This window comes from Callorhinchus milii, unplaced genomic scaffold (genome assembly GCF_018977255.1).
Source record: "Callorhinchus milii isolate IMCB2004 unplaced genomic scaffold, IMCB_Cmil_1.0 Scaffold10, whole genome shotgun sequence".
Lineage (NCBI taxonomy): Eukaryota > Metazoa > Chordata > Chondrichthyes > Chimaeriformes > Callorhinchidae > Callorhinchus > Callorhinchus milii.
The window spans coordinates 14,312,303-14,420,942 of record NW_024704751.1 but is presented as its reverse complement, the minus strand read 5'-3'; the positions used below and the strand labels follow the sequence as shown (position 1 = coordinate 14,420,942).

Genomic DNA, 108,640 nt, shown 5'->3' with positions numbered 1-108,640 from the left:
ATGCAATTTGTTGTTGTTGTTTGTGCCTTTCCTCCCCAGCACATCCCTTAATAATGCCTCAGTGACTCCCGAGATCCCACCATTTCTTCTCTGTGCCTCTGAGGACCTGTACTTCGGATTCTTATTACCCGGTGCGAAATTTTCACGGATTTTCAATCCCTGAAGATTTCTTCCCCCCTGACCCCTTCTTTGCCCCAATTTTCGAGTGATTGTAAGGATCTTCCAACCAGATGACCTACCGGGGGAAACGTGGTGGGGGAATGAAGTCACCTCCATTTCCTTGGGGAGGTGACCGTCTCAAAAGCGCTTCGCGGGGTTCTACCGAAAAATGTGGTGACTGTGAAGTGTAGCGACTGGATTTTGTGGGTGACGTTGCAACCATTTTACGCACAGCAAAATGCCACAAACAGCCATGAAGCGAGAGAGTGACTTTACTTGGAGGTGAGGGGATTGTCGGCCAGGACGCTGGGAGAGAGAGACTCTCTTTTCCAACAGCGCTGTTGGATTATTTAACGTCCGCCTGAACAGGGAGCAGACGGGGAGTGAGGTTTAACGTCTCAGTGAATGGTAGCGCCTCTTGACAGTGTAGTGCTTCCCTCCATCACTGCCCTGGTGTGGAACCCACAAGCCCTGAGTCACGGCAAAGAGTGTGAGCGAGCGAGCGAGCGGGCGAGTCAAGCTGACTTACAAGAAGTTATAATAAAGACGCAAACAAGCTCACAGCTTGACCTTGTCATAGAGCGAAAGGGCGAATCTGAGGGGAACAGGCAAACGACAGAACTGGTGGAAAGAGGAACCGAAAAAGAGTAAAAATTACCGCTGCATGTTTCTCGACGTGTTCCTGGCTTTCAAAATAAATTGTGGGTTTTGGACCGTGAGTCCAGCGAAAGAGCATCTCAACTAAGCGCGGAGGGGAGGACCTTAAAGCACGGTAAGTATTAAGGTTGGATTTAAAGATGGATAAAGGGGTGGGTGGGGGGGGGGGACGGAGGAAGGAGGATGGAATTCGATTAAAATGGAAGGAAAAATGAGATTGCTCACTCCCTTGACAGGAAGCTCCGTCATCCCGACAGATACCCTTTCACTTGCCCTTCCGTTACCTCCGCAGGGACTCGCATCAACTCGCAGGCTGTCCTGCAAGACCTTCCAATTCCAGCCAAGGCTGTGGATGAGTTGGAAAACGAGTTATTTTCCGCTTCTTTCTCCTACCAATTCTCTTGTTTATCTGTTCCCATCTGCTCGATTGAAACGTTCAAGGCTGAGGTGGACGGATGTCCGTTAGGTCAGGGTAACGAGGGTTACGGAGCAAAGGCGGGTAATTGGATACGAGGTACAGATCAGCCATGATCTTATAGAAAGGCGGAGCAGGCTCGAGGGGGTGAATGGGTTTACTCCATCACCTCGCACCCTTTCGATCTATAACAACAACAATAATAATAGTCCTTGCATTTGATACAGCGCCTTACCATACGGTTGAGAGCACAGGCAGGAAGTGAGGTTTAATGTCTCAATGAACGGCAGCACAACTTGACAGTACAGTTCCCCTTACACCACAAACCCTGAATCAGGGCAAAGAGTTTGAGTGAGCGAGCGAACGAGCGAGTCAGGCTGACTTTCGGGAAGTTATAATAAAGGCGCAGCCAAGCTCACGGCTTGACCTTGTTATAGCGCAAAAGGACAAAGCCGGGAGGGAACAGACAACCTACAGAACTGATGGAAAGGGGAACCGAAAAAGAGTTTTAAAAATGGATCGAGGCAAGTTTCTGGACAAGTTTCTGGATATTAAAAGGGCTTATGGGTAACCCATCTCCCCCACAAAATATACAGTCATTTCACTTTACAGTATATCCTCTGAAGCGCTTTGAGACGTCTCGACCACGAGAGTAAGGCGCTGTATCAAAGGTAAGGATTTTTATTATTATTAACTCTTCCCTCCACAAGCTGCAGATTATTCAGAACCGCAGCTCTCACATTAGGGGAGAGGACCTGAGGCCATTCAGCACCTCGGGACTTCCTCCCGACATGAAATGCGCTGTATAAGTGCAACTTGTTGGAATCATAGAGTCTTACAGCACAGAAGGAGGCTATCCCATTAGCCCCACTCCCCTGCTCTTACCCCATTAGCCCTGCAATTGCTTTCCTTTTCAAGTTCATATCCAATTCCCTTTTGAAACCTGCTACCGAATCTACTTTACACCCACAAAATATCCAGTCAATTCACACGACAGTGCATCCCGTGAAGCGCTTTGAGGCGTCTCGAAGACGTGATAAGGCGCTGTATCAAATGCACGGATTAGTATTATTATTATTTCCCCCGCAGTGCATTTGAGGAAGGAGGGGAGAGACGGGGGTAAAAGCCAGAGGGACTAGGATGGGTGGCATTTCATGTGGGGAATAAACCCAGGCGCGGACTGGCCGGAGGGGGCGGGTGGATGGAGAAGGGCCTGTCTGTGCTTCTCTCGAGCTCTCTCGGTGGCCCTGCACCAGCTCCACAGCCTGCAAACAGCTGACTTGCAAAAGCAACGAGCTCGTCGGAAGGACGTACAGTGAGGATAAACAAGAAAAATGGGAAATAATTGGTTCGAGTTGGTAGCAACCTGTTCCCATTACGCAGTGATAAAAGCAGAAGTGAAAACAACTTGGGTCTAATTCATCAGCACTTTTCATTAGGGGGAGAGTTACTGGATCTCAGATGAACAGCAACAACAACTAGCACGTAACCAGCAGCTCTCAATACGTCTCAAAACGCTTCATCATAATAATAACCCTTTGCATTTGATACAGCGCCTTATCACGTCTTCAAGACCTCTCAAAGCGCTCGGCGGAATATGCTGTAACGTGAATTGACTGTTTTTTCTGTGGGAAACCAGTGGGATTGGGGGGAGGGAAATCAGTGGGATAGGTAGGAGGTGGTCAAAGGTGCAAGCAAAACCGAGAGGGAGGGGTGCCGAGTTGTTACGGTCTGGCGCACCGCCTGAAAAGTTGGCGGAAGCAGATTCAATAACAGCTTTCAAAAGGGAAATGGATATGTTATTTAAGAAGGAAAAAATTGCACGGCTATGGGGTAAGAGTGGGGGAGGGGGAAGTGAATGGGTGGCTCTTTCAAAGACATGATGGGCAGAGGGATTTAAGGGTTGAGCTCCAAGACAACAGGGCAACAAAGCATTTGTAAGCTCACCTGCGGGTGATTTTTTTCCTGCCCAGTGTAGTGACCGTGTATTTGTGGGGCCGTGATAAGGCCCTCTATCAAATTGCAAAGAATATCGTCATTATTTCTGGGATCTCCATGTGTAGGTGAGATGCTCAGTTAGGTTTGGATACGCTTAAGCTTGGTGATAGCTTTCCGCGGGGATTCGACACCCGGCTGACCAAAAATAATTATATCCTGGTTACCTGGCCCAAAACACACCAGTTAATCATTGACTCTATGATTTTTTTGTATAAAATACTCTAGTGTATGAGGTATTTGCTAGAAAATAAACAATCAATCACTGATTAATAATTAATGTTTGGAGATGTATTGATGTCCACAGGAATTAGTTTCCAACGAGAACGGCAACAAATTGCATTTATGCAGCGCCTTTCACGTCGGGAGGTCAAGGTTCTGGACAGTGAGAGGTTTGCACTCGAGCTGGGGGTTGGGATCAGAGAGGGGTGGAGGGCAAGAGGGGGAGAGGGGGGAAGATGACTGAAGGCGCGTTCGAAAATGAAGGTCTTGAGACAGGCCTTGAAGGAGGCAAGGGAGGGGGCGAGGCGGAGGGGCTCCAGGATGTCCAGAGGATGGGGGCAGAAAGGCTGAAGGTCCTACTGCCGATAGTGGAGCGGGCAGGGCGGGGGACATGGAGCAGTCGAGTGTCTGCAGAGCGGAGGGAGTGGACAGGTTGGTGAAGTTTTATTAGGTCGCAGAGGTAGGGAGGAGCCATAACCCCATTCCCCCAGTTTCCAAACCACCCCACCATCCTTCCCCTACACCCCCTAACTTTCCCCCCACTTCCCCCCCCCCCCCGCCTAACTTCCCCCATTTGCTCGCATGTGGCTTAGAGGGTATAAAAGAAAATTAGTAGACATCTTTTGAGCCGAGTTGTGGACAGGATAAGGCAACGGACAGATGCGTGGTTTGTGGGTTACCAGTCATTTTTGGCAAAGTTTTAAAAAATATAGACTTCCTCACAAGGGGTGTCACTTCCTTGTCAAATGAATCACATTTTTACTCTCGCTCTCTCTCTCTCTTTCTCTCTCTGTCTCCGTGTCATTCTCTCTCTGTCGTTCTCGCTCTCGTTTCATTCCCCCCGCCCTCGTCTCTGGTGCTGTGTCATCCTGGTTGATGATTGAGCGCTCACATGCAGCTGTACATATATTTGCATAGCTTAAAAAAACAGAAGACCTTGTCACCAGAGACGCTGCTCGGAGGGTGGTGGTTAGAGAGGTGACACTTCAGGGTTATGAGCGCCTCGGGCTGCTAAGCTGCCGAGCCACCAACGAGGACGTGAATCGCGAGCCGTGCGACTCGATGGCAGACTCGCAAATCATCTCCCTGCAGGACTACGTCTGCGACTTGGATCTCTCCACGCTCCCGCGGATCCTGGAGATCCACTCTGGAGTTTACTTCCAAGGTACGTCCCGGTGGGAGCTGTGTTGGGGCGGCGGGTTGGAGTTGGGTGGGGGGTGGGTTGGGTGGCAGTGGTTGGGTGGGGTGGGGGGAAGCAAATTTCGTCCACAAAACGACTGTCAACTCGCTTTACAGTGTAACCTGTGAAGCGCTTTGAGTCGTCTCAACAACGCGATAAGGGGCTGTATCAAATGCAAGGATCATTATTATTATTATTACTACTATTATGTACATTGAGCTGTTGTGTAACTGCAAGTTGTTGTCGCTATTGTCGTCATTAAGAAACAAACGAGAGAGAGAAAGCCAGGAGGAACCGCGCTGCAAACATCTTGATGCCTTTTGTCGGTCGGCAAATGTTTGCACAATTTTCTCTTAATTACCTTTAACTTCACGACCCGACTTTCAAAATAATCGCCTCTGGGGGTGGGGGCGGGGGGGGGTTCCCTGCTCTGCAAAACCCTCTCCGAAAAGTCTCTCTTTGCCCCAGAGCTTTAGTCAGTGCCCTTAAACTCCCTCCTCATCTCTGTCTCTTCAAGTAGCTTGTGTCCATGAAAGGCTCTGTGGACAACGTGTGACTGTTTGGTTCACCTTGGTGCGAGCTGAGCACTGTGTTTGCTGATGCTTTTCGGGGCGACATTGGCGGGAACAGCGCTGGCGGTCAGGCTATCTCGAGACTGGGCTCCCCCTCTGCTCCCTCGGAATTGAGTCAGTCCTCTGTGGTGGTCTCTAGTCCGGTTACTGAGCCAGACGGGCACGTAGTGCTCCAGGAACATTGCTAATTGACCACACAGCCAGCCTGGCTCATCGGCAGGTCTTGGAAGAGCAGACCAGATACTGGGGGCAAGGAATCTTCCCACTCAGCTCTTGTTAACCCTACATGCCAAAGCCCTAACGGGTAAGGTGGTTGGAGCTCGGCAACCAGCGGGAAAGCTTGCCAGACAGCGATATCAATGGCAAGCTGTGTGACTTTAGCTGGTTAGACTTCAGTAGTTACCCCAATGCACGCGCTCTGGAGTCCCCAAGCCACCCTCGCTCTTGCCAACCTGCGCCAAATTCATTACAAAGATAGGTAGAAAGAGAGAGAGAAATGCAGAGAGTCTGAGAGAGAGAGAAGAGGGGTAGAAGGGAGAGAGAAAGAGAGCGCCTTGATTTCCATGTGTAGGTCACTCAATCCACGGCTGTTTGTGGGGACGCTGCTGTGTGCAATTGGCTGCCGGGTTTCACCCACATAATATACAGTTAATTCACTTTACAACATATTCTGTGAAGCGCTTGCAGACATCTCGACGACCTGATAAGGCGCTGTATCAAATGCAAGGGTTATTATTATGACAATTATTATCATTATTTATGATGATAGGTGGAATGCATGGAATTCTCAGTCCCGGCCGACCAAAAAATAACGGATAGGGGAGAGTTGTCACCCGGGAAAGATTGTGTTCGGTCTAATTTGTAATAAGGGGAAGGGCAGAGTCTCCGACCCTTCGGTTTCCGCACAGGTTTCAGTGCAAATAAACTGAAATGAGTCACAAAAGCAGCGTTGCCTGGAACAAGATGTTCAAAGAAATTCGCCCACTTTCGCTTCCTGTGATTTCAGGAATTGCGATCATTGGCAATGAGATCATGTCCAATCACTCACAACTTGTCAACCACGACAACAGCAAACCTATGTGCGTAACAGCGCCTTTCACATCGGGAGGATAATAATAATAATATAATAATCCTTGCATTTGATAGAGCGCTTTTCACGTCGGGAGGACGTCCCAAAACGCTTCACAGAACACACTGTAAAGTGAATTGACTGTATATTTGGGGCGAACGCGGCAGCCAATTGCGCACAGCAATGTCCCACAAACAGTCGTGGATTGAAAATGACCAATTTATTATTGTTTTTGGTTTTGGAGGGATTATTATTAGGCTCTGTGTGGAGTAAGGAAACTTGCCCAAGGTTTCGCCCTCTGCCTGGAATTGAACTCAGGTCTCTCACTTGGAAAGCGAGTGCTCTAACCACTGAGCTACAGGACTCCACAAGGATGTCCCAAGGCGCTGGACAATCAGTGTCTCAGAACCAGATTGACTCTCTCTTCTCTCTAACCCCTTCTCTCTCCCCCACCACCCAACCCCCCCCCCGCCCCCCCTCACCTCCCTCTTCCTCTCTCTCCTTCTCCTCTCCTCTCTCTCAGGCTCTCTGGATTCCTCTCTATCTTTCCCTCTCCTCAACCTGCTTTCAGCAGAAATGTTCCCGCGAGTGAGAAGCTCGTGGGTTCACACCCCTCCCTCATCCCCCCACCCCCACAATCCCCCCACTCCCGTCAAGTCACGAAGGCCAGGCTTAGGGCAGAACTGGGAGAGGGGTGGGGTGGGGGGGGGGCGTAGGGTGCAGGGAGCGCTGCATTGTCAAAGGTGCCGTCCTTCGATGAGACATTAAACATGTCTTGCTCGCTTGTTGACACTGTTCAAAAAGAGAACGAGTTTCTACCCCCCCACTCCCCCACCCCCACCACCGATAAAATCACTCATTATCTTTGCGACTGTTTGCGGGGACGTGACTGTGTACAAATTAGCTGCCGCTTTTGCCTGTAACCTACACGGTCACCGCACTTTAGAGCTTCGAGATGTGTCCCCATATGAACGTCACACAGGAATTCAGTTTAACACTCCAGATTAATAGCTCCGACATCGCAGTCACCCCTCTCTTGCCCTCCTCAGTGTTGGACCTGATAGTGAAACTGGAACTCCTGTCAACAAGTTATCTCTTATGGTTCCCCTGTTTGCAGTAACAGTAACGCACATCATGTTGTTAAGCGTGTGGGGCTCCCAGAGCAATATTTGTGGAATTGTGACTACTTACTTGCTGCGATACAGCAATAAAGACACCGCACTAAAAGCACCGTGCAGCTAAAGGCAGCTATTATTTATTCCAAGTTTCCTTAATCCGCGCACCTCCTGGTTACCCAGAGCAGTAAGTGGGAGCCCGGTTGTTAGTCGATTGACAGATCGCTTTCCCGGGGGTAACAATCCCCTTTGTAAAAAAAAATAATAATATTTTGGTCACTCAATCCACAACTGTTTGTGGGACATCGCTGTACGCAATTGGCTGCCGTGTTTCGCCCATAGTCGATCCACTCGATAATATATTCCGCGAAGCACTTTGAGAGGTTATAAGTTGCTATATTAAATGCAGGCATTATCATTAATAGTAGTATTATTAATATTACTATTATTATTGTCACCGCTTTGAAACGTGACACATCTGTACACACAACGTCAGCGCAGGTTAAGATGAGAGGACAGGTGGAGTTAATCTTGATCTTTACCTAACCAGAGGCGTGTGGAGTAAGGAAACTTGCCTAAGGTTTCGCCCTCGGCCGGGAATCGAACCCGGGTCCTCTCGCTTACGAGGCGAGAGACAGCTGACCACTAGGCTGACCACTGGGGGGGGGGGAGGTGGGGGGGAAACTGATCCGCCTGAAGCCGGAGCTGACAGCGAATTCTCAACCGTTCTCTTCTCTTCTCCCACAGGATCCGTCTACGAAATTTCGGGAAACGAGTGCTGTTTGTCGACTGGCGACCTGGTCAAAATAATCCACGTAGAGTTGCAGAAGGTGACGTGCGAAAACGCGGAGATCGGCATGACCTATGACCTCCCGCCAGATCTACCCGGTACGATCCGTGACTTTATAATCGCTCCCATTTTAACCCGTCGTGAAAGTCATTCTTAGGAGGCTCTTCAGCAGCAGCAACAGCAACTCGCTTTATATAGCGCTCTTCACCCAGGGCTGTATATGTTTGTCTTGTGTGTGTGTGTGTGTGTGTGTGTGTGTGTGTATACCTGTTTTGTGTGTGTGTGTGTGTGTTGTGTGTGTGCGCGTGTGTCCGTGTGTACCCATGTGTGTCGAGCGTGTGTCCGTAGCGTGCATAAGTGTCGCGTGTCTGCTTCCGCTGGAATCCGCTCGGACAATTCTTCCAACGCTTCGTGCATTATGTGAATATCTCACTGAATTCCCCCCCCACCACCACCACCACCACCACCGCCGCCGCACCCCCCACCTTCCCCCCCAACGCCCCTCCCTCCGCCCTCCCCCCAGCACCCCATTCCCCCGGCAGCCAATTTGCACACACCAACCGCCTCGTTCAAGTGTTTGTTCGAAAAATAATGATGTTCAAGGAGAAGGGTACTTCTGTCTCTCTCTCTCTCTCTCTCTCTCTCTATCCACCTGGTTAACAATCCTTTAGATATAATACAACGCCAGGGTTATTGTTGCTATATGTTTGGCGGGACATTGCTGGGCACATCACCACATAACAATCGGCAATACAGGAAACCTCTCCCACAAAAGGGAGTCCTTTTCCACGTGGTTCCACACATCGTTTCTGACGTCTCAGTATTCTGGTGAAGGCAGAGCAGCCGCGGGCGTAGAGAACAAGCCACAAGTTGTGGTCGCAGCCACCTGCATGAGGTTGGAACAACTTGTCTTGATTTGAAGTCAAACGCTCTCTCACCGCATCAGACCGAGTCTTTCACTGCTTTTACCGACTGACCGCGGCTTCCCACGGACTGGATCGTTTCAGCGTCGGATCAATAATCAGACGCCAGCCCTTTCCTGGGTCCTCCCTGCGCTAACGAATCCTCGGGACCATTGTAGGCGGTGCGGGTGGGGCGCGGGTGGTGTGTGGTGGGGGAGATTGGGGGGGAAGGGTGTGTTCGGGGTGTCTGTCCCTCAAATGAGACGTTACTTAACTCTCCATCTGCTTGTTCTTTAGAGGGGAGTCTCTGTCTCTCTCTTTCTCTCTCTCTCATTGCCCTGGTCGACAACCCATCAGAGTAATGGACCATTCATTAATGAATTCACCCACAAAATGCACGCAGTCACTACTGCGCTTTACAGCATAACCTGCGAAGCGCTTTGAGACGTCTCGACGCGGTTTTCAAGCCGCTGTAACGCGGCGAATAATATTATGAGTATTGTTATCCTTGTTATCTCCATCATTCATCTTCCCTGCGTGCATTAAAAACTGTTTGCCTCCAAAAAAGTCACTACACTTCACTTTAAAGAGACGCTTTTCGACACAGAGAAGACAATAAACACGCAGCTTCTTTCATTACAATTTCTCCTTTCTTCTCATTTCTATTCCCGGTAATAACTCTGAGAACACAAGAGTGGTCCCATTTCCCAGTTGCTCTTTATTTCCTATTTCTTTTCCATCTGTATCTCATCTCCTGGGTTTATATTCCACATTAACAAGAAATGCGCTGAAGTAATGGTGTTAATTTTCAACCTTTCTACTTTGTGAAACACATCTTCGGAGCCAGCAGCACATTAGGTATGAATGCATATTCTTTAGCGACTGCACCATCTGTGGAAATCTACGCTTAAAGCGGAGAGCAAACAAACAGGAGGTGCAACAGGGACAAACAATGCGAGTGCTGGAGGCCACAAAATACATAACCAGCTCCCAAGACGGCACTATGTACAATAAAAGATTACATCTGTATAGCGTCTTTCACGTCGGGAGGACATCCCAAGACCCCCAACCTCCGCTATTGGGGAGCGCTGTATTGTCAGAGGCCCTGTACTTCGGATGAGACGTTAAACCGAGCTCCCGTCTGTGCTCGTTAAAGATTAAATCGCTCCAATCGAAAAGAGAAGGGAGTCTGTCTCTCTGTCTCTCTGTCTCTCGCTCTCTCCCTCCCCCGGTGTTCTGGCCACCGATTCCACCAGATAAAATCGGTCACTCGCTTCACAGCTGTTCGTGAGACGTTGCTGCGCGCAAATTGGCTGCCAACCGCATTGGGCCCGGTCACTGGACTTCACAGTAAAGTCCTGCGAAACGCTTTGAGACGTCCTCGCGACGTGAAAGGCTGTCTCTCTGTCTCCGTCTGTGGTCTCTCTCTCCCTCTGCATGTCCACAACTGTTTGCGGGGACGCTGCTGTGCGTACAATCGGCTGCCGCGTTTCGCCCGCGAAATACGCAGCCAATTCGCTTCGCGGTGTATTCCGCGAAGCGCTTTGAGACGTCTCGAAGACGCGATAAGGCGCTGTGTCAAATGCAAGGCTTTCTGTTATCGTTACTTTTATTATTATTTATTCTATACCAGGGACTTTCAAGCTGGCCCCTTGCAGGTCGATTGGAGACATGATGCAAAGGCACGGGGAGCAAGGCTTCGAGGTGGTGTCATTTCAGAGCGCCAAGGATATCCACACACAGGGCAGTGTCATCTGCAAGGGTGACCCCATCACGGCCACAGGTGTCAAGAGCGTCAAGGGACAGATGTTCGCCACCTGCATTGTGGACGGTCTCGAGGAGCAGCTGTACATCAACCTCCCCTTCTCACTGCCCGGGGAGTTTTCCGAGAACCTGGACCAGTCGTTCAGCATCGATGAGATCCTGAGTTCCAAGCCTCTGAGGAGCAAGAGGCTGATCTACGTCGAGATGGAGCACAGGGTCACTGAGAAGTATCTGCGCGGGGATCTGCTGCTGGAACCTGTGTATGAAATACAAGCCATCATGCACTGTGAGTGAGCAACACTTATACTGATGATGACCACAACGATGATAATAATCCTTGCATTTGATACAGCGCCTCATCACCTCGTCGAGACGTCTCAAAGCGCTTCACGGGACGCGCTGTCAAGTCGACTGACTGTGCGGTTTGTGGGCGAAAATTTAATATTAATAATAATGATTATAATAATAAACCTTGCAAACAAAAAGAGAAGCGGCTGGGAACACTCAGCAGGTCAGGCAGCGTCTAAGGAGAGAGGAAAGTGAGTCAACTTCGTCAGAATTAGGGCATGTTGGGAGGGAGAGGCTTTTCAGAGAGGGGGGAGGCAGCGCAAGGGAGGCAAAGGAGAAAATGGGGTAGAGGGAAAGGGATGATGAGTTTCAGCGCCTTGGGACGTCCTCCCGACGTGAAAGGCGCTCTATAAATGTCATTTTGTGGCTGTTGTTGTTGTTGTTAAAGAGGTGTTAATGAGGTAAAAACAAAGCGGGGTGGGGGTGCGGGGTGCAACAAAGCAGGGGAATAGAGGTGTTAATACCGCAGAACAAAAAGTGTGTGCGGTGGGGTGTTGGGGTTTGGAAATAACTTGCAACAAAACAGGCAGGATATCAAACACAAGAGGGGAAACCGATAGCAAAGCAGAAAAACAGGGTAAAGGGGAAGAACTTCGAGGCGGGTTATTCCGAGAAGAAAAGCAGCGTTGCACTAAATACAAACAAAAAAAAAAACCCAAAGCACTGCAGATGCTGGAAAGCAACCCGAAAACAAAAAGAGAAGTCGCCCGGTTCTGTTTTGTTTGATAATAAACCTCGCATTTTCGATGCGCTTCGCGGGATTTTCACCCTCAAGCGTCGGCGTCTCGAAAGGCGAAGCGATTCTGAGACGTCCTCCCGACGTGATGAGGCGCAGTATCGAACGCACAGAGAGTTTGTTCGTTCTTAACGCTATTCAACGTCTTTGTTTAAAATTTTAAATCCCCCAAATTTAATCGATTTCAAAAAATCCGAGTCCGATGGATCTTAAAATCCGATTATACCCCCCCCTCCCCCACGCCGCCAAAAAAAAATCTGAATTTTCTTCCCTCCTTCTCCTGCCTCTCTTTCTCTCCGCGCAGTGCGGAAGAATATCGTGAAGATCCCGTCGAACCTGGAGGTGGACGTCAGCGACGTGTCCGAGGAGCAGAAGGAAGTCACGTTCATCAAGCCTCTCTCGCTGCTCGACCTGATGAATGAGCCGCAGGACACATTTCCCGCCGCGGTCGAGATCCTGGACTCCCCGGGGCTCCTGGCCCCCTACAAGGACGAGTGGACCCACTGCCTGAGAAAGGGGGCGCTCCTCACCGTGCACAGCAAGCAGGTGACCAAGAAAATCCTGGCCACCTCCATGAGCAACAAGGTGAGCCAGCATTTCCTGATCTCTTCCATGTACAAGGGCATGTTCAGGAGGAGACCCAGGGAGTTCCACACCACCTTCGATCTCTGCAACGCCGTCAGCTCCGAGGCTCCGCTTCACGTTGTGGTGACCAGAGACTGCATGAGCAACGAGGACGATCAGGTGTCCCTCTGCGTGGGAGAGCGCCTGATCGCGTTGGCCAAGACCACCGCTAGAGTGGTGTCCTGCGGGGTCCCTCAAGACATCGACGTCCTGGTTTGCAACAAAGTCGAGGACGACGAGGACGAGGAGGGGATGGTCGAGGAGGTCCTGCTTCCCTGGTACCTGGAGGGACGGTTCGTGGAGGAGATCCGGGACAATAGGAAGTATACCATCTCGGAGATCTGCGACGGATTCAACTTCCCGTTCGAAGTCAAAGTCACGGTGAAGGACCCGGCTTTCAAGATCGACCCCTTGAAGCCGTTCCCGGCCATCAAGCTTGAGGAGAGTATCCTGGTGCCCACCCTGCTCGTCAGCCTGGCCGAGAAGCCTTCAGACTCTTTCTTCATCCCGGTCGAGTGGATGTCTCTGTCTGTCCAGCTCCTGGCGGAAAGGCCATCAGAGGACATCGCTCCCACCCATGTGGCCTCGGTGGTGGAGCTGACCGAATCAATGTATTACGACCTGCGCAAGTGCTCCAACTTAAGCTCCTGCCCTCCGCCTCGCCCTCCAAAGAGAGCATCCAACAAGATCCTCCCTGCGACCTCCACTGCCACCAGCCCTCCCTTCCCCAAAGCCCCAGGACGACAAACCTCCTTTGGTCCCCAGAGTAAGAACGTTTTGAATTATCTTTGAAAGAAACAAATTGTATTTCGACGCTTTCCGCGCTGATAGTGCAGTGATAACGGTCCTCGCGGTTGTTATTATAGCGCCTTATCGCGTGGTCGGGACATCTCAGAGCGCCTCACAGGATTTGCTATCGAGTGTAGTGACTGCGTATTTCTGTAATAGGTGAGGTATAACTTTCTAGACTAGAGCATTACTTCTGGACAGTCACTACTTTAAACGGAGTAAAAACCTTCTATACAGAGGTTATTCTGAGGACACGGAAAGGAGAGCGTGCGGGCGTGAATCCGCGCAAGTGCACAGTCACTACACTCGCCAGTACATACACATACATGCACACAAGACGTTGCGACAATACCTGTGAATCGCTTCAACATTGCGGGTGGTATATTCAAGGTTTGTTATTGAAGACTGATCGATGGATAATTTGATTGATAAATTGATTGATGTAAAAGATAAATTGTTGGACAAGAGGGTTTTCACACATCCACTCTACAATGATTAGTTTTATCCTCTGTTCAATAAGATAGATGTCTTTTCTCCACTGACAGTTAAAGACAGTGAATTGTGTTGGAGTTTGGTTTCACAGGAGAGGAACGGTTTTAGTGAGGACTCCACCCACACACACACACTCGTGCATATGCACACACACACATATGTTCACACGCACGCACACACACACGCAAACACTCACACCCACCAAAATACGCGCGCACACATACATGCACGCATACACACCCGTGTACACACACCACAAGCGCGCGTGCACACACGTACGCGCACATACACACACACACACAAATATAGTCAATTCATTCTACGGTATATTCCGTGAAGCGTTTTGAGACATCTCGACGGCACGTTAAGGTGCTGTATCAAATTATTATACACACGCTCACCCACACCAAGATACACACACATACATGCACGCACATACACGTACGCGCACGTGTACCCACAAACACACGCACATAGACATACAGAGTCCGATCGCCTGCTGCTATTATTGCCAAACAAAACCCGAAGCACCGTAAAAAGCAGCAGCAACATTGCTAATGGTGCAAGTGTACGTGTGAATCACTGGCAGCCGAGCTGTTACACACATCAATATGAATGCCACACGGCGCTGGTCCCTACATCATGCGACTGCGGCTGTTGGAACAGACAGTCCGTTCAAAGAGCTCATTACCCATCTTTGGTTTTTGTTTTGGTGGGAAAATATTGCTCGGGGCTAACATTACCATAGTTACTGAGCAACACACCAGGTAACCTGCCCAGTCAAAGTCATCAATCATCACTCCCAAACCTTTCGCTGCTGATAAACCTTTAAACCCGAGAATGACAAGCTGGCTGTGTGCAGCACTTGTAGCGAAGGTTTCATTATACATTGGCTCGGAGCCAGGTGTTACGAGCGCTGCGGTTGATTAAACGATGCTGTGTGATAACTCTGGGCGGAGGGGTTGAGGGAGGAGGCAACGCTACCTGTGGATATGTTGAGTAAAATGCCCCCTTCGTTTGGGGAGTGACAGGGCGTGTGGAGCCGGCCTGGTAATGCCCACGACACAGTTGCCTGAGCGTCAGCCTGGCTCAGTCGTCAGCGTTCTTGTCTCCGAGTCGGCCGGTTGAGGGTTCAAGCCCCATATTGGATTGAATTATATGGATTGAACGACCAATTTTTGAATTTATTTTTGGAGGGATTATTACACCCCAGGAAAGCGATCCGCCAATTGCCTAACAACCCGGTTCCTAGTTACTGGTTAGATAAACAGAGACGTGCAGAGCGAGGGAACTTGCCTAAGGTTTCGCCCTGGAGCCAGGAATCGAACTCGGGTCCCCTCGCTTGCGAGGTGAGCGCTCCAACCACTCCACCGGAATCTCAAGGTTCACAAGTTCTCCTGAAAGTGACAAGGCGGCTCGAATCCAGCCTCGCTGCTTTTTGCCTGAACTAACTTTATACTCGATACAAAAGGCTAAAGCCTCACTGCCTCCCCATGGGGAAGCCAGCACCCCCCCTCTTTGATTAATTACCAAATTGCTCAGTAACTGTGAAGAAGCTTGTGATCAGCACATCTCCAAAATAGCCAATCAACAGCTTAATCTCCACCAGCGACTGATATCTCTTACGGTTCTCTGTAGGCATTTGTCTTTCTCTACGTGGGATTTTTCTGTTCAGGAGCCGGGTTGAGCACGAGAAGAGTGATTATATTCTTTGCCACGCACAAAAAAAATTGTTTCCGCTTGGTGGAAGCTACCTTGCTGAAAGGCTCACACGGAAACGAGCCGTCCAACGTGGGAAAGGTCTTCAAATTAGAGTTCGGCCGTTTAGGAGTCAGACCAGGAAACTTTTTTTTCACCCACAGGGTAGTGGAAATCTGGAACTCTCTCCCCCAAAATGGTTCCTGGATCCATTCAAATTTGTAAGATTGAGACTGAGGTGGATAGATTTTGTGGTAGGTCAGGGTATCAAAGGGGTACTGGGGCAAAGACGGGTGATTGGAGTTGAGGTACAGATCAGCCATGATCTTATACGATGGCGTAACAGGCTCAATGGCCTGAGTTCAATTCCAGGCAGAGGGCCAAACCTCGGGCAAGTTTCCTTACTCCACACAGAGCCTAATAATAATCCCTCCAAAACCCAAAACAATAATTAAATTGGTCATTTTCAATCTATGACTGTTTGTGGGACATTGCTGTGCGCAATCGGCTGCCGCGTTCGCCCACAAATATACAGTCAGTTCACTTTACAGTGTGTTCTGTGAAGCGCTTTGGGACGTCCTCCCGACGTGAAAAGCGCTATATCAAATGCAAGGATTATTATATTATTATTATTACTCCTGTTCCTATGTTTACCTACTGAACTATCAGAGGAGGTGCCGGGTGAGGAAGTTGCAATCAATTAACCATCTTTCCGGCCGTCAACAAGGGGGGAAAAAGCTATAAAATCACAGCCTGATTCGGTTAGCCTCAAGCGTGACAGGGAGAAGCCATGTTGGTATGATTACATTTGCCCCACGTCGCATAGTGCTGCTGTTGCCACAGCAATGACTATTTTCAGCGATAAAGTGAATTCAGCAATATGTCCGCCCCGTATTTGTCCTACCCCAGGCAAAAGCCTTTATTTACGAGCTTGTGGAAAGCCTGTGATCTCTTGAGTTGTTGGCTGGCAGCTGGCTTAGACAGAACGCAAATGCGCTGTCTGCAGATTGATGTTGTTGTGGGTGAACACAGCGCTGGCGAAAGCCAAGTACTAAGTAACAAATTCATTGCGTTGAACCGATTTGGAGCCATGGCCTGGGTTGGAAATAACGCAGCCAAAAAAATTGATGGGGTCGGAACAATGCAACATACCCACAGCTGTCCAGGCGGATGTTAAAGATCCCGCGGGGCTTCCCGAAAAGAGAAGGGAGATTCTCTCTCCCCGTGTCCTTGCCGACCGTCCCCCAAATAAAATTGGTGGCTCACTTCATGGCTGTACATCGCAGGGTGGGTGCAAATTGGCTCCCGTGTTCGCCTGTAAAACACCTAGTCAAACCACTTTACAGTATTATTATTATTATTATATTCTTTGAGCGTTTTGAGAACTCTCTCTCTGGTTACAAGGTGTTTATCATATGCAAGGATTATTGTTATTATTATTATTATTATCATAGAATCATAGAATTATGCAGCACAGAAGGAGGCCATTCGGCCTATTGTGTCTCTGCCCTGCCAGCGCTTTGAAAAGAGCTACTCGAATCAATCCCCATAGCCCTGCAAATTTGTCCTCCACAATAGCAATAATAATTATAATAATAACCATAATAATAATAGACCAACGCTTCTATACGGTCTCACAAACGACATGACAATCCTTGCATTTGATACGGTAAAGGTCGAGGCACCGGTGAGCGAAACTGTCTCGATCGTTATCTCGCGAACAGCAACAGTTAGTGTGGAATGTGTCTCCGAGCTGATTCAATCATCCCACAAGCATTGAACCAACTGCCGTGCCAGTCAGATCGGTTTGGCTCCGACACCACCTGGTGGCTGCCACTATCTTTGCTCAAGCAAAGTTTCGGCAACTAAAAGTTGGGTTGGGTGGTCCGAGGGGGAAAGCTGGCCAGACAGTGCTATCAATGGCAAATGATGTGGTTTTAGCTGGTTGGACACCCGCAGTTACTACCCAATGCCCACTCTGGAATCCCCTCCCCAAGCCTTGGCTCCAGCCAACCTGTGCCTAGTACTTTCCTGGATGAGGTGAGCAGGATTTATCCCTCCAGGGAGAGGAGAGGGGGAGAGAGAGAGAGAGAGAGAGAGAGAGAGAACATGGGACTGAATGTATTGCTCTCTTTCAAAGAGCCAGCACAGGCATGATGGCCAGAGTGACGGTAAATTCTGTGCCGGAAATTTCTCTGCTTCCTGAATCCAAAGATTTCTTCGCGATCTCTGCACACCGCAAACTCGGCGAGGCGTCCAAACCGTTTGCGCGGCTAATTAAAAAAAAGGCTTCCCACGCCCGCAGTAACACGTCCGCTGCGCAGACAGCTCTCGGTTTGACAAGCGAGAGCAACGGTCATGGAGCTAATCCACTTCTTTGTCCTTTTTCTCAGGGATTGTCAGTAAAAGAAAAGCCTAAGGTTGTCGGCGGTGACAAACCATCTTCCTTGCGCGCCACTCCCAATGAATACACAAAGAACCAAAAGGGAAAGAAGACGAAGACCCCATCAAAGTATTTGAAATCTCCTCCTCAGCGTAAGTGTGAACAATATCAACAACAACAGCAAATTACATCTACACACAGTAAAGGATTTTGCACCTGTGCTGATGGTTGGGATCAGGAAAGGTGGAGGGCAGGGAGGGTAGAGGTAAGGAAGGCGATCGAAGGTACGGTCGAAGAGGAGGGTCTTGAGACGGGCCTCGAAGGAGGCAAAGGAGCGGGGGAGGGCGAGGCCAAAGGACTGTGCATGGAGATCCAAAGGGTGAGGGCGGAGAGGCTGATGGTGGGGCGTGCAGGGCTTGGGACGTGGAACAGGCCAGAGAGCGGATGGCACATGTGACAAATGGTTCGAAAAGGCTTCCGAAAATGCCTTGTGCTGTTTCTTCCAGGCCAACGGAGAAAGGTTTCTCCGAACGCAAAATATTGGCTGTCCGCAAATGGGCTGCCGCGTTCGCCTACAAAGTACACTCGGCAGTGAATCCCTGTGAAGTCCTTCGACTCATCTCGGCAACCCGATAAGGTGTTCCAAGATTATTTGCAAACACGAAACGCAAATATTATTATTGTTGAGAATTTCTGGCCTTACCTGGGCACCCAAAGCCTAGAACCTCGCTCCTGTGTAAGTTGACATGCTATGGCTTGTGGATCCATCACATTTCATGAGCTTGTTTCAACAGATGACAAAAGGCACGACTAACATCACCTTTTATGTAACCATAATGACCATGGTCCATTACACCGCATCCTTTATTAAATAGCTTTAAATCTTATCGTCAATCAATTATAGAGTTAGTGCTCTACAGAGGTCCATTAGCCATCTGCCACACCAATGCTCCTGTGGGTTTATAAAGGCTACGTTATTATCCCTCTACCTCCCACCCACCCCCACACACACACACACGCACACACAGCCCCCCCCTCCCACCCCTTGCTTTGGCAAAAGTCCTTTGCAAAGCGACTCTATTCCAACACTATTGTTCGGTCGGAGTGTTAGGGATATGGAGCAAGTTACGGGTAACTGGACTTGAGGTACAAATCAGCCACGATCTTATAAAACGGCCGAACAGGCTCGAGGGGCTGAATAGCCTACTTGTGTTTCTATGTTTCTAACACACTACTGCGTAATAATCTTGTGACTGCACAGTGATTGTCAGACTATTTTGCTATTAGCAGCTTTGTGGCACTGTACAGGTGATCAGCGAGTAAGTAAGAGAGAGAGCGAGAGAGAGGCAGCATCCAGTCAGCGGTTGAACGCTTACATATGTCTGTAACACTTTAAGATTAATGTTCATAATACTACTCTTCGTGATTTGGTTCAGCTGCATGAAGCATCCTAATAATAACCCTCGCATTTCATACAGCAGCTTATCATGTCATTGAGTCATCTCAAAGCACTTCATAGGCTACACTGAAAAGTGTATTTTGTATTTTGTGGAAGAGACGCAGCAGCCAATTGCGCACAGTGGCGTCCCAGCCGTGGGGCGAGTGACCAATTTTTTTTTATTTTGAGGAATTATTGGCCAGGACATTCGAAGAGAGAATCTCCCTTCTCTTTTCGAATAATGTCATGGGATCTTTAACATCCGTCTGAACGGGCAGATGGGACCTCGGTTTAACGTTTCATCCAAAGGACGGCACCTCCGACAATGCAACACCCCCCCAGTGCTGCATTGGGAGCATCAGCTTAGACTATGTGATTCCAAGTCCCGATGTGAGATGAGAGTGCTACAACTGAACCTGACGCACATCCTGATCCCCGTTGGATGATTAAAGATTGCTTAGTACTGTCATTCTGATGGGAAAGACAATTTAGCAAATGGTTAAATTGCAATTGGCTGTAGGGTTGAGAAAGTGTCTTTTCACTTGAATGAAAACAAGGGATATGACCTTTAAAAAAAAAGCCTCATTCACAAATAAAGATTGGAATATTTTTTGTTTAGTAATTTAACTTAATTAATTATAAAATGCGAACTTGATGGACGATACTGGGCCCAGCTTTGCAGAGGCTTTGCATCCTTTAGGATATATCTTATCCGGACAGCTGTGCCCACGGGGCACGTTTATCGAGATGGTTAGCATTCAACTGTGTTTTTCTTTTAATATTCTCTTAAACTCTTCTCTCCAAAGCACTGCCAGTCAAGGAGATTGATGACGATGATGACAGCGATCATGACTATGAACAGATAGAAGACCAATTTCACCTGATGTCTTTGCAAAAGATTAAACCTTGTGCACGACAGAAATAGGTCCAAACAGTGAACAAGCAGGTGAGAGCCAGATCGATCACAGCGCGACAGTCCACACGAGGGCGAACGGCTTAGGAGTGGGGGGGAGAGAAATTCCAACCAGGTCTAGATTTACTCTACTTTCTTAGCAATTTCAAAGCATACAGCGTTTGGCAAGTCCTTGAATCACAGTCAGCATTTTGACACCGTTTTTCTTACAGGTTTCATTTAAGAACCACCGCCTGATCAGAGAGGAAGGTGAGAGATGTTTGCAAGCTTAGTTAGCGCAGGTAGTTATATAAAGGATGTCTTTTGCATTCTGCTAAATTGCATTGAGGTAAGATGGATATTAACATGTAGAACGCTAGATAGGGTAAATTACTAAAGTACTTTATGGTTTCAAACTGACCAAGTGTGATGAAAAAGCATTTGGTATTGCCTGATTAAAAAGCTTACTTTTACCCTTTCCGTTCAACAACAACAAAAAAGTTAATATTCACCCGAAACACTATTAAATACATGTTGATTATGTAGCATTTAACTTAAATGTGAAAAGTGCTTACGTCTCATTACACCAAGAATATAATGGGAGATTCATTAATTCTATTCGCCAAAAGGTCATAGATGGTTAAACATCTACATTAAGATTTTAAGATGTTTTACTGCGTGAGGTGTTTCCGGCTATAAATTAACCCAGAGAAAGAGATTCACAACAAAATAATGCATTTCTTATTGAACCACAGAATCCAACACAAACACCATGTTCACAGATAAGGAGCGTAACAAACACATAAATTATAATACTGCAACATAAAGGAGCCTTGGTAACTAAAGTAAAGTAACTTGGTAAAGTAACTGAAATATTACTTAGAAATGAGTCAGTGGCAACTGTTTATTCATTTGCCATTGTAGAAAAATGTGATGTAGTTCCAAATTATATATAATTCCACTGGATTCACATTATAATATAAATAATAATCCTTGCATTTGATATAGCGTCTTTTGTGGGCGAAACCCAGCAGCCAATTGCGTACAGCAGAGTCCCACAAACAGTCATGGATTAAGTGTCTGAAATTGTTTTTTGGAGGGATTATTACCCCCGGAAAGCGATCCGCTAATTGACTAATAACCGGGTTCCTACTTACTGCTAGGTAAACAGAGGCATGTGGAGTAAGGAAACTTGCCTAAGGTTTCACCCTTCCCAGGAATCAAACCTCAGTCCTCTCGCTTGCATTCTGCAACAAGTGCGTGGGCACCATCCACCTCTCCAAATATATTTTTTAAGATGTTTCCCTAATTTGCAATGAGCTTTATACAAATCTAAGCAACCTTTTTCCTTTCCCAAGAGGCCAATTCCACCAGTTCTGCTCTCATTCCCGACTAGCTCAGCACTGATGGGAATCAATATTCCCTCTCCCGCAGGAGAAAGGACAAATTAATAATAATAATAATAATCCTTGCATTTGATATAGCGCTTTTCACGTCGGGAGGACGTCCCAAAGCGCTTCACAGAACACACTGCAAAGTGAAGTGACTGTATATTTTTGGGCGAACGCGGCAGCCAATTGCGCACAGCAATGTCCCACAAACAGTCGTAGATTGAAAATGACCAATTTATTATTGTTTTGGGTTTTGGAGGGATTATTGTTAGGCTCTGTGTGAAGTAAGGAAACTTGCCCAAGGTTTCGCCCTCTGCCTGGAATTGAACTCAGGTCTCTCGTTTGCAAAGCGAGTGCTCTAACCACTGAGCTACAGGACTCCACATTGGGTGAAGTCCCATTACAGGCGATGTTTTTGCAGAGCCTCTTTTAATCAATGCATTCTTATATCTTAGTCCATTTTTATCAGTTTAACTTAGTGACACATAGTTGATTTTCAGGCCTGGGTAAGCTAATTTTTGACTCAAATGTCTCTAATTATCTTATTGATCCTCAGTTTCTCTGGAGATGGTCCCTGATAAATGAGCCTACCTACTATGTCAGTACTGTAGCCAGACTGTGATGTTCCTCGCTACCCCATAACTCGTTCGTAATACCTCAACCGGGTTGGGAACAGAGTGAATTGGGGAGCAATGTAATCCCGTTCTTGGTCTTTATAAAGTGAAACCTTAGGACGAAAGGCAGTTTGTTAATCCACAGTTTCACTGATGTTTGTTGCCAGTCAACAGAAGTCGCAAGGTGTCGTGTGATGAATATCTTTGCACAATTTGCTTTTATAAAGAAACTTTCAGATAGAACGTTCTCAATGCATCTTTACACACTGGATCGTTGCTCCGGTTCTTTTGTCCCCTTTAGGACAATTAATATTTAATCAGTTTATTTTACATACAAAAATATATCTTTTTTTTGTTGCTTTACAGCTCCATTACAAACCGAGGATGATGGATCAGTTCAAACAATCGCTTGCAGCTGACTTAAGTTTAGCTGCGTTGATATATGGAAGCATTATGCCCAATGTGCTGCAGGAGAAACGGGGAACTTTCAAAAAGAAATGAAACATGTAAATCAGATGAAGAGGTGGCGGGGGGAGAGGGTGTTGGGGGTAAGGAGGGGTAAATAAAATAGGCCACTTTCATCTCCAGAAACTCGGATGCAGAAAAACAGTGACAAACTATTAAAATACATTTTCGGAGAAAAATAGACTCAGCTGGCGAAACCAATGCAATGATTCTTATCCGAGCTTAGCATTATTTACAACCAGTTGCTTGTGTCTTTAATGTGTGTCTAGGGCATGTTATCTCCCAAGTATATTACGAGTGTATTAATGCTTTACAGTGGGGTTTATGAATCATTTCTAAGTCACTGACTTGCCTGCTGTCATCAGTCATTCTAGTGGAAAATACGACATCTAGCCAATTTCATTCAGTTTTTATATTCATAGTAACCATTTGGTTTGGCGTAGCTTTGCAAATAATATTTTCAGTGCAAGGAAAAACCTGCAGTGTTCTGTGCAACTGCGTTCAAGAGACGGCTCTTAAAAATGCTCGAGAGGCTGCAAAAATACAGCATCGTGGGCTGCTGCCTTGGTGGTTCGGGTAATAAAGCTTCTGCCTCCAGTGTGAAATTGGACCACACACACCAGCGATATTTCTTTTCTATTTTTTTTTATTACATTTATGTCCAAGTAAAATGAAAATGTTTAAAGCTCAGATCACAACCTTGGTGCGTATTGAAATCCCACACCTCACCTTTGGATGTAATGTTTTCAGCAATGGCCTGCCTGGCTGTTCAGTGAAACACTTTAAATCAATCACGTTGGGATAAAGATTATGCGTTGGCTTTCTGTTTATATGTTCGTGCCTCCAAAGTCACCTCACAGAAAAATGCGACACGGCGCGATATTTTTTTTTAAATCACATTTTCCAATTATTTTTGTGGAGTTTTGTAGCATTTTTTTCCCCCATAAACTATAAACACGATTTGCTTTTTGGTCTGATTTTGCCATCGACTTTGAAAGAAATCAAAGATGATGAAAGTCACTCCTGTATACACTGTCAATATAATGTACCAATCTTTTCTTTAATGGTCAGAAATGTTCAGATTATAGAAGAGGGGAGAAAAATCTAATCACATGCTAATGTAATTTGTGAATGGTAATATGAAAAAGAAACTGTGGAGTTACATGCAAGTGGGATATTTTCTATCAGGAAAATTTAAGATTATAATAAGCATTGCATTTTATATAATATTTTTCAAGGCAGGACATCTCAAAGAATTTTGCATCATTTACTGTAAAGTGTAGTGACTATTTAGTAGGCAAATGTATAGATAACAAATGGTATGCGTGTTTGCGCTCATGAATCCGTACAGATCACGTACCTGTGGCACATGGAACTGAATCAGACAGTGGCGAGAATGCTGTACTTACTGAGAATTACTGCAATTTGATGCTGTTCTGTGCTGGGATCATATTGTTTTATTCCTAAACAATTTATTTTGTAAATAAACTGGAAACAAAGAAATAGAATTTTCCCATAACAGCTGTTATCTAAAATTGTTTAGCAAAGTGCTCTTGAAATTACAGTACTACCATTTATTTATTTATAAATTGAAACAAATAACCAATTGTAATCATTGCAATAAAAACAAATTTCCTTTTTCTTACTTTATTAGCAATAGAAATCTAAGTTACATACAGAAGCAAAAATCACACATATTCCAATCATTCACAATGATCACAGAAGTTTCTTAGATCCTTATATCATATTCCAAGCATTTTTATTGAGCTACAAACATAAATGAAGTTTGATCCAGTATAAAATAAAGTCACAAGCATTTACAACATTTAGGAATTCCTGAATTCCCACGCATCTGCTGCCACCCAAAAAAAACAAGTAAAATGACAAGACCCGTTCCAGGGAATTCCACCAAATTACATTCCTTGTATAAGTCTGTAAAGAGTTTCAAATCATTTTGAAACAATTTCAGTGTTACTGTATGTGCAGTAATTAGATGTTTACAAAACTTGGTAGCATTTCTTTTTAGCAGTTTATGTAACGGTTACTCCGAACCCAGCCTGGAAATGGACCCTCCCAGCGACTTGAATGCACTGTCCAACTTTTGATGGAATTCCACTGCTCCAATTAGCCAAGTAGACAATCGCTAATTAAACTCAAAATAGATTGAACATTGTAATAAGTCAACCAATTTACAGACACTATATTTTGTAATATTGACAATCAAATCTGGCTGGAACCTCCACTTTAATTCCCTGATGACACCAGCAGCGCAGTTGGACCCACCGATAAATTTTTGGAGCCAGATTCTATTCTGTTGGGAGTTGTACAACTAGCGTTCAAATATTTTCTAATCTAGTTTCTGCATTGATTTAAGTGCAGAATTACCACCAAACAAAGGGAATCCAATGACTTACAATGCAAACAAAATGTATCAACTCCAAACATCAAGCGAACAAATATTGTTTGGCATTTGATCTGATTTATACTTCACTGCAGTGGCTTCCAGAAAAGAAGTCTGCTTCCTCCTTCTGTCCTATGATGGGACTCTGAAGGTTTTGAACAGTTAATATTTTAAGCTTCATATCATTAAGCGACGTTCCACATTTATTCAGCATCTGTTGATCTATAATGATCCTCATCCACTGTAGAATAGATATGCCCCTCGTTGCTCAGGAATTCCACAGCTTGTCTGGAGAAAAAACAAACAGCAATCACTAGATGCTTGTTACACTCATTTAAAACTTTTCTTGTGTAGACGCGACAAAAGGCAGCACTAACTTGATTGCAACGATGTTCATGTTCTTCACTGTTCTCCTCATAAAGTCAATGCTCATGCCCTCCTGTTCTTGACAGTTTCGAATTAAATTTAACACCTGGGGGGAAAAAAAACAATACTTTAGTTGCAACAAATATCAACTTACTTCAACTTCAAAAAAAAATGCTTCTCCATTTCTAAGAAAATTTATGAGCTCAACATCCATGTTAAGAGAATAAAACCATGATCCACTTTCTCCACTCAGTGACAGCATAAAGGACTAAGGTCAGATACAGCACAGGGGAGATAAAGTAAATGTGAGTTACATTTTCCACACCACTCAGTCAGTTTGCCACTTAGTGGTGAACTGAGAGATGTTTTGCCCAATAGAATCATGTCCACTAGGAATTAAATTGGGATGACTTCAAAACACATTTCACAAGAATCCTTAAAGCCTCCAGAAATCCAAGCCCAACATCCCATCTCATCCCAACAATGTGATCTGAATTCTAATCTTGGTTCAAGAGGTAAAAGGCCAGTGTGCTAACCCACCTCTTCAGAGCAAGCATGTAACCGCTTTCACAACACAATTCCGGACTGTAGATGGGTAATATAAAGGGTTATTAAACGTCACTACAGGCCATTACTTATCCCTTTTCAATTTATGTTTACCTGGCTTTGTTGACTCGTTAGTCCATTCATTACCATATCATTACTGCCTGAGTACATTCCCATTGTGCCACCCCCATCACGTTGAGCTGGAGTATTGAAAGCAGCGGCAGATCCTCCAGGTGCAGACTGTGAAGAACAAAATACAGCCGTGAGATTCCAGGGCAATGCTTCACCAAATCAGCAGCATTATCTGCAGAAAATTCTAATTTTGCTTGCTTTCAAACTCAATGATTTACAATGTTATTGCTGGATAACTGACTCTGTTAGTCCACCAAATCTATGACAAACAACTTTTATATTGCCAGTCATCTGCCTTTTATAAATTGTCATTTTATGTATTTATATAATAAATAATTCATTATGATTCCTATTAAAACATTTGTCTTACGAGTTGCATAAGGACAGATCAAACCAAACCATCTGTTAATATGGAAATTCAAGCTCATAACACTTGAGGCATTGGGATTCTATAAGCTCCCAACTGATCAGGCTTATCAAGCTGCCTATCAGCATTTATTTTTATCTGAGAAGTGGGATAGGAAATTCCTTTTAATAATAAATTTGATACCAGTTTTCTCTTTCCCTGCACCTTTTCAGGGAATACAATCTACTAATCCAACTTTATCAAGATATAAATTTCATCAAAGTGTAACACAACAAACACATGGTTCAAAGGTAAAAAAGTGTGTGTGTGCGTGTGCACGTGTGTGTGCACGTGTGTGCGCGTGTGTGTGTGTGTGTGTTTTTTTAAAAAAAAAGTTTACCCAGCAAATAAGAGTCCTGTAGCTCAGTGGTTAGAGCACCCGCTTTGCAAGCGAGAGACCTGAGTTCAATTTCAGGCAGAGGGCCAAACCTTGGGCAAGTTTCCTTACTCCACACAGAGCCTAATAATAATCCCTCCAAAACCAAAAACAATAATAAATTGGTCATTTTCAATCCATGACTGTTTGTGGGACATTGCTGTGCGCAATTGGCTGCCGCGTTCGCCCACAAATATACAGTCAATTCACTTTACAGTGTGTTCTGTGAAGCGCTTTGGGACGTCCTCCCGACGTGAAAAGCGCTATATCAAATGCAAGGATTATTATTATTATTATCTAGTAGTTCACTCATCACTTCTGACCATGCACTTAGCTAAATATTGGCTGATAGCTGACCTAGTTAGTGATAATCAGAATTGCTTTTGGAACTGTACCTGTGCTTTGTTTAGCAAAAGATGAGCCTGCACGACTTCCAGCATGTGTGAAGTGAACTCATTCATGTCTTCCAAAGGCATTATCTTGAAAGCTACCAAGCTCTTCTTGTTCTATCAAGACAAACACTCGAAATCATTCAATGCACTTAAGTCAGTAAATCTGATATTTATATAAGGATCTATATAATTTAAAATTACAGCATTTAAAGAACCATCCCCTTTTAAATAAACTTACCAAGTTATAAGGAATTTATGTTTTCACTGTTAAAGATAAGGGGAAAGTGGCCAATGGGATTTGAGACTTAATAACGGCCCCAAGTACATTCCATTCCTCTACCCAAAACTATTACCACTCCTTCCAAGTATTGAATGCATAGTGGACAAAATATATGATTCCTTAGTCATAAATCCAATATATCAAATTAATCAGATGCTATAAATGCAACTGTACAGAAAAGTCAAACAAATATAATATTCTCAAACAACTAATTCAAAAAGCTATAAGTGTCTGTACCTGGAATGATCGGAGATGGCCAGCCACTTTGACATACGTTCCTGGAGGAACCACAATATTTTCACTCCCAACTTCCTGCATTGGTTAAAAACAATGAAACGACATTTACGAATAAGTAATGTGGTGCAAAATAAACCATGAATAGATGGAAGAAGAAGGAGTTTGAAAAATTAAACAGCCCTGTATATTGTTTTCTTATTTTTGAATAGAAACCACATTATGCTTAGATGCTGGAGAAAGAAACTGTAAAAATATATTTGCTTACATCGGTGTCTACCCACTGTCTCACATCCATCGGAGCTGCTGTCATATCATCCAGTTTATACAAAATATTTGTAGGTGCTTTCTCTGCATCCCTGATCACACCAACTACAGTCACCTAACAAAAATCAAAGCCACATGAAAAGCCTACTCATAATACATTTAACTAGAATAATTAGAAAAAAAAGTTTTGTTGACCAAACGATAAATAAACCAACAGAGAATCTGTCAACATGCTTCGCTCACCTGGGATAGCTCCACTTCTCCAATCCTGAAAACTTCTTCTGCCTGAGAAGTTGACAATAGCTGCGATACTGTGCAAGGAACAATTTGCTGGGCTCGTGACCTCTGCACACAGGAAATAAGTTAGATTTTAGACTAGATTTTAGATTAAAAGTTAGACTCATCTTAGTGCCACCTTATAGAATTGCATAAAACGGTCAGAAATTACAACAACAAATTAGATTACATAGCATTAATTACAGCATTATTACATGACAGCACCATATCCAGAAATGTCACTGAAAACAAAACACTGACTTCCATAAAGCAGAGCAAATAACTGCTGCATTCTGATATCCAAGTGTGCTTTGTAGGTTTACAGGAAGAGTTTGGGGTCATATGATGCTACAAATCTTGCTCAACCAAAAGATGCCAATTCAATTCCTCCTCTTCACCAAGTCCTTCCACTTTGTTTGATTGTCCAGTCATTCACCAAAATTGCACAAAATATTTGTAGGTGCAAGCACTTCCCTTGCAGAAAGGGTCCCCATGGAGAAGAGGGGAGGTCCTTGTGTCAGCACCTCCTTGAAAAAGGTTTGGCTTGGTACTGTACTTACTGTTTTTCGCTCAGCCTGGCTGCCTCCCGCAGGTGACCCAAATCCTCCAGGTGACTGCAGGTATCCACCACCTCCTCCGTCACCAAACCCTCCATCAAAGCTTCCTGGCAGGCAAATATTAGACAAGATCAGTTATACAATAACAGTACACAAATCTGCAAAGTGCTCTGACACACATCGGCAGGGTCATCGATGCTACCCTGCGGGGAGAGCATTGCAGAAGTGTAAGTTGTTGTCGTTGTATCAACGATAAGGGTTTATTATTATTAGAAGAACGGCAAGCCACTGAAGGAACAAAGAAGCCACTGGGGGGGGGGGGGGGTGGTGGAGAGGGGGAGAGCGTTAATAATAATCCTTGGATTTGATATAGCGCCTTATCACGTCGTTGAGATGTCTCAAAGCGCTTCCCAGAATATTCTGTAAAGTGAACTGACTGTACAGTTTGTGGGCGAAAGTGAGGGGCAAAAACAGTGAGAGTGAAAGACCAGGAGGAAGCGGTTTTTAATCATTCCGATGAGAAGACTTTTCCGCCTCGGTGGCCGGATTCGCAAAGCAGCGAATAAAAAGACAGCGGGACAACAATCCCGTCAAGACGTCTCAACGCCGCGATGGGGGGGGGGGGGGAGCTCGTATCAAACGCCGGGATATACCTCACTGCCGTTGCCGTTGCTCTTCTTGCGCCTTCGCCCTACACCGTCAGGCAATAATAGCGAGACGCGCTCTAATAATAATAATAATAATAATCCTTGCATTTGATATAGCGCTTTTCACGTCGGGAGGACGTCCCAAAGCGCTTCAGAATATACTGTAAAGTGAACTGACTGTATATTTGTGGGCGAACGCGGCGGCCGATTGCGCACAGCGATGTCCCACAAACAGTCGTGGATTGAAAATGACCAATTTATTATTGTTTTTGGTTTTGGAGGGATTATTATTAGGCTCTGTGTGGAGTAAGGAAACTTGCCCGAGGTTTCGCCCTCTGCCTGGAATTGAACTCAGGTCTCTCGCTCGCAAAGCGAGTGCTCTAACCACTGAGCTACAGGACTCCACTCTCAAACCGATAAACCCTGACACGGTCCTTCCGCATCGGGAGGTCACCTCTGCAACGCTCAACGGCGTTGCACAAGATTTCGCCTTCGCGGCCGACGTCGCCCCTCTCCCCACATTAACCCGACAGCCCTCTCTGTAGCTTCGTTGCCCGTCTCCTTCCCCTCTCCCCACCACCCCCGCGACCCCCCCCCCAACACCCGCCAACCTCCGCCAACCTCACAACGACTCGACCTTTCTTCCTCGAGACTTTGCGAGTGTGTGTGTATTACGTGAGCGGAGACTCTTTATGACGACGATGATTATTTATCATCGTCATCACCACCATTAAGCCTCGCAACTGATGTTGCCCCTCCCACACTAACTCTGTAGCTTCTCCCTCCCTCTCCCTCTCCCCCCTCTCCCCTTTCTTCCTCGCAACTTTTTAATCTGTGCGCGTGTCTTGTGTTCCCGCGTATTTTTTTTAAAAAAAATTAGGCCTCGACTTGAGCCTGGGAGTCGAGTTCTGTCTGAGGCCGCCTCACCCACCCACCCACACACGCAGGCAGGTAGGTAGGGGCCTGGGCCAGAAGCCGGAGTCTCCCCCCCCCACACCCCTCCCCTCGGCCGCCCCAGGACAGCGCAGGGCCGGGTCGGTGGGAGACACTCACCCGCGTTGCTCCACATCTCGAGCCTCCGAGCGACCCGTTTAACGGACAAAGCGTCTCGTGGGCACCGCTCGCGCCTTTGAACCGCTCCAACCGCCACCTACGAGCGCGCGCGCGCGAGCGGACCACGAACGGACCAATCAGCGCCTTCAAAACTCCCGCGCGCTCTCTCTCTCTCTCTTCCTCTTCCTCCTCCAACATCTCCCCCCCCCCCCCCCGGCAAGTTTTCCCGGAAGTGCCTCTGACGTCAAACGCCAGCTTGAGCCCCGAGGCTCGGCCGCCATCTTGGTTACTGGCAGAGCCATTGCCCTCCCCCCCCCCTTCCCTTGTGACCGCGCACGTGCCTTCTTACCACTCGGTGCTCGCTGCTGAACCTCAGCGGTGGTGGGGAGGGCTTTCAGCCACTAGGCCCCAAACTCTGGAACACTCCCTCTCAATCCCTCCGCCTTGACCCCCTCTCTCTCTCTCTACCCCTCAATCCCTCCGCCTTGACTCCCTCTCTCTCTCTCTACCCCTCAATCCCTCCGCCTTGACCCCCTCCCTCTTTCTCTCTCTACCCCTCAATCCCTCCGCCTTGACCCCCTCTCTCTCTCTCTACCCCTCAATCCCTCCGCCTTGAACCCTCTCACTCCATCTCTCCCTCAATCCCTCCGCCTTGAACCCTCTCCCTCTCTCTCCCTCAATCCCTCCGCCTTAACCCCCTCCCTCTCTCTCTCCCTCAATCCCTCCGCCTTGACCCCCCCTCCTCTCTACCCCTCAATTCCCTCCGCCTTGACCCCCCTCCCTCTCTCTACCCCTCAATCCCTGCGCCTTGACCCCCTCCCTCTCTCTCTACCCCTCAATCCCTCCGCCTTGACCCCCTCCCTCTCTCTCTACCCCTCAATCCCTCCGCCTTGACCCCCTCCCTCTCTCTCTACCCCTCAATCCCTCCGCCTTGACCCCCTCCCTCTCTCTCTACCCCTCAATCACTCCGCCTTGACCCCCCCTCCCTCTCTCTCTACCCCTCAATTCCCTCCGCCTTGACCCCCCCTCCCTCTCTCTCTACCCCTCAATCACTCCGCCTTGCCCCCCTCCCTCTCTACCCCTCAATCCCTCCGCCTTGCCATCCCCCCCTCTCTCTCAACCCCTCAATCCCTCCGCCTTGCCCCCCTCCCTCTCTACCCCTCAATCCCTCCGCCTTGCCATCCCCCCCCCCTCTCTCTGAACCCCTCAATCCCTCCGCCTTGACCCCCTCCCCCTCTCTCTACCCCTCAATCCCTCCGCCTTGACCCCCTCCCTCTCTCTCTACCCCTCAATCCCTCCGTCTTTCCCCACCCCCTCCCCTCTTTTCAGGTCCCGCCTGAAAACGTTCCTCTTCGACAGTGCTTACGCCACTATTAAGACATTATCTGAGATGCTACCCCGCCTGGAGGACGCAATACAAGTCCAAGTTGTTGTTGTTGTCCTCAAGTCGCGCCATCGGGACGACTGGAAGAGCGGAGATCGCAATTCGCCCGTCGAGGCGCCTCGAAGAGCTTAATCGGAGACAGCGATGTGACAACCCTCTCTCTTGCCTCTGAGTCAGAAGGTTGTGGGTTCAAGCCCCCACGTCGGGACTTGGAATCACATAGTCTTGAGCCGACGCTCCAATGCAGTGCTGGGGTGGGGGGGGGCTGTTGCATTGTCGGAGGTGCTGTGCTTCGGATTAGACATTTAAACCGAGATCCTGACTGCCTGTTCAGGCGGACGATAAGGTCCTATGGCACTATTGGGAAAGACGAGAAGGGTTCTCCCTCCCAGGGTCCTGGCCAACAATCCCCCCAGATAGAATTGGTCACTCGCTCTCCATAGCTGTTTGTGGGACATCCCCGTCTGAAAATTGTGCTGCCGCGTTTCACCCACACCGACCAGGAAAGAGAAACTCTGCTACTTTGACAGGCACGGAGAGGGAGCTCTATTTGGAAGAAGAAGATGAAATACAAAGGCGTTTATTCAAGTTAACGTTGTTCTTGCGCTAGCCAAAGGAGTAACTGGTAAGAATAGAATACTACTCTTGATCTTAGCCAAAGGACGAGAAACAATCTTTATTAATTAAATATTCCTTTGGGATTGAAGGAGGGGAAGTCGCTTTTCATTTGACCCCTGAGATAGTGAGGAAATAGCTTGACTAAAGTTCTGACTCATTTCTGCTTTATCTGCTCAGTAAAATGGAACAGTCATCCTAAAGTTCATTAAGAGTAAAGTCGATCGATCATTTTCTTAACCTTAAGCTAAGATGCAATAAGCGATATCGGTGGAACTAATCCCAGTGAAGCAGCTGTGAGCTGGCACTCGCCAACTGTTGCACTAAGATGGAGGTTTTGAAGTATTTTCTGCTCATTGCTAACTGTGGGTTCCTCTCCGGTGACGAAGGTAAGGCAGATTCCCTTTGGTTCATTACGGAGGCAATCTTTGTGGAGTCCTGTAGAGTACTCGTCAGCGTTCTCGACTCACAAGTGAGAAAAAATGGGTTAGATTCCCAAGCGGGGCAAAACCTTAGGCAAGTTTCCTTACTCCACACACCTGTTTCCTTAGCAGTAAGTAGGAACCCAGTTGTTAGTCAATTGGCGGGTTGCTCTCCGTGGGTAAGAATCCCTCGAAAATGTCCGCTCCCACACTTGTCTTCTGTTTTCTGCCAATTTTTCTGCTGTCTGTGGGGATATTGTTGTGTGCAAACTGGCTGCCGTGTCCACTTACACACACAGAGTCATTGCACTTCACAGTAAAACCTTGCGTAACACTTTGAGATGTCCTCCCTATGTGAAAGGCCCTGTAAGAAATGCAAGGATGTATTATTTTAAGGGAGCATCTTGTTATTGATGTATTGCGTGAGGGTGTAGAAGAGTAACAAGAATAATAATAATCCTTGCATTTGATGTAGCATCTTATCACCTCGTTGAGACGTCTCAAAATGCTCCATAGAATAGATTGTAAAGTGAATTGACTGTGTATTTTGTGGTTGAGACGTGGCAGCCAATTGCGCACGGCAGTGTCCCACAAACAGTCATGGATTGAGTGACCCAATTTTTTTTTTTTGACGGATTATTACCCCTCTGAGAGCGATCCACACCAATCAACTAACAAAAGAGTTCCTACTTACTGCTAGGTAAGCAGAGGCTTGTGGAATAAGGAAACTTGTCTGAGGTTTTGCCCCAGCAGGGAGTCAAACCTGGGTCCTCGCACTTGAGAGGCGAGCATGCTAACCACTACCCTACGGGATTCCACAAGTCCTAAGAATTCGTTCTGCTTTTCCCTCGTGCAGGTCAGTTTTGGCACATCAGTGACATTCACTGGGACCCTGACTACAAAGTGACGGACGACCCAAATGCCGTGTGCCCATCGTCGTCTAAACCCGTGCAGGATGCGGGAAAGTGGGGAAATTACTTGTGTGACGCCAACTGGGACCTTATCAACACCACCATTTACACCATGGGAGAACTCCTCCCGAATCCGGACTTCATCCTTTGGACCGGGTAACGCACGCAGAACCTTGTTGGGACGCCTTTCCGACATGAAATTTTATTGTTGATGTTGTCATCTACTGACTTAAGATAGTCACGAGTGTTTACAAAGTGCACAAATGGAATGCAACAATCTGATTATTCTTGTTTTTCAGTGTATTTTGCATCTCATGACATTGCGTATACACTTTCACAGACACCAGAGTCATCGCAAATCTCCTGTTACAAGTTGTGTTGTGAAACTAACACGAAGGTTGGGTCGGGAACTACCATAGGTCAATATATCCAAAGGGTCAATGTCCTATGTTGAAATTCGTGGCAGTTTCTTGTTTGTTTACAAAGAATTATGCTCCTTTGCTTATTCTGAGTGATGTCGCTCACTTGTCATCGCAAATAATGTGGCCTAGATGTGATTTCAGTTCTCGCTTTGGCAATTTTTTGTACCATTCGTTCAAGAAACAAACACTTCTTTTTTTTGAAGGCAGAGGGGAAAAGTTTTGTGCCCCTTTCATTGTATTTACAAAGCTCTTTTACAGGGTCAGTGTACGTATGAGTGTCGGTGTGCGTGTGTGCGTTTATCTAGATTTGCTTAATTTATGTCTTGTGGATCTTGTGTTTGTCTTTTCGCTTGTGTGTGTATACCCATGCGTGTGTGAACGTGTACGTGTTTATGCGTGCGTATCTGTGTACGTGTTTACATGTGTATGTCTGGGTGTGTCTGTGTTTATGTGTGGATGTTCTTTGGAGACACACATATTACATATTATGAAGTGGTACATTATCCCGGGAGCTGTCTTGTGAGGAATCCGCCAGTGAATGAGGCACCAGCTGGTACTTCAGAGAACTTCACAGAACAAGAACTTTACAAAAAAAAAAATCTCTTATTTCCAATGTAAAACCCTGGCTTCTCCGCTCACAATATCAACTGCAACAACAACATACGTATAGCATCTTACACATCGGGAGGACGTTCCAAGGCGCTGGGACGCTAGCAATCCAAGACAGGCATAGCTGCTGGTTGGATCAATGTGCTAATCACATTAAAAACAATGTCTTCCCTCTTCATTTAGTGATGACACCCCTCACGTCGCTGATCAGCAGCTGGGAGAGGAAGCCGTGCTGAGGATAATAGGCAACTTAACCCAGCTGATACAACAGGTATTTCCAGGTACGATACGTAATAACAGCTCACAGCTTTCTCTACTGTTCTTCCCTCCTCTCTCATTTGTGTCCGTTTTCCTTCTTTACTGGGAGCGAGGGTGCTCCAGGGGCAAGGAATGAATGAGTGTGCCTTGAACCGACATCTTCTAGAGGCCCAAAATTTCCAGTACCTTGTTGGGACGCCTTTCCGACATGAAATTTTATTGTTGATGTTGTTATCTACTGACTTAAGATAGTCACGAGTGTTTACAAAGTGCACAAATGGAATGCAACAATCTGATTATTCTTGGTCTTCAGTGTATTTTGCATCTCATGACATTGCGTATAAACTTTCACAGACACCAAAGTCTACTCCGCACTGGGAAATCATGACTTTCACCCCAAGAATCAGTTCCCTGGTTTCCATCACAGCATCTACAACAAGACTGCAGAACTATGGGCATCTTGGTTAAACAAGTCATCCGTTGCTACGTTTACTCGAGGTACTGTACAGCAAAGGGAAGTAGGTTTCCAATAGCATCAGTGGAGTAAGAGCAGCATTGGGTTGGGTTGAGTTGGGTTGGAGAAGCCTAGGATAGCGTTGGTTTCTGTTGGGAAGATGGACGCTGTTGTAGAGGGAGAGACCGTGGAGGTAATGAGGAGTAAATGCAAACTGATTACAAAATTATCCTCTCAAAACAGTGCTTTGGGTTTGTTTCCAGGGGCTTTCTACAGCGAGAAGCTGGTGGGCAGCGACAAGCAGCGCATTATTGTTTTAAACACAAACCTGTACTACACCAGCAATAAACTGAACGCTGATGTGAGCGACCCCGCTGGTCAGTTTGAGTGGCTTGAAGAGACACTTTCAAACGCGGTGACGGGAAAAGAAAAAGTAAGTAGCGAAGCTGTGTATTCATTCTGAATGGGATTACAGTAGATCAACTAGATGGAGATTAGATGGCTCCTGTGAAAGAACAAGCACAGACATTGTGGGGAAAGAGCAGGACTGAATCACTCTGGTATACTGTAACCTATATATTATATCATTCTTATAAATATAAAATAATAAATGTACCTTTTGTGGGATATTGTTGTACACAATAGGCTGCAGCGTAGTCGATTCCCTTCAGGGTATATTCTGTGAAGAGCTTTGAGACGTCTGAACGACATGATAAGGTGCTATATCAAATGCAAGGATTATTATTATTATTGTTATTATTATTGTAACGGGGAGCGAGCACCAGCACAGACCCAATGTGCTGCTGAATGAGCTCTCATGTAGAATCTATGCGTATCACTGAGTGTGGGAAAAAAGGAGATATTCAGCACCTAATGTTTGGGGGCTCACTCTTTTCACAGGTTTATATCATTGGCCATTTGCCCCCAGGTTTATTCGAGAAGAAAAGAAGCCAATTTTGGTTTCGAAAACATTTCAATAAGAAATACATTCAGATTATACAGAAGTATCACATTGTGATAGCTGGCCAGTTCTTTGGCCATCACCATACCGACAGCTTCAGGATGTTCTACAATGACTCAGGTATTGACTCATTCTTGAGTTGAGAGGCAGAACACATTACACAAATGCTTAATCTTGTATTCATTTTGTATTAATGTTGTATACAAATGTAATTTTGTTGTTGTTGTTGTATTCAGGGTCTCCGATAGGAGTTATGTTCCTCGCGCCAGGCATTACTCCGTGGAAAACAACTCTACCCGGGGTAGAGAATGGAGCCAATAACCCTGGGATCCGAGTGTTTAAGTACGACAAGGAGACAATGATCATTAAGGTGAGAGAGATGACTTGACGCTCATTGCAAGATCCAAAATCCTTGGCCTTCAAAATCCTCGCAAAACCTCTTCCCTTTATTATAATAATAATAATTCTCTTTGATCTTTAACCTCAGCCATGATCTTATAGAACGGCGGAATGGGGTTGATGGGCTGAATGGCCTACTCCGGTTCCTTTTTAATACCTTTAAAGTCTCCTTTATCTCCCCCCTGCTCTGCGCTCCCTATTTTCTCGATGACGTTCCTCAAGACCCTCATCCTCCGTGAAAGGCACTATAAAAAGGGTAAGTTGGTATTGTTATTTCTTTTAGGATATGATGACGTACTATTTCGATCTGGCCCTGGCTAACGCGGGGGCCCCAAACTGGAAGCTGTTGTACACTTTAAAGGGGGCGTTTGGTGTTGCTGACGGCAGCCCCGGGTCTATGCAAAAGGCGGTTGATTGGTTATACCAGGACAGCAACCACCTGCAGGAATATTACAACTACAATTCCGTCAACTACGACCTGGCCAAGTGCGATTTCAACTGCAGAATCGATCACATTTGCGCCATCAAAGAAGTTGATTTTGATAAATACGAGCAGTGTGTGGTGTTTGAGAGGTCCTCTTCCTCTGTCTACACGTCACCCGCTGTGTCCCTCCTGCTCTCCCTCCTGTTCCTCCTTTCATTTCAGGTCCTGTGAAATAACCGCACATTTTGGCAAAATCCGAGAGTTGCTGAACGTAATACCACAACAATAATTTGCATTTACGTCACAGAGCGCTTGAAATGTTTGAGAGACGCTTTAGCAATGTTTGAGAGAAGTAACTCAAAGTGTTTTAGACCAGCGAGGTATACTTTTCTCTGTGCTCGCTTTGTCCTGCAAATAATGAGTTGCAGATCTATCTGAAAGCATGTTTGTTCTGGCCTATTTCAATCTTGTTTTGTTCACGCTTCATTCTATAATAATAATAATACTGCTTGCACTTATCACGTCGCCGAGACGTCTCAAAGCGCTTCACAGAGTATACTGTAAATGGATTGTCTGTGTATTTTGTGGGCAAACATATCGAATTGTATCATTAAATTTAATCAATGAGAAAAATCAGGAAATGTTATTATCTTGGCTTTTCCTAAATTGTTGGCTCAACTCCCTTTCCCTTTCACGTCAATCTTTCCTGAAACCCCTTGTATCTTAGTTGCTTATTATCCTGGTTTATGGCGTTAGCCTGGCTCAGTCGGTATCAATCTCACCTCTAAGTCAGAGTATAGTGGGTTTAAGCCCCAGGTCAGGGCATTGAACATTGGAAGGATGAAAGAAATGGGCCAAACGGCTCTTCTTCACTTGAACTCTCAACAACAACAATTACTCAGTGCCTTTCACGTCGGAAGAAAGTCCCAAAGCGTAGGACAGTTGAGGGTTTGCACCCGGATTGGGGGTTGGAATCAGAAGGTGGGGGGTTGTGTGTGTGGGAAGGTGATGGGTGGGGCGGGGCGGGGGGTGTGTGGGAGGGCATCTTGAGACAGGCCTTGAAGGAGGCCAGGGAGGGGACGAGGCGATGGGGATCCAGAGGGTGGCGGCAGAAAGGCTGAAGGCACGACGGCCGATGGTGGGACAGGTGAGGAGGGCGGGGGACATGCCCGCCAAGCGGAAGAAGGGGACAGGTCGGTGTGGGGTTAGCAGGTCACCAAGGTAGGGAGGAGCGGGGCTGTGGAGGGCTTTAAGAGTGAGGACCAGGGTGTGGGTCTTGTGCCTGGGAGAAACAACAACAACAACAACAATAATAATAATAACCGCTGCATTCGATGCAGCGCCGGGTTATCAAGTCTTCGAGCCGTCTCGCAGCCCTTCGCAGGATACGCCACAAAGCGCGTGTGTGCTTGCGGGCGAGCGAGCGTGGGGGGACAGGATTCATTTCAGCACACACGTCAGATAAATAAACCCAAGAAAACACTAGAGGGTGCCACACACAGATCCGACTCAGAAGGAGGGGGTGGGGTGTAGGGGGGGGGGGGGTGGGGGAGGTTTGTAGGAGTGAGAGCTCGTCTGTTTCCCTTTCCTCCCCATTAACCAAGGAGACGTCGGTGGGATCCTGCAGTAACTCGACCCGCTTTCCCTTTTGCGGAGGGAGAGAAAGAGGAGCAATAACGTTGGGAAGTGATAGAGCAAAGAGCTGTGGGGGGTGGGGGGGGGTGTGGGGGGGGTTGGGGAGGAGTGAGTTGGACACTATTGTCTCACAGTGCAGTAACTCGACCCGCTTTCCCTTTTGCGGAGGGAGAGAAAGAAGAGCAATAACGTTGGGAAGTGATAGAGCAAAGAGTTGTGGGGGGGGGGGGGGGGTGGGGTTGGGGAGGAGTGAGTTGGACACTGTGTCTCACTCCTACGAGAACGGAGCCACCGCAGGGAATGCAAAGGGAATACAAAGAGCAACAGACTTGCACAAGTCCTCCGCTTGGTAAACGGAAACGTTTTGAAGAAACTTTTTCTTTTTCGCGCGGGGGCGTCTGGCAACTCTTTTTTTTTTTGCTCAGCGAGGGGAATGGATGACTCAGAAGACAGTCCCAGCTTCAGTGCCCTGGACCTGGTCTTCATCCTCGCGGGGCTGGGGACTTTCCTGCTCGACGTTGGAGTTGACGCCTGGGTGGTGGTGGGTTTCTTTCGAGACGGGGATTATGTCTGGGCGGCCACGGTTCTCGCCCTGATCCTCCTGTGCTCAGGAATCATGCAGGTCTTCAGCTGGTGTTGGTTCAGACAGGATCAGGAATTGCTGAAGGAAACGCAGAACCTCCCAAAGCTCAAGACGCCAGGATCTCTGTCCAAGGACCGAAGTCTTCTCCTGAAGTGGCTGCACTGTCTCCAACTGGGATTTCTAGTCAGGTCAGTACGGCAACACAAAACACACAGTCACTGCACCTGACAGGGTATCCCGCGAAGCGCTTTGAGACGTCTCGAAGACGTGATAAGGCGGTGTAATGAAATGCACGGACTATTATTATTAGCAACAGACAGAGAGAGAGGTGGCAAGAGATGGAGAAGGAAATGGGGGTGAGAGAAAGATAATAATAATAATAATAATCCTTGCATTTGATATAGCGCTTTTCACGTCGGGAGGACGTCCCAAAGCGCTTCACAGAACACACTGTAAAGTGAATTGACTGTATATTTGTGGGCGAACGCGGCAGCCAATTGCGCACAGCAATGTCCCACAAACAGTCGTAGATTGAAAATGACCAATTTATTATTGTTTTGGGTTTGGAGAATTATTATTAGGCTCTGTGTGGAGTAAGGAAACTTGCCCAAGGTTTCGCCCTCTGCCTGGAATTGAACTCAGGTCTCTCGCTCGCAAAGCGAGTGCTCTAACCACTGAGCTACAGGACTCCACATTGGGTGAAGTCCCATTACAGGCGATGTTTTTGCAGAGCATTGCAGAGAGGAGAAAGAGGAATGAACCAAGACAGGAAATGGAATAAGGAGGAAGGGTGACAAGAGAGGAGAGAGAAGTGATCAACAGCTTGACAGGGACAGGACTAGAGACCAGAGACACACATATTGTACTTACCAAGAGCTTCAGTCTACTGCAATGGTTGTGGATTGAATACCGGGTTCCGATTCATTTACGAAACAACTGTCCAGTGAATCCTACATTAGACAAAAAACACTTTCCACACGGAACAGTTGATCATTTGCAATTCACATTGCTGAGCGAGCGAACCTTAATGTATCTAAACACGCGAACCCAAGAGGGTAACCCAATCAATAATCAAAAACTCACACTGGTCAATGATTTATATGTATATGTGTATATATATATAAGCTATATATATTTATACAGCACACTGCAAACAAATAAACCTCAATTCTGCTCATTTAAATAAATTTGCAATTTTTTTCAGATTTCTCAACACCCAACAAAAACACTGGTGGGGCTAAAGACAGGCAAATGGAATTGGGGTTCACATCAGCCATGATCTGACAGAATGGCGGAACAGGCTCAAGGGGCTAAATGTCCTCCTCCTGTTCCTCTATTCCCACGACTGGTTCCTGGGATCCTAGTCGGCAATATTTTTCTGTCTTGACGAGAGGATAAAGAGAGGGTAAAGGCTAGCAATTTAGAGAGATTGAAGACAACACCCTTGTGCTTTTGCATTCCCTTCTGCAAACAGCCCAGGGTTTGGCCGAGGCTCCTTTCATATTTGGAAAATTGCTTGAGGAGCTTTTGGTTTTATTTCTGGTGCAACATTTATTCTGCCCTTTGGAGGAGAGTCACTGTCAAATATACAGACTAAACTGAGTGTATTGGATTTGGAGGAGAGGGGGGGGTTGTGCGAGAGGTCGCGGGGGAAAGGGGAATAGGGAGCCAGTGGGTTCGGGATGACGGCCAGACTCCATTGCGTTCTTGCCCGAGTGATGAGCCTGCGTTCACGCACTCTCCACCCAGGTTCCGTAAAAGTGAACGGGGCACAAACCCCCAGCTCGCACATCTGTTTCCCACACCGCACGTTAACGTTCATCTTGTTTCGCCCACAAAATCCACCTGTCACTCCACTTCACAGTATATTCTGCGAAGCGCTTTGAGACGTCTCAACGAGGTGGTATATCAAATCAAGGATTATTATTATTTAAGGCTCGGCACTAGACTCCTTTGTCCCGCAATGGACAAAATCATAGAATGTTATAAAACAGACTATAACATTCAGAGCCATCCATTTAACCCCTCGCCTCTCCTCTCCTTCCCCGCCAAGGGGGACTGTATTTTAGAAATCAAATCCCAGGACACACACCTAAAAATTCACTACAATTTCTGACGCTGGCAGTTACTGGAGAAGTACGTTGGATTAATGGCTGTTTCTCTGATGAGTGCATCCATTTTAGAATTTTATTACTTTTGCTCAGTTTGTTACTGAACTCAAGACGGGGCAGATTTGGCCTCACGGACACAATACCTCATCAGGGGACTGTTCCCAGAAATCGGGGATGTATAGTCACCCTACTTTTGCCCCAGTCTCTGCACATAAACACGCACACTACACTTTTCAATATTGTTTTTCTTAATAAACGTGTCTAATGGGGACTTCTCCTACCCGGATGTTCAGAATGTCACACCAACCAGCAGGAACTCTGCTTCGAAAGTAGATTGCCTTCTGCAATTTGCATTCTGCGGACAAGGCCCTCGACAGGAACAGGCTGAGCTCTAGGCTGTGGTTTTAGAATTATTATTAATAATAATAATCCTTGCATTTGACATACTGCCTTATCAGGTCATCGAAACTTCTCAAAGCGCTTCACAGGATATACTGTAAAGTGGATTTGACTGTATTTTATGGGCAAAATGTGGCAGCTAATTGCGCACAGCGGTGTCCTACAAACAGTCGTGGATGTGGTGGGTGGTGGGGTGGAGGGATTATTACCCCCAGAAAGTGATCCGCCAATCAACTAACAACCAGGGTTCCTTTTAACTGCTGGGAAAACAGAGATGTGTCGAGTAAGGAAACTTGCCTAAGGTTTCGGTCTGGCCAGGAATTGTGTACCCGGGTCCTCTCGCTCGCAAGGCGAGCGCGCTAACTACTGTGCTACGGGACTCCATAATAACAGCTTGCGTTTGATACGGCGCCTTATCATGTCGTCGAGAGGGCTTCGCGGGATACACTGTAAAATGGATTGACTGTTATTTTGGGGGTGAAACGCGGCAGGAGTGACCCCTGTATTGTTGGTCCCCAGGTACGTCGCGGCGCTGGAGCTGGGTTTCCAGGCGTACGTTAGCAAAGATCGCAGTGAGAGCGGGTGGGTTGTTTACCTCATCACCGACATCAGTTTGTTACGTCTCTTCGAAACCATCCTGGAAAGTGCTTCGCAACTGGCACTGATGCTGTACATCATCCTCCAGAAGAACCAGGTGGCCATCTACCAGTGTAAGTACAGACGACGATTTACAGTAAGCGCTTTGGGTCGCTATCCTGCGTTGCTGCTGTCGTCGTCGTCGTAGCTTTTGATACAGCGCCTGATCGCGTTATTGAAACAATCTCTCAGAGCGCCACAGGATTTACTAGAAAGTGTCATCGCTGTATCCTCTCGTAGATGATCGCAGCGGCCGATTTTTGCACAGCGACGTCTCCGTTTTATTTCGTTAGGCAGTCCCTGACGGGAAAGGCGTTGTGTAAATACAATTGCTTGTTGTTGTTGTTGATGTGAGGGCAACGACTGTGCGATTCACGTTCAGGTATTTCAGGGTATGTTTGCCAAGCTTTCCGCCTGATCGCTCGCTGGTTGTGTCCCCGCAGACTTTACCATTGTGATTTCTTTCGCTTCCATCGCCTGGGCCATGGTGGATTATCACCGGTACCTCCGCCTCTCGCTGAGCCACAAGCGGGAGCTGAGCACGTTGGCCGCCCTGCCCTACTTCCTGTGGAACCTGCTGCTCATCTCCCCCAGGATCGTGTGCGTCACGCTCTTCGCGACCGTGTTCGGGGGGTATGTGGCTCTGCACGTGTTGCTGGTCTGGCTGACCATGGTCTTCTGGGCTTGGGAGCAGGACACAAAGTTCATGAACGGCTCCAAGGGCGAGTGGTTCTACAGGGGCACCGTGGCGGTCATCCTGTACTTTGTCTGGTTCAACATCTCCGAGGGCAAAACCAGAATCCGGCAGATTATTTACCACGCCTTCATTGTGGTGGATTGCACTATTTTGCTCGTGTCCTGGTGGCTTCACAGAGATCCCGTTTCCAGCGCTTCCTACCACGCGCAGCTGCTGGCCGCCATCCCAGGCTCGTACGCCCTCGGCCTGATGATGAAGGGCGTTTACTACCGGTGGTTCCACCCCACCCTGTGGGTCGCGCAGGAGCCCGAGGGAGACGAGACGGACAGTTTGCAGGATTCGGCACCGTGCTTCCGATCCATGGCCCGCGTCCCCGTCCCCGTCAACAGGAGGATTAAGGCACTCTCCGCTGACATGGTATGCCACCAGCCTCAGAAAAAGAAACGCGGCAAGCAAAGAGTGGAGAAGGCGGTTGAAAACTCCAAGGAGGTTTCCATCTGAAAGGGGGATGGACATTGGGCCCAGAACTTCCACATACAGCTCAGTCCTGAAACTACTGAACGTTTGTTTCAGAATGTAAGGATGGAGGGCTCCTGCGAGGGAATTAGATGATCTGCAGTGGATCTAATAAGGTGGCCGGACAGATTTGATGGTTGACAGAAGTAAAACGGTTAACTGTGGTCCTTGCATTTGATACAGCGCCTTGACACGTCGTCGAGAAGTCTCAAAGCACTTCACAGAATATTCCCCCCACGTGAAAGGCGTTATACAATATGTAATTTTGTATTGTATAGTGTATATTGGATTGACTGGACATTTTGTGTGCGAAATGCAGTGGCCAACTGACCAAACGGTCATGGATTGAGCCAGTAATCCCTTAAAAAATGTATTTTTTTTTTAATAGAAGGATTATTAACTCCAGAAAGCGCTTCACCAGTCGACCAATGACTGGGTTCCTAGGCAAACAGAGGCGTGTGGAGTAAGGAAACTTGCCTAAGATTTCCCCCTGCCCGGGATTCAAACCCGGGTCCTCTCGCTTGTAAGCTCTAACCACTATGCCACAGAGTAAGATTTTATTTTAAGCATTAATTCTGGCGAAGGACAGAGTTCGCACAAGACGCCAGAAAGTATTTGCTTGCACGTAAAGCAATCAACTGGTGGAACGGTTTGCCAGGATGTGACTCACTTGAAGCAACAGATACTTTTGGTGGAATGAGCAGATTGTAAGGTTCTGAAATTGAACTGTGGAAGAATGAGGCCAAATGGGGCCCAAGAGAGTTCTTTGTCATTCCCACAGCTCGGTACAAGTATATCTGCAGTTAAACTTACCACCCCACCGGTTCCTGCTGGCCTGGCACTGATTTGGGAGACGGTGCCAATAAATATTATTGCACTTTTGTATCCATCGAACATCCAGCAATTTTATCAGAGATCTCACTTGACCCAAAAAACTGCTATGGAGCTCTCGTCCACCAGAGATTTCCCTTCCCTCCCTTATCGCTGACGTTAAATTTTTAAGGATGCTTTGCATAATCCACCCACACACCCCAGTTGACACACACCCCCTTACGGCTGAATCAGCGCAGTCTCTAAGAGTCCAGTTCAGCTTCAGGTTGAGAAGTGAATGTATTTTCGAGTTACATAAGTCCCGCAAAGTCCACAGTACTTAATTATATTTTATTCCTTCCACCTTGGAACAGTCCCACACACTGACGAGAGTCCGAACCAGCCGCAATCCAATGGAAAAGGTGCTGTTAACTTTATTTCAAGTTTATCTCCAGAGGAAACAGGTTCCAGGAGGCAGGCAGGGAAGAAAGGAGGCAAGAAAGATATAAAGGGATTTGCTAATGAGTGTCAATAGAAGCAAATGGCTTTCTCAAAGCAACATGCATCTTAGTTATTGCATTTTCCTTCGTGTTCGAAGGAATTAGCTCATCGAGGATTAAACTCCCACCCAGATTGTAATGATAGATTTTTTCAGCTGGGACTGAAGAGAGGAATTTTTGTTTGAAACCGACAAGATTTCACTGTAAAGTTAATGCTCAAAAGGCCATTCAAATACCGCCTACAGTGCAGAAATCATAATAAAAGTAAAACACATTGGGGGAATTTGAAATTTTCGAAACACATAAAACCATTTCACTTTTTTTTTTGGGGGGGGGGGGAGGGGAGAAGTTTTGTAAACTGAGCGATACGCTAGTAATTGTCATATTACCTAAGCAGGGAGCTGCTGCAGGAATAAATGTAATGAGTTTTTTTTTAATGAAATGATTTAAGTGTTGAGTTTTGGTGCATCCATCAAATAAAGTAGGGTTCCCAGTACCAGCGCAATGTCGTTGTTGATTGCTGAAGATGGTGCTTTGTTGGAGAATGCCGTTAATTCTTGCACAGTAGGTTTGTTTACATAAGTCTAAAAGAAATAAAAAATCTCTACCTGAGCAGCATATATGTGTGTGTGTGTGTGTCTGCGCGCACAGTTACTTTGCTTAAGTGTTCTGACACGTGGAAGGATGCAATTTAAATGCCTCCTTCAAGACCCATCTCAAGACCCCCTCTTTGACCGTGCCCATCACCCTCCTACCTCTACCCTCCCCCATCCTAATCCCAATCCCCTAGCTCGGGTGCGGATCCTTGAGCATTCCAGCGCCGAGGGACGTCCTCCCGACGTGAAAGGCGCCAAACAAATGTGATTTGCCGCTGTTGTTTTATCAGCACTGCTCCTGTGCGCAGACCGCAGCGAAGTACTCGGCAGAGCGATTTATCAGAGCAGCAAAGCACTGTAACCCCACTCATTCAAAACCAGTTCCGCTGTAGTTATTAAAACAGGGGAATTTTATCGTGAAATCACCGCCGGTCTGCAATCTGATCGCAGATCCGTTTCTAGGAATCAGCCAGACATTCCGGGAAGGAGTCCCCGTTTGGTAATTGGGATTCTTTGGAGACGTCTCGTGTATCACAAACTGAACCCCAAACGGATGGGGGCAATGAATGTAATATTCAAGTCACTAAAGGGCCCCAAAACATGCTTTAAACATGGCACAACACACATTTAATTTGGACTACGGGCTGTTTTCAAAACTCAGCATTGGAATATAGCCTCAAACATACACTGCAAATCAACCACCAAGAAGTACATAAGGGAGAAAGTTGTTTAATTCGCCACACTTGATGAAAACCACACCACCAGAATTACATACGTTTCCAGTGCTTGATCGTTAACGCATTACAATGTCCAAAAATCTTAAGATTTGTAAAATTATATACAGTATGTATCTCCACAGAATGATTGAACAATCAAGAAGCGTCAAGTTTTAAACAAATATGGATTTGACTAGATAACTGAATACATCGTTTTAATGGCTATATTCTTGCAGTTCATTTACTGATAATCCGCAACTTGTGTTTGCTTAGTGGAGGGTGGGGTGGGGGGAGGGGGGTGGGGGGGGGAAAACAGTCAGCGTGTAGGACATTTGTGTTGACAATCTCATCCTTTAAGAGCCTGTGGTTCTGACGGACTAAAACCCAGGGAGCAATATGAACGAGAACCCGGAGACAACTGCACGAAGAGGTGAGAGGACAGGAGAAAAGAAAAAAAGCCGATGGAAAACACTCAGCCAATTTTGCAACCTGCAAAGTTAATATAACAAGCACACAACAAGCTGTAATGGTCTATAACCTCTGCACTGTTTTTCTTTCTGTTTTTTTAAAAAAACTCAGCAGTCACTACTTAAGGCACAGTGTAAAATCCACTTGATACACATTCTTTCCGTCAAGCTTTACAAAAAGAAAATCCTAGAAAAAAAAAACTGCACACGCACACACACACACACACACACAGGGCGAGAGGTACCGAGGCACAGTATAATCACAGTAACTTCTACTCAAAACCCTCAAGGTAAGGTTGCAAATTAAATCAGTTCGAAGCTCCCACTCTGGTCCATCAGCTGAATTTACCAATCGGTACCTTAAAAGCTAAATTCTACTGACAAGTTTCTCAGGGGTCGGGAAAGAAGCTGAGGTTCCCACTTGCCTCTGAGCTCTCTAATTTTAATACCGTAGATCATTTTATTATATCCACGTCGACAGTGAGAATGTTATTTAGATTGCCATCGGGAAACATTTTATTATTTTTTTGTACTGAGTTGCGCTTGAATGCATTTCAATAGTCCAGGGGGAATCCTTTCCTTGTTATTAGCAAAATATGTGATCGAATAAACTAAAATCCTTGGTATCCATTGGGTGAGGGTGAGAAATTGACATTAGTTGCTGTGGGACAGACTGACAAGCTCGGTCTTCCGTATCAGGCTTAACTGCACACCTCATGGCAGCCACAGCCAGAAAAAAACTTGTGCCAAGGTAAAAAGCCACATCCATCCATCCTTTTGCCTACAAATGCACAGTCTTCACATAAAAACTGAAACCCTTTGCAGTAGTTGATAGTATGTGCTCACCTCTGTATATAATAATAATCCTTGCATTCGATAAGATTGCCCACAACTTGAAAATAGGAGATTCAACATACTTTGTTTCCCCGCCAATGTAAAACTCTTTTGCAATTTGAAGGCAGTGTCTTACGTTCTCACACTGTCTCTGCTCAAACAGAAATGGGATGGGTGTGAGGAAGGAATTTTACAGGGTTAAATGATCACCTTTTTTTTTGCAGGAACTCTACAGAGGTTCTTGTATTTAGCTCCGTAGAATTTCCTCACACTCACCCCATTTCCGTTGTGAGCAGCAACAGAGTGTGAGAACAAGGCATTCTGGAAATAGGAGGTGAGGGGTGGGTGTGGGGTGGGGGTGTGAAACAGACAGAGAACACAAGAATGGTAAGAAAAGGAGGGACAGCTGATGGAACGGTAGATAAAAAGCGGAAGGAAACACAAGGTGAAATTGAAAGGGAAATCATCAGCAAAAGGGGCTTCGGCTGAGGAACGGCTAGAATCAGAGCTATTAAAAGGAGGAACCAACAGGGGAAAATCGCAAGGTAGGTTTTATTATTAATAATAATAATCCTCGCATTTAATACAGCGCCTTATCAGGTCGTTGAGACGTCTCAAAGCACTTCACAGAATACACTATGAAGTGAACTGACTGTATGTTTTGTGGTCGAAATGTCTTAATGTAGCTCCAACACGGATCCTCTTAAGTACAAGCGATGGTGTGTAAACTATTGTTGGAATCCAAACCTAAAGGGTTTGAGCCTAATTACTCATCTCGCAATTTAACATCTCCCTATGCACTGGACGCTCGCCTTGGAAGCCATCCCGTTTCAAATGGTAATTCGAGTCCATCTTTTTTGATGCCCTTCGCACTTCATCAATGGTTAGAGAATGTATTGGGGCAGATGAAACTCAAATCAGAATTGGATTCACTCCACTTGGCATTCTGCAGTGGTAGAATAAATAGCTTGAAAGCGTATCAAAACTTGAACAGCAATGGGTCCAGCCAAGTATTTGTTCTACAGATTCTTTAATCATTAGAAATGAACTAGTACACATTATTACCCTGCACCTCAAATGTCCAGGTTGCTGAAACCAGATACTTCCTGGGGATTGCATTTGGGGAGTTAAAAAGGAGCATAATAAAGTTCACTTAATCGAGTAAAAATATTTCTCAAGGAACAACGCTGCTTAGCGGGGCAACAGAACAAAATCACTAATACAGCGATTCCGCTGTTCCCCAAATCAAACTAAAAACTATTTGAGCTTTAGGGAGGAGATGGGGAGAAAAAGAGTTGAGACTTTGAAATTCAAGAATATTTCCCATCCGCCCCCTCCCGCTCCCCATTCAAACACCAGGGGTGACTTGAAACAAACAGGCCTACCACAGTGCATCGTGTTGTATCTCATCCCCAAAGACATTCTGTTAGGGAGTTGCTGTTACCGTACTATCTTAGAAAGATTTTCTTTTCTTTTTATTTTTTTTTAAACATAGGAAGAAAATAAAACACTACTGGAAATTACAATTTTAAAAAAAAGAGACACCCAAACTCAAACGAATGTCAGTAAGTAAAGAAGTAAACAGAAGTACTCCTTTCAGTCTCTTGTCGAACGCATCTCCAATCACTACTTCAGCCAAAGGGGAGGCTCCTCCAGTATGTAAGCACTGTCCAGGCACGTCTGTAGGTAGTACTGAAGGGTAGAGATATTCAGGAAGGTTTCTACAGTAATAACCAAAGGATGTTTGCACAAAGCCTCCAGGGCAACAGAGGCAGAAGTTTCAGTGCATTAACACATCAACAGAAACTCGGGTGTCGTGATGCACGTGAATGGATTACGTTTTTCTTTCTTTTCTTTTTTGTTTTGGGAAAAAAAAGTGATAATTTAACTCTGTAGAATTCCTGTGACAATTTACCTGCGTTTTTTGAATTTTTTTTTCCTGATATCAACCAGAAGAAGGTCGTCATAAGAGTTCGACTGTTTCATTCACTACTGGCTTGTGTTGGGGCATAAAGCAGAATTGCTAACAACAAAATCAGTGGTCTGCTCTCAAATAGTGTACGTCCGCTGATGCAGTCTCTTGCCCAGTCGATCACAGGTAGTCCAGTTCCAGAGCTTGATGCAGGGATATCAGATCACCGTGATTCACTATTCTCCAGAACGGCATATTGTGCTGGAATTTAAACAAAAAAATTGCACGTTTAAAATATATTATTTTAAAAAAAGTCAATAGCTAATAACATTTGTGTAGCGACTTGCATGTCAAGAGGATGTCCCAAGGCGTTGGATTTCAACCTTGCACATTATAAATTGAGTTCAGAGCTGTAAACGGGTCACCCTTCATATTTATTTATCATTATTATTTCACCTACAAGATACACAGTCAATTCACTTTACGGTATATTCTGCGAAGTGATTTGAGACATCTCTAAGATGTGATAAGGCGCTGTATCAAATGCAAGGATTATTATGATGATTATTATATAAATCTTCTCCATTGCTCTTCCCTTTTTTAAGTGATGACGATAGTGATGATGTGTACTTAACCAGCATAAAGTTACATTATTTACTGGCATCCAGCAGATGACAATATGCAACCAGATATAGATGGAAACATGGATTGCATCCCTAACCCAATCCAATGAATGAAAACAGCAGATGATGTTCAACACCTTGAACCGCTGACAGAGCACGTCTGGCATCAGCTTTCACTGTGCAGGCAGCCTAACCACAGTGTGCTAATTCACTCGCTTTCCCCGTAAAGCGTTCCTGGGAAATGTATTGTACTTTTACCCTTTTCGCTGCATACTCTTCGTCTCGGCCGTCTCCAATGACTACATAGGTGACCTTCTTCCCAAATCTGGATACAATGCGCTCAAAACAGCTTTCTTTGCCTGCAAAAGAGACACGTCTCAGCTTTGGCAGGAATCTTGTCTACTGAGGTTAATAAAGTGTGCACGGGCTACATACAGATCTATCTCCACTCTAGCTATGTATGGGAGGTTCCCTGATGTGATTTCCTTTGCGCAGTTAAGTCAGTTGCACTTGCTTGCGCAGGTAGTGATGTCAGTGGCAAACCATAAATCAGTCTTTATTTTGGTGCGATGCAAAATCATTAAAGAAACGTTTAACAAAAAACAAAATCAGATCATAATCTGAATTTATGCTACAGCTGATTGGGATGCTTTGATATGACCTCCCGTCGTGAAAGACTCTATACAAATATAATTTGTTGTTTTTGATGAATCAATTCCACTCAAGAAATCACCTCCTTGTAATTGAATCAATGGGTTTGATCAACCTTCTTTTAAAAAATCTGTTACAACATAAATATCGAACTGTCTAAAGCGCAACTTTAGATTAAACAAAAGTACTGGGTTGAATTTCTCACCTATTTTCGTAGCACTGTAAATATTTTCAATCGGGAAAATTTCACCTAATCCGTACAGCAACACCTTAGCCAGAGCTGGGACCAGCTGCGTCGTTGTGACCAGGACATTAACACAGTTTCTTCTTTAAAAAAAACCCACAAAAAACAAAAAACAGACTCAGAACAGTGGCGTTTTAAACGTCTAAATCCACGACTGTTCGTGGGACACTGCTGTGCGCAATTGGCTGCCACATTTCACCCACAAATACACAGTCAATCACTATACAATATATTTTACGAAGCGCTTTCGGAAGTCTCAATGACGTGGTAAGGCACTATATCAAATGCAAGGATCATTATTATAATAAATGTTTTTCCTAATGGATCTTCCTCTTCGACCGTGCCTGCAGCAACATCCCACCAGGCTGGCATCGTGCTCCCCTCTGTCAAGCGCTGGGACATTACCCTGCATGAGGGACTCTGTACAAATGCAAGTTGTTGTTACCTTGACTGAATTAGCAAGAGTGATTTCAAAGCAGTTCCCAGCCAGGAGTCTGTTAAAACATCCACATCTGCTCTTAACTGCTGTAAGGAATCCCTCTTGGTTGGATTGAACAGGCCTGTTGAAATAAGGGGAGTTTATTACATTCTGTTATAGTAATCTTCTGAGCAGGGCAAGTAATTCTGAACCCAAATAAAAAATACATTGAATCTATAACAAATAATTCGACAGTGGCACGAATATTGAAACTTGAGAGAGACAAAACCTACACTTACTGGCAACCTCAATTCTCAAACATTTAGTAAATGTTGAGACAATGTAGAAAGCCAATGAGAACAACGGAAGCAGCTAACACATATTTGAGAATTAGCAAATCTCCGAAATGTTCTATTATGTTCTAATAAAGATTATATTGAGAATAGACTCAGATACTCCACGTCAAGGTGCTTAAGGACATTATTCTTCTTGTTGAACGCGCACAAGGTTTAGCTAGACAATAACAGTAATTCAGTAAAGATCAGCAGGACAATTCCTAGCGTTAATATTAAGATAGCTTTCACTGGATGGAACAGGCGGCTCACACTGCTACCAGCAATTCATGACCGAAGGAGCTCATGTGCTAAAATGTCGGAAAGCACTAAGGAAGCTTACCTCCAATATTACTACTGTGTGAGTTGTACATTTCTTTTACTCGTCGATATCGAAAGGCCAGCTTTCTCATCCAGTCAACGCCTCCCTGGACACCACCTCCTGAGGTAAGGCTTGAACTCGACCCACGAAAACCATCATTAGCAAAGTTGTAGTCGCTGAAACGAAGAATGAAATATATCTTAAAAAGCTTCCTACTGCCTGGAGCTCGAAGACCTATGTATTTCTGGCGCTGCCTAATGAATTGAGTTTGGCTCTGTGCAACACAGTGCCTTCTTTGGAGGTTGCATTTCTCCTGCTTTGTTGAGTTCTCCTCTCATTCCTCCCAACTGCCCTGCAAAACGCCACTCGAGATGGGTGACCACTGCTGCGTTGTGCTGAAATCCAGTGCTGTTTCACCCTAATATGCATGCACGCAAAAAGCTCACACCACCAAGCAAATGTCGAGGGAAAGGAAGAGGGGGGAGGGGGTGCGGGAAAAAGAAAGTCATTGACAAAAATCCATCTAAAAACGCGAATGGGCAAAGTGAAATCTTTTAAACAAAACAAGGAATATTGATAAAAATTACGTCAAGTCTTGTCCGTTATCATCTGCTGTAACATCTTCCACGTGGACCTGATCACACTCCTGTTGAAAGGTCAGAGAAGAAATGAAAATTACGCTTAAACAAAATTCAGCACACCCAAATGTCTAATACAGTGAAACTCGCAGAAGTCTGAACTGTATAAATCATATAATCGCCTAAGTCATACATCTGCCCAAGTCCCATTCTATGCAAGTTTGACATCACTTATACTTTGCAGAAGTCATATTAAATGTATGGTCCCAACTGATACGACTTGTGAGTCTACTGTACCACAAACAGCCTTCAGAGTCTCCCCGAAGCTGCAACTGACTTCAGCTTTTACATTGCGACTTCAATGTCAACGCGTCTGGGATGTTGGCCACAAAGAGGCAGCCACGTACCTCCAAGTCATTGAAGAACAAGTGTGTGTCAGCGAGATCGAATATCATCTCCTCCATTTGTAACCCTAACGTTAGCGCTGAGGACGAGTCCTGAAAGGCAATCAGAACCAGTCAGGTCCAGGGCATCGTTTTCGCAACATTGTAAATCCAGCACTTTGGGACGTCCTCCCGATGTGAAAGGTGCTACATAAATGTAAGTTTGTTTTCTACTGTATATGTATTTATTGAGAAAAGAGATGGAAGAATAGGGAAACTAACCAACTAATCAGCATTAAAAATGCAACCATAACAGCGACTTGCATTTATACAGCACCCTTCACTTGGGGTTGCATTTGGCACTTAAATATAGGTCTCCGAACACAATTAGGATGTCTAAGATGGATGCCGGTCAACTGTGTGCCCACCCATGCCACACTGTCCTGAACACAACAAATAACTTACTTTGAATTAATAAAGCGAGCGTGGAAAAAAATGATAAGATTCCTTAATTTACTACAAGCTTTCAAGACACTTTCCTTCAATGTTCAGCTCTGCAGGAAATGACCCAGCTTTACATCACAGAGGCAAAGTTTTCTTACCTTCCCAAACCTTTGTGCATATGACCCGGTAAGCAGTGAATGAAAGATGATGATGGTTTCATCCAAGTCCCAGACAAACACCCTCTGCAGCGAAATAAGAGAGAACTACATTTCAATTTGGCATATTGCAGGAATTAGTAAATAAACAGATTAATGATTAAGCAGTTCTTGACCACAAGCCACAGATAGATAGATATCGGTTAGGTCAGGGCATTAAGGGCTTATGGGGCAAAGGCGGGTAACTGGACTTGAGGTACAGATCAGCCATGATCTTATAAAATGGCGGAATAGGCTCGAGGGGCTGAATAGCCTACTCCTGTTTCTGTTTCTAAACACACACACACATAAAGACTAGTTAATCTCCACACAGACCTCCAGTTCATTATCAGGTGATGGTGACGAACAACTTTTCTTCCCTTTCCCCCTGGATTTTCCACCAACATTCTTCCGAGATTGTTCAAGTTCCTTCAGTGCTGTTGGTGACAGAATTTGAGCCGGACCAGATTCGCCTAGAGAGAGGGGTATTTGGGGAGGGGGGGGGAATAAAAGAGAATTCAGATAAATCATCTGCTGAGTCTAATAACAGCAAAAGGTCACGCGCTTTATTTAAAGCCATTTAAAGCTTTCCTGCTCAAGGGAATCGTATTTCCATCACTGTCTGACCTGATTCTTTAAACGATCATTCTGTTTCTAACAACAGGATTTGTCCTTTAGGCAATCTGCCAAAGCAATTACTGACCCGGGGAGTTTTACTTCTGTAGATAATGGCTGAACTTTTTGTAGCATTGATCCAAGAAACTACAGGACTAGAGGAGGCTATTTGACTGGTGGCAGATCATACAATGGAGTTATCTTCTCTAATCCCAATTCCCGGCTCTTTCCACGTATCCTTTTATATTGTTCCTGTTGCAAATCGCTATCAAATCCTATGGTTTTAGCTTCAATAGCCACAGAAGGCGAAGCATTCCACGTGCTAATAATCCTGTGCATGAAAGTGATTAATCTAGTTGATCAAGCAAGCCAGGCTAAGTAAATCTCATTCCCTCTCGTTTCCTAGCACAATTGGAGATTCACCTGGGAAGTTTGCCAAATATATTTCATAATTTAAAAAAAAACCTTTTTAATCAATTAAAACTTGTGTTCGAAACTGTGCCTAAATGCATCAAAACATCTTGAAGAGCGTGCACCCAATACAAACTTTTGAAACTAGCGGTAGCTACATAGGCAAACTCTAAAGTGGATTCCTCTCCGGCAGATAGCAATGAGACGAATAAACAAAGGTTTGTTGGTGATATGAAGATGGGGCCCTATGTTTAAGTCTCGTACCCTATTGTACATAAAGCTTCACAACACACACATTCTCTCAACACAAGAAAGAAATCAAATTACAAGCAGAACTTCAGGCCGTGCCAGAGCCACGTGAGCAGACTTACCTGACTGAAAGCCCTCCCCTGACAGACCAGAAACCTCCGCCTGCAGTTTCTGCATCGGGTAGGTGGCGGTGGTGGAGACGCTGCTGGCGTTCGTGGCCACTGCAGTGCTGTAGTTCGAATTGGGATAATACTCCACATATTGGCTTTGCCCAAGAGATGTGTAAGAAGGATAATCCTGCAGAAACAACAACAACTTCAACAACAAATTGCATTTATATAGTGCCACTCACATAGGGTAACATCCCAGAGCACTTTTCATGTGGGGAGGACATCCCAAGCCGTTGGACAGTTAGGGATTTGGACTGACTGCAATTTTTTTTAAAAAAACGGAACGTTTTTATGGGCAATTTGTTTTTTTTTTGTAATTTTTTTTAAAACCAGCAACGACAATTTGCGTTGGGAGTCTGGGACTCAAGCCCTCTGGGACGCCACGATAAACGCAAGCTGTTGTCGCGCTGACGTAACGCAGGGTTGCGTCTCGGACAGAGCGCTTGCGGAACAGCGCGCAGTGTACCTGATTGGAACTGCTGGGAGCTGCAGTACTTGTGACCACGGTCGCAGCAGCAGCAGCTGCAGAAGGAGGGGGAGGAGGAGGAGCAGAATAAAGACCAGGTCTGGTGAAACTTGAACCTGCTAAAAAAAAAGTTGGCTTATAAGAACAACCTTTGCATTTGATATTGCACCTTAGTATGAAGATAATAATATCATGATAATCCTTGCATTTGATATAGCACCTTTTCACACCATTGAGATATCTCAAAGCGCTTAACAAGATAAATTGTGAAGTGGACTGACAGTATTTTTTGTGGGCAAAACACTTGATAAAAGATTCAGTTGGTGGAAAGTAACTCAGTGTATAAGTTAAAAACTGCTGCAAATATCAATTATTTCTACCTTGTTTTCATAAAGAGATAGTTCTATACTTCAACACTGGTCCCCTTGTACTCAAAAAATAAAAATAATTTCACTCAACCCACGATTGTTTGTGGGACACTGCTTTGCGCAATTGGCTGCTGCCTTTCGCCCACCAAAATATACAGTCAATTCACTTTACAGTTTATTCTATAATAATAATCCTTGCATTTGATATAGCGCTTTTCACGTCGGGAGGACGTCCCAAAGCGCTTCACAGAACACACTGTAAAGTGAATTGATTGTATATTTGTGGGCGAACGCGGCAGCCAATTGCGCACAGCAATGTCCCACAAACAGTCGTAGATTGAAAATGACCAATTTATTATTGTTTTTTTGGAGGGATTATTATTATGAATTATTATTATTATGAATTATTATGAAGCGCTTTGAGACGTGTCGAAGATGTGATAAGGCTCTAGATCAAATGCAATGATTATTATTATCTGCAGATAGGTTTGATAGGTACCTTGAAGAGGATATGAATAGTGTGCTGGGCTGGTTTGGTTTGAGCTGAAGCTTGGACTGTAACTGAGGTATCCAGGCTGACTGGTGGATCCGTCCTCTGTTTTCACACCAGGCCACAACGCACCTAATGCGAAATAGCAGTTACTCCTTTTAACAACTTAGCATCAAGTTACCAAACACATATGATGACATTCAAATCTCTCTCGGGTGTAAGATGGATCATGCCCGTCTGTCATACTGAGTGCAGTTGTGAAACAGACATTCATACACCAGGACGAAGGAAGATACCAGGTGTCATTATACCAGGTGTCATTCCCTTTCCTTTCTCCAGCACATTAGGTTACATTTTGTATTCAACCTTGTTCCCTGTTCATTTTTTAAAATGTATTTACACACACAACACTTTGTTTCCCATCTTACGTCCTTAGACCTGCAGTTTCCTGCTATTTGTAGGCTATTATTGCACTCCTCCTGCAGTTCCTACCCCTCATTCAAATCTTACAAAAACCAAGTGATCAACAAGGATGGCTATCAGATTCGCTTACCAAAGGGAGGTAGTCCATAAGGCTGGTTTGGCTGAGAATATGCAGTATAGGATACAGGTTGCTGAACCGCTGGATACCGAGGCTGTCCAGTGTAAGAGGTTTGTACTATTGGTGGAGAAAAAACGTGTGGATATGGCCTAAAAAATTAAATAAGTTATATTCGCACAATAAAATCTTTTTCCACCACTCAACAAGAAACTAAAATCATTGAAAATAATCTAACAGTGCACAAGGTTAAAGCATTTGAAAACAGTCACATTATTACTGATCAAACATTACTTTGAGAACACCAGTCTTTTAATTATTTGGACTGGTGTGTGAACATTTTTAAACCGTAAGGAAACTGAAAGTAAGGCTAAAAGTCTCAGAAACAGAGGGGAACACTGAGCAAGGAGTAGAGGAAGGAGAACTTAAGGATGTTAACCCTTAAGGCACAGTCAGAGAGAGGTTTTTACGAGGGTTTTGAGGGCAAGGAAAAGAGATTTGGGGAAGGCAGAGATGGGCCATTGCCATAGATGGTGAGATGGAGGGAATAAAGAACAAGCAGAACAAGTTCCAATCAAATAGAGAAGTGCACTTATACAGCACCTCACCACATCAGAGTCTCAAACGCGTTTCATAGCAATTAAAGCAACATGTAAATTGTTTAAATTGAAACTCACTTTGCAGGAAACATTAGCACGTTATCTTGATTTGGCACCCGTGCACTGTAACCCGAGCACGTTATAACTGCAAGAAAAAACAATGGAGAATATTCAACTCGATTATTAAAATCAAGAGTACATAAACAAGAGAAAAGCCTCTTTATTATTACACAATTCCACTTCAACCGCATTACAGTGCGTTCTACACACACCTGTGCTTCTAAAGTAAGCCCAGCGCCACCAAACCTTTGAAAGACAGGAAATACATTTCCTTTTTAAAAAACCTTTTAAGTGTTTAATCACAAGCGTTTGTGAGAGCAGCTGGTGCTCGCGATGAAAATCAGAAATCGCTTGGGAGAGAAAAAAAAGATTTACAACAATGTCATTTAACTGCTTCTCCATGCAGATATCCCAACAACATTTCCGTAAAAAAGTTTAATTTAGAGTAATTTCAAGTGTGAAAATCGAATTCTTACCCGAGTCTGGATACGGTTCACCAGATCTATCTCCTGTTGGAGTTTCCGACTCAGTACCTTGCACTGCTTCGTTTTTTACTAGACAAGCAAGATAAAAAAAATGTAAATAAAAATGTTTGGTGTCTGCATTGAAATACCATGAAATTTTATGTCTTGTGTATATAATATACATACATCCTAAAGCGCTTAACAGTACTGGTTGGGCACACGAGCTGGAGATTGGATCCAAGAGGGCTGGGAGCCAAGAGGTATGGGAGCCAAGAGGGATGGGAGCCAAGAGGGATGGGAGCCAAGAGGGATGGAAGGGGAAAGATGACCGATAGCGAGGTCAAAAGGTAGACTTGAGCATTCTCAGACTAATCCAGCACAAGACCAGCTTCCGTTAGTGAGGACATCGATAATTCATCAAATTCATGCCGCTATTTCCAAACAGTATGTATTAGGAAAGAGTGAGGAAAGAGGAGGAAGGGAATAATCTGAACTCAACCATCCAGAGGTAATTCGAAGCTCAACCCACCTTCTGGCTCATTCAGCACAGTTAAATCACTCGCCAGGCTGCTGGACTCAGACTTTTGGATTTCATTTCCACTGCTTTGATTCTGAAGTCTGATTAAGTTCTGCATTTCCCCAGTCCTGCATCGGTAGAGAGAAATAAAAGAAATTACTGAACTAACTTTAGGGGCTATTATTTTTAACCCTGATCATTTAAAAAAATCGACACTTTTGAAGGAAAGAAAAGATTGCCCAAGTTGAACATTTTCTTTGTCCACAGTTCTCTAGTTTATCTACAAATATTCAGTCACTACAGTGGACTGTACATTAATTTTAGCCAAAGCAAACGAAAAAACTGAGAACAGTATATCAACTAACCTTGAAGCAATAATAATCCTTGCATTTGATATAGCGCATTATTATGTCGTTGAGACATCTCAAAGTGCTTCACAGAATTTGTTGACTATTTTGAGGGTGCAACCCAGCAACCAATTGCACACAGAAGTGTCCTACAAACAGTCATGGGTTGAGTGACAAATGTTTTTTTTTTGAGGAACTATTACCCCCAGAAAGAAATCTGCCAATCGACTAACAACAGGGCTCTGACTTACTGCTAGCTAAACAGAGGTATAGGGAGTAAAGAAATTGCCTAAGGTTTCGCAAAGTATTGGCAAGGACTGGAGGTCAGAAGGGTTAGACAATTTTCATATTTGTAGCTTGATAGTAAATCAAATACACACGCACTGAAAACTTCAAGCACACATGGACGCACCTTAAACTTTTCTCTTCTGAAGTATCCAACTCATGCCTTGCCTTTTTCACCTGCAAACGACAGAGCAAACAGTAATTCAGTTTCCTAGTTGCAAAAAGAGTTTAGCAGACCTTAAATACAGTGTCAATCTTCCCACTCCACTATTCTTTCAATCACTCAAAAAGGTAATCAATAAAAGAAATCCAGGCATAGCAAAATCTGATTGAAAATTAGCACAAAATTGCTCCTCTTTTAATAGGCTGACTACAATCTGTGTGACAACTGAATCTGGCAAGGAAGCATGCCAATATACCACTAATGCTATGATTTCTACTTGCGGACCTGTAAACATGCAATTAGGAAATGACTTCACTCGAATTCAGACATTAAAAAAGGCATTTGCTTAAAATACCCTAAAAAGGTCATACAGCCATCACAACGTTATAATAATCCTTTGACATAGCGCCTTATCACCTCTTCGAGATGCCTCAAAGCATATACTGTAAGGTGAATTGACTATATTTTGTGGGCAAAACGCAGCAGCCAATCGCACACAGCAGTATCTCACAAACAGCCACCAAAATGACCAAATTCTTATTATTTTTTGCTAGGTAAACAGAGGCATTACAATAGAAGAAATTGAGGATGTGGTGAAAGGAGATCCTTACAAGCTTTGCACTTCTGAGCTATTGAGACAAGGATGTTTAGATACACCCGAGTGCCTGTGTTTTGAAGGAGAACAGAACATTTTGAAATTGCTCGACAATTTTGATGAAAAGGACACAAATCACATTATTTTAAGCGCAAGAAAATAATATGCCACATCACTCGTTTTATCAGTGCCAAAATTAGAAACGGTCAAACTGCTTTGCACTTTTAATGCTGCCACAAAGTTCAATACTCTGTGCCGCATCACAGCATAAAATGTTGGTTTGACGTGAAATGCAGGCAAATAATGCTGTGCTCAAGTGGTTCAAATACAGGTTGCCAGAACTACAGCAAGCACAAGCTTAAACGTCACCCCCTGCCTAGCTATGGGACCAACTCACATATTCACAACAACATCCTAAAAAGAGTGAAATGTGTTTGGAGTCGCAGGCAAAAGCATTTAGGTTTGTTAAGAAGGTAAAGACTCTATTTTCTTCGTGTCTGTGTGTGTGTGGTGGGGGAGGGAGGAGATCTGGATGAAATACACATCTATAATCATGTACTATACAGGTGCATTAAAAATCAAGAACTTTCACAGGAACCTCCTGCTCACTGGGGCTGCCAGTGATATTAATTTATTTGCATTGTCAACAACGATATTACATAGCAGCCACGTAGTAGAAGGTTTAAGCATTGCAAGAAACTCTCCTTCGACCAGGAAGTCTGCAAACCTACTCCATTCAGGAAAGTTAAAGTACAAAGGGAAAAATTCAAAGGAATAGTTGAAACTCAAGTCTACCTTTGCCACACAAGCCAAGAGGAGGAAAAGAAATGCACCGTAAAGCAACAAAGAAAATGGAGCGCATTTAAAGAAAATTAACAAATGTGAAATATGATTCTACTGTCGGCATCTAACAAACTTTTTCAGTAAGATTCAGAAAAAGCTTCCACTATCACAAAGCTGCGAGCTCAGCCGGTCATTAAAAGCCACTACTCAATACCATTGAATCTGTACTAAGAGTTTACAACAGGTGCAGGGCACCAAAGAGTAATTCAACGTTTGGGAGAAAAGACAAAAGAAAGAAAAGCAAATGCTTGCAGGTTCTAACATTGATACAGAGCATAGAAACATCTGCAGCATGAATGCAACTGTTGTAATGTAAGAGGCCACACACAGGCACAATTGATGCTGATTTAGTATTTATGAAGCCACATGGTCAAGCAGTCAATGTCAATTACAAACATACCTACGAGAGGAATGCAAAAAGTGAGCCGACAAGTTCAGATGAACAGCAGATTGTCCTGTACTATAAATGTAGCTTAAACACCAAATGGAATGGAGAAGAGCAAAAGACACACGCTGAACTTTGTTAAGCCTTAAGCAAAACTAAGCGCTGTGTAATACTTACAGGCCTGTCCTGTGAATCCTGTGGGTCTTCCATTGAAGTTGCAGGTCTGTTGCCACTCCTCTCTGCGTGAGGACGCAGAGCAGTGATGCTTGCTCGTCTTCAAAGACTACAGTGCCTGTCAAAAATGTTCACAGCCTTATATACTTTGAAGGGATTTGTCACAAAAGGTTATCTGTTATATAAAACATTTTCAAACCACATAGGTTTATCGTTTTAAATCTGTTAACACATGAAACCCAACCTTCAGAGAAACCCTATCATACACCAAACAAGGGAAAAAAATGAAAGCAAGCCTTTTATTATTAAGGTCAGCGAGGTAAAAAGCGACATACGTGAAATAAAGCAGCACGTGAAATGACTTGGAAATCACAGTCACGTGTAGCTGTCCGTCTAGATACAGCACTTAATTTTATTTCTACTTTTGAGATTATCCGAGCCATATCGAGCGATTTGCCACAATTCACCTCGCCAATAAGCAATCTGATATGATTCAACCTGGTTTAAAATTAGTTCACTTATATAAGTGGCCCAAAAAGTAAATGAGGGCAGCGGGACTGCAGACAAGACATGTGAGCGATTGGTGAGGTAGACAAAAAAAAACTGGAGCTCCTGAGGTGAATTTTTCTAACTTACATTTTATTTTCATGAGGGTAGGGGGGAAAATAACGTTTATCGAAATCGACATTTCGAACTGTGCTGCAATTTCTGTGCAAAGCCTCCGCCCGGTAGTAGTTTGGAACGACCGCACAGCATTAGACAAGTTTAAAAGTACACGGCACCATTAAACCTGGCGACTGTACAATCCTTCTGTTCAAACACCTTTCATGTCTGCAAAGCTGACTTATTAAGGGAGGGAGGAGATTAAAGTCCCAAACTAAGGTTACAACCACCACGAACACACCTTAGAGATAAAGAGCAACCGCTATTCCTTTCCATTCACTCAAGCCCTGCCCTCCGCAATGCACAAATCCACAATCGACTTCTTACGCAAACAATTGCCCCAGTACACAGAGGTACAAGCACTAACTGAAACCTTCACTGAATTTTCGTGGACATAGGGAAGACAAGTTAACCACAATAGAGAAGTGATATTTATTACAGCAGATTAGCAAGGTACAACTCACATAAGTCATATCAGTCAATAAGACATTTAAGTCCGACTTGCAGGTCAAACTTGTATGAATTGCACAAAATCCGATGTAATCAATAATCTACACTGTCCATGTGTAATTCAATGCAGCCGGTAAGTGCGCATGCGATGACGGGTCAAGACCACGTTTCCCACGATTCAATGCGTCTTTACTAGTCACTGCATGCACACTTATGGGCAGGCATTAAATCGTGGAAAATATAGTTTTGACCTGTCATCACGTGCGACCTTACTGGCAAGCACCGGAGTCGCAGGAAATGAAGTTCTTCTGCACATGCGGCAGTGGGTCAAGACTATGTTTCCCGTGATTGAATGCAGCCGGAAAGTGCAGGAGTAATGGAGGATAGGAGAGCAGCGTTACGAGTTAGGAGAATGATTTGCTTTAAAATACGACTTGTGCAAAGAATCTAAATGGTTTTGCTAGGAAACTGAATGGGACTTAGGTGCATGTATGACTTAGGCGATGGTAATGATTTATGAAGGCCAGACATATGCAAGTTTTACTGTGTGTCTACAATATTTTTTCTTAGTGGAATGATAGCAGCCCTTTCAAGTGCTGAGAATCAGCCCAACAAATGGCAAACCAAGTTTTTTGTCCTTGTTTAATGAGGACTGACTGGAACTACTGAGCATTCAGTAATTTGTTCATGTCAAACAGCAGCATTCAGTCTCCCAATTAGCTAAGTGGCCAGGTAGTATTTTTTTTTGGATTTGTTGAAATTTTAGGCTTAAACACAGGGTGAGGGTGGCAAAAAAAAATCTGAATCAAACTCAAGTTTAAAAAAAACACTGAATGGGGGTGACTTGAAAGGGGCTATCCAAATGTAATTTTGTTTTTGTTGTAAAATAACAAATAGAAGAAGAGAATATGGACAAAGAAAGAGAAGAACAGCAGCAAAGTGGATTATACTAGAGGATTTTTGAGTAGCATAGCATACAAGCTTTAAAGAATCTTTACTGAAAATGTTGATGTAGAGAGCAACCTCGGCCCTGAAGCTGCTGGCAATCTGAAGAGTAAAACAAAAACCTGCCCTCTAATGCAATTGGTGAATTATTACCTTAAGGACAGAAGCAGGGTCTCCGAGCTGACACGGGGATCAATTGTGCAGTCGCTCTTAATTAAGAAATCCCCAACACAGACTGGCCGGGATGGCATTCCCAACTAAATTTCAGACCTGGAATCCCTCAAGTCAGAATGGCATACTTACAGAGGAAGTCCCTGCCTGCACGTGTTAATTAAGAAATCAGTTAAGAAATACCGCAAAATTGACCCCTCAAGGGATTACCTTTATTTTGTAATTTAAAAAGGGAGAGATTTATTGCCAGTCAGTTGGTGCAGCAATTCACGAGGATTTCCACTAATTAAACCATAAACTAAAAGAAAGCTACTGTACACCCCTCTGCAACTCACTGCCTCAATCCCTCCCTCTCCATCCCCCACTCCCTCTTATCTTTAAATCGCTCCTTAAAACTTGCCTCTTCTGCCATGCCTACGGTCACTCCCCGTCGTCAGTGCTGGGGGAAGGGTTGTTGCATTGTCGGAAGGTGCCGTGCTTCGGATGAGATGGGAAACCTGTTCGTCTGCCTGTTCAGGTGAACGTTAAAGATCCCATGGCACGATTTGAAAAGAGAAGGGAGTTTCTTTTGTTGTCCTGGCCAGCAATCTCCCAAATAAAATTGTTCACTCGCTCGATGGCTGTTTCTGGGACATTGCTGTGTGCAAACTGGCTGTTGCGTTTCGCCAACAAAATACAGTCAATACACCTTAAACTATATCCTGTGAAGCTCTTTGAGACATTTTCACAATGTGATAATGCACTATATCAAATGCAAGGATTATTATTATCATTAAGAATTGCTAGAAACCTATCTAAGGCCAGTTATTAATGGGGGGGAAGGTAACTAGACTTGTAAGAACTTACCCCTGAGGTGCTCCGAGTAACAATTCTCTTTTAAATTCGCCTGAAAACAGAAGTTTGAAGCACTCCACTACAGAGTCCAAGATATATCCATTTTATTCATGAAAATTGAATGGGTACACGTTGGGAGGGAACAGACGATTACTGAGCAAGGTTTTTGGGAGGAGGGTAGGGTTAAACCATGTGTCCACTACCCAAAAACACTTGTGAAAGCATTTTGTTTCCAGCCTGACCGAGGTTTTTGTACATTTATTTTAAAATCCCAAACTCAAATCGCTTCCAGCTTTATAAATCCTACTTTGTCAGCTCCCGATAGACCAAAATCACTCAACTTATTTTCAGATCTCAAACCTCTGCAGCGAAAATAACATGACTTCAGCTGGAGAGAGGCTGGCAAGCAGTTCAATAGGAAAGCAAAGCTGAAATATCGTTTTGTACTTTGGTTTATTTTTTGGGGCAACCGACTTAGGATTTTGCCGAAAAGTGCAAACGCAAAGAGCAAGAGCTCATTCATCATTGTGTCAACACATTACTGTCTAAGACAAGGAAGGTACAGTTAACCGTGAGGTGACGACAACCGGGTGACCCTTTAAATGCATGTTAACACCAGGCTTTTATTGAAATGGTTACTCCATTGCTAAACTGCTATTATAACCAAGGTGCAATCTTTGTGAACATTGAAGCGATAACTCATTTCTTAACCTCTGGTGCTTAGTGCACTGTGCAACTTTGTAATGAGATAATATTCCTTGCAAAGCATAAAGCTAATCAATGTTGGAATTTGAGGGGTTTTGCCTCAAATGCGTTACAGTAAAATCTTATTTAGATATCATAGTAATGTCCTTGCGTTGGATGCCACCCTTACAAAATTGAAACAGTAATTCCTGTCAAATATAGTGACTGTGTTTGTGTAAGGCCAGACTAAATTTGCACAAGGCAAATTGAATGACTAATATATCTGGAGGTATCCGGCCAGAACATTGGGAGAAGCTCCCTCTTTTTAGAAAAAAAGCATCATAGCATCTTTAATGTTCACCTGAACAGGCAGGAGAGACCTCATCTGAAGGACAGCATCGCTGACTCCTTCAGTATTGAACTGGAGTATCATAATTGGCAATGAGCTCAACGCTGGTAGATCAGTCAACTCGACTCATTTTACTTCACTCTTGCCTCTGAGTCAGGTTGTGGGTTCAAGCCTCCTCTTTTTTTTTCTCCTCTGTATATTGTCCACAGAGTATATCAATAAACCACTGAAAAATGTCAGGCAAATTTCAACAGAAACACACAGCTAAAAGGCGCTGGCTCATTAATAGTCCAAATGCTTACACACCCATAAAGAGGTATGCTTTGAACAGCAATCTTAGATTTAGAAAAAAGTCTTTAGCTCTCATATTTTAAAACAACCTGCTAATAACATGCCATTTATATTGGCTAGACTCCACAAACACCTCAATAAGCAGATGTTGAAATTCCTCTTTGAGATGAAAAATACAAACCTTGCACATGTGAGAATAGGGCATTTCAGTCTGCAATGTGCATGGATAGATACTAATATACATTCAAATAAAAGGATTTGATGCTCCCTTGATACAATACAAATTTACATTTGTATTGTGCCAAATTTGTATTGCGCCTTTCATATGGGGAGAACGTCCCAAGGCGCTGAATATTCAGGTTTTGGACCTGAGCAAGGGAAGGGGGTTGAGGTAAGCAATAGTGGACAACAGGGAGGGTAGGGGTAGGAGGGTGGCCAAAGGCACGGTCAAAGAGGAGGGTCTTGAGATGTGTCTTGAATGAGGCAAGGGAGGGAGCGAGGCTCAGTTAACAGGTTATCTGCCATGTTAGTGAGCCACAGACTGGGAGTCATAGGTTTGATCCCCATTCAGAGGATCTCCCAAGAAAACAATAAGAAAATTATAATGACTTGAGCATAGGAAACATGAAAAAAAATCATCCAAGGTTCCTATTTCTGACCCTATCCAGTGAACCCTACAGTAAAGTATGTAACTTGCACAGTGCAGGTTTATCCAGCTTGGTCTTCATTCAGAAGAGTCTCAGAGCTAAAGTACATTTTCTAATCGAATGTGTCACACAATGCCTCATCCCCAGCACTTTATCTATAATATTTGCGCATTATGAACTAAAAGATGATTATATTTTCAGCTCAAGAAATTCAGCTTAAGTGGCTGTACACAATCATTTTGTTCAATCATTCTAGTGGAAACAATACTTTATTTCTCCAGGTGCTTTTTTNCTCCCCACTCCGGGAGTTATAAATCAAAGATGAATAACGAACATTGCTACAGAAGTGATAATAAGTAGTCAATTAAAATTATGTACAAACTTTCTGCACCCACATCAAAAGCCCTGCCAACTCACACCTCAAAAGAGAGAAGCTTTGATGCGAATAACTGAAGGGATTTTCATAAGGATTAACTATTCAGGTTAAACGAAACAAAGCCCAGAATTTTTTTTAAAAAAGTTCACTTCATTATTTGCAAGCAGAATTGCACAGCAATTAATATTATTTGGGAGAAATATCACGTGACAACACTGTAGTTTTCAATATCAAGGAAACATGACCTGCAAAATTCTATAAAGCAACCATTAATTGTCAGTTAGTCAAACAATATAATAATAATCCTTGCATTTTATATATGTCTTAGCATGTCTGAGACATCTCAAAGTACTTCACAGAATACCCTGTAAAGTGAACTGACTGTATATTTAGTGGAATCAATTGGACGCAGCGGTGTCCTACACACAGTCTTGGATTGAGTGATTACATTTTTGTGCTAGGCAAACAAAGGTGTTACAATAGAAAAAACTAAGGATATGGGATTATTTCCCTGAGAAAAGCGATCCACCGATCGACTAACAACCAGTTACTGCTAGGAAAACAGAGGCATGTGGAGTAAGAAACCTTGCCTAAGGTTTCGCCCTGCCGGCTAATTGAATCCAAGTCCCCTCGCTCTAACCATTAAGCTACAGGACTCCACAAAAGGATAGTAAAAAAATTATATGTTCTGAGACCCAAAACTTTGTATTGACATTCCCTTTGGTACAATACCTTGGTACAGACCACTCTTTCACTTTAGCAATGCGCGCCGGCCTTTTTCCAGGTTGATAACACTTTCAGGTTCACGAGAAACTTCACAAACAAAGATGCGATTGGCAAAGTTAAGTAACTAAACGGTCCAGCCGCAAAATAACTCACATGTACAATACAACACCATGGGCCTTCTTCTTGTGCTGTAAAAATAAAGTCTAACTTGTCCAGAATGAGCCCCTCAATTTGAAACCTAACAATTCACCAACAATTCAGAGTGGCACCTACCTGAAGCCAGTCCTAAGATTAAGAAGATAACTACAGTACTTCCATGCAGGTGCTTTGTCTCAGGGGTTTAGGAGGGTTCAGGAAGACATTTTTAAAACACCCCCCCCCCACCAAAAAAAAACGTGTTTCCTTTTAAGAAGCACAGCAAAGTGGCTGTTAAAAAGAATGAGAGCGACCAAACAGTCGAAGACAAAGTTTGGTGGTGGGAACGCAAAACAAAAAGCCACTCATTTTTTTTTAAAAAAACACCTCAAAGCAATAGCTTTCTTTTCCCCCCCAAAAAAAATCTCCCACCCCCCCCCCCACAAAAAAAAGAGCACAATGTCCTCTCTCTCCCCCCCACCCACCCACCCACAGATGCCAGAACACACAGGTGAAAACAAAAGCTGAAAACAGGAAAGGAAACCTAATACCCCCTCAAAACAACACAACTTTTAGCTTCGGGATCCAATGCTGATGCCTTCACTCCACTCTCCTCCCCACACTCCCCTCCCCCAGCACTGTACACAAGGCGCACTATTTAGCAGGAAGTGCCCTTCCCCCCGGCAGGGCGCATGCGCGCGGCCCACCCCCACCCCGGGCGTCGCTCCTGCGCTCGCTGAAGAGGTGGGTGGGGGGGGGGGGGGGAGTACTCACTATTTGGCAGGGGGTTACTCGGAGCCTGGCCGCTCGCTCGCTCGCCGCTCCATCCAGGCGGGGGGAACCGGGGGCGCCCGCGCTCGCAGGTGGTGGTGGTGGCGGCTGACGGTGCCGCCGCCGCCGGAGGAGGAGGGTGAGGGGTTAGTTTTTTTGAGGGAGGGAGGGAGGGGGAGAAGAGAAGAACGTTTCCCCCCTCTCCCCGCCCGATGCCGCATGTGACGGTAACGTTCGGCAGAGACGGGTCACGGCCTCCAAGAGGCGGCGTCGTCGGCGGCGGCGGCGGCGGCTGAGCCTCCCCGCGACACCGGCCGCATCCCCGGCCTTCCCGCTCAGGGGCTGCGAGAGGAGAGGTCCGCCATTGCGGCGCCGCGATGCACCCTGGGAGGGAGCCGCCGCTCTCCTCTCACACACCCCCGACCCCCCCCCCACCGCCCGGCGCGAGCAAGGCCACGTGGTTGCAGTGAGTGTGTCAATCAATGGGATCGGGTCCCCGCCCCCTTTTTTTCAACCACGTGGTTACAGCGGGTGTCAGTCAACGGGGGTCGGGTCCCCACCCCTTTTTTTCAACCACGTGGTTACAGCGGGTGTCAATCAACGGGGGTCGGATCCCCGCCCCTTTTTTTCAACCACGTGGTTACAGCGGGTGTCAATCAACGGGGGTCGGGTCCCCGCCCCCTTTTTTTCAACCACGTGGTTACAGCCGGTGTCAATCAACGGGGGTCGGGTCCCCGCCCCCTTTTTTTCAACCACGTGGTTACAGCGGGTGTCAATCAACGGGGGTCGGGTCCCCGCCCCCTTTTATCAACCAAGTGGTTTACTACAGTGGGTGTCCCATCCTTTGGGGACCTGCACTGTAAAGTGTAGTGACTGTCTACAGTTGCGCACGGGCGGTGCCCCACACTCAGCCGTGGATTGAGCGACCAAATTATTATACATGTGTACATTTGTATATATATATATATATATATTTATTTATATATTTTCTGGAGGGTTACGAACCCCCGGAGCATCGACTAACAGCAACCGCTCGGGCAAACAACAACAACAACAACAACAACAACAACAAGATTCCATTTACAGAGACTTGCCCGACGTTTCGCCCAGCCCGGGACTCGAACCCGGGTCCTCCTCTCGCTCGCTCGCCCGCCCGCGAGCCGAGCCCTGCCACGGGGTCACAGCGAGCGTCCGTCAACGGCAGCTGATTTCCCCTCCTCACCGTCATCGGGGGCTTAGACCCAGTTGCCAGCCTGGCTGAACGGGTGGCACTCTCGCCACCTCGTGGCACACCTGCAGGTTGTGCATTCGAGTCCTGCCTTTAGGGAGGGGGTGGTTGAGCTCGAGGTCCAGGCTGATAATATGCCTCTACGGTGTTGTTTGGGGGCTGGAGGCTTGAGATCCCGTGATAAAATTGGTCATGTGTTTCGTGGCTGATCGTGGGGAAGTCGCCGTGTGCAAATTGGCTGCTGCAATCATTCAACTTTTACTTTGACCTGATGAGGATTACAGTATATAACATGCTTCGGCGACACAAAATGTACATTCACCAATACCTTATTGAGAACTAACTCCTCGTCCTTTCACTTCAGACAAAAATATCTTTGATGTTGTGTCCGTCCTCTCTAAAAATCCAGTAAGGAACAGATTGTGCAATACCCTAGATATAGTGTAACTTTGGATATTGCTTAAAATGGTAAAGAAATTTGCACAATGCTCTACTGTTGAGAAATATTCAAAGCAAGAGAAGAGAAAAATAGAATTGGTACTGCATTCGTTGAGAAAGCAGGTGTTTTTAGACAGCTAGGGTGCAAAAACAAGGTGTTGCAAATGACAGGTCTGTACATGGATCACATACTGTCTATTCATCTCCGGGACATCTGGAAACCAGCTGTTCCGAAGAAATGTTCTCAGAAACCGCCTGATCCTGCAGAAACTCCCCACCAGAGAACTTCACTCGAACACAAGGCTTCAAAGTTAGCACTTTACTGCAAATCTCCTCTCCCCAATGTCTCAGTGATTGATTGACAGGCCAGACGGAGGAAAAAACACCCAGAAAGAGAGCCATAGATGCTGCTAATGAGCAGTTCCTGGGCGCCAGATTGAGCAAGATTGATAAACACACATACAACGGTGTTTCAAGGAAAGCCATTAATCATCTGAGGTCTGTTCCTGACAGTTTTATAAACATTCTGGGTTACAAGGAGAGATAATAATAATACAAGCAGCATTCCACAACTATGGCTGAGAGGTTAAAGGAGCCCTCTTATCCTACACAAAATATCTTGTAGATGACAGTCACATGGGTTCAAATTGAGGTTATCCGTTATAGTAATAATAATCCTTCCATTTGACACACCTTGAAGACGCCTTATCACGTCTTTAAGGCATCTCAAAGCGCTTCACAGAATTTACTGTAAAGTGAATAGACTGTATATTTTGTGGGCGAAACGCAGCAGCCAATTATGCACAGCAGCGTCCCACAAACCGTCGTGGATTGAGTAACCAAATGATTATTGTATATATATTATATCCACTGTTAATAAATGGCTCCATTATCAGCTTTGTACCAATTGTTCTTTTGAATGCTTTTCTTAAATGTTGAAGGGCACGGCAATATCTTTTTCCTCCACGTTGATCCTGTTGAGGGATGTCAGTGCTAAGGGAACACATTTTCCACTTCCGTTGTTCTGGATTAGGGCAGCATCTCAGACCCCTTACAGACACGAGTAAGGCTCAGGGTGACTCTATCCTAGTTTTGTACATTTAGCCAATGCCAACCATCTTTGTGGGCATCTCTGAGCAAGGTCATAGATCAGGGCAGGAGAACGACTGGAGTGGAGCTGGATTGTCATGAAGCTTCTGTTCCCTGAGAGGGGATGCCTTGGCCAGAGGTAGAGCAATGGAGTGAATGGGAAGATGTGCGTATATGGGATTGAGTGGCGTAATGCTCACTGTCGTAGGCAACATGAACAAAATGCTTCGCTTTAAAAAAAATGCTTTGCTTGAAATATGATCCAGGAACTCACCGGCTGTTCAGCAACAGGTCAGAAGTCAACAGGTGTTACATTGATCACTATCACATCACACACACACACAAAAATACAGCATTTTTCCGCTTTCCCCTCTCTCACCAAGAAGGTCTGAGCTTCCATTGATAGCGTATTATAATAATAATAATAATCCTCGCATTTGATATTGGGAGGACGTCCCAAAGCGTTTCACAGAACACACTGTAAAGTGAATTGACTGTATATTTGTGGGGGAATGCGGCAGCCAATTGCGCACAGCAATGTCCCACAAACAGACATGGATTGAAAATGACCAATTTATTATTGTTTTAGGTTTTGGAGGGATTATTATTACTGCTCTACGCTAATGGGAATCAGAAACAATAGATACGAAAGCATGAATTGTTGGTTGTGATTGGTGATAACTTTAAAGGTAAGAATAATATTCCTAGCATTTGATTATAGTGCCTTTTCACATCAAGACGTCTCAAAGAGCTGCACAGAATATACTGTAAAGTGGATTGACTGTGTGTTTTGTGTGTGAATTGCGCACAGCAATCACCCGCAAACAGTCGCGGATTGAGTGACCAAATTATTTATTTTTGGAGGGTTTATTAGCCCCGGAAAGCTATCCGCCCATCGACTAACAACCGGGTTCCTACTTACTGCGAGGTAAACAGAGGCGTGCGGAATAAGGAAATTTGCCTAAGGTGTCGGGCCACACGGGAATCGAACCAAAGTCTTGTGAGAGGAGCGCTCTAACCAATACATTGCAGGACTCCCAGGTGACACATTCACCTCTTTGAGTCGTTAAACCTAAACAATTTGTTTTTCTCTGTTGAGTTCGAACCTATGCTCCCTGGTTTCATACGCAGCACAGGTCACTACACTTGGTGAATTCTGCCCCAAAAAACTTTTGATATCTCAATGATGCAAAAGGCAGCGGATCAAATTCAAGGGTTAGATTATATAATTCTTCCATTTGATGTTGCACCTTAACACACTGTTGAAACATCTCAAAGCACTTCCACGGGATTTACCGCAAAGTGTGGCGACTGTATTCGTAGGTGAAAACAACAGCTAATCTACGCACAGCATTTGTTGTTAAACTTCCTCCGATGCCCAGATGTACCTGAGTGTAATTTTTTGGGACGGGGAAATAAGAGTAGTTTAACAGAATCTCGAACTACCGTATAAGAATTGAGAAGCAAAAAAAAAGTGACTATTCATCAGTTACTTATCGCTGCCTATAAGGGGTTATAGCGCCACCTTGTGATTAAAAAAACACAAAATAATTGACCCCAATCAGGTTTGGGGGTAAGATTCATGCCGGGGTATTGCATTCTTAGAGTGGTACCTTATGTTAAAGGTCTCAGTTACTGTCAACTGTACGAATAGGAAGGAAATATTTACTGGGAGCTCCGTTCCTGCTCAGATTTGCCCCTTAGTGGTGCATCTAAGGAATATTAAACACAAGACTGAATCCAGAGCTAACCATCTAGTTTTCTGCGCAAGTGTGGGATCAACTAGGGATTTTTTTTTAAAAGAGAGTGAGAAAGACTTAAGCTGCTGTATCCAGGCAAGCGGCAGGCAGTAGAGGGGTTGGGGGGGAGAAAAGGGCATCACAAGATCAATTTGGAAGGTCCTTTGGTCCATCTGATGCCCATCATTCCAAGATATCCACTCTCCCCATTGCGGCATGAAGCACCACCACCACCACCACCAACAACAACAATTTGCGATCATATAGCGCCCCTCACCCAGGGGTAGCTTCTCAGAGCTCTCGACAGTGGCAGAGCACGACCTGGAGCTGGGATCACCGCGGTGTTAAAAGATTTACAACGATCAAACAAATGAGTTTAACCCCCCTTCCCACCTCCAAGAAAAAAAAACGTAGTGATGTCCAAACTAGTGACGGTTTAAGCATTTGAGTTTATTTTCCGAGTTTGGGTTCATGAATAAACAAAATGCATCTCCAGCTTTAGAAATCTGTCACTGTTTCATGTGTAAAAAAAAAACACATACACAGCTGGACTGACTGATCGTACATACACACAGGTGCACAGTATAGATACAGACCTACATTTTACATATGTACACGCACCAACCAATGTCCGTGAAGCGGATTAGACATTTGTATTTGAACCAAAGTGACAAATTAAATATTTTTCTGGCAGGACTACAGACAGAAACCCAAAGAATTGGGGGCGCGCGGAGGAGGGGAGAAAGAGGGGGGGGGGGGAAATCATTTCTATTTGATACACGCAAATATTTGGAGCGTGCTTTAACTTAGAGACCTCACGCTGCGCAGCACAGAAGTCGAATTGTGGGAAAACTGCTTAAGACAAGCTTTACAGTACTTGGCTGCCAAACTCAGTAGAGCAGCCAGGATTAAAAAAAATAAATATTTCAAGTTTAAAAGTTTTTTTTTTTTTGAAAAAAAACCTTCGAGTCTCAAAAAAAAAGGAAGAATATGTACCACGACTACGTTCGACATTGTGCAATCTGACGTCTAAAACAGGTCGAGCAAGGCAAGGGGTCTTTTGCCAAAGAGCCCTCCTCCCTCCTCCTCTCTTTTGTGCTTACAACATGTGTAAATAAGGAGTTAGATCTTCCAAATATGAAAGATAAAAACGCAGCAGATTCTCTTAACCCTTCGGAGTGCTGACGATTCAGAACAACGTCAACCACAAGAAAATACGGATTCGGAACGGTGGATCAGAAAGTTGCATTGGCGAAATCACACAGAAAGTGGACGGTTTGACTGCTTAGCTAACTGGAAGGTTCACAGATTCACGGGTTATTTTTGGTACAGAAATCCTACTGCAGTTCTCAAAAGGGTTGAAGGGAGTCTCTGCGTGTAATAAAAGCATCAGCAGCCGACTGGAAAAGTGGCCCAACGCCTTTGTTCAATAAAAAAAGAACACACTTAAATCAATCGTTCCACTCTCTTGAAGGTTGAAAGATATATTCTCATTTAAAAAAACAAAAACATACAACACTTGGAAAGTCCGGTCTTCTGGTCGATCAATCAAGATTTCAAATGGTCCCAAGTTTCAGTAAACCGTGTTGCCAATTGCTCAACACTTCACTAAGAAGTCCCAGAAATAAATGGACACTTCAGTTCCTTGTCCTTTTGTGGGGAATGGTAAAGCACTTTTCACAAGGGAACAGTTTTGTTCTTTGGATTAAAGTGGTCACCAGGAAAACTAAGCTTACTGTGCGGAGGTTGCAGGGATGAAGAAGTTCTACCTTCAGCAGCACTGAGGTCCTGGACCACAAACCACGTTCAAACAGAAAAAAAATATCAGTTGGCCTTCTGCAAAGTTCCCCATCGGATATGAATAAGGTACCGAGGGAATAAAGTGGCTTTAGTTTCAGTCTCGGCGCGTTCGTTGATAGTATCCACAGGAGTGACTTAAAATAAAAAAAGTCAATGATCCGAGATCAACAGAAGCACCCACCCACCCACCGACAATCCTCTCCTTAACAACCTGCCTGAGAAAGGTGGCTTCTGAACAAGGACAACGATGGAGAGGGGAAGTGGGTGGTGTTGTTGCCATCACCCTGATGATGAAGCAACAAATTCCAAATGATCCACTGCGGACGATAGGAAAAAAAAATGCCAAAGAGGTTTCTTCAGCGAGTTGGCGATTCACGAATAAGGTGCTGAATTCTAGAAAGTAGTCATCCAGCTCAGCGTCAACTGTTAAGATGCCAAGATGGCCTGGTTGGGTGACTATAGGTAGGTGTCGTTCACAGGGGGCACGTAGGAGAATCCGAGGAATGCCTCTGCTGCTTCTTGGACGCTGGCGGTGATGAGAATGTCCTCGGAGGAACTTCCAACAGAGTTGGGGACCGGTTGCTGAGTGAACTCCGGGTCAAAGTGCCGCAGGTCAGTGGGTCCTGTCTGTTGAGCGAAGGAACAAAAAAAGGATCAGAAAACTATTGCAAAAACCTTTTTCCAAAAAGAAACTCGCGCAAGTCATCTCGTTGCAAGACATATAATTGCCTCAGTTGTTGTGCACCCAAGTCCCATTTCATTTTCCCCGCTGAAAACGCAGCACTTTTGCTACAATAATGACATTTGGCCCACAAAATACAGTCAATTCACTTTACAGTATATCCTGTGAAGCGCTTTGAGATGTCCCCAAGATGTGATAAGGTGCCGTATCAAATGCAAGAATTATTATTATTTTAAGCTGCAGTAAGATGGACCATTCTAGAATTATAAAGCACAGAACAATCCATTGTGTCCACCCCGAAAGTGGTCCATGTTGTCCCATCGCTTGCCCTTTTATAGTAAAATATACATCATCCAAATTGCCAGTAATCTAAGCCAACACAAGTGCATGTTTTTGGTCAGTTTGCTTTAAGCTGTTATCTTGTGAAACATGCAAACTAATGGGTGGAGGAGGGGAAAGCTCCAGACCTGATCGCTCACTTATCACCCAGAGACCAGAAAATTCTCTCTCGTCTCAGCCAAACGGCCTCGGTCTTAATACAAGATCATTCTTAGATTGAGTCTGAATTTAGGCGATGGTTTTCTGCAGTTTTTAAATACAGTATATACAACGTCCAGTGAGTTCTGTATTTTATTTCTTCTCTTCACTTGGTGAGGACACGCGGAGAGAGAAAACCAAACCATTATCATTTGGTTCAAAAACCAAAAGTTTGGCAGTCCCCTTAGTGCAGACAGGCCGAACAATTTCTTAGTATTAGTTGCAAAAGGAACACATTGAATTTCCAGATGCCATTCATGGCTACACCCAATTACCTACAACCCGTCAGCAGTTCTCCTCTCTCCCCCACCAATAAAGAGCTCTGCTTTTATATCACCCTTCATCCTGAGTCATTTGGATAGATAACAGCCTCTACACTGGGTGTGTCTCACATAACTGAGCTCTTTGCTGCTCTGCGCCTCGTATGAGTTCTCTGTACAGCAACGCAGATCTAGCTTTGGATCATGAAAACTGTGCTAGAGGCACAACAGGTCACCCAGAAAATATGTCAGAGCTGAGGTTCCTGTACGTCAAGAGTTTGCGGTCACTGTCAGGATTCGATACGCCATTTGCAAATAAAGGCAAACTTGCATAAGTCGTCGCATTACTCGTTGTATAACGAGTGCATGCACCCAAGTCCCGTTCATTTTCCTACTGAAACCCACTTCGGTTTCTTCGCGCTCGCTAGGATTTTACAAGTCGGATAAATACGGCTATGTCTTGGTCCCAAGTCATCTCCTAACTCGCACCACCACAACTGGCTGCCTCGATGAAGTACAGCGTGCGTGTGAGAAACACTACAGCTCGGTAAATCTCAATATACTTGAAATGAGTCAGTGTTAAAAGAGTTCTCTTTTTAAGAGTTCGTGCCGTTCATTGTACACGTTTTCTGCATGAGGACGTGTACATTGTTTCACTCACAAAATACTCAGTCAATCGTCTTTACAGTATATTCTGTGACACGCTTTGAGACGTCTCTGAGACTTATACGACTTTACCCCTTCCAAATTTTAGACCCTTTAGCAAACATACATCACCCGCCCCCTCCCCCCCACCCCCTACTCAAAAAAAACCAGCGCCGAGATAGAAAATGTTCGAGGGCGATCGATCGAGCCAGCGCTTTTCCTCACCACGGTAGGGATGAACGGAGCCGTTATCTTCTTAGCCATGAGATCGTCCCAGTTGATCGGGAAAAAGAAATCGTGGAATTTCAACTCCAGCTGCGGAAGCAATGAAGGAACAGAGAATTTCAAAAAGCGTTCGTTACCTCGAACCTCTCGGGATTCGGAAATTTACCCGGCTAACAGACAAGAACTCCGAAAGGGACTACGGCATCAAAAGGGTGACTTACAAAGTCATCCCTGGCTCCCAGTCGCTGGGTTCTGTCCTTCTGCAGAAGCCCCTCCAGCAGCTCCTGAGCAGAGTTTGAAATGTTGGCTTTGAGCTGCAGAGGTTTGTGAAGGATGTTGTTGTACATTTCAGCTGTGTTCCGGCTGTAAAACGGGGGCTGAAACACAAAGGATCTGATCAGACCTGGACCCAACGATGACAACGACAAGAAGAACTACCTGCATGTGCGTAGCGCCCTTCGCACAGGGCAGCGTTCGGAGCGCTTACAATGTACATTGCACAGATGTATTTGTTATATATCAATCGTATAATATCCGACTTGTCGCATTAAATGTTATGGTTCCCAACTGATACGACTTGGTGACGAGTGACAATTCACAGGCGTGAAATAAGTGACCTCAGACAAGTGCATTGGGGATTTGCCCCACTGTACAGGAGCCTCTGTGTATTACTAAACATAGCAAGATTTTATGACTGGTTTAATAACGGTAGCAAAATCCATCCCGATTAGCAATCCACAGATTAAAAACAGAGATGCTTACCAATCCGTACAGCATTTCATACAGCACGGATCCGAGGCACCACCAGTCTACTGTGCGATCATAAGCTTCCTTCTGTAATACTTCAGGGGCCAAATACTGTGGGGAGGACAAAGGTAAGAAGATACATGAGTAAGAGCAGCGACTGATGTTCTGGGCTGGTGTAGATTTCAAAGGAGCAATGCACTTGGGGTGGATCCGTCTACAACCGGGAAGTTAGACAAGCCTTTAGGGTGAAATAGAGATGCAGCACATCCGATATCACACGCGAATAAAGCCAAGACAGACACTCAGCCGACGTCAGTCATAAAGGCTCCTTACAAAGCAGGCGTTAGAGGGAGGAAAGAGAGAGAGAGAGAGAGAGAAAGAGCCTCTTACCTCAGGGGTACCACAGAACGTGGAGGTTGTGCAATTAGGTTCAATGCCTTCCTTGCAGAGGCCAAAGTCCGTCAGCACGATGTGGCCCTCGGAGTCCAGGAGGATGTTTTCCGGTTTCAAGTCTCTGTGGAAGCAAACATGAAACGATAAAGCTTAGAAAGTTGCAACTTTCGTCATGTAATAACATTTTACTCAGTACAATTTTTTTTTTGATGTGGGGGATGGTTGGGGGTCGATGGTTAGGCATTCCCGATTCTCTATAGATTCTCCACACGTCGAGATAAAAATACGGCTTATTCACATTAAATTATTCACAGTAAATCCTGGGAAGTGCTTTGAGAAGTCTTAATGATGTGATAAGGCGCTATATCAAATGCTATTGTTATTATTATTATTAATATTATGATTAATAACCGGAAAGAGATCACTATGGTCACAGGATGCCAGGGGCTTGGGCTTCCAATTTATGAATGAATGAATGAATGAAAACATCCTCTCACCTGTAAACGATGTGGAGGGAGTGGAGGTATCCCAGGGCACTTGCGATCTCTGCCGCGTAAAACCTGGCTCGCGGCTCCAGAAACACACGCTCGCGCTGAAGGTGATAAAACAGCTGGACGGGAGGGGATGGGGGAGAAAAAAAATAAAGCAAGGATTAGCCGTTAAAGTCGTCAGCGCACAGAAGCTGCTTACAACACGACAAGCGCTTTGTTTGAGGCCGTGTCGATGCTTCCCAATCGTCTTTGGATTACCGGTGGCTTTGTCAGGGAAGTCTCTGTGGAGCCAGTTTGGGCCCAACCCCCTCCCTCAAACCAGAAGAACACACTGAAGTGCGTCGTTGGATTTGACATTGCAAGGGTGACTGGGATTCGTAGGAACAGGAGGAGGCCATTCAGACCCTTGAACCTGTTCCGCCATTCTATTAGATCATGGCCGATCTGTACCTCACGCCTTTGCCCCGTATCCCGTGACACCCAGACCCAACTAAACTCTATCCGGCTCAGTCTTGAAACGCTTGGATGGATCCAGCATCCACAGCAAAACAAAATTCAGAAAACAGGCGGACTGTAATAAATGTTACTGTGGCCCCGGGAACGCGAGTTACTGTTAACCGGGTGGTCACTCACTTCTCCACCGTTGACGTAGTCCAGGACGAAGAAGAGCTTGTCTGTGGTTTGGAAGGAATAATGGAGGCCAACCAGGAAGGGGTGCTCCACATTCTTGAGGAGAACACTACGTTCAGCCATGATGTGCTTTTGCTGAAACACAGAGGAGAAGGATCGCTTAGCCCACACTCAGTGAGGGTTACCAGCCTCTTCACACTAAATACCTTTCTGTATTAAGCCTCCTTTATTATTTGCAATCTATTTTCTGTTTGTGGGACACTGCTGCGTGCAACTGACTGCTGAGTTTCGCCCACTAAATATACAGTCAATCCACTTGACAGTATAATCTGTGAAGCGCTTTGAGACGTCTCGAAGATGCGTTAAGGCGCTGTGTCAAACGCAAGGATTACATTATAGGGTAGTGTCCGAGTGTTTAAAATCACTAACGCTCGCGGTCCATTTGCTGCGCGGTTACCGCTGGGGAATTCTACAAAGTCTGAATAAATGGAGGGTTTTTTGTTTGAATGTAATAAAAACCCACTTCCCAAACCTGCGTCGACGCTACACTTCAATCAGCTACTGGGAGGCACTGCTCTCACAGCTCATAGACTCCCTGGCAGCTCAGCGGCATTAAGCAAAGCAGACTCCATGGCAGTCCAGGATAGACCTCAATTGGTCGACGTTACACGCTCGAAGCAAACACTTTATTTGGATCATCTTTCTCCCCATTGATTTTTTTCCTTCACACCCCCCCCCCCCCCACCCCCAGGCGCCCACTTTTGTTTGCAGTTTCAGCGAAACCGCATAACCCAACCTCACCTCTTTCTTCTTCAGGATCATCTTCTTCTGCAAGACTTTGATGGCAAAGAACTTCTGGTTGTCTTTGTGTTTGGCGAGGAGCACCTGCAATAGGAGATGGTTTCAAACGTTAAAAGGAAGTGGGCTGGGGATCAGCGGAAACGGAGGAATCTGTCGGACGCGCAAACCGAAGCAAAATCTCAAATCGAAAAGAACAGAAACGAACTCTCGCCAATTAAAGTCTGCAATTTCTACTCCAAAATAAAAAGAATTTAGAGCAAAAATTGCGGTGATAGTATCGCAAAAGTGTCGTTTAAAAAAAGGCAATTCACTTTACAGTTTATTCTGTGAAGCGCTTTGAGACGTCTCAATGACGTGACTCGCTAAGTCAAATGCATGGATTGTTATTATAAAAATGCACCTATATATTATAGATATATATACATAATATGTGAATTAATTCATGGGTTTGGAAAAGGGAAAAGATAAAAGTGTGCACTAACCTTCCCAAAGCTGCCTTTTCCGATGATCTTAAGATAATGAAAGTCTGATGGCTTCACACTGCGTAGAGAAGGGAGGAAAAAGTTTGGTGTTAATAAAAAAAATTTAAGAGGCGCAAATCTAAAAGAAAAGGAATCAGCATAGACCGAGCTGCAAAAGAAAAAAAAAAACTGACCTGCACGACGTGGGAAGATCAAATTCATCTGAAGCAAGGCTGGACTGCAGAAAGAGTAATTGCAAATTGTTAAATTTACTACTTTTAAACAAACAAAAAATATATATATCCTATAATAATACGGTCACTCAATCCACAACTGTTGGTGGGACATTGCTGTGCACAATTGGCTGCCGCGCTTCGCCCACAAAATATCTCATTTCTTTCTATGGTATATGCGCTTTGAGACATCTCAACGATGTGATAATTTGGTACTCTCGACAACGTGACACTATCAAATGTGAGGATTCATATAATAATATAATAATTTGTGTATGTTATATATGGTATAATATACACACAAAAAAATTCTAATCATCGGTCACTTACCCGATTAGAATTACTGTACGTCTCTTCCTCCTCCTCAGGTTCATTTTGATCGATTTGCAGAAAGACGTGGACGTCGTGGCTGCAAAAATAAAACCACACGATTAAAATTAAAACGTCAAGTCTAGTTATACTGTATTTCTATTAAACTCTCATTATTAAATAAAAACTCTCAGCTCCAAGCAGCCCAAAGCGGCCTACAGATGGCAGCACGACACAGGGTGTAACCCAGCAATGTGTGATTCAGCGCAAGTTGATAATTTTAGGGTTTATTGAGAAGATTAACTTGTTTAAAGTTAACGGTGGCAGCAAAGACGCTTCGATCCATTTCTGGTTAAAAGAAACGCTACAAATCAATGATACACAGCTGTAAGATTATTAACATCCGCTTGCCCACAAAGCCACATAAATGGTTGTCATTCGCTGAAATGACGCATCAGAGAAATCAAAAGCATTTATAGACACATATATATTTTTAAAACGTTTTAAAGAAAACCTTACTTCTGACAGATCTGCGGGTTAGAAACCAGCTTCTGGATGAAATCATTCAACCCCATTTTTCTCTGTTTTATAAAAGCTGCCAAAAGGGAGAGAAAACATAATTAAAATTCTATTATAAAATTCGACCCGTTCAAAAACCTAACTTCACCAAAATAGCTCACTTATTCACATCAACCAAGGGCTCTTGCTTCGGTTATTTCCGACCTTAAATAATAATAAGTATTTGATACAACGCTTTATCAGTTATCACCTGGTTGAGACATCTCAAAGCACTCCACAGGATATACTGGGACTGTGCGTTTAGTGGGCGAAATGTGGCAGACAGTCGCACGCAGCAGCGTCCCACAAACAGCCATGGAACGAGCGACCGATTTTTATTTAAATTCGCTGCTCTGCTCTTCCTTGCAATCAGTAAGCGATCGCCAAGGGTTTAGGAACTGCACAGCTTGTCACGTTAAATCATATAAAACACACATTGCAGAGCGTTCATTTAAAAAGAACCCAAAACACAAACTCTCTAAAAAAAAGTACGTATTTAACACGCGTACATCCTCAACACTTACGCGCCTGTTCTCCCTCATTCAAAACTTTAACCCGGGTTAAAGACAACAAACAACAGTGCTAAATAGAAGCTACTTAACGATTGCACAGCTGCTGTCAACGCAAAAAAGCTCAGTCACCCCACAACAGGTGTCTGTGCGTTGCTGAAATTTTCACCCACCAAACACACGGTCACTCCACTGTACAATATATCCCGTGAAGCGCTTCCAGACGTCTCAATGACACGACAAGGCGCTGTATCAAATGCAAGGATTACTGTTATATAATTATTAAGTACATACCAGCTACAAAGACAGCAATGCCTCTCATTTTGGAGTAAGTAAGATCGGTTGTGGTTGTAGTTTCGGTTACAGCCATGTGTAATAGACTCGGAGGGAGTTGGGGGTGAGGTGGGAGTGAGGTTGAGTTGGGAGGGACAGGGCAGGGTAAGAGCAGGAGTTATTCCAGTTGCAAACTACACAGAGCCTAAACAACGCAGACAACTACCATGCACTCAACCAAGGGCAGGGCTCAATGGGGCTCTTATTTATACCCTTGCAAACACGCCCCCACCACCCCTATGTCCCTCCCCTATAGCAATGGGTTGTCTTGCAACAGGAGGGAACTCCCCTTTCCCACCCACACCCACATCTTCCTATTGGTCTTCACCCAATTGGATCTGCTGCCCAATTTGGCCATCAGTGAGGTCCATCAGGGGAGGTGGACCCTCTGGTGGGAAATTAATAAGAGTCCAGTGAGTCTTCTGGATGACGATGATGATAATAATCCTTGCATTTGATATAGCGCCTCATCACGTCTTCGCAGAATGTACTGTGAACGTGAATCGTGCAAACACTATTTCGCCGGAGAAACGCGGAAGACAATCGCGCGCGGCAGCGTCCCGCAAACAGTCGTGAAATCGTTCCATTTGCTCCCCTCCACCGCCACCACCTCCAAAAAAAAAACACAAGACGCACGCACGCACACACACACACACACACACGCGCGCGTTTAAGAACTTAACTGTTTAACACAGACAGTTAAATAAACCACTTAAATAACCGATCGGGTTCTTTTTTTGGAAATGAATGCGTTTTTCTTCTTCTAGTTTCGATCAGTGCTTTCGTGCCTTAATGGTTTGCTGATCCGCTGGGGATTTGAGACGATTTGAGTCAGGAGATATTTATATATATATAATCTGCCTGAGATGTGCATCCGGTTCTACTAAGATTGGGAAAGCATTTAACCTGCCACATTGATGGTTTGCGAATTGTCGGGATAAACTTTGTAGGGTTTCAAGATTCCAGGCTATGCTTTTCTCCCCCCTCTAAAAAGACCCTTTTTGTGGGTTAAAACAAGTTGCACTGTTCTTTAAATGTATACAAAAAATAAGCGATGAGTGTGTACAGGGAGAAGGGAGAGGATAATTGGCATTGCATAACAATTCATTTTACTTCTCAAGGGAGAATCAGGGAGGATTTTTTTTTGCTGTGAAGTGGCTTAAATAGAATGAAAACAGCCTCTGTTACAATTGCAAGAGGGTATACTGAAGGGGGAGAGAAAGAGAGGGGTTGCAAATGATTTAATTATCTTAACTTTAAAGATGCATATGCAAGAAAAACATTTTTTGTGGTTGTTGTATATAGGTGTTCACAGCCATCACACTTTTAACCCATTTATTCCTGCAGTCCAGCCCAATACTATTTGCCCCAAACACACACAGATCTGCTCTGTAAAGTCACCTTTGCTTTGAATATTCTTTCTCTCCCACACCCCTCAACAAGCACAAACCCCCCCACACCCCCCACAAGCCTATGATAAGCAAAAGTAAAGCCATACAGGGTAGAAACCAGCAGAAAATACCTAAATATTTTACCTTAAAACAGCCAATGCAAAAAAAAACTGCAGCCACAAATTGCCATTTGTCATAATGATCCATTGCAATTGCTGGAAACAGGAGAAATGTCTTACCAATAAGGGACCTCTTGTTACTGGATGTCCTCATGTTCCTCTCTCTCTCTCCCAGCTTGATTCCCCTGAACTGCTCCCTGTATCTCTCTTATAAAGAGCAACTGGTTAATATTTCTCCAGCTCTTTGCTCCCTTTCACTGAGAGCTGCACAGGCTCACAGCTGACTGGTTGGCAATGCTGATGTGATGCTTGAGAGCAGATTTTGGGGAGGGGGTTAGGGGGGAGGGAGAGAGAGAGAGAGTGCTATATAAGTGCATGTTGTTGTTGTTGTTGTTGTTGAGTGGGGGCGACTTGGCAAAATTCCATGTTTGTTATACTGAGTGACTTCTTCCCTTGGGGATTATCGCCTGATTTATAACACAGGAAACTTGACCCTTGCCTTAACTTGCGGCGAGAATCCTTCCTCGCAATTGATGCGGCGCTTTTCACGTCTCCTCGACCTCTCAAAGCGCTTTCGCAGAATGCACCGTGAAGTGAATTGAACTGTACGTATTTTTTGCGGGCGAAACGCGGCAGCCAATCGCGCACGGCAGCGTCCCACGAACAGTCGTGGATTGAGCGACCAAATTGTTATTGGGTTTTTTTTTTCTCTTGTGGGATTACTGTGAGGCGTGCGGAGCAAGGAGACTTGCCCGGGGTTTCTCCCTGCCTGGAATCGCAACCAGGTCTCTCGCCTGCGAGGCGAGTGCTCTAACCGCTGAGCTGGAGGACCGTTGTTAAGCGCTGTTGCCACTTAACAACATTGTGCTGTCAATATCCCGATATTTACTTATTCCTAACGTCACCGACCCCCTTTCCCTGGGAGCAATGAGTTATCAGGAGTTTCCTGTATTTAATAATAACGCATTTTACACAGCGCCTTTCACCATCTGCGTTTTAAAGCTGGACTTAATGCGGCACCGGCTTAAATATAAACCCTCATCTTTCACCTCTGCCTCTGTTATCGCCAGACCCTCCCACCCCTTACCCCACCCTCCGAAGTTCACCCTAAACCCCATCCTACTGACTTGCCATCGCAACGTCGAGCCACGTTGCTTTTTGATGATCCCGGCCCCCTCCACACTGGGAACCCAGTTCCAACTGTGAATTCATACCCCCTTTTGAAGAAAGAAAACCTTCCTGGTGTTCTTTTCCCGAAACTGCCCATCGAATCCGGGCCCTTTATTCCGATGCTCGCATGTGTGAAAATGGGGGGCAGCGAGTGAGTAGATTGACAGGTCAGAGAGATTACGGCACTCCACCCACAGCACCCCCCCAACCCCCCCACACCCCCATCCCCCCACTGTGAAAATGAAGCAGGATTTCAGAGGGAGCACCACGGACCCAGCACTGCATTTCTACCTCTCTGACCTGCTTACTCCACACTCCGCCAACTGCCACCTCTGCTTGGCTGGCTCCGACCTCATCCCTGTCCCTCATACCCTCTGCTCCACCATCGGCGGCCATACCTTCAGCCAGTACCCCACAAAACTTTGGTACTCTCTCCCTCAATGCCTCCGCCTTGCCCTCTCTTTCCCCTTTTTCAGATCACGCTAGAAGACCTTTGTCTTCGACTGTGCTTACGGTCACACACACACACGCACGCACGCACACCCCTAGTGACTACAGCGCTCTGATCAGCAGGGGTGAAACCAAGCACAGTGGTTCCCTTGACTGCAACTGAACATTTTCCTGACGCCTTTTTATTTTAGCTACTGGAGACGAGCATTCTTTTGGACAAGCACGCAATGTGGGCTGAACCCTCTCTCTCTCACTTGAGTTATTTTATTCACACTCGATTGTGGTGAAGTGCTCCAAATCTATTAAAAAAAATGACACATGGTGCTGTTGAATCGCCAGCTAGCGATGAGTCAAATCTTTCTATAGCCCACCCCCGTCTCCCCTTCCCCAGCAGCAAATAACACTTTGTTTAGACACGCATATACACACACAGACTGGCTCCAGTCTCCTGCTTTGTCCCTTGCCCCTTGTTTCCTCTGCCCCATCATCAATGACTGGGGTTTCAGCTACTATGCCCCAAAACTTTGGAACTCTCTCCCTCAATCCCTCCGCCTTGCCCCCACCTCCTTCCCCCTTTTCAGAACGAGCCTGAAGAACTTCCTCTTTAACCATGCTTACCATCTCCTCCTCCTTCCCTGGCTCAGCGTCGGGCTCTGCCAACATTCAGAGCTCCGAGGCAGTACGCCTCACGAAGGGCGCCATATAGATGCAAATGGTTGCTGTTGGTGTGGGTTCACTTTCCTGTCAATTCAGGAAAAGTCCCAAATAAAATCCCCCATTATTTCCCTTCATACACTCAACAGCCATTCACGTTGCAAGGCACACTGGAGCCAGGTCTCTCTGATATTGAAAATTTCACACAAATAAACACACGCACACCCAGCTGGCATTGACAGTCAAGGGCATGTGATTTCAATCTTCCAACCCACTGAACAGTGCAGAGCGGTTTTGAATCACAAGGCCACCCAATATGAAAGGCAAGTGTTTCCTCCTGGAAGTTGGCATTTTTATCCCGCGGTGCCCTTGGGTGGCTTGGGCTGGGTCAAAAAGGATCGCTGAGGACCAGAGGGCAAGTCTCTCGTTACATGGCGTGGTGCACGGTGCAGAGAGTCAAAACATATTGGTTTATCTAAAAAAAAAGTCCTATTTTTGCGAAATAAGACACGATGTTCTTCCTCAACATCGCCTATTGCGAAGACTCTGGCAACCGCAAACGGCCCTGAATTAGACCCACATTTCCACACCATTCTCCTCCCTGGAGTTGCACCACTTCTGCTGCACAGGAAAATCCCAAATAAGTTTTCCCTGGGAACAGAAATCATTTCAAGACGCTTGACCAAAGTCCGGAACACAATGTTCTTTTCAAAAGTAGTAAAATGTAAATGTTTGACTGGATGATTCACACTTAGTGTGAGTGAGAGCCGTTTAGTGGGGCCACGCTTCATTTATCCCCGATGCTGAAGAGGCGAGTAATAATCCGAAGAATGTATCCATCAATGAACATTTAAAGGGGAACGTGAACAGGAATGGGTTCACTATTCCTAACGGATGCGTCAACTTCAAGAAATGTATATTCTGAGAAGCGCTTTGGGTCTCGAAGATGTGATAAGGCGTTATATCGAATACAAGGATTATTATTATTATTATCTTGAAGTGGAAAAAGGGGTATCACCTTCAAGATTAGAGCTAAAAGGGGAGAAAGTTCTCCTGCAAAATACACAGGCTCTACACTTTACAGGAGTAGCGCTTTGGGACGTCCTCCTGACGTGAAAGGCGCTACATCAAATATGAGGGTTGTTATTCTAAATCAGGGAAAATTTCTTTACGCAGAGGGCTTGTGAGAACATGGGTCTGCCCCACAAGCCTGCGGAGGCAGAGGCAGAATTAATGAGGTATTATTAAACAGCTGAGTCAGAATTAGCCTAAACTGCGCCTGCTTTTTAGGGAAAGTGGACCTGTTCTCAAGGTTTGTGGTGTCAGTATCCAGGCAACTTTTCTTTTCTACGTTTGGCATCCAATGTTACTGCAAAGTAGATAAATTGTCCATTCAAGTTCGTGCGTTCGTTCATTCGTCCGTCTCAGTGGAGTGTTTTATTATAACACGCAGTTTAGGAATTCTATTCCGAGAAGAGCCTCAAGGTTTGATATTCACGGAATTGAGGCATTATCCGCTCCAATGTGCGCTCTTAAATTTTAAGGCCAAATAATGTCAGTGGAGTTAAGACAAGGAGGCGTTCTGGTAGTAATAGTAATTTAAACGAAATCCCTGACTAACTCTACCCAACATGCTGGGACAGTGGAACACAATGCCCCTGGTTAATATCACCCATAATTAAGGGGTGCGTCTCACACTCTCACTGTGATGTGCCGCGTAAAGTGGTCTGAAAATCTGCCTCGTAATGAACTATCATGTGCTCACATTAAAGCAAGGAAATCTTATAAATCCTTAAACAAATTCCCCCCCCCCACCACCCCCCGCCCCCTCATCTCTTTGAACACGCATTCATGTGCCACCTTTCTCCAGAGTAACGTCATGCTCCCCCAAATCCCACCTAGTCGTCAACCACCAAGACTACCTTGGCTTAAATTTCGAAGGAATTCTGGAAAACTTTTGAATTTCAGCCTTATCTTGCAAGCGCCTTCCCGTTTAACAATTGCAGGGGAAATGGAAGCAGATTTTCCACCACAAATATGCTCAATCTTAAATGTTAAGGTAATATAATAATCCTTGCATTTGATAGCAGCATCCGATCACCTTGTGGAGACGTCTTAAAGTCCTTCACAGGATATATTGTAAAGTGAACTGACTGTGTATTTTGACAGCGAAATGCAACAGCCAATTGCGCACAGCAGTGCCCCGCAAACATTTGGGAATTGAGTGACCAAATTTTTTTTGAGGGATTATTGCCCCCGGAAAAGTGATCCACCAAATCGACAAAGAACTGGGTTCCTACTTACGGCCAAGTACGCAGAGCCGTGCGGAGAAAGGAAACTTGCCTAAGGGTTCGTCCCACCCAGGAATCGAACCCGGGTTCTCTTGCTTGGAAGGTGAACTCGCTAATCACTAAGCTATGCGACTCCACAAGGCGTAAGGTAACTGAGCTGCAAAGGACACGCTCCGAGACCTGACAGTAAGATACCAGCTGCACTGGAGGGGGGGAGTGGGGGGGGGGAGGGGTGGGTGGAGGGGTCACTCACTCTGTATGTTGATCAAACACTTCTGAATGTAAGCGGATTCATGGAAAAATACAGCAGCTGCTCACGTTTGAGATGAAACATTCAGGCCAGGATTCGGGATGTTACTAATCTACTGACCCGACTCTGTTATATAAAATTATTTCGGCTGATTTGGCGACGGAGGACGGAAATCCAAACGGAGCCGTTTGTGGGAACAAAATGTTAGAGAAAATGCTTGTTTCGATCATGAAATGCAAGCAATAATCAAGTTACATTTCAACCCAGTAGCTCAGCGCTCTGCCAGGTAATGTCAATGACTGAAAGGCTAACTGGGGAGCTCTGGGAACCAGCCTGACCACATTGTCGCCCGGTGTCCTGGCCAACAGTTCCCCAGATAAAAATTGGGTCATTCACTTCATGGTTCGTGTATACAATGTATAGTTTGGGACACGACATGTCAAGCGACTGCCAGGATGGTGGAAGGCAAACAGGATGAGCCTTCGTCTTCTTTCGCCGAGCAAACTCTTATATCCTTACGGCCGGACATCCCTGGGCGCAAATTGGCTGTCGTGTTCGCCGGCAAAACACACAGCCACCGCGCTTTACAGCAACACAGCAACTTGTGCGAAGGGCTTCGAGACTTCTTGGCAAAGGGGATATTATCGAATGCAAGGATGATTGTTACACGGGGTGATTCAGAAGTCCTTCCTCGTTGCGTCTTTAATTACTGATTACGTGCTTTGCGTTCAGGTCAACATCGGCAGAGCGCGTGCAGCTCTTACAGGAAACGTCTCTGCTGGCAGCCGTGGAAGTTTTTTTTGTCACCGAGTTGACACGTATGCAAAGGTCTACACGATATGGTTGGACATCTCGGAAAACCTGCGAGCGACAACAACCAGCAAAACAACAAAATGACGTTTGCGCAGCGCCATTCACGTCGGGTTCTTGTTTCTCGAGCGCCTGGAGCAGCGCAGCCTTCATCCTCTCTACCCCACCAAACAGAGGAACATCAGTGACCAAACGGCAAGGTTACCGCCAGATAAGAATAGTAACTGTAACTCTATCACCGTAGAGTTTGAACACAAACATTAAAATAAAGCAGCAACATTTTGCTACTGTAGAAAGTCAAGTCAAGGAGAGAGAGAGAGAGAGAGACACTGGCAACATCTGTAAAGATCGTGCAGAATTTTTGTCGGAAAAATTCAAAACAAAATGCTTTAAAGTCCTTTAAAAAGCAACTGATGTGGCCGTACCCGTAGAAGGTGGCAACGGTCACGACGCTGTAAGCAAGTGACCGCAGTAATCCTTACGACGACAATAACAACATACTGCAGTTACACAGCCCCTTTCAGGTCGGGAGGACGTCCCAAGGCGCCGGGCAGTGAAGGGTTTGCACCCCGAGCTGAGGGGGTTGGGATCAATAGGGGTGGAGGTGGGAAGATGATCGAGGGCGCGGTCGAAGAGGAAAGTCTTGACACGGGCTTTCAAGAAGGCAAGGGGTGGGTTTGGGGAGGTTGGGGGGGGGGGGACATGGTGGAGGCATTCCGGGCTGGAGTTCCAGGTATTGTGAAGTGTAGTGACTGTGTGTTTCGTAGGACAAGCCTCATAGTGACAACAAAACGTCTTTGTGGTCCAAACACCGCCGCCGTGACTTGAACGGGGTGAGAGAGGAAGGGAGCGAGTCGGAGGGGCTCCAGCATGGAGTTCCGGTGGGGCCGGGCAGAAAGGTTCGAAGTCCGAGCTCCGATGGTGGAGGGCTAGAGAGGGGGGGGTGGGGGGGATGCTGTTGTTCGCTGTGCGAAGGGAATAGAGAGGGTGGAGCTTGTTCACACTGACGGGACTATGTTTCAGTTCAGTCCATTCGGTGGGTCCTGTTTTTCGCCTTTTATTGTTAATAATCCAACATAATCTCTTTATGATTTCATTTCCTTTACTCCAAGGCAACTGATCCATCCTGTGAAAGAATGCAGGCGCTTGCCTCGACACGTTGGGGCAGCATTTCTGTCTAATGAGAGTGCGGAATGAACTCTCCACCACTTTTACCCCACCCTCTCCAGCTCTCACGCTGGATACTTGCTTACCTTCCCCACGTCTTTGCTCTCAAACCCCACCGAACTCCCTTCACTGAACCCCTTAATCCATTCCCTGCTTTTGGGCCTCACCGAGTTTCCTTCCTCCGCACTCCTCTGTTTACCTAGCACTAAGTTAGGAACTCGGTGGTCAGTCAATTGGCAGATCATTTTCCAGGGGTAATAATCCCTCCAAAAAAAAAAAACAGTTGATCAGTTGATTCACGACTGTTTGTGGGACGCCGCTGTGTGCAATTGACTGCTGCATTTTGCCCATAAAATGCACAGTTAATCCACTTTACCCATATATTCTGTGAAGTGCTTCGAGACGTCTGAACAACATGATGAGGATTATAATTTGTTAATATTCACAGAATTTCTCATGTTTTTAGGCTTAAGACCAGCCAGCGTCTGAGAATTCAGGATGGGGCGGAACTGTGAATAAACGCAGACCTCAGGTCAGGATTTGCCAGTTTTCTGCAGGACGCAGGATGCAACTGGGAGGAAAAAATCCTCATCTGAACCAAGACTGTTGCCCAAAATCTCTGCACGATCTTAGATTGTAAGATGTTGTTCCTGAGCTCAAGATCAGGAGAAGTTTATTTGGTTTCCCAACCGCGGCATTGGGCAGCGACACAAACCCTCTGCACATTCCTGACGGATTTGTACAAGTCGAGTTACTCAACGATCCAGCAGGAGATTGCTTCATGTTCTTCTGACTCTTATTCATAACAGCCCCTGGGAGGAAGGGAGTGGGAGGATGGTGGAGGATGTGGGGTGGGGAGGGGAGACGGGATAGAAGAGGGGGCAGGGGATGACGTTCAGGAGATTTGAGGCTTCCTTATTAATTTCAGGTTAAGGGGAGAAGATATTTACCCTTCATTTTTTTCGCTGACCTCCAACAAGATGGTGACTAATTCCTCGCCCATGTACAGGACGCGTGCTTAATAACCTGCGGGAGTTGGGAATCCGCGTGGGTCATTCACTGCAAACCTGCCTGCGCTCTGAGATATTACCTCACGTGAAGTATGCTGTGTAATTGCAAGTCGTTGTTCTTGTATTCAACAGGGTTCGAGGAGGCACCTTAAATTCTCACTCTTAGGTTGAACATAAGGCACAGATAATAAAGTTCAGCTGCAGTTTATGACATGCACTGCAATTACCAATTAATCCTCTTTTGAAGCACTGATGCATATTTTTCAATGTCAGAGAGAAGTATTAATCTTCCCCCCCCCGCCGCCCCACCCAGGCCGATGTAGTTTCCTTCATCACTAGAATGAATTGCTCAGTCACAAGGAGGAACGTAGAATTTCAGGCTCCAGGTCTTCTGGTTACATCAGGAATTTTCATTTCAGTTATTAAGTAGCTTACGCGTGAAAGTTCCTCCAGCTTTTTTTGGTGGAGTTTGACTCCCAACCGCATTGTGTACCAAGTAACTCGGATGTAAGTTGACACAACAGGAGGCAAGTGTATGAATAGAAATGGCAGCATCACGGTTACATAAACCCTGGGACTTCACTTGATTCTACCGTAAACACCACACCTGTTGGGTACGATTCCTAACGTAACAAGATGACAGTTCTCTGCTAAAAAAAGTCTTTGGTTCCCTAAATAATAATAATAATCCTTGCCATTGATATAGCGCTTTATCACGTCGTTGAGACGTCCAGTGGCTTTTGCAGAATACACTTTACCGTAAAGTAAATTGGCTGTGTAATTTGTGGGCAAAACACCGCAGCCAATTGCGCACAGCAGTGTCCCACAAACAGTCATTAAATTCCATAGTCCTCTTTTATAAAACAGAGCCTTAGCAAATAATCACAGGCCGAGTTAGATCAAATATTATTATTATCGGATTCAGGAGTCAAATGAGCTGTAGTCCAGCATTAAGTCAACTATTAAGGCTTTTTGATCTCAGTTTGTGTCACTAATCCTCAGAATTCACTGCCCTCTAACACTACCGGTGTGAATTGGTTGCATATTCACACTGGAGTTACGCAATACAGTAGCGAGAGATTACAACATTAACCCGGTTTAAGGTGACATCCTAAAAAAAAAGGAATTCAGTACAGTGAAGTAAGCCTTCACTTGCGTGTGAACCTGCAGGCAGTTTGGGGCTGAGCAAGACAGGAATCTAAAGCAGGTTACATTAACAATAAATAACTCCACATTTCACTTTGGTTACACATTAGTCTTCCAGCGAAAATCCTAAAAGCAACTGTCTTCGGGATGCTTGTTAATGGCTTTATGGTTTTAAAGTACGCTATTCTTTCTGACTGTATTAGAACTGATGGTTAGTATTGCATTGAGGCAGGAATCACACACTGTAAAGTAATGTCTCATTGCATGCACCACTGGTTTGATTTGCCCACACAACGCTCTCGGCAAGCCTAACTCTGACAAGATTGCATCGGAAGCAACTGCAGGTCTGTTCGTGCCACGAAAAATAAAAGCTTCTGACCACAGAGCTTCACAGGAAAAAACACATTCAGCCCCACCCCGATCAGTCGTGATCGATCGAGTCACCGCAAGCTTAAACTCAGCACCATCAAAGAAGCAGCAACAACAACTTGCATCTATATCGCGCCCTTCAATCAGAGCCCTGAAACATGAGCGGGAAAAGCATTAACCTATAAATCCGCTTTGTGGAGGGCAGCTAGGGCTGGGGATAAAGCCGGGAGCAGATCAAGCTGTCCACTAACAATATTAGTGCAGCTGCTTGCTCTCTGAGCAAGACTCTGCACAGCAAACAGGGCTAATGATTTGGTTTGGTGCTCGCGCATCAGGAGACTGATGGGTGAAATGCGGGCGGGGGGTGTAGGGAAGGGAGTTTGGGGGGGGGGGGGTGCAGAATCTCAGCGACATGACCTACGAACAGCCGGGTGTCCGAGCCTGGGCACTGTTCAGGTTTTGACTCTTTATTCCTGAATAGAATAGCTTTGGGACTCCTGAACGATGTGTACATTTTGTGGGCTGTTAGGATGCGCACAGCAAAGTGCCGCAAACAGACATTGGAGTGAGCGACCAATGTTATTTGGGGGATTGTTGGCCCGGACAACGGCAGAGACTCCCTTCTCGTTTCGAATCAGATAACACAGCTAAGGGCAGGAATTGAGCTTTCCAGTTCCGCATTAATCCACTGCTCCGCTGGGGAAACTGTTTGCCTTTGAAGGGGGAACAGCACCAGTAATTAATTATGGATTTCTCACCCTAAATCAATAATTGGACAACAAATATTTTCCAGTTCGTTTTCACTTTAATGATTTGCAGGAAGTGTCAGCCTGTGGCAGCACATCCGGCCTCTGGGTGGGTTCAAATCGCACGTCAGTGATTTGAAATTACATAGTCTATGGTGGACGCTCCAATGCAGCGCTGGGAGGGTGTGATGCATTGTCGGGGGTGCTGTCCTTCGGGTGCGATGGTAAACCTGGGTGGACGTTAAAGATCCCGCGGCGCTATTTGAAAAGAGAAGGGAGAGTTTCTCTCTCCCGGTGTCCTGGCTGACAATCCCCCCTCCAAATAAAATTGATCACTCACTCCACGGCTGTTTGGGAGACATTTACTGCGCACAAACTGGTTGGGATTAACGTGATACCAATCAGGAACAGTAATCTTGCCTGATTTTCCTCTTTCTTAATTTAAAATGCTGAGGCTAAGTGCAGCTCCTAAACTGCATCAACTAACTCAGTGAGGATCAAACCCGTGGGCTTGTGTGCGTGTTATTACCCTGGACTGCGGCTGAACCCGGTCAGTGATCAGAGGAGTTAGCACTCCTTTCGCTGTCGAAAGCCTTTGCTGTAACAAATGCCGTTAGATAAGAGCAGCTTTGACCTTCCATGTAACAGACACAGACGTAAATAGGGACAAAGGTATCATTTCAATCCTGATGTCGGAGGCTCTGGGTAGAACTTATATCAGCAGGAGTTAGTCTAGGAAGACAGAGGGTTTGTGAATGCATTCATTCCAGGTTCAGAAAGATCTCTCAGATATTCTGTCTCGACTCTGGCTGCAGTTTCCATTCTCCCAATTTACATTTGGACCACAAAACACACAGTCAACACCACTACACTGTTTTAGCCGGTCAGACTCCAGCGGTTACTCCAACGCACACTCTGGGCTCCCCCAAGCCTTGGTTCTTGCCAACCTACGCCTAATACTTTCCGGAATTCAGCTGATTCCCAGGCCTCTGGAATCCTTTGACTTCTGGGTGTGGAGGGGTGGTGTGGAGGTGGCGGAGAGGGGGTAAGTGGGGTGAAAGTATCTGGTCTATCAGAGCAATGGCCGGTAAGCTTTTCAGCTGAAGGTTCAACCGGCTTGTCGAGCCTGAGCTTTGATCTAAATATAGAACGGTGCAGATAGCCAGCTGCTGATTTTCCATAGTCCCAGCACAGTGCTCCACTGGGACGTCTCAATGATGTGATGAGGTGGGGATGCAAGGATTATTATTATTATTATTATGAAATATTGATGAGCCTCCGCTTGTTTCTGAACTTAAACTATACATTTTGCAGCATTCAGTTCTAATCAATACATTTGCATTGTGTGCAGGGAATCTCAGTTTGGATAGATTTGTTTCTTGATCAATTCCTTCTTCCCTTCTATTCCTCTGGCGTCTACACTGACAGCCAGAAGCTGGAGTCTGCCAACATTATTCGCGTTAATGAGTTGGTAATTAAAATAAGGTCAAGGGCACTTAAGGCTGAACTAACTCCTTAATCAATGGTGAGGAGGCACCTGAAGCTTAATATTCCACCTAGTCCTAACCTTTAGATCATTTTGTCCTAAACTATAAAATTGCGCAGAATTTAAATTTGGTTTGAACTGGTTTTCTTTGTAAGAACTGTGTTAATCCGCCTTTCAAATCACACTAACCATCTGGCATCTGATGTAACGCCTTAGCAAGTCATCAAGATGTCTCAAACTGCTCCCACAGGAATTTTTTTTTACTGTGACATGGAGTCACCGTGCGTATTAGCGGGTGAAGGCGGCAGCCAATTTGCACCCAGCACCATCCCACAAACAGCCATGAGGTGAATGGTCAATTTTATTCGGGGGCTTCATAACAACAACAACAAACAACTTGCTTTTAGGGCTGACGCCCGATCTTAAATCTTAAGAGGCGATGGACATGCGGGCTGAGACTAGGCAGAATTTACGGACCGTAGAGCAGCGAGCTTTGATTGAGATGGAGCCAGATTGCCATAATCTACAGCCATTGTGGATAACTGGCTGAAGTAGTATTTGAATTTTCTGATCTGATCAGGAACTCTCTGGGAACTGCTGGTACCCTTATTTAGCAAGATATTCCCAAGCATGTGAAAGTTACGGTGAAAGTTATGAGAAAGTCATTTATAACAGTAACTGATAGCAGACACCAATACAACACCAAGCCAAAAGACATGTACTTCACATGTGTGAGATTCTTCCTGTGTCCGAATCACAACAATCAACAAACTTACGTCCATTAGAAAAGGTCCCACTGGTTAGCGTGCAAGAGTACCCGGGTCCGATTCCCAGGCAGGGCGAAATCTTACGCAAGTTTCCTTGCCCCACACGGCTCTGTTTACCAAGCAGGAACTAGGATCCCAGTTGTTAATCGATTGGCGGATTGCCTTCCAGGGGTAATAATCCCCCCCCCCTCGCCCCCAAAATAATTTGATCACTCAATCCACAGTTATTTGTGGGATACTGCTGTGTGCCCCGTTTCACCCACAAAATGTACAGTCAATTCACTTTACATTATATTCTGTGATTCGCTTTGAGACGTCTCAATGACCTGATAAGGCGTTATATCACTTGACTAACATTTTGCCCTGCCCGGGGATCAAAACCCAGGTCCTCTTGCTTGCGGGGCAAGTGCTTTAACTGCTATGCTACAGGACTACATGATTTCTCGCTGTGCCGCTGGTCAACAATCTTCCAGATAAATTGGCCATTTGGCTTCACTGTTGCGCGTGTGGCATTGGTGGTGTTCAAATCGGCTACTGTGTTTGCCAACAAATGCACTTGACAGCAATTCCCAGTGAGGTAGAAATCTTGTTAATGGTGACGCAAAGATTAAGTGGGTCCATTGGAAGCAAAGATTTCAAGATGTACCGAGCACATTAGTGAAGATTAACAGGCTTTAAAGAACGCTAAAGCTTGCAATGTACACAGAAAGGAGACTCGATCATTAAGGGCAAGCAGACCGAGGAGATAGCATAACCTGATCAAAGCCAGTCAACTCATTTGCAGGGACCTGGCTATTGTCTCCCTCTATCTAACATCACTGAACGGACTAGTGATTGAGAGAACCAAAGACCACATTGTGTTCCCAGACCTGCAACTGTTCTCCTTGTTCCCCCACACACAAAAAAACATAAGACTCAGCTCCTTCTCAAAATTAAAGCTTCTCAACAAACCGTATGGATCAGTCTGCTGATGTCCAGGGTCATGTAACACACTGGAGTGTGATGAAACGCTTGATAGATGATCACTGACAGCTCAGTGGAAAATCAAACGGCCCGCTGAACAGCTTTATAAATAAAACCAGCCAGTGATAATGGTGTGGCCCACTCCATATCGCTTAACTCCGACACTAAAGTCCTGGATAATCGTCTGCTCGAGACCATTGACAGACGTGCTCGGGAAACACTTGGAACTTTTGCCCATGAAACACACAATCAATCTACTTTACAGTATGTTCTGTGAAGAGCTTCGAGACGTCTCAAAGACGTGATAAGGCGCTATATCAAATGCAAAGATTATTATTATTCATGATTACTGCTGTGCTGGTTTTGTAACATCTACAAACTGGAAACCGCAACAACAACCACAGTAAATTACTGACACTGACTTCCGTTTTGCTGAAAATTCGTTGTGGGGGAAGGAATAAACCACAATCCCATAAGGCGGACAGGGATGTTTTAAGACCATTTCTTTTTCTATGTTTTTTTATCGGACTCGTCAGGCGTGTCTGAGGAACGGCCAAAGAAAATTGACGTTAGCGCAGTAAATAGCATGTTTTTAACCACCACCTTACCGTCTATGGAGGGTACACAGAGTGATTGCATGGTAATAATACTAATAATAATTCTTACATTTGTTACAGCACCATAACGCGTCGTTGGGACGTCTCAAAGCGCGTCACAGGATTTACTGTAAAGTGGATTTTGTGGGCTAAACGCGGCAGCCAATTGCGCACAGCTGCGTCCCACAAACAGCCGTGGGGTGAGTGACCAATTTTATTTAGGAGGATTGTTGGCCAGGACACCAGGAGAGAGAAACTCCCTTCTCTTTTCGAATAGCGCCCATGGGATCTTTAACATCCACCTGAAGGGAAAATCGAGTGGATGAGGCTTGGCTTTTAGTAGCAGACATTATCCAAGGATCACACAAGGTACAATAACCCATTATACAAAGTGCCTGAGGGACTGAAAACTTGTGAAACTATATCCAGAAATACTTTCAGGAAAGGCAGATGGATGACAATTCTGAATTGCTTCCTTACCGCCCCCCAAAAAAGAAAAAAAACCTGCGACTGCAATCCATGTTTTTTTGCATTGACCCTCACGATATTTTCTTCAACAGTCAAGACTGAAACCCGATTAGGTTTATTCTGGTTCAGGATTACTAGCTCTAAACTGAGATCAGGAACTACTTAACTCAGTGTGACTCAATCGCTAAGCGCTCAGGTCACTGGCGTGGAAGATTGTGGGTTTAAGCTCCTATGTCACAGAACTTGAGCTCACAGTCTAAGTGTGGAGGAGGGCTGCATTGGCAGAGGTGCTGTCCTCTGGTGCGTACCTTAAACCAGTCACTATACTTGACGGCAATTATCTGTGAAGCGCTCGGGTGGGGTGGGGTGCGGTGCGGTGGAGTGGGAGAGGGTCCGAGAAATTTCACCCAGCCTTAACTCACGAAGCAATCAATTTTACTTAATTATTATTATTATTATTAATAATGTTTAAGAATGCGCAGAATTGTGGAAAACTTAGCCATCATTTGGCAAGCTTTTTTTTTAAGGAAACAAGGGGACATATTGGTGACCAATATTATTTTGGTGGAATTGTTGGCCAGGACACTGGGTGAGAGAAACTGGTTTGAAAATCCAGGACTAATATTACACGGGGTATCGAAAAGCAGCAGGGATATTGATAGTTTTCGAGATGCTGGGAATTTGCAATCTAAATGAAGTAAAGCCAGATGAACTTTTTAATAAAGAAGGCAAAAATCTAACCTGTGACGCAGCGGAAACTCCCCCAAGCTAATGGGTGCATCAGACACTGTATTAGCACTCACTCGCAGGCTAGTTGTGGAGTCCTGTAGCTCAGTGGTTAGAGCACTCGCTTTGCAAGTGAGAGACCTGAGTTCAATTCCAGGCAGAGGGCGAAACCTTGGGCAAGTTTCCTTACTCCACACAGAGCCTAATAATAATCCCTCCAAAACCAAAAACAATAATAAATTGGTCATTTTCAATCCATGACTGTTTGTGGGAAATTGCTGTGCGCAATTGGCTGCCGCGTTCGCCCACAAATATACAGTCAATTCACTTTACAGTGTGTTCTGTGAAGCGCTTTGGGACGTCCTCCCGACGTGAAAAGCGCTATATCAAATGCAAGGATTATTATTATTATAGTTGCGGTGTTTGTGTTCGACGTGGTTTCAAACATAGACAGAGATCCCAGCAGTGACTGTGAAACTAAGGCCCTCATGTCCGCTATTGTATCGGGTCACCTTGAACACGCATAGGCTAGTCCAACATAGATATGTGCCCGTTAAGCTCACCGAACCCGTGGACAGGAGAAGCTGGACTGAGGTCAGAGTGAGGTGCTGCCTAACCTGCTGACATTATAATGGGCTATTCTCAGCGTTACAACAACAGTGGGTGCTTATACTGGGCCTTTCACTCAGCAAAAATGTCTCGAAATGCTTTACTGGCTTGGTGTGGTTCACTGAGCAAAGGAGTTAGGAGGAAGGCGACCTCAAGCCGAGAGAAAGAGGTAGTTTTTTCAGAGGGGTTTGGAAACAAGGCGAGAGAATGCGAGTGGGGGATGGTGACCAATATTATTTGGCCAGGACAGGGGGGAGAGGAACTCCCTACTCTTTTCGAATAGCGCCACGGGCTCTTTAACATCCACCTGAACTGGCAGGACCTCCCGAAGATGGCAGCTCTGACAATGCAACACCCCCCCCCAGCAACACCCCACCCCCCAGCGCTGCACCGGAGTGTCAGCCTGGACTATGTGATTCCAAGTCCCATAGTGGGGCTTTGAACCCACAACCTTCTGACTCAGAGGCGAGAGTGCTACCACTGCAGCCGGGTGACACACACACAGATTTAGGGTGAGAGACCCGCAGCAGCAGCAGCAGGGAGATCAAAGGCCCGAAAAAACACATAAACAAGGCAGTGACGTCTTTGACCGAATCACACCAAATGGAGCGGAGAGAGAGCCTATCCCCCACCGTGCGCCTGTTCCTAATTGTTAAATCACAGTAACCGAGCGCATTCCTTTGGCCCTGGAGCTTGTGAGCGGTTTCTGGGGCAGTGCGTTGGTTCTACCCTCTCACAGCCCCTTTGTTATATAACTTCTCAAGTTGAGAAGCGGAACTATCTGCCCTTGATATCGACCCCAGTGTGTGGCTGTGTAAGCAGCACAGCAATGAATTGTCAGCACAGTTAATGCACGACTGTTTGTGGGACACTGCTGCGCGCAATTGGCACGCCAAATAATAATCCCTCCAAAAAAAATAATAATAAATTGGTCATTTTCAATCTACAACTGTTTGTGGGACATTGCTGTGCGCAATTGGCTGCCGCGTTCGCCCACAAATATACAGTCAATTCACTTTACAGTATATTCTGTGAAGCGCTTTGGGATGTCTCGAAGACGTGAAAAGCGCTATATCAAATGCAAGGATTATTATTATTGTTCTACCATTGACGGGAAGGACTTCTCCCACTCTGCCCCCACCCTCTGGAACTCCATCCCGCAGTCCCTCCGCCTTGCCCTCTCCCTTGCTTCTTTCAAGACCTGCCTCAAGACCCTCCTCTTCGACCGTGCCTTCGGTCACCTTCCTTTCCCCCCTTGCTCTCCACCCTCCCCAATCCCAACCCCCAGCTCGGGTCCAAAACATTGATTGTCCAGCGCCTTGGGACATCCTCCCAACGAGAGGCATTATGCAAATGTAATTTTGTTGTCATTGTCGTTGTTTCACCCAGAAAATACACGATCAATCCACTTGACAGTCAAAGACATGATAAAGCGCTACTTCAAATGCAAGGATTATTATTATTATTAGTGCATTACGGCAAACACTCAAGTGTTAATTGTTGGCACACTACAGACCTGGATTTCAGGATAACGTTTTTGTTATGTGGGCAAAAAAAATACTCAAAAAGTTCTCTCCATGGGGAAATGGTTGTCACGCGTAGTGACTGTCGATAAACACAGCAAATAGATAATTTGCTCTCAGCAATATCCCACAAACAGTTCTGACGAAAGGTCATTGAACTGAAACATTAACTAATTTTCCTCTCTCCATAGATGCTGCCTGACCTGCTGTGCATTCCCAGCATTCTGTCCCACAAACATAGATTGATGAATGACCATTTTATCTGGAGGGTTGGGCAGGGAAGAAACCCTCTTCTCTTTGCGGAGAGCACCGCTATCTTTTAAGGCAAACAAATATAAAAGCTGGGATCACAAAGTGAGGTATATGGAGGACTTTTAGAGGAATAGAAAATGAGTGGCGTTCGAGAGAGAAAAAAGAAACTGCCTATTGCCCTTTCAACCAAATTGTCTGTTACGGAGTTAATACCGTCTACCCCTCCGTTTGTTCTAGTATAGTTAAAAAAATCATTGCATTGCTTAATCACCACATAGTTTTGATATCAATCTTGGAAAATTCCACTTATCATCTTGAGGTTACTTGACCTACATAAAAAGGTTATGAGAATGTTGTGCAAAGCACTGCCCTGGGAAGACTGTAGTAAATGAAGAATCAATGGAGGTGATTCGAGAGGGAGTTAGAAAGATCCTTGGGAAATAAAGGGATTATGGTACATGGGGGGAGAATGCAGGGAAATTGGATCAAGCGATCATGGGGATGACACAAATGAATTACATGGTAGAATCTAAATAAAACCAACTCTATTTTTCTATTCCTGCTACAGACTGCCTTACCTCTGTCTTATGCAAAAATGGTAATGCAGCAAAATAGATAGTAAATGCGATTTATTGAGGTGTAATTTAGTCCTGAGTTGGCTTCAGTCGGTATTTTATCAACCTGGCTGGGTTCGTAGCACTCTTGTCGGTTGGTCAGAGATGTGTTTATAGTCCAGGCTGACAAAATCCCAATATGGGTCCTGGGGAAAATATTTTATTGATCAAGGCACCGTCCTTTGGATGATACCAAGGTCCTGCTTGCCTGTTCAGATGGACTTTAAAGGTCCCGTAACGCTGTTGAAAAAGAGAGGCATTTCTCTTAGTGTCCTGGCCAATAATCCTTCTTCCCTGGTGCCCCTCAATCCCCACCCCCACCCCCCCAATCAATAACAGTGAAAAATGAACGGTTAATCAATAATGTTTCTCATGCGGAGGCATGGCTTTCAGATGCCCTTCAGGACTTCATCCAAGAATGAACCTGGACAGCAAATATTAACCAGCTGTTTCACTGCAAAGAATGTCAAAATCACACGTCAACCTATTGTCACCTGATGTCCATCCATAATAATAATAATCCTTGCATTTGATATTGGGTCTTAACACATCATTGAGAGGCCTCAAATAGTAGTCCATAAATAGCAAATAGTGTCCATACACACGCACCTTCTGGCAGAGAGCACTAGGTAGCAATTAAGACCTGAAATCCCTTCCTGCCCTGTTCAGGGACACATAGGCTTAACCATAGCTTTGCCTTTTAATAATAATAATCCTTGCATCTGGCTGAGATCATTGAATTCCGGACAGACTGGGATCCGAACCTGGGACTTTCTGATCTGTTTGGCTTGGCGCTGGGCAGAGCAGTCAGTGGCTATATCAGGTCCTCACTCCCCACCCCCCCCCCCACCCCACCACCACACTCACCATCTCCCTTCCAGACCGTTTCAAAGCAAAACTAAACGTCCACAAAAAAATCAGCTCTATTTTTGGAAGAAAACGGTTCAAAGCCGAAGAGGTACAAACAATTTGGGAATAAGCAGCGCCCACAGACAGACCAGCGATCATTAAACAAACCTTTCTAGCTGGTTTAATAATTCAACGCGACTTGAAATGAAAGCAGTAAATTGGTGTTGGACATTGATTTTTCCATGACTTCCCAGCAATTGGAATGGAGCAATGAACAGTTTTTGCAGCTGTCTGTTCACAGACATAAGAGGCCAGAGATTGTCTGTTATCTCTTGCGAAGCTCACAGCTGGCTAACTTTGGAATTATTTAAAATAGAACCTGCAGAAACATCATTGCAGACCCAAGGAATTCACACCTTGTGAATTTGCTCCCCCCAATGAGACCATTTTACCCTTCAGATTGTTAGACGGGCAAGTTTCAGACTACGACTGTAGAGAATTTTTGCTTCTGGAGTCCGCACACCTTCTGTGGAGTTAGGCTTATTTTTATAATACAGTAAAACTCGCATAAATCTGATCTGTACAAATCGTATAATTTGCTAAGTCGTACATCTGGCCAAGTCCCGCTAAATTTCCTATTACTCCAGTATCACATAACACATACTCAACGTAATTCATATCCAATGTATGGTCTTAACTGAGCAACAACCGCAACTTGTGCTTATATAGCGCCCTCCTCACAGGGTAGAGTCTCAGAGCGCTTCTGATGTAACTGATCCGACTTATCTGAGGGTTACTGTAATGTCTCACCTCGGTTGCCAATGAATACAGCCCCTTCCTTATTCTTCTTCTCCTTGCCCCTGCCTTCCAACTGGTTTCCTCCAGTAACAACAACATTGGTACAGCACTCTTTTCACCTCATTTACTCATAGTCATAGGTCATAAACTCTTATTCACCCATCTCACTTTCCAACAGGAGTCTGTTGATGGCAATCAGTAATGGGAATAAATATGCTCCCCTGTGGGGGGGGAGGGAGCAGGACAAAGGAGCTATACTGTACTTCCTAATCCTCATGGCATAACACTGATGTTAAAAAACTAACACCCGATTCAAAGAACAGGTATAATAATCCTTCCTGTAACAGGCAACCTCCTGAGTTGGCAAATAGCAATAAAAAGGAACGGTCCGAATGGATAAATTCTATCGAGTACATCTCCTGCCTGTTCTAGATGTGAGAACGTGCTGGACATGATTCTGCTATTCCTTGAATAAGGAGGTCTCACAGTGCTAAACAGCAAATTCCTCAGCACTTCAATGAGGTGCTTTGCGCAGTCATGCATTACCGGGAAATTGCTGGTCTCTGAATCGCTCCCACTTAGTGCTAATCCACTGAAACACAGAGGGAATTGTGCAAGTGCAAAAGAACATTTCTCATCACATGACATTCATACCAAGCCATTAACTTGTATGCAATAATAATAATTTTCTCATTTGATACAGCGCCTCATCACGTCTTCTAGACGTCTCAAGCGCTTCACAGAATACACTGTAAAGTGAATTGACTGAATATATTGTGGGCTCATAATCGTCTGTTCATAACCACCTGACCCAGAGGTGAGAGTTCGACTGATTGAACCAAACTAAACACCAAGTGTGAACAATGTTCGATAAAGTCAAAGGCTTTCAGAATAGAACTCAGAATCCTTGGACACAATATTGAAATTCTGAACGTACAATTTTTTCGGACAAACCTAGTTATTCCGTCGATCAGTGAAAGGAATACATGCAGCGTTTCAAATTCAAGGGGCGAATGTTTACGAGCTCTTAAAAGATTAAATTGTTTCAGAGATAATCATTTCCATTCATCCTTGTAATAGGAGTATCATCATAGTCCACGCAACCTCCACTGTAAGGCCCGTTCATCCTGCAATTCCACTGTGTCTCTGCGTGGATCATTCTCAGGAGACTTCAGCGGTCAACGAACTGTGTAAAATGTTTAACGTCATTGACTGCAAATCAATCTAACACATTTTAGTTATTACTGTAGTTAATTGGATTCGATCATAATTTCTGATCGGTTTGATTTCTCTCCTAAGGTCTGTCAAATTCATTTTTCCCCTCTCCTCCTCCCCCCCTCCACCTCCTCCTCCCCCCCGAATGTATACCCATACATCCTTGGGACAAGGTAATCCTTTTCTTATATCCTTAGAAAGCTTTGATTAAATCATAACCAGGTTAAAGTAGGTCAGTCTCAAAATACATCATTGATGCACCGTGCCATCGGCAAACTTCGTGTATCTGGTGTCTAATCGCATTACTGACTCTGTCATTCACTGAGATCTAACAGACGCAGTCAAATTCTTAAAGGGTTTGAGCGAGTAAACAGAAAAATAAAGAAGAATTGTTTACACTGGTTGGTGAATCAGCCAGAGGTTGGGGGAGGCGGGGGCGGCTTAATTTAGGAGAAACATTCAGGGAACGTACGACTGTTTTTTCTTCTACAAAGGTGGGACACGGAATGTGGAACACATCACCACAAATAATCATCCTTGCGTTTGACATCATGCCTTATCACATCATTGAGATGTCTCAAAGCGCTTCACAGAACACATTGTAATGTGAATTTTGTGGGCAAAGTGGCTTTTTGAAGCCGAGTCAAATGGCACAATTTGAAAGGCAGTTTGATAAAACCCTTAAGGAACGAAGATGTAGAAGAACAGGGAGCGGGGGAAAGGGATAAGGGGGATTCAAAGCTAATTTGAAAATTAATGTATTTCATCAAGCCTTGAAATTCGCCTTCTTCCCTACACAGCGGTAGCCCACCCTTCTTGTGAAGCGCTTCAAGACATTCATTCTACACGAAAGCGAGGCTAGTAGCACTCGTACCCGCGAGTCGGAAGGTTGTGGGTTCCTGCCCCCACGCTGGGACTTTATGAGCTCATCGGTCATTCATTTCATGGCTGGTTGCGCAACGTTGCTATGCCCACAATGTCGGCCGCGAGCATCCACAAATACTCAGTCGTGTAATACAGAGTCACGGAAAACTCTGTGAAGCTCGTAACAGTCATTCACTATTCTGAGAAGAGTTACTTCAGTCGAGAGAAATGCCCTTCACCCAAAGCAAACACAAATATCATTTTCATTTTCAAGGTCATTTTCAATCTACGACTGTTTGTGGGACATTGCTGTGCGCTATTGGCTGCCGCGTTCGCCCACAAATATACAGTCGATTCACTTTACAGTGCGCTTAATAGTGGCCGAGCCTGACTCCGAGCCACCGGGGGTGGGTGGGGGGGGGGAAGGGGAGCGTAAACATGGTCGAACAGGAAGGTTTTCAGGTGGGACTTGAAAAGGGGGCGAGAGTGGGCAAGGCGGAGGGCAGAGGGATTGAGGGAGAGTGTTGCAGAGTTTGGGGGGGGGGTAGTGGCTGAAAGCGAGACCTCCAATGGTGGAGTGGAGGGTGCGAGAGACAAGCAGGAGGCCGGCGCCAGTCGAGCGGAGGCGCTGGGTGGTGGATTGGGGAGTGTGTTTCCCAAGTTGGAATCAAATATGCTAACTATTTAGGCAAATCTTATAAACACACCGAACCTTTTGTTGACCACTTGTCAGGACTAGTCCAAGAAACTTCCCGAGCCTCATAACTTACAAAGCTGCTTATTTCACGGAACCCAATAGGGCTCCTTTTTATATGTTTGTTCTGGTTTGTTGAAAAGCTAAAGGGGAATGTTGCCAGTATTCGACACCAGAACGCTAAATAGCGGCATTTAATTTCCTTCCGACAAAGCAGCTTATCGCATTCTCTCTTCTTACGGATATTGCAGAATAGTGTATGATTTGGGACTAGCGTTGGAATGCTATGACTTAAAGGGCCCGCTATCTGACACCCAAACTTCCACCTAGTGCTAGCCCACAAGTCCTTTTTGCCTTAAAATTTGCCTTTGGAGTTTTATTCAAATCCTTGCAATGACATGCAAAGCTGCCTGCCCACCCCCTACCCATATAATAATAATAATAATCCTTGTATTTGATATAGCGCTTTTCACGTCGGGAGGATGTCCCAAAGCGCTTCGCAGAACACACTGTAAAGTGAATTGACTGTATATTTGTGGGCGAACGCGGCAGCCGATTGCGCACAGCAATGTCCCACAAACAGTCGTAGATTGAAAATGACCAATTTATTATTGTTTTTTCGTTTTGGAGGGATTATTATTAGGCGTTATTATTATTACCCATCCACAGCACGTGCCCAAATATTTGGCACGTGCCCAAATATCTTAATTTCTTAAGAAGAAAAACAATAACTCTCATTTATATTGTGCCCTTCACACGGGATAGCGTCTCAAAGCGCTGAACCTTGGCCAAACTCGACGATCGGGAAACTTTAGCTAGGGCGAGAAAAAGGTTTCAGTTGTCAACCATTGATTACCGTTACACAAGGCGTATTTTTTCTCTGCTAAAACGGTGTCCCCAAAAAAATTAACAGTATTTCTAACAATAGCCCTCAAACCTTTATCAATAAATCTTTGTAGAATGACGTGTGGCTGGAAAAGGTCAGCCCATAAATTACCAAGTCCCTGTACATTCAATTCCAGGAACCAGAGATACCCTGATGCACACAGGAACTGTGTGTGATTAAAAAAGGGATCCTGGCAGACTAATAAATCCTACCTCTCGTTTTCTACAAAGCAACAATAAAAACAGATGGGAAACGTTACAGTCACTTCTTCCTCTGTGCTGAGGACGAGTTGCTAAATTTATCAGTACGGACTTTTTTCACCATTGTCGCCAACCTTTGAACAAGGAACTTAAAACACACGGGAGTTAATGCCTGGGAGAAGGGAGTGGGCAATAATTTGGAAAGTGCACTGCCTGTGGATTTAAGGTTCTCCCACGCAGGGCCCGTGAATCATCCTTTATGTATTGTCAGCATCATTAAAAGACGCAAGAGCTGCCAGCGTAGAACTGCAGCTTACAACAGAGAGACAGCAAGGACAGGAGTTGGAGTTTAGCAAATAGATATTGTAAACGTGAATTAATCCCCCCTCAAAAAAACAAGCTGCGCTCTCAGCAATTACAACAGTCCAGACATGAAACTGAGACCCCGTCTGCCAGTTCAGGTGGACATTAAAGCTCATGCCACACTATTTAATAACAGAAGGGAGTTGAGTTCAGTCAAACATCAAAAGCGACTCGGCTATTTCGTGTAAAAAAAAAATCGATG

General features: G+C 45.1%; 6 protein-coding genes and 1 long non-coding RNA gene across 11 annotated transcripts; 4 read left to right on the top strand and 3 right to left on the bottom strand.

The window, feature by feature from the left end:
- The first annotated feature begins 593 nt into the window (after positions 1-593).
- Positions 594-18,001, top strand: themis2 (thymocyte selection associated family member 2). Its single transcript, XM_007894809.2, has 6 exons — positions 594-931; positions 4,367-4,613; positions 8,132-8,272; positions 10,710-11,126; positions 12,229-13,314; positions 17,921-18,001. The coding sequence occupies exons 2-6, from the start codon at positions 4,511-4,513 to the stop codon at positions 17,944-17,946; spliced, it is 1,773 nt and encodes a 590-aa protein (XP_007893000.2). The 5' UTR covers positions 594-931; positions 4,367-4,510; the 3' UTR covers positions 17,947-18,001.
- Positions 18,002-20,170: 2,169 nt separating this feature from the next.
- Positions 20,171-23,715, top strand: LOC121848065. Its single transcript, XR_006085322.1, has 3 exons — positions 20,171-20,294; positions 20,474-20,510; positions 22,612-23,715. It is a non-coding gene; the product is annotated as an uncharacterized LOC121848065 (long non-coding RNA).
- A 626-nt stretch (positions 23,716-24,341) lies between these two features.
- rpa2 (replication protein A2) lies at positions 24,342-30,776 on the bottom strand. The gene is made up of 9 exons (XM_007894810.2): positions 30,644-30,776; positions 28,947-29,050; positions 28,354-28,455; positions 28,112-28,225; positions 27,847-27,921; positions 27,333-27,443; positions 26,138-26,263; positions 25,489-25,583; positions 24,342-25,399 (listed from the first exon to the last, which is right to left on the bottom strand). The coding sequence occupies exons 1-9, from the start codon at positions 30,657-30,659 to the stop codon at positions 25,315-25,317; spliced, it is 828 nt and encodes a 275-aa protein (XP_007893001.1). The 5' UTR covers positions 30,660-30,776; the 3' UTR covers positions 24,342-25,314.
- Positions 30,777-32,499: 1,723 nt separating this feature from the next.
- Positions 32,500-38,135, top strand: smpdl3b (sphingomyelin phosphodiesterase acid like 3B). Of its 2 annotated transcripts, none has more exons than XM_007894806.2 (8): positions 32,500-33,031; positions 33,921-34,131; positions 35,190-35,287; positions 35,619-35,762; positions 35,982-36,151; positions 36,619-36,799; positions 36,916-37,049; positions 37,362-38,135. In XM_007894806.2, exons 1-8 carry the CDS (start codon positions 32,971-32,973, stop codon positions 37,731-37,733), a joined length of 1,371 nt encoding a protein of 456 aa, XP_007892997.2. In that variant the 5' UTR covers positions 32,500-32,970; the 3' UTR covers positions 37,734-38,135. The 2 variants fall into 2 exon arrangements, with proteins under 2 accessions (XP_007892997.2, XP_007892999.2); XM_007894808.2 differs by having other exon boundaries at positions 32,607-32,652.
- A 1,087-nt stretch (positions 38,136-39,222) lies between these two features.
- On the top strand, positions 39,223-44,277 carry LOC103179486 (XK-related protein 8). Its single transcript, XM_007894805.2, has 3 exons — positions 39,223-39,908; positions 42,750-42,940; positions 43,310-44,277. The coding sequence occupies exons 1-3, from the start codon at positions 39,571-39,573 to the stop codon at positions 44,062-44,064; spliced, it is 1,284 nt and encodes a 427-aa protein (XP_007892996.1). The 5' UTR covers positions 39,223-39,570; the 3' UTR covers positions 44,065-44,277.
- Positions 44,278-49,015: 4,738 nt separating this feature from the next.
- On the bottom strand, positions 49,016-68,962 carry eya3 (EYA transcriptional coactivator and phosphatase 3). Of its 2 annotated transcripts, none has more exons than XM_042338379.1 (19): positions 68,888-68,962; positions 61,846-61,960; positions 59,810-59,859; positions 59,063-59,178; positions 58,546-58,623; positions 58,088-58,154; positions 57,426-57,562; positions 56,882-57,004; positions 56,015-56,133; positions 55,501-55,675; positions 54,440-54,576; positions 54,068-54,151; positions 53,490-53,579; positions 53,092-53,150; positions 52,526-52,680; positions 51,878-51,992; positions 51,394-51,515; positions 50,796-50,896; positions 49,016-50,175 (listed from the first exon to the last, which is right to left on the bottom strand). In XM_042338379.1, the coding sequence occupies exons 2-19, from the start codon at positions 61,876-61,878 to the stop codon at positions 50,095-50,097; spliced, it is 1,842 nt and encodes a 613-aa protein (XP_042194313.1). In that variant the 5' UTR covers positions 61,879-61,960; positions 68,888-68,962; the 3' UTR covers positions 49,016-50,094. The 2 variants fall into 2 exon arrangements, with proteins under 2 accessions (XP_042194313.1, XP_042194314.1); XM_042338380.1 differs by having other exon boundaries at positions 56,015-56,130.
- A 6,398-nt stretch (positions 68,963-75,360) lies between these two features.
- si:ch211-195b13.1 (STKc_SGK domain-containing protein) lies at positions 75,361-86,984 on the bottom strand. Of its 3 annotated transcripts, none has more exons than XM_007894802.2 (13): positions 86,741-86,984; positions 82,112-82,187; positions 81,614-81,692; positions 81,245-81,288; positions 81,072-81,129; positions 80,590-80,673; positions 79,792-79,923; positions 79,165-79,277; positions 78,665-78,788; positions 78,290-78,385; positions 77,749-77,904; positions 77,528-77,617; positions 75,361-75,805 (listed from the first exon to the last, which is right to left on the bottom strand). In XM_007894802.2, exons 2-13 carry the CDS (start codon positions 82,165-82,167, stop codon positions 75,635-75,637), a joined length of 1,203 nt encoding a protein of 400 aa, XP_007892993.2. In that variant the 5' UTR covers positions 82,168-82,187; positions 86,741-86,984; the 3' UTR covers positions 75,361-75,634. The 3 variants fall into 3 exon arrangements, with proteins under 3 accessions (XP_007892993.2, XP_007892992.2, XP_007892991.2); XM_007894801.2 differs by lacking the exon at positions 86,741-86,984 and adding an exon at positions 84,623-84,761; XM_007894800.2 differs by lacking the exon at positions 86,741-86,984 and adding an exon at positions 82,954-83,165.
- Positions 86,985-108,640: the final 21,656 nt, after the last annotated feature.

Excerpts from the sequence above, each read along its gene's own strand:
- rpa2 (XM_007894810.2), bottom strand. Across the intron at positions 27,922-28,111 it reads GACAGTGGGTAGACACCGAT|GAAGTTGGGAGTGAAAATAT; the intron begins GTAAGCAAATAT and ends TAACCAATGCAG. Across the intron at positions 26,264-27,332 it reads TTTTGCTAAACAAAGCACAG|TCTGCACCTGGAGGATCTGC; the intron begins GTACAGTTCCAA and ends TGTTCTTCACAG.
- si:ch211-195b13.1 (XM_007894800.2), bottom strand. The coding sequence starts at position 83,029 with ATGGCTGTAACCGAAACTACAACCACAACCGATCTTACTTACTCCAAA. Across the intron at positions 79,278-79,791 it reads ACTACGTCAACGGTGGAGAA|CTGTTTTATCACCTTCAGCG; the intron begins GTGAGTGACCAC and ends CCTCCCGTCCAG. Across the intron at positions 78,789-79,164 it reads TCCCTCCACATCGTTTACAG|AGACTTGAAACCGGAAAACA; the intron begins GTGAGAGGATGT and ends TTGCTTCCACAG.
- LOC103179486 (XM_007894805.2), top strand. The coding sequence starts at position 39,571 with ATGGATGACTCAGAAGACAGTCCCAGCTTCAGTGCCCTGGACCTGGTC. Across the intron at positions 39,909-42,749 it reads CAACTGGGATTTCTAGTCAG|GTACGTCGCGGCGCTGGAGC; the intron begins GTCAGTACGGCA and ends GTTGGTCCCCAG. Across the intron at positions 42,941-43,309 it reads CCAGGTGGCCATCTACCAGT|ACTTTACCATTGTGATTTCT; the intron begins GTAAGTACAGAC and ends GTGTCCCCGCAG.
- smpdl3b (XM_007894806.2), top strand. The coding sequence starts at position 32,971 with ATGGAGGTTTTGAAGTATTTTCTGCTCATTGCTAACTGTGGGTTCCTC. Across the intron at positions 34,132-35,189 it reads GACTTCATCCTTTGGACCGG|TGATGACACCCCTCACGTCG; the intron begins GTAACGCACGCA and ends CTCTTCATTTAG. Across the intron at positions 36,800-36,915 it reads GATGTTCTACAATGACTCAG|GGTCTCCGATAGGAGTTATG; the intron begins GTATTGACTCAT and ends TGTTGTATTCAG.
- eya3 (XM_042338379.1), bottom strand. The coding sequence starts at position 61,878 with ATGGAAGACCCACAGGATTCACAGGACAGGCCT. Across the intron at positions 53,151-53,489 it reads TGTTCTTCAATGACTTGGAG|GAGTGTGATCAGGTCCACGT; the intron begins GTACGTGGCTGC and ends ACCTTTCAACAG. Across the intron at positions 51,516-51,877 it reads CTCTTGCTAATTCAGTCAAG|AAGAAACTGTGTTAATGTCC; the intron begins GTAACAACAACT and ends TTTTTTTTAAAG.
- themis2 (XM_007894809.2), top strand. The coding sequence starts at position 4,511 with ATGGCAGACTCGCAAATCATCTCCCTGCAGGACTACGTCTGCGACTTG. Across the intron at positions 4,614-8,131 it reads CTCTGGAGTTTACTTCCAAG|GATCCGTCTACGAAATTTCG; the intron begins GTACGTCCCGGT and ends CTTCTCCCACAG. Across the intron at positions 13,315-17,920 it reads AACCTCCTTTGGTCCCCAGA|GGATTGTCAGTAAAAGAAAA; the intron begins GTAAGAACGTTT and ends CCTTTTTCTCAG.